Source organism: Ascidiella aspersa, chromosome 2 (genome assembly GCF_963924565.1).
Source record: "Ascidiella aspersa chromosome 2, kaAscAspe10.2, whole genome shotgun sequence".
Taxonomy (NCBI): Eukaryota; Metazoa; Chordata; class Ascidiacea; order Phlebobranchia; family Ascidiidae; genus Ascidiella; species Ascidiella aspersa.
The window spans coordinates 8384026-8505921 of NC_139448.1; the positions used below are offsets into that span (position 1 = coordinate 8384026).

Here is a 121896-nt window from a genome sequence, read left to right on the forward strand (position 1 = left end):
GAGACGTAAAATAAAATCAAAACCTATACAGAAGTAGGTAGCATTTTGAACGTTTCGAATAACTCTTTATTCATTTTCAACATATAGTGAGATGGCACTAAATATAATAGTTTTTTTTTCTTAACGTTAACTTTACTCTTGAAGCGTCTCTAGCCCTTTATGTAACACAGTTTTGTAATGTAAATGTATCAGGCATTAGCATGGGATTTCGTGTCATTCATTCTAATAAGAGCCGTTAGACCGGCTTGACTAGTTCATGTAATAATTGCAGTTGTTTTCGTACCTAATTTAAAACTAATTTCGTTTATTTAAACTTACTAGTTCACAGTTCTCGTAATATTTATAACTCACGTTGCGAAGTATGACAAAGCTAATGTATTTTGTGTACTACAGCTACAGCTACCGTATTTACAAAGCAACCAAGTTGACAATTAAGAAACAAACTCCACCGAACTGACTTCGAATATGAGATTTGCACAGTCGTGTAATTAAATGGTTGCAACATTTTCACCCTCTTAGTCTTTGTTATATTTTAACTACAGAGTTTTTTTAATACAGTTTATTTTATGCCCCGCCAATTAAATATTTTGAACGTTTAACGAGATACTCCACCGACCTGATTTCGTTTCCGGCCCTTCGGTCTGAGCCGCGCTGAATGACCCGGGGAGGTCCCACCGGCTCCCGGCACATGACCGGGGTGCACTTCATGCGTGACGGGTGAACCGGGAGCCACTCGCCCGTTATCTGGCAGCTAAACTTAAGTTCGAACATCTTCTTGTCCAGCCAGAAACCTGCACAAAACGCCCCCCAAAAAAAGAAAACATCAGTGGTGTGAACACGAGTAAAACATAGGATAAGACAGCCTTTCTTAACCTGGGGTAAATTTACCACAGGTGTAAATTGCCCTGTTTTAGGGGGTGAATGAGCTACCAATCAAAATATCCACATCAGTTGCAAGGATAGAAAAATTGTGCCAGCTGTAGGTATTGGTAGCCTACTTTCCTCGTTTAGATTAATTCCTAATTCGAAGCTAGCCTAGAAGCCTATTGATTTTTTATCGTCTAGTGTCGGTAAAGTTATAATTTGCTATTGATACTTTTATCTCTTAGTTACTTCATTGTTACGTCATGTATGAGCACAATTTTATATATCGGGGGTAAATCTGATATTCGTCTTTGCCTAAAGAGTAAAATATAAAACAGGGTAAAATGTCTGCTAGCATCAGAGGTTATTTAAATCTTTACATTGGTGTATATCACCGAGTTAACTAAGAAGCTGTTGAAAATAAGAAAAAAAACACGTGTCACTTTAGCGGCCAGGGTAAGTTAACCACTGAGATCATTTAGTGGGCAAAGTCAGAATTATTTAAAACTTTATTCAGAACCTGGACGATAAACGATCATACTTTTAGAAAATTAAAATCACAACATCTTCGATTGGGTTTTCGATTGTCGAACACTGCTTTGACACGTTTGCGATTTAATCAACCTAAACTCACATCGGTACGACTATCACAAAAGTCACCTGCAAAATGGTAAAAAAAACTTGTAACAAGATACTTAAGTGACCTAAGTCAGCGTTTTTTGGAACACCACACAACTAAAAAACAACTTTTTTGTCTACCAGGAAGGCATCTGTAGGTGATGTTGTTGTTGAAGTAGACGAACTCGCGCTCCGGTATCATAACCGCGTGCATCGCTTTCAGTTGCTTGGCGGTGGGAAGCGAGCAGGAAATTGGATCGCAGGCGCGCGAGAGAGGATCGGGAACCCATCTGCATTAAATTATAAATACAAAAGGAAAATATGCATTTTATAGTAAAAAAACGAGCTCTTTCGGTACCTAATTATTTTATTCGACATTGCGACTATTAATGCAGGATGCCTTTATCACGGAATGCAACAACACCACGCTCTTATTATTTTGGCATTCTGCATAGGTAAGCTGAAACGTCGGATAGAAATAATCGGCACCCGAAGAGCTTCTATGCCAGTGATTCCCAAACTGTGTGCCGCGGCACGCTAGTGAGCCACTTGAGATTGTCAAGTGTGCCGCGAAACTTTTTGTAACTTCGGAAAATAAGTTATTTGAATTACCAATAGGCATACACGCAAGTATTTTAGACTTACCGCACTATCTGTTACAAATTATTCATATTGCGACATTTACATAGTTATAGTTTGTCGTGTGTTAAGGGCGATTGTAAAATGACTCCATTGTTGTTCTGTTAAAAGTGTGCCGCGAAGTATTTAAGATATTTTTGTAGTGTGCCGCCAGCCAAAAAAGTTTGGGAACCACTGTTCTATGCCTATGTTAGCAGCCGCATATTGTGAATTTTATAGCTTCACCACAATGTCATAGATAATATTGGGCTTCTGACCTGGACCAAACCTATTTAGCGGCCCTTAATTGACTTTACGTTTCATTAAGGTTGGAAAGCCAAGAACATAAGAAAATAACATCCGAAATGTTGCTATATACAATGGGGCTTAAACCAAGAGTTTTTTTAAATGGGGTCCGTTGACCCCTTGGGGTACGTGGACTGGTGTTAGAGGGTCAATGAGGAAGACCTGATTGAAATCTTGAAGTATTTTTGAAAATTGGAAAAAAAAAGTTTAATGAAAAAACGGTTTGGCACCTCTTCTCCTTAAATGCAGTTAGTCTCCAGTCTTTTAGTTCGACACTTGCTGGATTTAAAGCCTGTTTCTTAGGTTTACCGGTTTTATGACGTCAATTTATGAGTCATGTCTAAAAATTTCATGCTGACCCTCACACAAAAAATTAAGAAAAAAAAAAATTAAAAAAGTTCAAGAACCCCTGCCGAGTTTTCATTCCCTTGCAACAACAGAATTACAGAAAGCTGCCGAGTCCACTTACTCGCCAGTAGCTGTGCAGTTAAAGTACTCGATGTCCTGTCCTCGCTTGAAGTTGTATGCGTCGTCGCAAATATAGAGTGCCACTGCCCCGAACACATCAGCAGGTGCGATGCGGGTTGAGTGGTCGATCAAGGGAGGTTTTCCGCAGGTCGTCTGAACAAAGAATTGGCTTTACGCGGAACCGGTACAGGAGACTTTTACACGAAGTGATCAAGAACGTGTCGTTTAAACCAGGGCTGCGGAGTCGGTTAAAAACAACAGTCAGACTCCGGCCGAGAAATTGAACCCGAGTCTGACTCCGGCAAAATGAGCCGATTTTGTCAAGCCCGCGACTGACGACTGACTCTCCAACCTGTATTAAGCTTTTACGTAGCTAAAAAAGCGGATATTCAGCACTTCATTCATATAGAAGTGTTATATATTTCACACAACAAACAAAACATGCTTGGAAAATTTTACATCACATGTTACTTAACTCAACCAATTTGCAGTTTGCGGCTATGTCCGTTTCAAAGTTTTGTATTGCGCGTGCGCACGTCGGACTGGGGTAGTCTTGCTCGATTTTCGAGGCCCGAGTTTGACTCCAACAAAATTAACCGACTCTGTCGATTCCAAAATCCGACTCCAACTTAGCGGCCCTGTTTTAAACTAACTAGTGTCTATTTCAAGTAATTTAAAAAAAGTCCAATACGGCTATAGGTTTTAACAAAAATAAGAACGTCCAAGCTTTCCAAATTCCAACTCACCCATTGTACAAGTTCTTTCCTAGCTCAAAGTAATACTGAAACGAGAGCTAGCAAAAAAACTTGGATAAGAAATAGCTTCCCAATTGATGTGCAAGAAAATGAACCGACTGCGGTCAAAACAATTCGCAACATAATGGAAAACGACACAATTTTTATTAAATGACACTCGGAAAGCTGTTGGATGATTTTAAAGACAACGACGCATTCTTACGGTTATGCAGACATCGTGGAGGCCGATTGGTTTCTGCCAGGTGCCGTCCCCGGTACATGTGATGTTGTGCTCGAGCCGACCAGACTTTAGTATGGTGCCGGTTACGCACGTGTACGATGCGTTGGTGCCGTAAGGAAAAATGTCCTCTGCGTTGATAAGGTGTACCGTTTTTTTAAGGTTGAAACAATGGCGCTGGCTTGTATAACCGACTGTACCTAAGGCCCTATACACTTTCTAGTATGGAGTAAATTGAACTTTTTATTAAAAATTGAAACTTTTGTTTATTGAAAAATTTGAAATTACAAAGAAAACATTAAAAATAATCTACAAACTATAAAAAATGAGCTTTTTGAAACCGCGGTTTGGTTTTGTTGTCAAAATAGCTTGGACTTGCACTCGTAAACTTATATGACTGTAGTTTTGGGATTAGTAAAAAAATATGGCGAGAACCGGATGAATTAAACTGGCGGACCGGTTCTGGTCCGTGGGCCGCAGTTTGGCGACCCCTGACCCAAGGTCTTATATACTTTCTAGTAGGGAAGTAAATGTACTTTCAATTTTAAAAATAAATATTTTGTTTTCAACTTATTTTCCTTGAGCAAATTATTAAACAAAGAAAATATTAAAAATAGTTTCCAGCTTATAAAATGAGCTTTATGAAATCGCGGTTTAGTTATCAAAATTTAACTTCGATTTGCCCTTGATAAACTTATATAACAGTATTTTAGGATCAGTAAGAAAATATGCTGCGGTTGTAGTTCGGCGACCCCTGACCTATGGTTCTGTACACTTTCCAGTGACGAAAAGTATACTTTTAAAAACCGAAAATTCTGTTTTTAACTTTGACGCATTCACACACGTACCGAGGTCGCTGTGCACGGCGAGGTTCATCCCTGACACTTGGATAGGTGTGGAGCAGTTGATAGGAAAGCACTCGAGCTGGGAAATCGCGCGTTGCCGTTCCTCTCTGGTGTCCATGTAAGACACAGGCTCGTAGAACGTGCTCGTCTTTGCAAGCTGGTTCAGAAGAAACAATTAAAGGGTTATTAGTAGGGCGATTATTTTTGTTATACTAAAAAATGAGAAAGTTTGACCTAGAAACTTTGGTTTTACAGTTTGGTTAATTTGTAACGATTTGTTAGCATTTTGTGTTTTCGGCATTTTGTGAACGATTTTGACTTGAAATAATTCAACAAAATGTTGTCTTTTTTGACAAGTCATAAAATAATCGCCGTGGTTGTCAAAGTTTTTTGTTTACGTGCGACGCTCTTGTAAAAGTTGGTCGAGCTTGCGGACCAACAAGCAGTAAGAATTTGAAAATTTGGGTTAGCACAAGATCAATCTGCATATATGTACAAAGAATGTCGCAAGTAATTCAGATAACGCGTTAGGTGACTTGTAGGCAAGGTGACTGAAGGATTACATCAATGGTTGGGAATTCTTTTTTTTGCGCGCGAAGCCCTTGTAAAGTTTGTCAATATTGCGACGCACCAAGCGATAAGAAGTTAAATGATGTTTTAAGTAGAGCGGTAAATCACTATGGGTTTATTTACGAATTGCCAATGTAAAAATATATATTGATGATCAGCATTTTAGGAATCCAAAAGTAAAGGAAAAGAAGGCTATAATTTATTTTCAAGGCAATTCATATAGTCTCGTTTATAACTCTTACCACTACGTAAGAGCCAACAAAACACCTGACATCCACCAATACATGTAAGGCTTGGAAAACTAAGATTATGTTTTTGAACCTAATAAAAATAATAAAAGGTTTCGTTAATGCAGTAGCTATATTGAGCTATAGTTGAAACGTCGTGCTTCGTAGACTTGAATAAACCATGACATCATATTTGCTGCATCATGCGACGTCTTACCTCCCACTCTAGGTGCTGGTTACACGTTACCAGGGCTGTCTTGAGCGGTTTCGGGAAGCTGTATCCCGTCTCGCATCGTACTGTGATCGTGCGGCCGAAGGCGAACTTCATGTCCGAGTAGTTTTCGCTCTCCAGCTGTGGGACGGTGTGCGGGGGTTGGAACGGGATCGGACATGCCCACCTGAAAAGGGAAAGCAGATTTTTTATTTTAGAATTTTTTTTTTTTAATTTGGGAAATATTTGTGACAAAAAAAATTTCCGCTATTTTTGTGGTTTGAAAAAATATTTTTTGGCTAAAAACCTGTTTACAAATTTTGTTTTTCAACTTTGCTTTTTTACGGTCGTATTTGAACGTTTTTTGTTTTTTTGGGAGGGGGGCGTTTCGTTTTAATTTTTTTTTTACCAAATTAAATTCGAAATGTTAATGAACACCGCTAATTCAACACGGAATCTAAATTGTAATGCAAACTATGACATGAAACCATCTTAAACAGACTTACTGTAGTTATTCAGCAACACAAAAAACAGCATAACCAAATATGTTGGAGCAGTCGAGAGGCACTATTTACTGAACCGGGCCTCAGTAAAACAAAACCTCCAAACCTATGGAAACTGAAAACCAACCTATGGAAACTGAAAACTAACCTATGGAAACTGAAAACTAACCTATGGAAACTGAAAACTAACCTATGGTAACTGAAAACCAACCTATGGAAACTGAAAACTAACCTATGGAAACTGAAAACTAACCTATGGAAACTGAAAACTAACCTATGGAAACTGAAAACTAACCTATGGAAACTGAAAACTAACCTATGGTAACAGAAAACTAACCTATGGTAACTGAAAACCAACCTATGGAAACTGAAAACTAACCTATGGAAACTGAAAACTAACCTATGGAAACTGAAAACTAACCTATGGAAACTGAAAACTAACCTATGGAAACTGAAAACTCCACAACACTTACCTCGCGTCGGCTTCGCACACCAGGCCAGCCATGCGATCGGCGCAGTTTCTGGGCAGCAGGTTGTGCTTCTCGGGCGAGTGGACCTTCATAGCTACACACCAGGAAGGGATCGGCATCACGATCGGATTGGTTCCGTCGCGTCTCGTGCAAAGAGAGTCGCCCTCCTGTTCAAGCTGCAAACAGTAGGGTTTCTCTTTTTTCGTTACGTTTTCTTAAGCTACCGTTTCCTAATCCTTCTTGTTAGAGGCCCATTTTCTTTATTTCGTCCTTGCCTCTTTATTTTACGGCAAGCAATTATTCTGAAGGGTATTCCTTTTTTATCAAGCTACCCCCTTTTTTAGGAGGGCGCACTTGTTTGTTATTGCTACCTCTTTTGTAGGCGACAATTACCATTTAGTTTTGTTCGATTTGTCGAATCCTTCTTAGTTTGCGCAGCCGCCTTAAAATGCGTTGAGGTAATTATTTTTTGCGAAAAAAATGGAAAATCACAGTAAATTTATTTCCGTGGGCCACAGATAATGACATCACATTCAGTCTGTGTTAATACTACAGCAAGGTATACCGTACAAACATAAACTTGCTAAAAAAGCTCTTACCTCGCAAACATGTACGCCCGGGCTCGAGCTAAATTCGGCCTTATTGTTGGAGAGGGCGCATGCGTCATTCTGCAGGGGGGCCGCATTCACGTCCTTTGGACCCACCTGGGGGTCGTCGGTCTGTCGCATGTAGAGGCACGAGCACCAGTTGGTACCTGACAAACACCACAAACTATAACGTGAGTTGTTTAAGGAAACAGGAAGTCGAAGTTTACAACTTGTCTCCTTAACTAAGCGATCAAACAAGAAAAGAGTTTGCTTGTGACTAAATAAAGTTAGATTTTCGGGAAAAATAACTTGTATGGTTTAAGTGATTCATACAAAGGACTTGCTTGATTGAGGTCATTTAAACAAAATCGCTTTGTCCACCATGCCAATTTTAATGCCTCTGTGGACCTTCAGAGACAACTGCAACATGTATATACTGAGAATATACGAGTCAATGACCAGCCTTGTTTCAAGGGATTTATAGAAGTGACTTATCGGACTGGGGTCATTCAGCTAAAATGTTTGTCCACCATGCAAATGATAAAACTTGTGCGAACGCGTAAATATAAGTTGTAAAGGCATATAATAACAACTACGCATTGGAATCGAAAAGTAAAACATTCATTATATCGGTATTTAGTAAAACGCTTTTTTAAACAAGGGTATTTGTCATGAAAAATACTAAAAAAAAGGAAAAAAATAAAAATTGTTTTCGCTCCCAATTAATACGACTAGGGAAATTCGAACTGCAATTTTGCGAATTCATGACAGAAAAAAATATTTCATTTCTCAAAACAAAACCACAACGGGCGCTAGGTGGCGCACTCACCGAACTCGGGGATTCCCCTTCGTTCGACCAGTTCCAGATCGGCCAACACCGCCCCCGTGCGGTTGGTCATGCACTTTTCGGGTTCGTAAAGTGTAAAGCTGTTGAAGGAGGGGACTGTCCCTCGGTGAACCACGAAAAACGGGTCTGGAACACAATTCGTTTTGTGTTGTCGGTTGCTTTATGAATTTGTTTATTTCAATTACTCGCCTTATAGGTTCTAGCATGTGAATTCTCGCCGAATCAGTTTGTTGAAAAAGTCATATTGTTATTATTCAACCAATTTAAATAAGCAAAATTTGATTTTGAAAATAACGCATATTTTAAGGATTTAAAAACAACAGGAAGAAAGCAAGAATTCTAGCATCTTGGATTATAAAATTGGAATAGCAGATTTTAGTCCTATTAATAACCCCGTTAGAATACTGCAAATGCAAATGCATACTTCTGTCAAGTTGCGGAAAAAATACATTTTGAGGGGTTGACAGGCCTTTTTTTAAATTACATCATAATTTTTTTTCGCGTAAACGTTTCAAACATTAATATGCTTAGTTATGATCAAAAAAATGAGACTAAATTTACCAGTATTCCTTTAATGAGCAACTAGTAGGCCCAAAGAGAAATAAAATTCGATTCTTTACAAATAACTACTCCCACAGGATGAAAACTGTTAACCTTGCACATTTCAGTGTAAGCGTTTCACAACTAATTTAAATGCACTACAGCTTAAGGTCAAAGGTGGACATGTGACCTGACATTGTGATTGTCCTTGTATCAGTTGTTATTAATCGCCTTTTGCGATCAAATGTCACACAGCACACGGCGAGGCAGACAATTTTTAATTTCAAGTTGTGATTTGGGTTTCATAGTATCCTGAATAATATTCAGAATAGATGTTAAGCGTACTTACCTGGAGGTTTAATCTCCCAGTGGCAGAGGTAGCGGCCGTCGGGATAGGCTTGCCACATCGACATTGGCCCGGTCCGATGGTGGCCACCTAACGAGACCCGGCCGTGGCCGTCAAGTCGGGCCGCGCTCACGAAACTACCTTCGGCGTTTCTGCGGAAAATAATACATTTTAAAGGGAATGCCAGTGCATGTGGGTGCTCGATATTTGGGTAAAATGCGGGGCCGTCCTATGCGTGATGTTTTAACCAATGGTTAAAAAGTAAAACAATAAAATTTCCGGCGCATGATATTTAAAAAATAATTAGGGATCCGGTCCTAAATATTTTTTATGCTATGGTCAAGTAAAGGTTAAAATAAATTTACCAACATTCATTTTTTTCCACAAAAAATCGACTGGATTCAATTATGTAGATTTGTTTGGCTGACATAAACAAAAACTTACTCTGAATATATGGAAATTAAACACAATAAATTGGTTACAATGATTTTTAACGATCTTTTATAACGCATGAAGCGAAATATTTTTTACTCAGTTCAACAAATTTACAATTTTTCAGATATGCAAACCTTAGATTTAACCAAGGTCGGGGAGCCGAAGCCCTGAGATCCGAAGCTAAGCATTTTTGAAAAAGCCGAAGCTGGAGTCCTTTTTATTATTTTTGTAAAGCAGAAGCCATTACATTCTTTTTACTCTAGCTAGAATAAAATTTAAATTGCTTAAATAAAAACTGCTAAACAGTTTAGCGCGGCAAATGTAACTTAATTTATCCTGTGCTGAAGCAACTTTAAAAAAAGTTACTGCTACGGAGCCGGAGACATTGGATATGCGTTTGGTCTGGGGACTGCGGATGGCTTTTCAGCCCTGGATTTAACCGCCATCTATGCAGGGTGAAAAATGCCAAGAAACTTATATTTACCTCGGTTTGAGAAGGTATCCATTGTATGGACCGCATGTGAACTTCTGGTCCTCGTTGTTGAGGTCGCATTCGCTCAAAAATATCGTACCTCTTTCAATGTCGTCACCACCCACTCGCGTGTACTGCTTCGACGAAAGACATAGATCTGAGGAACGAAGCGCACGTTAGAACTTTATAGGCAGTATTTCAGTGATAGTCATAAACAATTTTTTAACAAGTTTAGGCTGGAATTTTTTTTCAATATGACCGTTAATCTCTTGATGTTTTTTTTAATTTTTTGAAAACCGAACAAATTTGCGCGAAGTGCGAAAAGGAACATTGACTAAATAGGAATACCTTTTACTAAGGAGTGCCATGGACGGAACTTTGCGCTATAAAAAAATCTCTCAAACGAGATCAAATATGTTACACAGTCAAATGAGATTCCCCGAAACGTTAGCAAAGGGTTATTACGCAGTACTAATAGGCTGGTTCAATATTCGCATTTACTGTGTATGTTTTCATGCATGATTAAGTGTTAAACTTTAGTGGCGATTGCGCGGAAGAAATGTTTAATAGCGGGAAGTGTCTACATGACTTTTTTGAAACAACAATATAAATACGTGAAATCTTTTGGAACCGTCTGTTTAGTATCCAGGAGTTTCTCAATAACCCAATAAAATACTCTATTTTAAACATTTATTTAAACAAAAGTGGATTCATTAAACAAATAATCAACAAGGCGAGCTTTTAGCGCGACAAGGTACACCTATACTGCCGTAAGGACAACTGCAATGCCAGGGCAATGTTAATCTCTGACCGTTTAACTGCTAGGTGACATTTGACCTTTTGAGGACAAGTATAAGAATGCTCAAACAATTTAATAACTCATAAACCACTTAACTCAAATGCGCAAGCTAACCAATAAGATTTACAAAAAATGACTCACAAAATAGCACTGCGCTTCAGATGGATGGGTGAACTCAAAACATAACAACATGTAGAACATTATGCCTTACCTGCGTCAACGTTGTATAGGAGTTGGTAAGTGAGCCATGTCCAGACCATTCCGACGCTGCCCTCAAACGAACACGAGCCGAGAGTGACCTCCTTGGTCGTCACGTTGCCCAACATGCATCTGTGGCGATTTTAATCGGTCGGTTTAGCCACAGAAAAGCGGGACAAGGTTAGTATCGTATTTATGGTTTATGTACCGAGGCGTTGTAAAATTATCACGATGGGCTTTTTGAAAAATGAGTCGATTTGGCTTGTAGAGCGGCTGCGTAAATCACGAGCAACAAAAAACGCTGTTTTTTTTTCAATTTTCAAGGTGTTTTCTCAACAAGCGAGAGCGTACTGTTTATATTGAAACACATAGTATTCTTAGTAAAAATAATAATAATTCGAAACTGCCGTATCGAACGATAATTTTGTTAAAGGTTTGCCATTTAAAAATACATTATCTTTAAAGCAGAATATTGTTTTCTTTCTTCCCCTCAGACCTAAGTCAGCCTATTAGGAATGTCACTCACTTGTAAGCATTGACCGAAGGTAACTCAAGTAAACGAAATCTGCCCCAGAAAATGCGGTGAAATATTTTAAACCAGCAACCGTACTACATTTTAATTTAGTCAATCTGCCCGCAAGAATGAAGTCAAGCGACCTTATGGGAAACAAGTGGCCAAAGTTTACTTAAGCTGAATCTATCCTGCCCAGAAAATACTAGTAGAACATTCGCCTTATCACACGTACGTTGGCCTAAAAACACCTTTTTTTCTATTTTGCGTACAAAGAATGCCCAACTTCAGTCATATGAAACAACTCCAAAACGTAATTTATCAAGTGAGGTTTGGTAATAATAGAAAGAGCACTATTTTCCTCAATAAAATTATCTGCTGAACTCCAAAGAGAGGCAGCCACAATACGAAACTAGAAATCGACCGATATCAATTTATCGGACCGATCCTGATACCGTTTTTTTCACGTTTTTTTTTCAACCTCTACCCGAAACCGATTTTTTTGTATGGTACGCATATAATTTAAATTAATAAAAATAAAATCCAAATTCCAGTTTATATACCTATTTTAAATTTCCTTTTATTTTGCATTTTAACTTTGCATGATGCTATACATTTTTTTTGGCAAAAAATAGGAAATTTGTTTGTTTTTCAGGAAGAGCTATAAATATTTGCTGAATTTTACCGATACCGATATATCGGTCGAAGAATGTCGGCTGACCTTACCAGCAAATCGGTCAATCTCTGTACGAAACACAACAAAGCAGTGCTAACCTGTCTATGTAGGCCAAGTCTCCCTGCAACTCAACGGTTGAGCCGAGAATCCGGATCTTGAACGAATGGTATTTCGACTTCATGGTTCCCATATAGAGCTTATCCGTGTCCAGCTTGCCGTTACCACTCTTCCACCATCGCTTGGTGAGATTCTGGTCGTTGGAGCCGAAGTCCTTCACGCCCATCCAGTATTCGTAAGCTGTTTTTGGTAAGTTGTGAACATAGATCAGCTTTTTTGTGGTCGCACACGCAGAAAGTGTTTTAAACAGGGCTCTTGAGTAGGTTAAAATAACCCGAGGCCAAAATTGGGCCAAAAATTGGGCCAGAGTGCCGAGTCCGGCTTTCCTCTATTTCACCCATTGACGTAACTAAAATATGGTGGGTATTATTCAGCAATTCACGCATAGTGGTGTCATATGATTCATCCATCAATGATACATGGTTGGAAAATACCTATTCCCATATACATTTCAATTTACTGTTTACGGCCCTATCAGTTAAAAATTTGGTACTGCGCATGGGCATGTCGGACTCGAGACTTGGGTAGTTTTACGTGGTCTTATCCGAGTTCCGAGTCCGACTTTACAAAATTAAGCGACTCCGTCAAGTCCCGAGTTCGGCGTCGCAACCCTAGTTTTAAGGGACTTTAAATTTTATGTTCACGATACAGCGTCAAACCGTGGTGTATACATATAGGTCTTCGGGCGAAGACATGACGCCAAACTTGAAAATGTTACTGGGTATGACTGACGAAGGTATCCCTAAAGGATTCAACTTTTGAAGATATTTCGCGCAAGTAAGACGAGAATAAAAAAACCTTGTATGATTTTAACTCACAACCATAAGACTTTATGAGAAATCGATTTCAACAGAAAACATATTTTTTAAATCACTCATCCGTCCACTCACAAGCTCTTAACACAGTTTGCCTATATTTTATATTTCGCGTTAATGTTAATTCGTGGTGTTGGAAAGGTTGACTTGGTCGATTTCAACTCATTCAATACTAGGGATGTCAAAAAATATCGGATCGGAGCCAATACCCGATGCCAAGTGGTAGTATCGGTATTTGTCCGATACTATAGTGTTTTTTTAAGGTGTTTTGGAAAATTTCTCAAATTTTGGACTTGCAACTTTTTGGTATTTAAATGAAACACTTGCGGTCTCTTAAACTACTTAGTGGTCACCCAAACCAAACCTTAAAAAAAAACCTGTCGGTATTTGTCCGATACTAGGGCGGAATCATTGCCGATCCCGATACCAAATTAATGGAGGGATTTTAGCGATAATGTGTGAGATCTAACACAGCGAATGCTATCATAAAAGGTAAACTTAACGAATAGTAGTAGGTTAGCAACTAAAACTAAACTTCTTAATGATGAAGCAAAATTTGGTCTAAAACCAGGAATAAACATTTTTGAACGCTGCAGCTTCATCTGTTTGATTTTAAGCATAGCAATGACGTAATTTGGCATGAGACAGGATCGCAACACATTTCGTATGAAATAACGGTAACCGGAATAAAATATCAATTATGATCGGACATCCCTGCTCAAAGCTCACCAGTGTTTCTAACAAACGGGAATAAACATTTTTTGAACGTTGCAGCTCCATCTGTTTTGCTTGTTTAAGCATAGTAATAACTTGAACGTTTTTTTTTATTTAATCTATTTTATTTATTCGGGGACAGCAATGACGTCATTGGTGTCGGGTCGGGTAGCGACATTTTTCATTTGAAATATCGGGTATCAGATCAAAAGGTCAAGCATCGGACATTCCTACTCACAACTCACCAGAGTGTCTGACAAACAGGAATAAACATTTCTAAACGTTGCGCTTTCGTCTATGTTGCTTGTTTATTAAGCACAGTAATGACGTAGTCTGGTATATTTTTCTTCGGATGTAGTTCATAATGCTGTCCTTGAAGGGTTAAGAACCGCACAGTAAACGTAACAGTTCGCTTGAACGAATTTTTCTTAATTAAACCACACTTTTTAAAAAATTATCTCATTTTAAATAATTCACTTTTAATTTTAATGAGGCCTTCATGTACCCCTGAAACAAGTCGCGATGCTACTTTATTTTAAATGACAAATATACTCACAACTTACCAGTGTGGCCAGAGTCCCTGCCGATGAGCCATTTGATGAAGCCGTACATGACTTGGTTGGTCGGCACCGCCAGCGAACCGCCTTCTTTCTGGCAAATCTCCTCCGCCATCTTGTACGAATTAAACTGGTCGTATTCGGACTTTACAAGTATGCATTCTGTGGTAAGGTTAGGGGGGGTTAGTGAAGATAAGAAAGCTATTGACCAGTCATCATAAGTTATTAGTTATTACCAAAAAGCAAAATGAATGTATTAATATACACTTTCCTATAGACGCATTAATTTATAGTCGTTTATACTTTTGGTTTGTTATTTTTTGCAGGTGGTGTTAAGTTTTGCACTAAATTTTTCTGTTTATTTTTGAATACAAATAACACAATTATAACAATTATAAGGTAGGATAACACTTTTTTTATATTTACGAGAGTTTCGGTCAAGAAAAAGTTTAAAATTCATCATAAAAGCTTCTGGTTGCAAGTCGGAGGAAATATAGAGAAACGAAACCCCGTTTAGCTTTTTAAAATTAGATTATAATTAACAGTTGAACTCTACAATTCTCCCTTTATTAAATGAGAATTACCGTATGCGTGACAACCAAAAATTACTAAAAAAAAATCATAAACTAAAACATCATATTTTACCCAAATTAATATAAATGCCAAAAATTTACACGCCAAGATCGGCCCTCTCGAGCCTGTTGGGCGTAAAACACCTGTCCTCTATGACAAAAAACTCACTCTGATCAAACGACACCCATCCGGGCCTGCAGGCGGCCACGCACTTGTGTTCAAGGAGCGACCAGTTGCCAGTCTTCAGGCAAGTCATCTCAAGCATTATGCGGGCCGGACGTACCATGAAGCCCTCACGACAGAGGTAGGCCACAGTGCCTCCGTACAGGTAACGAGCCCTGGGAGTTAGCAGCTGAGCGTTGCTGACGTTTGCTGGCGGCGGACAGGTGATCTTGCGACAGGTGGCCTCGCGATGGCTCCAGGTGCCTGCGTTTGACCGTGTTGGTTAGGCTGTTTTGCGATAATTGCGGTAATGAAATTGTTGATTCGAAAATCTCTATCGAAATAAAAATGGCTTGACTTTACGGTGTTGTTTAGTGTTTCGTTGCAAAAATTGCGGTCGGACTGTTAAAAGAAAATCTCCATCAAAATTGTTAAAAAAAGGAAAAAACAAATACGTCACTGCTTTGTATCTATAGAGCTACAAGCCCTACAATACTTCATTTTTATACAGAAAACGTGTTTTGAGACTTTAGCTGTATTCAAATTATTAGTTAGGAAAGATGTGTTGCCTGGTCTGTTTAAAACCCAATGAACCCAACGAACGTTTAACAACAAACGGGTCCTTTTACAAAAGGTGAAAAAAAACAGGCAAGGCTACATCCTACTGTTAGTAAAATAAAGCAAAAAGGACAGTTAAGCATTGGCCTGCAAAGTCTGTTTAATTACCGTAAAGGATTTCACTAACTCCATTGGTTTTGTAAAACAAACGCGGATTACCTTTCAGTACAGGGGTGCTGCCAATTAAAAAATATATACATACAAACAGGTGGTTAAAGCTACCGTCATTTTGGCAGACAATCTCTTGCACGTGTTTCTTGTCCTTCAGTGTTACGTTGTAACCTTCCCTGCAAACCAACTGCATCTTCGAGCCGATCGCGAACATCTTCGACGGACTCGTGTACTTTATGTTCAGAATTTTCATCCTAAATTTGCCGAAAAAAAGCGTTAGTGAAACACATAAAAAAATCCAAATGTAGATTGCAGCATGTCCGTTGATTAGGTTTTAAAGCTTCAGTTTTTTCTCGCTTATGCAAAGATCATAAATGCCATTATTTAACGAATTAAGTTTGTTTCTTACCGGTAAAAAGGCGTTCAACTCTTCAACTATTAATCGTATAGTAACCTGGCCAAATGCTCGACCGGCATGTGACAAATGGGCGGCCATGGCTCGAAAACATTTAAAGCGCATCGTAACGTTTTTACCCACCTTCTACAGTTCCACCAACAGTCTAAAGTTCAAATACTCGCAAAGTCACCTGGTCAACTTCGCGACCGGCATTTGGCAAACTGGCGGACATGGCTCGAGGTGTTCGCAGTAAACCGTAACGTTTTAACCCTTTCATAGTTTCATCAGCTCTAAAAACTACCTCAAACCAATCTTCAACAAATAATTCTCAAGTCACCTGGTCAACTGCGCGACCGGTATTTGGCAAACTGGCAGGCATGGGCGAGGTGTTCGCAGTAAACCGTTACGTTTCTAACCCACCCTTTCATAGTTTCAACAGCGCTAAAAAACAGCTCAAACCCTTCTTTAACAAAAATCTTACCTGGTCAAATGCTCGACCGGCATCTTGCAAACGAGCGGGCATTTCTCGAGGTGTTCGCAATACTGGGCCACCCCCTTGTGCACCCAGCACCACGGTTGGATCATGGTTTTGGTCGGGTTAGCGCAGAAGTCGTGGTCCGGGTAGCGACGGTCACCGCCGTTATACTTTCGCCAGTTCTTGCAGAATGCCCGGCTGCTCCAGTTGAAGAAACCTGTGGCAAAACTTGGGCAGCTGTATATTTGTTTTTGACTCTTCAAGATTGACTTAAAATTTGAGTATTTCAGCTTTTTCCAAATTAGATTGGAATTCGAATTTCAATATTTTAGTTTTTTAATTAGAGTAGGAAAAAAATGAAGAGTTTTTCTTTTTTTAAATTAGATTATAATTAGATTTCAGTATTTTAGTTTTCTCAAATTAGATTAAAATTAAAATTAGAGCATTTTATTTTTTCCAAATAAATTGGAATAAGAGTTTTCAGTTATAAACTAGAATTGTTTTTAATTATTAACAATTTAATTTAAATCGCATTTTATTCTTACAAGAAGGTGAGTGGTAAATATTTGTGTGATTTTTGTCCTTTATTCCAAGGGTTCTCATTTAAAAGCGTGCGTGGACCACTAAGGGGTACTTAGGGTTAGGGGGTTGACGAAGGTCTAATTTATATCTTAATGTATTATTTAAAATCCTGAAAAATTTTTAAAAATAAGAGCAATTATTAAAAAAACACTTTGGCGCCTTTTCCTACAATGTATTTAAAACAGACTTTAGCTGGCACAACAATTTGACCGAAAACACCACGTTTTTTAAGTCTATTTGTTTTATGACATCATCCCTTGGCCCATACAAGCCAATAAAACACTCTAGTGGTCCGCGTTAAAAAAGTTCCCCTATTCTATGCTTTCTTAGAAACCCCATACAAGAACCCCTATCCAATTCCTCTAAAAAAGACGCGGTTCGTCAAAACAAAACCTACCTTGATACTCGAATCCGTTGCCGTGGTAACAGGCGGTGCGCAGCTGACACGTGAATCCATAAGCACCGTCGCCCTTGGCAACCTCCCACGTCTTGGTTTCGTGATCGATGACGACGGTGGCCGGTAAAGGGCACCTAGGAGTTGACAGAAAGGCGGCAAGGTTAAGTCGCAGCTTGCTACAGACTTGCTGTTTCACTTTCCATAACTCTATCAGTATTATATGTTATCCCATATATTTTATGTTTAATTTTATTTTTGAAGCAAAAAAGCCGCCGCTTGTAATTAATTTTCAATAACTTTTTGTTCAAATCTCTTTACATTTAAAGTTCAATCTATTTTTTTAAATAAAAAAGTCGCCGCTTACTTGCGTGTTTACTTTTCCTCGGTAAAAGGTACTGGGACTGTAATAAGTTAGCGTTACGATTTTTTTCTTGTCTTTTACTAAGTTAAGTAGGTTTATTTATGATTTTTGTTTCAATTAGTGTAGCTACTATGAATTTTTCAATATAGAAAATAGGTGGTGCGCATTTTTAAAATGTTTGAAGATCACTGTTTTTTGGCATGGGATACCAATAGCATTGTCTGATATTTCGACTGTTATTGTGATGCCTAGCGATGTCCGGCACTTGGTATTTTATTCCAATATTATGAACAAAAAGTATCAGCGATGCACATCGATACCAAATGGCGTCATTAATATGCTCCAATAGGTAAAAAAGATGTAATTGAAACATTTAAAGATATTTTTTCAGGGTATTGGTCACAACTTGCATTAACATTAAAAAGTATAATTACCTCCAGTTGTTAGTATACCGAAAGCCAAAGATTTCAGTTGCAAACACACATATGTGTGTTCAGGTTTCATTCTCCAGTTGTTATCCTACTATTTTTAATTAGTTTGTGTTTTAACATAAAAATTTTGGGGTTGGATCGCAAATCATGGCTGAATTTCCTATAGTAATTTGGTATCGGTTCGGCAACGATACCAGTCTAGTATCGAAAAGATACTGTCATTTGGCATCAAGTATCGGCTTCGATCGGATATAAAGAGTTTGGACTCTCCCCTGATCTCAGTAAATAATCACAAAAACGAAAACCGTGATTGCTGCGAGGTTACACCGGCAACATCGCACCTGGTATTGAAAACCGGTCGGTGTTTATCGCTGTCAGCGCCTAATCAGCGATCACTGTTCGTAATCGTTGTTTCCTTAAGATGTTCACTTGTCATCAAACCAAATGTCAAACAGGGATAATAACGAAAAAAAATTAATTGGTGAAACCAACTGCCAACAACGAAAACCATGCATGTAATTATATACAAAATTAATCTATCCTCCTATACAAACAAAATTACAAAATTAATCTATACAAAAATTAATCTAATAAATTAATCTAAAATTAATCTAACAAATATACAAAATTAATCTATCCTCCTCACAGTTTTTGGCATAATCTTATACACGGAATATTCAATATCCGGCGCAGAATTATCAGCGTCAGGCGCTCTTTGTCGCAGGTCACTTGGTAAACGTTTTAATTAGCCTTAACGTGTTTTAATTAAACGCAAAAAAACGACTAGATTTCGGACAGTTCCGTCCATCAACAGTACACATTTTTGATTACCCTAATTATTTTTTTTTTTTCGGATAACTAAATAATAAGGAAAAAAAACGTCACCTCAGATTTTAACGCATTTCACTAACAAAACTCAAAAAAACTTCCGTTTCAAAACAACCACGCCACAACAATGAACTATACTTACTTAGGGACAAGGCAGTCCTGCCAGGGTATGCGCGGGTTAAGGGTTAAGCACCAGGCGTGGTCTTCGTCCTTCTTGTCCATTATGTCGTTGGCAGGGGCTGGCGGCTTGCGGCAGAAGTTGCCGTCCAATCCATGGTCGGTAAAGTTGTCCGGGTGGAAGCTGTGCCGGTGCGGGACCTGCAGACAAATTTAGACAACTAGATAATTTTAAAAAGAATATCAAAGCCCATACAGAAGTAGGTATCATTTTGAAGGTTTCTAATAAGTCTTTATTCATTTTCAATGTCAATCTAGTTGTCCAAGTCTGCCTAGGTAAGACGGCAATATCGGATCAGGACCGAAGAGCGATACTACGATCGTAGTTGAGCAGTGGTTCTTAAGGATTTTTTTAACGACGCCTTTGGTAAATTTTTTCTGGACTCGCGGCGCATCCAGTGATACGAAATTTCATTTATTCATATTGTTGTATTATGATAAAATCAATTGGAGCAATTTTCTCGTACCAATGAATTCGAATAAATTTGTTACAATGATAAGAATGAATCGCGACGCACTGTTTGAGAACCTCCGCAACAGAGGTACTCGTGAAATTTAAAAACAAAAAAGTTATAAGTTTGAAAACAAAAAAGTTCTACGTTATACCATCGAGGCCCATGGCTGGCATCGGAATCCATTTCGCGTCCAAGTTCTAAACAAAAATAAAATATTTAACGAAATAGATCATGCTTAATAAATAGGATATAGTTTAAGTATCTGAGATCTACCCCTCTGCAAACTATCCTCAATGTCCCAATATACTAAAACTTAGCATGACTGAAAGACCGATTTTTAAATCCGTAAAAAATTATAAAGTTGAAGTACTGTTTAGATCATTGGCGCCAAACAACTGTATCACAAAAAACAAGTGCAAAACGCGGTAAAGGCCATAGCAGGTTTCAAACACATCCAAATACTTTAAAACATACATAGTGATGTTCAAACATTTTTTTGTTACGTAAATGATTAAAAGCTATTTAAATATTCAGAAACGCTGTGACAAGTCACACAGCAAAACATATTTAACCAAGGCGTCAAAGAGCAAAAGTTACAGCAAACCCAAACACACGAGCACGCTCACCGCGTCCCCCTGTAAGTGCTCATCTTCTGCCACGGGAGGGCGCAGTCTCGCATCTCTCCGATCCCGACGGAGTTTGTGAGTAGAGTGACCGCTTCCCACCGGTCCGTGCCCTTCTCCTCCTACAAAGGGAAAAGCACTCAGATGATCAGTCGAATACCCAACAGAATAATCGGTGTGTATAAAACAGTAGACCGCAAGCCATCGCATACTAACAGAATGTGTCAATCAATGATGCAAGCAAGTCAAACATCACTGTTTTCAAAGTTAAATTAAATCACCGTTTTTTTTTCAAAATGACTTCGATTTACCTATATCAATTTTTGAAAATATAATAACCTGCTTGCTGTATATCGCGTTTTAAGTTGATATATTGCTCATAAACAAAAGAGTTCATCAATTTTTAAACAGTTTAATTTTTTTACCATTATATTTGTTATTTACAACTAGTTTTGGTGAAGTTATAAATATTGTCACCTATATTACTTCAATATATGATTTTCAACAAGCTTTTAGTTGTTTTTTCTCTAATTTAATTTTAGGTTTAAAGAAGCAATTCTATTTTTTTAACAAATTGTTTTTATCTTCACAGAGATTGATGCACCGAGCAACCTCCGACCAACACGCGTTACACCAACTAGTGTGACTGTAGCGTGGATAGCGCCCCTAGCGGTCAATCATTTGACTTGAAGTGGACTTGCTCTAATAGTGACTCAAGTAGGACTTGACAAGGGCAATTGATGGGTTGGACCAGGCCTCTACATGTTATTTTTGCGAAAAGATTTGACATGCAAATAAAAACCTTAAATCATTTCAAAATGACTTGTCTACAACACTGGAAAGTGTCTTGTTCCAGCTAAAAATAACCGTTTATTGACAGCGTTATGGCTTACGTTTTCGCCGCTTTAGCCTATATCGTAAAATGAGGCAAAAACCAGCAACAACTTATCAAACGTAACCAGCCATTAGACCGAAATTAGAACAACATCAACGTCGGAATAAAACACTGTTCGGAATAAAGACCAAGATAGAACTAAGACCTAATTTTTGTAATAACATCTAAATGGGTATAAGTCCTAAACCCGTCGGTGATATGGTCCATTTAGGCTTTATTCCGATAAATTTAGGCCTTATTCCGATAAATTTAGGACTTATTCCGACAGGTTTATGTCTTATTCAGACGATTTTGGTCAATGTTTCGCGGATATTACTGCGTATTTGGCTTTATAATGTCATCGGTCCTAATGCTATAGTATTATAGATTATTCTGCTTGAGATATTGTTACATTGAAGGCATTTTTGCGTGTTCCTATCAAACCTTTAGCAGCAGGAACATCCCAGGTTGATCTTCCACTTCGCCAACATCCAGGAAGTAGCTCTCGTTCTGCCCGAAGCGGATGAAGTCTCCCGGAAGTCCGTTACCGTCGCGGGGAAGAGGACCGGAGCGGAAGACCCAGGTCTGGAGAAGACACAGAAGAGGGTGAATGAAGATTAACGCGGAGTATGTGAGATACCAATTGCGGTGATATGACAATGATTCGAGCTAATGGGTTATTTTTGGTGGTTTATCTATTTTCAATTTCGACAAAATTTGATAAAATGCCATTACGTCGTATTTTAATCTAATTTGTAAAGAGCTCTGCTAATATAAAATTAATTGTTCTTAAAAAATCGCAAATGTAAGCTATAATTTATGTTCGATTCTTTTATTTTCTGTTATTTTGGGCAAAACATCAACAGCAATTTGATAAAAAATATCATGAATTGAATTAGATTGGATATAACTCAGTTAAACTCAATTTCTGATTTACGCAACTTAGAAATTGAATCCAATCAAAAGCTTAAGTTTTAAATCTAGTGCCACTTGGAAAAAATGTGAATCAGTGGTCGGCAAACTGTGGGCCGCGAGAAAAAAAAAAAAAAACTGTGGGCCGCGGCCCAAATGTGTGCATTTTTGTAAATTGGCTCAGCTTAAAGTCCTACGTGCCAAATGTGCTATATGTAATTAAAAACAATTTTCGCGCTTCGCGTGTATATTCTTAGTTTTATACTATGTTTTACAGTATGCTATAGCAGTGTTTTGGGCATTAAGGCGCCGTGTACTTCACCTTAAAATCAAACACAGTATCCTGAATCCGCCACTGTTTTCGTAGGTTTTACGTAGCGGGCCTTTACTAGCTCAGAAAAGAGTACTTTAGGCCGCGTCAAAAAAAGTTTGCCGACCACTGTTTTAAATGGTCATAGCTGTTAAGTCTAAACTCCAAAACCGTAGTGGTAAAAGTGCAGCAAAAATAAACATAGTTTGTCCAAGCGTAGCTGTAAACCAGCCAGCTTGTGCTCGCCTGGTATGCTAGGCGTGATTCGTTGCAGGGCATGAGTTTGATTTGGACTTGATCGACCGTGCCGAAGTTTTCCAAGTCGAGAGGCGCGTCAATGCACAGGTCCAGAAGGTGGTGCTTTATCTGGCTGACGAAACCTGCGCAGTGGTACAAATAAGGCTATTCGTTATTATTGAAGTTATTCCTGTTAGTTTTGTCAGGTGGTGCTAGGGTCGGGGTAGAAACCGCACTCTTGTTTTTTTACGTTTTGGTGTTGGTTTTAACAAACTCGTAAAAAACGTTGCTACCAGGCATAAAATTGTTTAAAAACAACCGCTCTGGTTATTGTAAAACCAACATTGGGCAACCTGTTTAATTCGCCTTCTTCGTTTGGTGCACATCCAGAAAATGGCGATTTGAATAGTTTGCCGAAACAGTGTTTTTTTTTTGAGCTATTTTTGAATACCAAATTCACGTAGTTAGAGATTTAATGTTTCTTCGAAAACTATTTTAATAAAAATGTTGAAAAAATTTTTGAAATATCAGTGCAACTTTAGAGTTATCAGACATTTTGCAAAACAGTATGTCTTTTCCAAATTAGAATACGTAACTTTGCTTTTGTTTGTTTTAAAGTTTAACTCAAAGTTAACGACTCCCTGTATTTTGTGAGCAACATTTGCTATGATTGTGGGACGGATAGGAAACACCGCTGTTTCTAGAAACAGACTACTCCGATAGCTATTAAAAAAAATATAAATACACCTTATTCCAATCTCTGTTTTTTTTTTACCATTTTTTGTCTCTAAATTTTTAATTCTTTTCAAAAAATACGATGAAATAGAAATCTATATTTCATATCCTGATTCCTAAAATGTTGCACTGAATATGTGAATAATAGAAATCACCTTGACCCTTGCAAGATAAATGTCGACCTTAATTCCTGATCAGTAACAGCAAAATAATCTAGCAAAGCTAGCAATTCAGGTCAGACACATTAACCAGATCTTTTTAAGATCTGGTTAATGTGTCTGACCTGAATTGCTAGCTTTGCTAGATTATTTTGCTGATTCCCAAAAAACAAGGCTTTTCAAAATCAGTCGTCCGAATCAGGGCTATTGTGCAATCAAGGCATGACTAGAAAAATCTGTGCATGATGTATTATAAATATAAAACAATGTTGTAAAACGTGCACATAATGTTCCCTTTTCGAGGTCATACTCTACATTAAACCTTGTATGGGTGCAGTTGTAAAATCCGAAAACAACAAAAATGCTGCAAACCTGTAAAATACCAGAAGAAGATCTGGTTGCCGGTCCCGCATATGTCGAAGAGAACGTCCATTCTTGTGCTGGTTGCGTTGCTTCCTTTGGGCAGCGAGGGTCGAGCACATAGAGTCAAATTAGAGGTGCTCTGTGGAAATAAACAATGAGTGTTAAATAAATACGTGAATAAGTTAGTATATTTAAATGAATGAATAAGAGAGTGTATGAAAGATACACACGCATATGTGTTTAACAACTGTGATTTGGCCATTCTGACATTGCTTTTTGATCATCAATAATTATGGCTTACATATCATAGTACATTGGAAGCCCTCGACAGACTAACCAAATCAGTCGATTAATGATGCAAGCAAGGCGGGCTAGAAAAATAACTAGCCTGTGGTGATGTTTGAACTCACGACCTCCGGCCATAGCGGGACCGTTTAAGTGGATATTATATATATATATAAATGAATAAATAAGTAGGTTGGTACAAATAAATGAGTAGGTGGGTATAAGTAACTGAGTATATAAAAGAGTGAATTAATCAGTTAGTGAACTTAAATGAACAAATTAGTTTACGCAAATTTATAAGTGCTTCAATATCAAAAAATAAGTGAGTATATACCAGAGAATAAACAAGTAAAAATGAATAAATAAGTTTATGTAAATTTATAAGGGCTAAAATATCAATAAAGTGAGAATATAGTATATTATAAGTTACTATATACAAGAGATTAAATGAGTAAAAATAAACAAATGAGTATATCATAGGTCTGAATCAATAAGTATATATTACTAATTAAGTAAGCATAAAAACTTTTATAAATGAAAGTAAATAAGTTATTCATATTACCTGCAAAAGAAAGGGGTATCCCTGTGATCCACGACCGGCGCTCGGAACTTCAACCACAATTCCACTTCGAGCCCGTTTCAGCTTTTTAGGCATTTTGGGCATGAATGTCCAAGTGGTGTTGCCGGTGCCGGCGCTGGGCGTCAGACATAGGTCGCTGAGACCTGCGGTGGCAAGTGCGGTAGAGTTTTTGGTCGTTTTTGGTAGCGAGTCGAACTACATTTAGTGTAAAAACGTTTTATTTCTAATTTTGTTCACGGACCCCAAGGGGCTCTCAGCCCCAGTTCAAGAACCCCTAGACTACCTGCTGTTCTATAGCATTAAAACGCCAATGAATATGCTGTTGGTTCCAGGCATTGTTTCAATCGTAAAATTGTTCATCCGACAAAATTTCATTAAAGTGCCAACTTTCCTGTTCGATTACCGATTCGAGCAATCTTTTTTTCAATTATATTGCCCTGAAGAAGATTGTCCGAAACGTTTGCACTTTAATAAAAATTTGCGTGAAGAACAATTTTACAATTGGAACAATGCCTGGAAGCAACAGCATATTCATTGGCGTTTTCAGCAAGCTAGGTAGTCTATCTATTTTCAGCGGTTAAACTGGGTTCAATGAACCCCTTAGGGGTCCGTGAACTAATTTTAGGGGGCATATGAAAGCCAAATGCAAAAATTAGAAGTAAGTATTCTTTTTAATTAGAAGAGAGTTTAATTAGAAATAAAACTTTTTGCACTAAATCTATTTCGCCCCCATTTCACTTAGTTCAGGGGTTCTTAAATACAATTAAAACGCCAAGTCAACTTCTGTAAATCGCGCTGTAAGCGGCATGTAAATAATAGCGAGCGCACCTGCGCATTTGCAGCTGAGGTAAAACCCGGTCTGCACGTGTTCGATGGTCGACCAGTCGGGGTTGGCCAGCTCAGCGGTGATGTCCTTCTTCCAGCGCCAGACCTGCCTGAAGTCGCCGGCATCGCAGCGGGTCGCCACCGGGTAGGCCTGCATTCGAAAGCCGGCCAGACACTTTGCGCTCGCCACGTTCATCATGTGACCGTTTGGGAGAAGCACCCAGCTGCCAGCAGGTTAAAAGACAGTTTTTATCATTTTAAAAAGAATGTAAAAAGCAATAAATAAGCTTCAAATAGGTGAAAAAAGTGAGGAAAACGACAGTTGTTGGTTTAAAAAAAAAAGAAAAAAAATTGTTAAAAGCTGCCAGCGGGTGAAAGAAAGTGAAGAAAATTTGTTTTTCGTTATGTTTGCAAAATATAGAAAAATACAAAAAATAAATTGTATAACAGTGAAAAGCTACAAGATCTGCCAATAGGTAAAAGAACTTTTTTTTATTATTTGAAGAAAAGTTAAAAACAATACATCAAATAATTTGTTTAACAGTGCAGCAAGAGCTTCCGAAAGGTGAAAAAAGTGGGGAAAAGACATTTTTTGATAGAAAAAGAAACGAAAAATTTTATTAAATAATTTGTATAAATAAAAAGCTACCGGCGGGTGAAAAGGTTGGAGAAACATTTAAAAATTATTCATGATTTATGATATGCTTATCGTTTGTACGAATCAGCCAGTTAAAACAAAGGTTAAAAGATTTTTTGTTGATATATTTCGTACAACAGTGTACAAACCAGAAAAACATTGATGACTTGCTTGCTTCAAGAGCTTGAGATTTTTTAAAGTTAAATCGGTGAGCTGAAATAGCCCATGCCTTATTATCTGACATGGAGGAGGTTAAACAGGCGCTCCGACATCAAGAGGTCCCGGGCCCCATTATCCCCTGGCCAGTGGCATCATCTCAACATAAAAGGTAAGACTACAAGACACACCAGTTTTCTCGTAGTAGTACATTTTTTGCTGCCTATACATAAACCTCGCAGTGGACGTATTTATACTATAACTTTCATATTTATTCGCAAAAGGCATTATGCAAAGTAAGAGTTAATTAAATTAGGTAGATAAACTAAAACGTTATTTGGGTTTTATTTTCCTATTAATTTACATTGTTACCATATACCGGGCACGTACAGTATATATAAAGATCAGTAAAATCGTTTATCAGACAAGCGGTCCGAAAAGGAGATATCGGTCGACTTCTACTTAAAATTACAGGCACAAAAATCCATCAACGACCACTAACCGCTGTGTCAGATCCCTCGGAGAGCATGGCTCACTTCTGAGCAGTCCGAAGGTCCTCAGATAATCGTGCTTTACGCAATAACCGCAGCTGCTGTTGAGTAGCACGTAGGGACCGGGTAATGTCTCTGACAGAATGAAGTCGAGTCTAGTCATGCCTTCAGCCTTCGTCCAGCCGACAAAAAGCGAAGTGCGCCGGTCGGTGATCGTAACCTGCCAGGCAAAGAATTCCGTTGCAAGTGTTTTGCTTCGTTTTTTCGAGGCGGAGATGCGAGCATTTTTTGAACAATGTGCGCAAAAATGTGCACGCCACAATGTGCAAAAAATGTGCGCACATTTTAAAATGGCTTCAAAAATGCGCGCACTTCTTTTGCGATGTGCGCACATTTTTAAATGAAAAAAAACTCTAACTAACCCTAACTCTAATTCAAAAATGTGCGCACATTCTGAAAAAAAGTGCGAATATTTTTGATTTTTTTTTAAAGCATTTTAAAATGTGCGCATATTTTTTAATTTTTGAAAGTATTTTAAAATGTGCGCATATTCTAAAAAAAGGACGCACATTTTTTCATTCTTTGCATCATTGGGAAAAAAATACTAATTCTGTACTTAGTTATTTCAGTGTATAGTATTTTCAAGGCAAACGTTTCAAAGATTTTAAGCATGAAATAGCACGCAAATTCAAAAAAGCTCTTGGCTACGTTTGCAGGCAGATTTAAGTGTTTTCTAGTTCACAACAGTTAACATTATCGACCTGAAGGTAGAATTCTACATAAATTTGGCAATTTTTTATTTGGTGTATAAATAAGGGTGTAAAAATGTCATCAAAGAAATGTTTTTTTTTATATTTTCTTTTAATTAACTACATTATTCATGTTACCAAGATTTTCATTAAGTCTTCATGGACCCAATGAAACTAGTTAAAGTACCCCACGGGGTCCTCTGACCCAGTTTAATAAACTCGACTTCAAGCCACACTTTTAAAACACAACTTAATCACAACATTAAAACTCACGGCTGAGCTTAAATATATTACAATCACCATCTTGAAAATAACTTGCATTGAAATCTTAACAAGCTTTCGCACTTGTCAAGATTTCAATACAATTTGTCTTTGTATAGTGCCAGTTGATTACCCTATTTAGAATTAGACAAACGCGGCCAGTTACAAAGATTGAAGACAACAGTTCTCTTTTGTTGGCCATATTTAAAGCAAAATTGTTAAAACGCCACTTAACCACATTAAACAAAGCTGAACACAAGATAAAAACTCACGGCTGTGCTTTTGGCGCTGCGGACGACCACTTTGAGCAGGGTGGGGAGAGCGTTGTCCTTCGTGGAGACGAGACCAGGAATAAGCAGTCGTCCCTCGGCGTGCCAGGCCTGGCTTAGTGTGGCCAGTTTCTCATCGCAAGGCCGAAAAAGCAGGCCCTGGCCCGCTTTGGCGACGTCTGTTTCGGCCGTTAGGCAAGCCCGGGACCCTACATTGACCAGAGTGTTCGTGGACCACCACCAGAAATGCTGGTGCTCATCGTCAACGTCGCAACGTTGCAGCTGAGCGCGCGATTCCGAGTTAGGGTTGAAGGAGTCGGGTACGGTGGCGGCGAGGCATTGCGGGCGTAGAGGGTCGGCGTCCAGCATCGAGTGGATCAGGAAGAGGTTATGCGGGTCCACGTCGGGGAACCACCTGCGTGTGAAGCAAATACAGTATACATATAGCAAACAAAGGGTTGTCCAAAACGACTCTTGGAAACACTGGTTTCAAACCTTTTATGGCTTACGGCCCAGAAATAATTACGGCACCCTTATTAGAAAAAAATGGTTTACTGTAATGTCAGAAACGAAACCGGAACAACAGTGATCAACTGCATACATTTAGGAAAGAACCATTTCACTTTTTGTACTTTGACCGTACACAAAGAGAACGTTGTATCAGGAGGCTTACAAATAGACCAAAATCATATTTTTAAAGATTACTAAATGCATTGTGCCACCCCAAAGCAATAGGCATGGCAACGCAGAGTGCCGCGGCATCCCGGTGAGAAACCACTGCTAAATCGGGATAACTACATAGTTTCCACACGAAACTTAAGCTTCGCTTATTTCTGTACTCTGACCGTACACTAAAAACCTACCATACCAATAGTACAAATCATATTTTAAAGATTCCTAAATGCCTTTGGTCAACCCTAAGTATTCGATATGGCACCCAGAGTGATGCATCCCGTTAAGTAAGCATTTCTGTCGTGGGTTTAATGTAAAGCTAGAAATGTAAACTTAATCCTTAACTTTCACTCCTGGAGTAACGTCAAACACATAAAATTGGATCCACATATACAACGTTTAAAAGCCAAAGCGCACTTGGTTCCACTTTTATGTGTGTTTTTTGTATCAGTAACTGAACGGTGTGTAATCAACTATGCCACTTGTTAAAGTAAATGCTAAAAAAAATCGAGAAAACATTAATTATTTTACCGAGTGCAAGTCTATATTGCCATTACACAATGCTAGGCTTTAAAACTTGTAATCATTAGGATTAGAGCAATGTTATTTATACTAAACTGCCTAAACGTATGAAACGATTTTTCGCACTTGGTCCCACTTCCATCTTCTTCCAAAATCTCCAGACAGTCAGTGACGTTGCATGGCGTGGTGACGTTGTGCTTGCCTGTGTAGCACCAAGGACCGCGCACGTCTAGTGTCGGGTTGCGGCAGGAATTCTCCTCACCCGAGCTTAGAGGGGGAAAGTAGGGAGGCTCGAGACGCCCGGGAAGTTGAACCTTAGTAGGGGGTTAAATTAAGTGGTTTTGTGTTTGAAATAAGGTAATTACTTAACAAGAATATATTAAAATATTTAAAGGAATGGGCGTTTCGGTTGGTGCTGTTTTCTTTCTAAATCGAAAATCTAACCTAGGTGGCGTGAAAAAAGAAGATTTGTGTTTAAATGACGTGAACACTTTCAAAATATAAATAAACCATATAAAGCAGAGGTTCCCAACGTGGGCGGTACCGCCCCCCTGTGGGCGTTGGCGAGTTCCAAGGGGGCGTTTTGAGACTTTTCTTGATTTTGGGGGCGCTGAACGCACATAAGGGGGCGTTACATGAAAGTACTTATATCAAAGCACTGTAGGACGTAGGTAACTTTTAACCTTAAATGGCAACTTCCGTACTGCGAACTTGTAGTAGTTTCCCGACCATTGTTACGTAATAATTGGCTTTCTTATGTAAAGCTGTTGGTTGCTGTTGCGTTTCACCGTTTTATACGCGGAAAAATGTTTGTATATTTAAAGCAGACGTCGCCAACCTACGGCCCTCTACCCGCCGCCTCTTTGACAACTAGACACGAGTCCATTTTAAACACTTTTTGACTATTTTAACTTAGTACGGGCGAAAAATTTTCGCGCTTCGTGCGAATGATCTTTCTACGTCCAGTTTGTTTACGGTTTGATGCTGTCTTTACACTAGATCAGCGCTTCTTTACCGTTGGGACGTGGAAGGCTGCCAAGTGTGTCGCGGACAAACGGAAAACGTATTCAAAAATATTAGACATATATTTTTTAACATTTTTTATTTTTTTCGCCAATGTAATAAAAAGCAGGAAATTTAAAAGAAATGCCGTTATACCTAGCAGGAAATTTAAAAGAAATGCCGTTATACCTAGCAGGAAATTTAAAAGAAATGCCGTTATACCCCCAAAAAATCGCGCCCGCTTCGCTCGCCAGGTGAGCCCGGACTTCAAAACATTAACAAACACTATTACACTGGATAAAAAAAAATCCGAGGCCCGCCTGATTCACACTTGTGCTAACATTTTGCGCGGCCCACAGAGACATTTATGAGTTTGGTTGGTGCCCGCGACTAGAAAAGGATTTAAAGTTTTGGTGCGGAAAGATATGAATTTTTCCTGGTAATGACATAACCTGGTGAAATAATGTATCTATAAATTCCAATAGTGAATGTAGTGAATGACAACCTAAAATATGACTGACAGCTTATCGAAACGAAAGTGAAGACAACATGATGTTAGACAACGATTAATATAATACTTTACTTTAAAGCAAGATGAGGGGGGGCGATATGAAATAATATTGAGCCCAAGGGGGCACTAGTGTAAAAAAGGTTGGGAAACACTGTTAAAGCATCGGATTGAGATTTTTCTGAAAACAAAAATACACTTTTGGTAGGTGTAAATATGCAGGTTGGCGTTTCAAACAAGGCAATAACTTAACGACATCATCAGTTCTGTTAAAAACATAATTCGAATGAATCATTTAAATTAAGTTTTTAGCAGAACCAATGATGCCGATTTTGGCGTAAAAGCAGTATTCTGTGTTTTAAATAAGGTTGTTTTATATTTTTCTACCTCTTTGGGTATTTTTGGATATTACGGATACTTTTAGATCGGTTTCGAATTTATGTAGACATCGGACATCCTTAGTTTAGCCGACACGGTTTTAATATCGGGCTGCGTTCTTTTAAAAGGCTAAAAAATGTATTACATTATAAAGTCAAAACTTCCGCTTCACGTTACAGGTTTTAGATGCGAATTATGACTTTACAAATTTAGTTTTACCTCTGTTGAAAAAAACAATATCAATGTACTATGTAGCAAGAATATCAAAATCCATACATAAGTAAGTATAATTTTGAACGTTTCAGACATTCGAAACGTTAAAAATGCTACTCTGTATGGGCTTTGAATCCTTTGATAATCTTACTACACCCAACTACAACCTCCAACCATTATGCTTCAAAAACTTTTAACGAAATATCATTACCTTCCAATATAATTAGGCTCTTTTACATTAAACTTAAAAATGACAAAGTATTACCTGGGTGGAGTTAACACCGCCTCTCCAAATGTTGCACTTCCGACCGTCGGTCGTCTCGCTCATCTTGCCGAAAAAGGTTCCACCCGACCTCAGAACGCACCCCTGGCCTTCGGGTTCCTCCTCGGTTCCGTAGTGGTTCCAGGGGGCAAAACCCCCCACCGGGGTGCCGTCGGCGCTGAAGGTCAGACTGTGGGCCACGGCCGAGTCGGTCGGTATTTGGAGGTTGGCGAAAGCACCTATAGTCAAAGAAAAACGTGTTAATGAAAGTTCAAGAACCCGGAATGTTCACTCGAATATTTTTGGGTAGACTTGGTTTGCAAAACCATTTTGATCGACTTGGCTTGTTGGAGTAAGGGATGAGTTTAGGTAAACCCGTGGCCGTAGAATTAATCAGATTTTCGTTTGTACATGAAGAAGGGTTAATAGCGGACTGGTAAAAAAATGATAAATTCGCTGCCACTAAAATTCGTAAAGCGACATAAATTAACCTTGTGTGTTCTATATGTCACACCAAGTACAGTTTTTTCGCATTTAATTCACCTGTACAAATTTTGAAAATCAAAATTGCGGCCGAGTCAGTCAGTATTTGGAGGTTGGCGAAAGCACCTGATGGTCAAAGACGGTAAATGACGACAATAAACTATACAACCGATTGGTTCCCAAAGTGAGTTTGAAAAAGCCAACTCTTTAGTCTAGTGCAGAAGTTTTTTCATATTCCTTTCTCACAAGCCCAAACACTGTCAATTCCTCCCCAGCGAAACCACGAAGTATTCTACATTTTTTTTATTACTTCAATCTACCCTGCTGACAGACAAACAAACCTACGGAAAAAGAGTCGACAAAATTAAAAAAAGATATGTAAAACTGCAATAGACACATCTGCGCTAAAAGCCAAGACTTGTTACAGAATTAGATGCGCTAATCGTCTGAAAGATGAGTTTGTTTGAACGTATGACCAATAGGTATGAATTTTATACCTATGTAAAATGCCTGCATTGGTGTATACGATTAAATAACTTCTTTTTTATCCCGTTTTCCTCCCCAAATATAAAAATTCCAATGAAGGGAGCCAGGTGACTTTTTTACTTGTTGCACCGGAAAAACATTCGCTGCACACTTTCTACATAACACCAGCTTTTAATTGCATCATTACAACTAATGCAATGCAAAGCAGAAAATGACTTAATAATATCATTTTTTGATGGATATTGTGCTCGTCTAAGTCGTTTAGCATGGTTACCTGCATGTCTTCCCGTAATACAAATAGGTTATTTTATAAAACAACAAAAATATACGCTGTACACTTCACAATCTCACGAGACACACCGGTTTGCCGCAGCACACAGTTTGCCAATCACTGCTTTAGTCCAAAATCCAACATAAAATAGGTGAACGGCTGAACGAAAACAAACCACTCTCAATAAACGTTGCTATATATTACCAGAATGTAGCAAGCATTGGCGTATGGTTGTTTCTCGACTCTTTCCTCTCTGAGCCTGTGTAGCTATGACCGGACGTCGTGAGTTCGAACCTCACTGCAGGCTAGTAGTTTTTCTAGCCTGTCTTTCTTGCATCATTGATCGTCAGATTCGGTGAGTCTGCTATAGTTATGGCTTTCGGGGTACAATTACTTTCGTCATGTTTTCTTTTCCATTTTTCCATTAGGTCATTTTGTGGTGACGTTATTCCGTTTAGAGTTTTTTTATTGAAGTAACCACTATAGTTACCGCTATAACTTAATAAATACAAATTAAATCAAGACACGTAAATGAAAGCTCAACACCAAAAGCAGCCCACCCACCGATGTAGTGCTTTTCGGAGAACTCGTGCAGTTCGGCAATAAAGTCGTGAGTTTGTGCGTTCTTGTCGGCAGCCAACGTCCAATTGTTGACCGCACAAGTCTTGTGGGCCTCCAAGTAAGTGGATGGACCTTCGAAGGCCTAAAAAACGGGAGGCGTTTAATATAACTCGACGTTTGACAACTCTTTTGCAAATAAAATAAATTGCCTTCTTATTGAAATCATTTAATGAGAAGATTTTGAGAGAAATTTATGTTGCGTCAAACAGTTAAATCATTGGAGCATAATAGTTGGAGATTGCAGTAAATCGCAGTAAGAATATCAACGCACATACAGAAGTATGTAGCATTTTGAACGTTTCGAATAATTCTTACGATAATTGCTGGACGTTGTAGTTAGACATCGAATTAATGCCAAAGCCAAAACAGAAGTAGTTAACATTTTAAACGTTTCGAATAAATGTTTACAATAAAATAAAGATATATTCGAAACGTTCAAAATTTAACCTTCTTCAGCTTTGAACGTTCGAATATTTTCGAATGTCTCTTTTTGATCAATGTCTCACAGTATTTTCTCACAATATTTTCAAAATAATGTTCAGAACGTTCAAAATGCTACCTACTTCAATATGGGCTTCGAAATTCTTACTGCGAGTTGTATCATTATTTAGTTCTTAATTTTGAAAGGATGGATAATGATCATATTCTCTAATAAATCTCACAAAACTGACTTTGGTGAGGTTTAAATGTGGCACCATCACATCACGAAGTTTAAGGATTTTTTCTTACTATTTTAAACTTTTTTTTCTTAAAATCGTTTTTAAAGACCATGAAATATTGCGAACGCAATATCACAACAAAAACTTTGACGTCATTCACCAAACTCACCTAATGTTGTAATAACTTATGACAATGACTTGACTTAAGCTAAATCCACTTACGTCACTGTTTTCAAATGACTTAAATTACCTTGGCTTAAATCTTTTGACCCAAATGACTAGACATAGACTTGAGGCTTTTTTTTAATTTGCTTGTTTTGTATTGTATTTTTGTTATTTTGGTTAAGTTTTTGCTCGTGATCGAACGAGTTTACCAGTTTTATTAGATTGACGTTTTATTTTTATATCAGTGATTTGACTCGGGGACGACTTGCTCTAATAACGACTTGACTGGGACTTGACTTGGGCTACTGATGACTTCGACTGGGACCTGACACTTTAATTTTTGCAAAAGACTTGGACAAGTCATTTTCCAGTCCACGTAAGCTATTTCAAAACGACTTGTTCACAACACTGGTCTCACCTTAAAGCAGTTAATGTCACCTTCAATAAACTCGGACACCATGGCCGACCATCCGTCGGGACAGAGCCTGGTGCAGGGATGCGTGTTGCAAGCCACTATCTCGTACATCGACGAGTCCCCGCAGCTACTTCGACCGAACTGGGCGCAAGACTTGAGCACGCGCTTCGTACCGTTGCCGCAGGTCTTTGAACAGACGGTCGTAGCAGTGTACATGGGAAGAAAGCCGACGTTTCCTACAGCGAAAGAAGTGCGCGATTTTGAACCGGGTCGAAAAACGTTTCCTTTTTTGTATATTTTTTTCAGCATATTTTCCAGCGGTCGCTTTTGGGGATGTCTGATACTGTCGAATCGAATCCACGATGCCCACTCTTGTCCAAAACTATAGGCAATTTTAAACCGGGTTAAAAAAAAAGTTTCCTTTAAGAACTTTTGTTTATGTTTTTCAGCATATTTTCCAGCGGTCGCTTTTGGGGATGTCCGATACTGTCGAATAGTATCGCAAACGGTACTCGATGCCAACTGGTCGTATCGTTATACTTGCCCGATAGTGGTAAGATCCGACAATCCACTATTGACCGATACTATATGATGGAATATATACCAAATTATTGTAGAAACTTTAGGCTTAAATTAGGATCAACTGCAGCTATACTTTACCTCAAAAGGTACTTATCAGAAAAATGTAGGTTAAAAACCAGAGATAAATAAATTTTTTAACTCGAAATCAGTGCTCCGCAATATTTTAGTTACAAGAAATAATGTAACTAAAATATTTCAACTCTGCATAACCTGAAAGTTGTTTCGCGTACCACATTTAAAGCCTTCGTATAGCACTAGTAAAGGGTTTCTCTTTTTTAACGCGGGCCTCGATAAAATTTTACGTAAACATTCCAAATGTTAAACTCCAATATTCGCGTTAAGAATTAAAGTTTACCTATAGATAAAATAAAAATATGGTAAACTGCCTCTTGCCCAGTTTGTAAAAGAGGTTTGTTGCCGAGCCCTGATGAAAACAGTAAAATAATATAATTTTCGACAAATTAACCTTCCCTGACTTACCTACTCCGCAAATATTAATCCTGTCAGTGTGGAATGTGTGGAAATCGGTCGTCGATTCGGAAAAATTCTCCTTGGTCTTGAGTTCTAGTCCCAAAGTGACCGGATCGAATCCAATGTACTGGTGTTGCGCGAGGTCTTCCGGCAAAAACGTCAGGTGGTTTTTCAACTTCAGATTCATGTTTTCGCCTTCCACGCACAAAAACAAGAAACACGCAGTATAGTCACTAAATTGTTTTGAGCTGAACAGTAATCTAAAGAAAGTAAACACAATATATCGATTTAACGATACTATAGGCCGATGTTTTGCTTCTACCGATATATCGGTATCCGTATTTTTTGGCCGATATTTCCTATGAAAATATGGTATAGTTATATTTTTTGGCCAAAATCTTTGTTGGGTTTACATCATGTCAAGTTAATATGCAAAAAAAAGAAGTTTAAAACGCTTCACACTGAAGTCAAATTGCTATGATTTGGCACAAATTAAGTCGACAACAACACAATGTGTATGGAAAGATTTTGCAGGCAAAATAATTCCTTGTTATACTTGTTTGTTGTGCATAAAATTTGTTCTTCGATGTTCCCTACGGTCTTTCGTTGCATCCTGCAACAAACTGAAAATCATTTTGTAAGCTTTGTACTGCGTTCTAGTTGTTGCGGTTCCAAAAAAATATATATATATATTATCAGTTCTGTGCATTAAGCAGGGCAATTTTCGTAAATCCCCGAGTACATGTATATTGCGATTTCATTAAATCCAACAAATCGAAAGAGGTTAATTTTGGAACTCACACATCAACCGTTGCGAGTCGTCCTCGATGTTGCAAGTTTTGAGCACGATCCGGGTCCGGTTTCGTTTTGGGGGGTCGGGCAAGTCGACGCCGAGACACTTTCCCGATTGGGAGTGCACCAGGTTGTAAAAGAGGCGCCAATACCACCAATACTCCCTCAACCATGGGTTTAACGGCCCAGGGCACCTCTTGTACCACCTGACAAAAAATGGAAGTTTATTGTTGTTAAGACAAAGTGTCGGGCAGAAAAGCTGCTCGGTCGTTGATTTTAAGTTATTTTTAACATTGAAGAGAAGATACACTTCAGCTCACACAAACTACCATTGTTGGCATCGAATTCCAGCCACAAGACCGAAATTAGACAACGTCAACGTCGGAATACAACACGAAATAAGACAAAAAGGACTAATACATGATAGTCTTAAAACGTCTAACCGGAATAAGACCTAAACCTGTCGGATTAAAGCCTAAATAATAAAACACATTATTAAAAATAACAGTAGCCAATTACAATTGCCAGTGGAGCTATTCTTGATTATAATTATTATTAAACCAGATTGCAAATGAAGCGTAGAGGGGTTATTGGGAGCTATAGGAAGGCTGCTGACCCTATAGACGAGGGCCGACGGCTGCCTAAGTCTCTTACAAGTTCTTAATCCGACTCCAAAGGAGCAGGCCGCTAGAATACCTGTCCTTAACTTCTTGTACTCTAAGCAAAGACAATCCACTCAGTAGATAGTTGCTCTTAGAGTATATTCACAAATCTCAGAAATACAGCGATAAACAGAGCGGTGATTCAAGCCGCTAATCAGTAAGACGTATAAAGTAGAATAAATTGTCAAATGCGGAAAGGCAATTCGTTAGGTGCGGCGGTCACACATCAGTGGACAATGGTCACGTGTATAGTGACGTAAAAGTAGGCTAAATGCTACAGCAAAAGTGTATATATTAAAGCCTAAATGTCCAGAATAAGGCCTATACAATATTTTACCTAACCCCTAACCTCACCCATAACTTCATCACTAATTTCCTAATAACCTCAACCATATCTCAAATTTAAACATCGCCCATTACCCACCCCAAACAGAAGCAAACAAATCGGTTCCAAAACGGTGGTTTCAAACAAATTTAATCTAAGGTGCCCAAACGTCGACACCAAAACAGTGGACGCCAGACAGGTGTCTCCCAATCATCCCATACCCTGTCCTTTAATTTTAGGTGTTGGTTTATGTACCATGCACTATAATAGGGGAGTCACGTAAGTTAATATCGAAAATTTAAAAGGGGTCGCGACTGATACAGACCCTATTCCGATAAATTCATGACTCTTTTTGGTAATGAAGTAATTTTGTTTTTTACAGATCGAGCTATCCAACACACTGCTAAAAAAACGAACATTTACTACAATGCGCAACACACACAGCAATACCTTGGTTCATGTACTCCAGCTTCAGAAATGTTGACAGTCAGACATGTATGCCTTTCCCAGTTCATTATAACGCGGCTCTTAGATTTCACGCCCAACATACACGCACCCTCATCAAATTGGTCCAAGCAATCATCATATCCATCGCATTTCTGAAACAGTTGTTTTGTTCAGATAAACTATAATTATAAACGGCAATCTGTATAATCAATCGTTGTATGGCAACATTCACAAAAAACTAACCAATCTGTCAATACAATTATTTGATGTGTGTAAATACTCTAAATGCTTAATTTTTGTATAAAAAAAAAGGAATGAAACAAAAAAACAAAAATCAATAAAACCGACTGGCTATTGAGTATGAATAAAGTAAAAAGATAAAAAAGAGTGATCACTTTGGGTATTTTTAGGTTTTGTGGTGGCAAAAAAACTGACAAACAATTTATTATAAACTTTAAAAGATTGAAAATCACTAGGAGTTAAATGTTAGCAAAACGCTAAATGCTGACATACCTTCACTACATCGAGACAGGTTGTCTTGTCGCACAAAAACTCAAAGGCGCCGCACTTGTGTTCACTTTCCTTTTCTTCATCGTTGAAAGTAAGTCTTCCCATTGGTTTTGATCCAACAAGGCGACCTGACATGCTTGGCTCGACAGCAGCTTCCTTCAGTGCAGAACTGAAAATTTTGTTTAATGGTATCTGTCCTCACAAAATGCAGTTAAATGTAACTTTAAGTCTTAGTAAGATTCTATTCAGTGTTGTAATGAATTAAGTCAATGACTTGCACATGTCATATGTACAAAAACTTATACAGCATAATAAGAATATAAAAACCCATATGGAAGATGTTGAAAATGAACAAAGAGTTATTCGAAACATCTAAAATGATACCTTCTTCTGTATGGGCTTTGATATTCGTATTACCTCTTATTACAACTTTCAACCATTATAGTACAAAGTTTAATGTCAGCCTCAATGAGAGAAGACAAGAAGCACTCTCTGCTAGCTGGAGAGTACCATTAAATTGCAATTTATTCTAATATAAATGTTAACGGACAAATATTACACTTGTGCGATTTTTAATGTTTAAAGCAATTATACAGCATAGTTTACTAGTTCTTGTTTGTTTTGTAAAATTTTTAGTAATTTAAATAAAACCAAACCTGGTCTGGATGAAAAGCCTTGTACAGGATTTTTTTGCGCAGTCTTCCAGCTGCCGGCGCACACCGTTGCAGGTTTCTCCGCTGCACGACTTGGTCCTTAACCTTCGACCTCCGCCACAAACATGACTGCAGCTGCTCCATTCGCTCCAAGCAAGCCAACTATTAACAAAAATAACAAACTTGTAATTTGGTTTCAAACAGCGAGTGCATAATTGTCTGAATGGTACTTGTAAACAGCACTTACTCTGCCCCAAAAATCATACCAAAGTTTCTATTTTTGCCTAGTTATTAATGAAATATGTAAATAGGCTGGTAGTGAGCATAAGTAATAGACAGGGTTGCCATACCGTGCTTATTCCTAAGATCTGTACTTATTTTTGGTTGCATTGTCTTGGAAAATACCAATGTGCTTATTTTTTTTTAAATGTGCTTATTTTTGAGCTGTTTGCTGAGTTTGTTTTCTGCTAGAATTGATTAAGCCCCATGACAGTTTCATTGCATGGTTTCTAATATTTCCTTCGTTTAACGAAAATCAAGTTAATCCAGTTTGACAAAAAGAATATTATATCTTGCCTGTAATAAATCATCTCTTATCCGGCCCCCGATGGTCAGGCCTTACAATTATCCAGCCCTTTATGAAAAATGTTTGATGGCCAAAGGCATCATTTCTCCTTTTATATTGAAAGTTTAGCAAATTCAACCAAATAAAAAGAGTTTTTTGCACTCCGGTCGTATTTGGCGCAGTGAACAACAAGTCAATGCAGAATTCAATACTGAATTATAAAGATTCCCAACCTATGTAAATAAATCTTTAAAAATGCCAATTTACCAACTTAGTAATAAATCATTATGGAAAGTATGACAAGTGAACATTTTAACAGATTAATCCTGTACACCAATAAATGAATATCAACTGCAATTTCGGCATAAGTTATAAAAGCGGGTGCACTTTTGATTTTGGGGCACAACATGTAACCCTGATTTTCACAGTCATGCACCCGCAAGATCTCATGGAGATTATCCTTTTTAAACTGTGTAATAATCCATCTTTCAGATACCAAAATACAACTCATTTATTGTAAGTTACATGAAATGATGGAAAACTCTGCTAAACTACAAAACAAAATAGACCTTGAAAAGATTTAAACAAAGGTATTACAAATTTGTGTTTTTAGTATTCAAAGTTAAACACACTACTATTAGAGAAATATCAGTGCTAACCTAATAACTTAAATTTGATAATTTGGCTACTTTAAGCCATTCATTACAAAATGTCTACATAGGAAATGGTTGCTTGCATTTGGTATTATATTTTCTCAATTTTTTTTCTTCGCCTTTTCACTCATATATTGCTAAAACAGAAAGGTTCGGTATCTTTCTATAACCACTTGTGGTTCAAGGCTGATCCATCCCCAAATCCTGCAACGTTATTTACTTTTCTATTTTTCATGTGCATATGTATTAAGCGTGGATGATGAGAAAAATAAAAACTTGAAACTTGGTAGATATATTAACATTGTCAATCAATAGTGTAATGTTCACATAAGGTATAACTCAAAACTTGAGTTAAAACTTAAAATCTAAACTGGACGCTATTTGACAAAATATATTTATTTAAGATTGAGTTTATTTTTCAAGATTGTGGAACCAATCCAATACAGACTGAAAGAAGTTAAATGACAATTGGAAACACTTACTGTGAAGTTCCACTGCAAAGGTCACATGTTCGTTTACATTGGTCGGCTACATACTGCCACTTGCAGTGTCCCAGATCCCTGTGAATCTGACAAAACTCGCGGCTTCTCGTCTTATCGGTGCAATATTTTTCTCTGCACTCTGTATAAATTTAAACATTTAGTTTAATAATATTTTATACCGAATTTAATGTGGAGCTGCTACTAAAGTTTTTTCACGTTTTAAAACAAATTGTTAACACTAACCTCCAGGTGCGAACAAATATAGAAGGAAAGCCAATACACTTATACTTAGCATTTCATTTAACAGCTCGACTTTAAACGTTTTGCGAAAACAATTTTCGCGGCAACATGTAGATACGCCTGAGTAACTACGTAAAAAAACAATAAGCATCGGGGCGTTTTAATATAAACATTAAATACTTTAAATGAATATTTCTCGAAGCGAAAATGCCAACACATATTTTTTAAAGTATGAAATTAATTGTAGTATGAATTAAAACCTCTTCACAAAACAATCCAAAATTAGAAAGCTGTTACTCTTGTTTTCAATCCCACCTAGCGGTAAAAATATAAACCAATGTTGGCGCTTAGACTTGGCGCAAAAAGTTGCTGCTCTGTTTTGCTTTTGTGTTTGTTGCGCAATTTTTGTTTTAGAGATAAATTATTTGATTAAAATTGATCGAAATCATTGTTAACCTTCTATGCGTCTTATGCGACATTTTATCTTCTCAGCTTGCTCACTGAGTTCACGCTTCCTGAACGTAATACAATGACATCTACGTTATGTAAATGGCAAGCAATAAGCAAATTTTAGCGCTAATTTAGTTATCCTCCCCTTCTTACCGGGATATGCCTATTTAAACAAAGTACAAATAACCACACAAACTAAAATTATACCTTGACTATCGTTGCCAAAACAGAAGTATTTTGCCAGTGTATAGTGAACACTGAACATCTTGAATGAACAGTACATTACGAACTTCGGCGCTGGTCTAGAATCCTACCACAACGAACATCATTTGGGTTAGGGTACGGGTTAGCGTTTGGGTTAAGGTGGGTCAAGTATTATTATTAAATAATGAATATAATAACGCTTGACCCACCCACACCCAAACGCTAACTCGCACCCTAATCCAAATATTGTGCGTTGATTGAATAATTGTGGTAGGATTCTAGACCAGCGCCCGAACTTCTTACCGAATTAGGAAATATATATATAAGTGCGTTATTTTGCATTTGAATATAATGTGATGCACTATTTAAATATAACAATAAATAGAAGCAGTGTCAAGTAGTATGATTTAAAACAGAATTCTTTTAATTTACACCAAACCCTGATGTTGACTATATTGTTTAGTATTGGTAAAGAAATAATATATTCTAATGTTTTATGTTATATAACCTTTTATATTTTGAAGCATTAGGTCCATATATGAAACATGACTAAGGTACAGATTGTCAATGTTGAGGTATTGGACAATCCATCAAACTTCTACAATCCATTTCAATTTCAAATTACTTTTGACTGCTTAGAAAATCTTAGAGATGGTTAGTATACTGTTTTGCCATTAACCATGTTGTATTTCGTTATTCAATGTATATATTGTTTTCTGATATTTTATGACTTTTTTTATTATTTACTAAATTTATTAAACTTATTCATGGGCAAGCATTTGTTTATATTTACAGATTTAGAGTGGAAAATCATCTATGTTGGTTCAGCTGAAAGTGAAGCTTTTGACCAAATTCTGGACTCTGTTTTAGTTGGCCCAGTGCCAGCTGGCAGACACAAGTTTGTTTTTCAGGTATATGGGCTGTCAGTTTGGCACTGGTCTACAAAACTAGCATATTTTTTTCCGGGGTTTATATTGCTAACATTGTTTGGGTTAGGGTGTCTAAAGTAATATTACTATTATTTGTTTCATCCTTGCAATTTTAATTTACACAACTTGTTTTGTAACTGTAAAAAAGTGTTAGGATTGTATGCCTGTGCCTAATTTGCATTATTCAATACTGTTTCTCTGAGTATGCAGTCTTGAACATTTTAAAAATTATTTTTTTGGTCTCTTGACATAAGCTGGTTATATTTTTTGTGTAGGCTGATCCTCCCAAACCTGATAGAATCCCTGTGCAAGACGCTGTTGGGGTGACCATTGTGATCTTGACCTGTACTTACCATGGCCACGAGTTTGTTAGAGTTGGCTATTACGTGAACAACGAATATTCCGAAGCAGAGATGAGAGAAACACCACCAGAAAAACCAGACTTCTCAAAAGTATGTATATTTGTGGAAAGCTTTATATTTTTACTGAATCAATAAATCTATGCTGACAAAAATTTATGTTTATATATTTTTTAATACAAAAGAGATGACCATTTAAAGGTTTCAAATCTACATATCAAATAAACTTCGGAAAATGCAATGTATCAATAAATATATTCTCCTATGGATATTTTTACAACTCTTTTGACTTTTCACAGCTTGTTAGAAACATATTGAGCAGCGCGCCAAGGGTGACCCGCTTCAAAATCAATTGGGACGACAATGCTGCGACCTCATCCAATGAGCAACAACCGCAAACCGAACAAATGTTTCAGGGCGATGCTCCCCCTTCGCCACCACCCGGTGTTCACTACAGCGAGTCGATGTTGGAAGACATTCAACAAGCCATGTGCGAGACCTCTTCAAAAGAAAATGTTCCCACCACTTCGTCAATGTTAAACGAAGATAGGTCTTTAAATGGTGGGCCATCTGTGGTGGCTGGTAAACCTTTTCCACCCTGTTTAGAAAACTCAATTGATGCAATGGAAGCCCAGATGCTTGTTGAATGAAATGCTTTCAGGTTAAAGCTGGCTTCCTCAGTAAATTTACTGCACCTTGCTTCTGAGAAACGTGGAAAAAGTTCATTACCCAGCTAAAGCATCAGTGTTGATGTGTCCCCCTAGCTGTGTAGTTCACAGTTAAAATATTTCTTGAACACCGTTTGTATTCAATTTTTCACTACTGCGTTTATTTTGTTTGTTGTTTAAACTTTCCAAATGTTCATCTATCTGTCTGAAATATTATATAGGTACACTACAAATGATAGCTAAAACCAACTAATATAACCAAACCAATGAAAATATTTTGTTTTGTGCATGTAAACAAAACAAATGTTAGTTTTGTTTTTTGTTACTTCATCTTGTGTTACTCTTTAATATTCTGCAGTCGCAATAACTGTCAATCGATAGCTACCATGGTTGTTGCCTGCACTATTTTATGTCAAATCTGTGGTAGATTTTGTCAACGTTAAACAGTTTATTGCACAAAATATAAAAATAAATCAAAAAGCATCACGTCAGCAGGATGATAGCACCAAGACTTGATGAATGTCATCAAAATCGTAAGTTCGATTCAGTTCAGTGTCAGTGATACGCAGGCCAGAAACAGTCTAAATAATAAAATACATATTTACAGGGAGTTTTAGATTTTGGTATGTTATTTATTAGTTACAGATTGATTGTTCACCAGTTGTCTTAAACTTAACAATGCAATTGGCAACTCTAGTCTAAATATTAAGATACATATTTACAGGCAGTTTTAGATATTGGCATATGTTATTTATTAGGTATACAGATTGATTGATTGTTCACCATTTGTCTTAATCTTAAAAACGCAATTTTTTTATGATTTACCTGCAAACCGGGGGAAATTGGCAAAAGCAACATTTCCAGGTCGACTGAATCTTTGGATGCAAGTTTTGCCAGTTCGTAGCCAGACAGCCCTTGCCATAACATCCTGGTTGTGTTCTCGTACTGGACCTTGAGGCACTTGGCTCTTTCACTTCACAAACAAAATTGTATTATGTTTTGTATAGGAGTGCGAGTGCTTCTAAACATTTTACATAAAGGTACACTTTCTGAATTTGTTTTCCTGGTCTGCAGGAAGGCGTAGTACAGTAAAGCAAACAACAAATACAATTCCAACTGCCGAACCACTTCATTTCAATACCAGCAGTACTAGTATCCAGGAATTAAAATTAATTCATACCAAATTAGAAAAAAAAAGAAGCTTTCATTTGCCATTATGAATTTTAAGCCTATGTCTTCATGGCAAAAAGATTAATTAATATACCTGTAGTTAGTGATTTTGCACTTGATTGCAAATGGAAGGTTGATCGCTTGTTGACTAGGTGCTTCCTTTACCTGTAGGCGAATGTCACATTGGCTGGTAACCTAAAAAGTGTATAAGAGGATCAAAAAAAAAAAAAAACTATTAAAGCAAAGCAAGTTATAAACCCTTTTAAGTAAACCACTTTTAACAAGCATCAGAAACAATGTTGTAGGTCTAAATGTAACTTTGCTTCAATAATACCAGATACTATGATTTTTGGACAGTTTTCGGGGGAGAGGGATAATTTGAATTGCTTCACAGTTTCATAGTGTTGATAACACAAAAAGTTGCACTTACAGCTCTCTGCAATTGACTGGTTTGTAATCTTCCCCTTTCACCAAAGCTGGATTTCCACACAATGTCCAACTTGCCAATGGTACCAGCACTTTCGCTAAAAACCTGCAGGGCATGTTCGGGCTTCAGCTTCAAGCGATAGAGGTACTGGCGGATCTCTGATGCTTTCATGAAGGTGTGGCTGACAGAATAAGATTTGTTGTGGTGCACAAAATAGTATATTTAACCACTTTTGAATATGTTTTCTAAAAAAGTTTTGCTGACCAGGACAACAAAATAATTTAGGCTTGTTTAGACAGTAATCAATGACTTCATTGTACACAGACATATCTGTAAAATCCAATGCATGGTAAATTTGAGCAACAAAGTAACAAGGCATCACGATTAAAGTATCCAATCAGAAGTAAAAATAATAACATTGAATTAATATAACTTCTACAGTGCAGGCTGCAGCCATGAAATTTTTTTATGTTAAAATACAATTTACCATTGAAGTAGGAATTCAGGGTTTTCATTCGGGCAAATCCCGTCATCACCTTATGTAGATAACATTACATTTTAGAAGGACTTATTACCTATCTGCATCAGATCCATGGTTTAACGGCCTGACTTCATACATGGGAGAGGGGTCCAAATTAACTTTATCCATGCAGATTGAAGATTGGGTGATGTTCTGTATTTGGGTCTCCAAATAAACCTCGTCACTCTGATTAAAGGAAGAACACCTCAAATTGACTGATGTGTTTAATTAAATGACTTAACATCTTGGCAGAGTTTAATTTTTACAGGCTTCTGCAATGTAGTACCCAAATAAATATTTCATTAATATTAAGATTTCTGCAAATCTCAAAAGTGGTGCCGCACAACAAATGCAGCCATATTAAACACACATTATTGATTCCCAAATGTGCTTGGTATACTTATATAGGGGTTTTGCACAATAATGTGGACCACGTCAATTACTTGATGTTTTTTATTAAGGCAAGCAAATAGCCAAGACACAACCTTACCTCAACATTGTAGAATTTTGTTTTAACATCAAGTGGCTTCAGGACTTGAAACTTAAAGAACTTTCTGAAGTTGCGTACTTCGCCATCGGGTTTATTGTAGGTGACAATGCACACCAATCTGCAGCAAAGAAAATATATAGAAGTGCAAGATAAGTTTGATTAGCAATAGTGGACACAAATACCATTAAAATCGTGCAAATATTTTTAGGCATCTAATCTATTGTGTTTTAATAAATCCTCAAGCTATGTAACTTCAAATCTGGACTTAAGGGTTCACATTCTGGAATATACCCACCCCTAGTTATATACACGAAAATCTGTGAGCGAGGGTTAAGTGAACATATAAGTTAAAATAATGAAAATATGATTTTTGACAAAAAGCAATTGTAGTCGCATTTTAAATTACAAATGTTGTTACAAAATTATATTCTGATGTTTTATGTCAACTGCCTAAAACTGTATAAAATAGTGCAATTGCTAGCATTCAGTTAATGCTTAATTCTAATCTGAATGTGCCACCCATAATTTTATTCAAAAGGTAGGTAGCTAAAAGAAGTTTTGGAATTTTTTTAGATGAATATTTCCTAAACTATATTACAAATATTAGGAGTTCTGTGTAACATTTAAATACAATGCTCATAACAAGAAAACCAACCACGTACATATGAGTTCCAAGTTCCTTGACTTCATGGCTTATGACTTCATCAAGTGAATAACCAGGAGCTAGATTTGGAATGGGTGTTGAAAGTGACACAGGCAGCCGGTGAAATTCAGTCTGCAAATCTGCCTATAATTCAACGGTTTTAAGCTAATTTGCTTATCTGTAGGAAACCGCAGTAAACACTAATGTAAATGACACCAATTAAATTGATTGTTTGATGTTAAATTCTGCTTGCCTAATCTTGTGTATAAATCTATAAGGTGTAAAAAGTAATATTCTACAATAAAGTTAAGTTTAAAGAATGTAAAGCTAATGTTAAATGTAGCAGAGTTAATATTAAGGCAAATTAGTTTTGTAGGGTTTTTCTATAGCACAAAACCAGCAATACTTACTTTTAATTTGACAGAAGATATGTTGTCAGTGCTCTCATTTATTACGCTCAAGTAACTAACAAACGTTTCACCGAGAAAAATGTTCCCAAAACTTTGCGGCAAGACAAGAAGTTCTCCTAAAAAAGTTTGAATACATGAAATAAGTTAAACTGTTACATAGTTTTACCCAAGCATAATAAGCTAAAACAAAATGTACTTTTAACAAGTTTCAAAGCACTTGCTCGATCAAACAATTATCATTTTATAGGTAAAGAGAGAAATAGAAAAACACACTTACCGGTTCCAAAGCTATTTAAGCTGTTGGTGCAGTGACCTAAGCTTTTGGGATAAATGTCATGTGCTTCATTCGTAACAGGAATAGAGTTGATAATGGACGGTTTGGTCAATCGCATCACTGAAAAAACACAAATTTTCACTCCTTTCGAAAGGGTAATTTTTACTTAAATTTTACTATCCATCCAATACCTCTAGGGTTTAAATTTGCTGATGCAATATTAAGAATGTTTTTGCAGAAAACCAGCAAACACGGATTATAGTGAATTGTAAATAGTTTTTTACCTCGTAGAACAAGCGGATGTTCTTTGTTATCCATTGTACTAAATATTGACTAAAACCACTTCAGTATGTTTATTTTTTTGAATAGTTTTGCCTAAAGTCAAAGATGATATACTTCTTTTTGCACTCAGCAAGAAAAGTAAAAACTAAAATCGAATATTTGTATTTGCTGTGTAAACAACTAATGGTTTAATTATTTGACGCCATTTTTGGTCTCTTTTTTAATTTAATTTAAAAAAATTCCCTTTTCAAAGTGGTGGTAAATACTCGTATAAATAATAAATTAATTAAGACTAAATCAAAGTTCCTTACTAGAAAGAGTCAATTTTTGAAAAGTGACTAAAATAGGCGAAAAAAAGCAAATCTTTATTGACGTTAGAATAGAAATACCGTCCACAGATTACCTGAACGTGTGCTCCGGCAATGCCGATGATGATACAAAATTGATTATTGGTGTTCCTTCCTGGGATACAATGAATATGGTCTCACAAAGTACTTCGAATCATTTGGCATGGTGCGGGATTGTGTTGTAAAGCGATATCTTTCATCACCTAGTTCCCTGGGATTTGGATTTATTCTATTTGAAGACTCGTCTTCTATTGATAAGGTGCTATCTCAAAAAGTACATTTGCTTGATGACCGTCAAATTTCAGCAAATCGAGCAAATATAGACACCGATAGTTTATGTAAGTCATCAAGCTTGCCTTCTTGACTATGTAACATTCTCTAGCATTTTCCTTGTTTTGTTTTATGGATAAATTATTTCTTGTCGCCCTACGAAATGCTCAACGTGCCGCTTATAAACCTTGCCTATCTTAACTGTGTAACTTTCTCTATCAATTTCCTTGTTTTGTTTTCTGGATAAATCATTTCTTGCCGCCGCACAAAATGGTCAACGCGCCGCTTATTAAACTCGCCTTTTTTCTTGACTATGTAACTTTCTCAAGCATTTTCCTGGTTTTTGCTTTATGAATCGGCCGTATTCAACAATAACAGTCTCATTTAAACGTGTTGTGTATTCAAGATAAAACTGAAGAATATCGAACAAAGGTATTGAAGAAGAAACAAAAACATTTATAAACTGAAAAACTTGCAAAACAGCAATTGTCATCAACATTAAATTTGAGTAAACACAATGCACTTAATTTGAAGATTACCGGCATTCCAAAGACTAAAAAAGAATTTAAGGTAAAAAACACAATACGTCATACAAATAAACAACTACTATTAAAAACGCAGGAGTAGAACATATTTCAAATGAAAAACAAAACAGACAAAACCAACAATTTGAAGCAATGATTAATTGAATAAACAGACTGAATTGTGCAACATATTAGTTTCAAACTTATAGCTCTTGTAATTATTGGTAAAAATCTTATCTATTTCAGTTAATTATTCCAAGTTAAAGGAGAAATTTAAAATTTATTAACTTTCACATGTTCAAAAAAATAAATAACACTTTATAAAAAACAATATTTTACCGCAAAAAAAACAAACTTTAATCAACGTTGTTGCAAGCTCTGCTCGGCATTACGTCCAACGCTGGTCGACGATTAATAGTGACAGATGCTGAAGGAAAAACGATCAGGCGTTGCTGTTTTTCTTCATTAAAACAATATCTGCATCAACCATTTCTTTAACCAGGTCATCAAATTTTACCGTTGGCGCCCAACCTAAAATTTTGTGGGCTTTTTTGTAATCGCCAAGCAGGAATTCCACTTCAGTGGGACGGTAATACTTCTCATTGATTACCACCCGCTTTTCACCTGTTTTCTCGTCAATTCCAACCTAAAGGACACAATAAAGCATAATTACCTTATACTAGATTTACATACAACACTTTTATAATCTAATTCTGTTTAAATCGATTTGCTTTTTGAGAACTAGAGAATGCTAGTATGTCAAACACATTTTTCAAGGGACGTCGCCGCAAAATGTATCCAGAAAAAACTAATAGCCAATTTAGAGAGATATTTTTCTTTAAATAAACAAATATTTTTAAGGAAACATATAAATGTTTTAGGTGTATTTTAGTTAAAATAACAAAAAAAACAGATTGACAATATACCTCATTTACACCACTGCCTTTCCAGGTAATCTCAACACCTATGTGCCTGAAAGACTTTTCCAGAAATTCCCTGACACTGTGGGTTTCGTTGGTGGCAAGCACATAGTCGCCAGGTCTACATGAAATATTTGAACTTTTATTGGAGGTAAAAATGACAGCAATGTGTATTGTGTATGCAGCGATTTAATCATAATAAACCAGTTAAACCATCCTTTTATTGTACAAGGTTGTCACACAACTTTATAAAAACTCTTTCAACGACATTTTGTAGATTTTCAGGGATCTAAAGTAAACAGTTTAACTTTTTTCAAGTATAATTAAAAATAACAGTATAAATACTATGGCCAACTTTAGGAAAAACCTGTATGCTTTTTTAAAGATTTTTCAATAAACAAACCAATACAAGACTTTAATGGATTCAATTGAATTTGGCTACCCTAATTAAACTGAAAAATAAAAATGAAAGTATGGAAAACTTTCAAAAATAATTGAGAACTAGACGGGGGTGCGGTTGTTGTTTATTTTGTCAGGGGGTATACTTTCAAGGTTTAGTGTTATTTTTTTTTAATTTTTAATTTTTTTTTTTTTCAATTTTTTTTTAATATTTTTGATTGACTTAATTATTTATTTTTATTTTTCAATATTTTTATTTTTTAATGTTTTTATTTTTATTATTTATTTTTTTTATTTAGTTTTTTTTGATTTTTGTTTTAATTTTTCATTTTTTATGTTTTATTTTTATTTTCATTTTTTTTTTTATTTAATACTTTTTATTTTTTAATATTTTGTATTGTGTATTTTATATTATATATTTTGTTTTTCATTTTCCTTAACTTGTTTCTGCAAGCAAAAACAGATATGGGCCGAAAAATTCCCCACTTAAGCCTTTGATGCGAAAGGGATTCAAATATGGCGTAGATTTTGGGAAATGATCGAAACATATATTTGATAAATAGAATTTACGTAGATAGTGTGTATGGCCATTTTATTACATTTTGGCCAGCTTACGTGTTTGAAAAACAAATATTATCATTCTCCCAAAGACTTAAAATGGTTTAACGCCTATGGTTTGCTATACTTTTGCAAACTTTTACTCGGTAAATTTTTACCATGGCTTGGTCCGAGCAATCACTGTTAAAACAGACTTTAAATCTGTAGTTTTAAACAATATGAAACACACTATTATGTTCTCAATACGCAAACTATTAAATCGAAAGTTTTGCTAGTTGTTTAGGCCTGATGTTGGTAGGTTGGTTGGAGCAACATGCACAACAGGTGCTAACAGAGAGGCGTACACTGCCTTAAGATTTCGCATTTAAATTTGCAGCGGACACTTGATTATTAGGCGAAGCTTATCGCAAAGTAATTGGGCGCCCGAAAAAATGCTGACGCTGCATTTAAAGCAAGCATTATAAATGTGTCGCCGATATTCTGCTTTGAACATCTCTACTCGCAATGCTTTCCTCCGTTAATTGTACGCTGGGTGAAACTTTATTCACGGCCTTACCTCTTTGTGTATTACCGCGACAATACGATGAAATACGATTTGGAGAATATTGGAAACATCGTATTTGGAGAATATTTGCTATTTGCACCTGTTCTGTATGTTACTCCAATCCAACATATCTACACACAATTATAAGTTGTGTATAATAATATAATAACTTATGGCTTTGAAGCGAAGGGGGTTCAAATATGGCGTAGATTTTGGCAAATGATCGAAACATACATTTGATCAATAAAAATTTACGTAGATAATGCTTACGGCCATGTTATTACATTTTGGTCAGCTAGCATGTTTAAAAAGTCAATATTTTCATTCTCTCTAAATGATTTAACGTCTATGGTTTGCTATACTTTTTCCAACTTTTACTGTGTAAATTTTTACCATGCCTTGGTCTGAGCAATCACTGTTGAAACAGAGTTTAAATCTGTAGTTTTGAGCAATATGCAAACACGTTTATGTGCCTAATAAGCCACGTTTTATATTGAAAGTTTTGCCAATTTAAATCCAATAAACGCAAGATTTATTTATTTATGACGCCATGTTATGACGTAGCTTTGTAACGTCGTCGTTAAGAATGCGTTAAACTTAAGCTTTTTGTTGTTGCGGCCCTTGTATAATTATATTTGCTTAGACCTGGTGTTGATATGTTTGAATGGTGCAACAATTACAACATGTGCTAACAGAGATGTGTACACTGCCTGTAGGATTCGCATTTAAATTTGCGGTGGTAAAATATTTTGTGTTGTAAGAGCAATAGGTTTTTTTACTTAGAGAGGCCTCTTTATGAAAGGCAAGTCGCATGTGCATAGTTTTACTAGGCAAGCCACTTCCAACACAAATGTTGCACGCGCGGGACAATAGGGCGCAGCAGGGATGCCAGCAGCCGCCTCGTCGCGACGCGAGCTGGACAAAGCAAGCGAATATGAACGAATTCTGTATGAAAGTTTTTTAGCTGCTAGATGGCTGTCGTTAGCTACAAAGTGCTAAAACGCAATATTTCAGGTTTTTACCCCCCAAGCAAAGGCCCCTGGGAGTGCAGCCTCATAAACTTTTACAAAGCACCTACATACCACTCTACGCCATGTCTGAAAATTTGAAGGTTCTACGATGTCTACTTTTTCTATAAAGCTTCGGACAAAAGTCGGTCTGAAACAAACCATAGGAAACCATAGGAAACCATAGGAAACCATAGGAAACCATAGGAAACCATAGGAAACCAAAAAAGAATAACGGCAAAAACAAGATATGTCCCGAAAATAAATTTTCGGCCCATATAATAAAATCTGCTTAACATTTCTCACTCATCATGTTGCAACATTCTCCACATTCCTTCAACATAATCCCTGGCATGGCCCCAATCTCGCTTTGCATCAAGGTTTCCAAGAGATATATAATCTGCAATAAAAGTAGTACAGTATTTTCAATACAAATTAAATATATTTAAAGGGACAATAAATTCAATAGATAATTGCTTTAGTTTGACTTTTGATATACCGTGTCCGTACAAAAATATGAACTTATTATAAATCATCAAAAATCATGTTAAAAAACGTTATTTGTAGGTGACATCAACAACAGTTGGGACTTCATTCAATGTGAAAATATCATATTTTAGTGCACTGTCTACAATAGTCAAATAAAAATTACTGATTTAAGTTAAATTTTCAATGAGTTCAACAACCATCGTTCGAAAAATATATGGTAGTATGTGGTGAAACTTCAAACAAGTATGTTTAGGTCAGTATTATAAATATACACATATATTTACATATAGATTTTTATAATATATTATATTTAAAAAAATAAGGATATGTACTCAATCCACAACCATGATCTGGCTGTAACACACTCTATAGCTTTGTATTTTTACCTTGCAGACCCAATTTGATTTTTGCGACACCTCTCGTAATCTTTCTTGTGACAAAATTAAATCCCCTTCTGGGGCTTTCGTGATTAAAGAGAATTCCGTTGCTGGCATGCAATCCATATGCTTCTCTGTAGTTGATCACTATCCAGTAAGCGTAAAGCTTTGCCGCAGCGTAAGGGGAGCGGGGGTAAAATGGGGTTGTTTCTGTTTGGGGGATTTCCTGAACCTGCAACAAGTAAAAAATATATTGGAAAGCTGAACAACGAGTTTGCTGCTTGATGTCCTATTTAATTGTGTAAGCATTCTTTAACTGTCAAAGGTCAACGATGCGTTGACATTGTAGTTGCCTAACAGCAGTTCGTGTTACTACCTTGTTGCAGTAGGAAGTAACCTTGTTAGTTACTTGTGAGTGACTTACACTGATGCTCCTGTTTCTGTTTCCATAACATTGTTTTGTATTCATTTAATAACATTGTTCTGTATTCCTCATTATTAATAAATTCCTGAACCTTGATAGTGATAAAGACTTCATTAGGATCCATCAGTTTTCAAGTATAATAAAAAAAAAAAAAATTAAAAAATTGTTGAACCTCTTCACCTATGTGTTTTGTATTGATAAATATCTTCTGTCTCTTGTTGAATTATTTAACAGAAATATAGTTGAAAATGCCAACTTTACCGTTCATAATGACATGATAAGCAATGAACATTACGTTTTTTTTTTAAATATAAATTTTTCAAAAAAATTCCATTCAAGATTACCTTGCCGAACATTTCACTGGTTGAAGCCTGATAGAAGCGAACTTTCTTGTCCATTCCGCAAGTTCTGATAGCATCGAGCAAACGCAAAGTACCAACACCATCTACGTTGGCTGTGTACTCTGCTAAATCAAACGACACCTTCACATGGCTCTGGGCTCCCAAGTTGTAGATTTCATTTGGCTTCACCTTTACAAAGAAGCAATTTATATATACAGATTGAAACATGTCCTGCAATGTCAATTAAATAATGGGCTTAAAGACTTGTGGATGCTGTTGAGTTTTACTTATGTATAATGTTAAACCTAATCGATTTGACAATTTGTTTAAATCTGTGACAGGTTATTGCACAGTAAATAAAATATTGAAAAAGTTTCTACTTTTTATATATTTTATATCACCAATGTTGTGAATTATATTGTAAACAAAACAAAAAATTGTACTTTAGGGAGGGAAACACAGTAAGATTCTAAAAACACTTCTAAATACGAAAACAACGCGACCAAGAACTGTCACAAGTGCTATAGCACTTAAGTAAAAAGCAAATGCTATGTGTACAAAAACCTGGTTGATAATCTTTACAAGGCAGCTGCTATCTGTCAAGTCACCATAGTGCAGGATCATGTTTCCTTCTGTATGTGTGGCTCGGTCAGCATAAAGGTGTTCGATACGGGCTGTGTTTGGTTGGCTCGCTCTGCGAACAATTCCATGGACTTCGTAACCTTTTTCGATGAGAAGTTCTGCCAAGTAAGATCCGTCCTGACCTGTTATGCCTAAAGAATGAAAACAAATACTTATAAAAATATATTGGCAGATGGCTTGATCATTTAATACTGGTTTGGCCAACTTTTGTTTAATTGCCACTGATAGAAATTTAGAAGGACTCAAAATCGAACAGTTTGGTAATAAAGTCATAATGGAACTTTTTTCTGTGATGCTTGTTATATAAATAAATTTTATAGTTCCACTTTTTAACCATGTTGTGAGTGGAAATTTTAAGACAAGTACATTGCAAAAAAAAACAAGAAAAGAATGTTCCACAGTTTACTAACTATTTAAAAAAAATGCTTTTGGGCTACATTTCAAACCAGCAATAAAGTTAATTTGTTATGTCATAATGCACTTCATTAGGCTTGGACAGACACAAGAATTGGTCCTTTTATTGTTCCACATGCATGCAACATATATATATGTTTTAATTTCATCACCTGTTACTAAAGCAGTCTTTTTGCTTCGCTTGTTTGGGATTTCATCGTTGTTTAAAAACCCACTTGTACTGTTATTTCCATTTACAGTTTGTTCAGACATTTTGATAAAGAAAAAGTTTTTTGAAGAAATGTGCACCTGTAAACAATATTAAAACATATTCAAAATAATGTTTAGCAACAAACAATTGTTTTTTCATACAGGTAAAAAGTAGGCAGAAAATTTGGAGGTCAATTATCGTAAGTAATAGGCATTCAACCAAAAAATGAATAGCAGATTGCAGAGGGATTCTTACTTTAATCCACTAGTCAAGGGCAAAATCCGGGAAATATTAGCCACCTGTATTTAATATTAATTAACTATTTTAGTGGTATAACAAGACAAAACACAACTTACGTGAGTTATAAAACTTACCGGTAAAGGTGTTTGCTTATGCTGAAATGTCACGCCCCCCACGCACCTTCAGTGAAAATGGTGGTATACTTTTATTAAAACTTTCAAATGATAGTTACCATATGACATGTTTCCTAATATATTTCGGCAAATAAAAATATTAAAAAGCTGGTTATCACTTTCATATATTTTATTACAATAGTAAATCCATTTTCCAAATAAACATGACATACTCTATGCTAAATTTTCTTCAAACTGTTTATATTTTAAAAATGAAAGCTTTGCCAACTGTACTCTCTAACTCCGTTAAATCGAAACTTTAGAAACAAACAGCCTTGACAATTCAAAATGCATATAGTGAGATTAGATGTATTCTACATTCGAAAAATCGTCAGAAGTGCGCTTTCAATGAATACAACAGACAGTGCAGCAAAACACGTCTGCCAGTATTGCAATAAAAATGGTTGAATGTTTTAGTAGAATTAAATCAAACTAATATAGCGGTAAAGAGAATGCGTTATGGATTAACTGATCTGTTGCACATTGGATTTGCCATACGTCTAGGCTCAGCTAGGAAAGAGGAAATCGTAAGGTATAATCGTTTTACAGACATGCTTGTGTAACTACAAGTACTTACCTCCAAAGGTGTAAGTTAACAAATATTTACGAATCTTCTTCACAATAATATGTGATGCTAGTTTTGACTGCGGAAGAGAAAATTTTTTAACCATATTTGTGTAAATTTTTGTTTAAAATTAACAATATTTTATACACGGGTGTTGTTTGTTCATTATTAGATGGCATGTAGTACCTTTATATTATTAAAAAAAGAGAAATGCATTAAGTTGTCCTAAAGTATAATAAAAAGGCTGAAAACCATTGTTATATCATTTATGGAAAAATATAAACACCAAATATTTTTTGTGAAAGTCCAATCTGGTATGCAAATAAAAATTGTTTAAAAAAACGAAAATTAATCACAACAACAGCGCAAGAGAAGAAGGTGGTGTCCCGTTTGTGTTGCTTTTGACGACTACGATAACGTTTTGACTATTAATCTCACATGTAATGTAAGTAAACACACAAAATTTGTTAAAACATGATAGGGTTAATCGATCACAATAGCTGGTAAAAATGACAGGGAGTTTGTTTATTATTATTTGGGCGGATGCCGGTTGCTGATGCACAGAGCAATTTGAAGAAGAAAAAAAAATGTAGAACTTGCAGCAAATACAAGAAATTGAAGTCTGCCAGTGTTAAACACTTGACAATGTTTTCTTCATTGTGGGTGGTTGTTTAAACAATATATAAATTGATGTTTGCTGTTAGAATTTTTAATATAAGATTTAGTGTTCAAATTCATAACTACTAAAGTTTTAAAAATTCCATTTAATTGACCAGAAATTGAGACAGGGCAACTTTGAAGTTGTTATTCTATTAAATTAGGAAGTGCCTATTTAACCGGATTGTTGTTTTATGCTTGCACCCAAATGGGAATATTTATTAATTTAGGTTAGGATTGTGTTTGGGTGTTGTGTGGTGGTAGTAGATTTAATTTCTTTTTTGCATACATTTCAAAGATTTTTTGGGAATCATTTTAAATTACCCCATTAGCCAGATAAATTGCCTTAGGAGGTGCCTATAGGCTTTTTTACAGAATCGCTCTTTTACCTTACCCCCATTAGTGAATTATATGTTGATTTGGATAACTTTGTTGTCCGGGTGAATAGCCCCTAAGTTAAAAATAATCAAAATTAGTATTCAAAGGAATTCTATGCAGCCTAATCTGGCGCTTGTTATTTTTAAATTCTATCAAATTTTAGCTGATTTTCATTACCAGGGTTTGAAGTAATCACCCACCATTACTTTAAGGTTTAAGCAGCAGGTCTTGGTTGTATAGTCGTGTTATGCACTGATTAAAACACCAAAGATGACCCCGTCTAATCGGCGTAAACTGGTGGATGTAAAAGTTTCCGATGCTTTAAAACGTCGCTACCCTTCAAAGCATTATGTAGGTTTATTTTTTATGATTACTTTCTAATAAATTGTGTGTGTTTCTAAATAGATTTTAAAACTTAGTCAACCATTGTTCATTTTTTGTTTAGTTAAAACAGTAAATACGGTATTTTAATATTTTACCTTGAAAAAAAAATTGTCCATTAGTGTGTGTATTTTAATCCATTAGATACCCTACTTTTGTGACATTTTTTTATTAAACGTGTAGTTGAATTTTAAGTCTGTTTTTTAAACTGCTTGTAAATTTTAGGTTTATGTTATTGATGTGACATGGGATGATGGAAGCAACACCGTTATTTTTCGAAGATACAGCAAGTTTTTTGACTTTCAGGTAATTTTTTTTAGGTAGACACATCTTGACATGTTTCGTCTTCACAAGTACAAGGAATTTATGACGATCAAGTTGAATATTCATCTTTTAGATTTTTGTTGTTTTTTTATCTTTTTGACTATTGTATAAAAATATTTTTTCTTGTTAAAATATTACCTATCAAAGTACAAGTTTAGTAATATATATAATATTTTTTTGCTTGCTTAGATTTCTTAATCTTTTTGCTTTAAGGAATTTAGTTTAAAACTGCCTTGATACCAATTGTATAAAATCATACATTTTAGATTTTTCTGAGTTAAAAAAAAAGCTTGTAAAAAGACCATTAATCCATAATACAGAAATAATTTCTCATTTTACAATTAAAAACTTCACAAATGCATTTTATTTTATTGGTATAACTTGTTTAGATTTCACTGCTGGAACTGCACCCATTAGAAGGTGGGTTAAAAGATCCGGCCGCTCGTACTATTCCATTCCTTCCGGGCAAGGTTTTGTTTCGCAGAAGCCACATCCGCGATGTTGCCATGAAGAGGCTCAAACCCATCGATGAGTATTGCAAGGTAAAAATTAATTTTTATTAAAAGAAAAAGTATTGCATCAAGCCGACAAAACAGTAGTATCAAAAATGTAAAAAAAAATTATCTTATTTTTTTTTCGGATTTCTAAGGTATGCAACTTTAGGAGGATATAGAAACATATTTATATTTTCCTGCATTGTGATTTTTGTTTTTCTTCCTTATAAATAAATTTCATCAAAAAGTAGTTTAAATCAAGCTTTGGTACAAATTTTGGCCAAATTCATTTCAGTAATCGTCATTTGGAGTCATATTGGATTATGTTGCAATTGCTTCCTAATCTTGTGCGTTTTCGTCAATGTCTGCCAATGACCGCCAAATGTTCCCAGTCAGGAAGTTTAATCACGACATAAGCTTGCCCCAGCATTGATCAGCAATGCAGCATTAACTGGTACCTCGTAGCTTTGTCCCAAAGGGGAATTAATTCTCCCTGGAATATTTCGGAATTCCGGATGCAGAAATCCTGAATCCACTTGATGACTAGTTGTAATGTATTTGTCATAGCCTTGCCACCGGACTATTTCTCCCTAAAGTACATTACACTTTGTAACCAAAATTACAAAATTGTAGGATTTGACTATTTAACATTTAACGCCATATTTATATATAGTTATAAAACCAAAATAGGATTTTGTTTCTAAAATGTTTTTTTGCAGTAATTTATCCGAAAGGATTAAACCAACAAAACCAATCATTTATTAGATTAGCCGCCTGCAGTCAAAAACAAACCCCAACCTTGCGTAATTTCCCAACACAAATGGAAATGTCCGTCTGACTCAGACAAAAATGTCTCTCCAGACTGTTGCATATTTAATGCTATTGATAAAGATGATGTGATTGATTGCATGGTGCATCTGCGTGTCTAGTCAACGACATCACAGCCTTTGATTGATTTCCTTGCCCAACATGTAATACACGTGTAGCAGCAAAATAAGCAGTGATCTTTTTGCCCCTCAACAAAATAGAAGCTTTTTTTATAATTATGGATATTTATTTGGCGTTTTATTTGTAAATTCTTATGCTGACATAATGCATTTTTTTGGTGAAAATGTTTGTTATTTTTTGCTTTTAGTCACTTGTTGGCCTTCCGCTGCACATTTCTCAAAGCAACCACGTGCTTGACTTCTTTGAGACCAAGCCAGAGGACATCAACCCACCAGAGTAAGTTCACTCTATATTTAGATATTTTAAATTGCTATTTTGGATTTGTGTGACTTGTTAGACTTACCTATTTTTTTTTTTTTATATACCTTGTTTGTAAACTTGAAACAAGTGTAGGGCTTACTTTTCTTAAACACATATTTAGTTTCAGAATTGTTTTACAATAGCCTAAAGACACCTATTTGGGCGCTCACATAGATGTATAAGTGAATGTTTTGTCATGAAAACATAAAACACCTAACATTATGTTATTATATTTGGATACAAAGAGCTACCAAAATAAGCACACCTCTTGTTAAATGCTTAAAACACAGTCACAGAGTGGTAATAGTTAATGCCTTGCTGCTTATAAACATGGCTGTAAACTGTAAATATGCGGTTAAACATAAACCATGGCAATTTTAATAGTGGCTGGTGCAGAAGGGGCAGTGGAAGTTGTGATATGGCACTTCCTTCAGCCACAAATGGTTTCCTGTTGGCTAGCTTGCATTGTACTTTTGTTGCCATCGAAAGTGACACCGCCAAACCAAATCCACTGCACTTCAACTGGGCTCACTATCATTTCACTGACTGCTTTGTCATGGGGAGAAATATGACACCTTAAAATTACATTGTGCCACCCTTTGTATACCAGTAAGGCTGCAGAATGTTGTGGCATGGTCTTTAGTGCGTTTTTTTATTTTGTTGCGGTACATTTTTGTGCTGTTGTTTACAGATTTTCCATTTGTCTCTGTTTCAGAAAGTATAAAAAATATCACAATATTTACTGTTTTATTCACCCAGTAAGACGTATTACTGGACAAATTTTGTTATGATGAGGACAAATGACAAATTTACTAAGTTATTTGTTTGTTTTTTATATGACACTTTCAATTGAAATTTGTGTGCAAACCTATGCACACCAATATGGCTGCAAAATTTTTTGGCCTGGTCTTGCCATAATATTTTTTTATTTTGTTAGTTTACATTTTTGCTAAAGGCAACAGATTTGTATTTGTTATTCTTTAAATGAGTTTAAATATTTCTGTTTTTATTAAGCCCTTAGGGAAAAAATGGCTGGCCGAATTTTGTTATAAATGAAACAAACTTCACAAAATACAATCAAAACCACTGTTGGTAAACAATTGAATTAGTCCATTTTGTTGCGACTTTGTATCTTGTTTCTTAGACTAACCAGGTCATTGTTTCTTTTTTCCAGAAATTCGATCAGAAAGGGGAAAGGTGATTCGGGTAAGTGCCGCTTAGTCCCTGTCATTATCAAATTAGGCCAGACTGGTCAACAGACCAACTACATGAATCACGCCCAGCTGAGGTTTTATCAAGATTAAAAAAGTCGCCCATGGCTTACTCTCAGCTTGACATTCTTTTTATGACTCATATTGTCCTGGACAGTAAAGATTTCCATCTTGTGACAGACCTTACTTTGTTGCTGGGGAAACTAAATATTTACCTCTGTAATAAAACCTAACGTTTTTGTTTGCTCTGTCACTCCTCTTGCCACAACGTTTGTTTTGGCACTTTTATACAAAATTTATGCTCAGTCAAATCATGATTATATTAAAATATAGACCAGTAAATTTAAAATGTTACAGTTGCCTTAGATTTAAAAAAATATCAATTATTACCACTTTTTCCAACTCATGAAAACTCCTAAGGCAAAGCTTTTTAATCTCTGTCTGTTTGTTATTACATGACCATTGTTATTACTGTGAACAAATGAGTTCAGTGTGCTCACAAATTTGTTTTGAACCTAACAACATAACTTTAACTATACCATCCGTCATATATCTTATCATCGAAAAGTGTTGAGTTTACATTCTTTGTTTAGTTTTAGCCATGCACTAATATAACAATCTTGAAGATCTCTTGTTTTGAAATTTATCACCGCAAAGCCTAATAGAAGAACCTGTTGGAACTATGTGATTTAAAGCTAGTTCATGTTTTGTTTAAATTCTAAATTTACTAGACCTCAAAAACAAAAGAGTTATTTATAGATAATGATCGCATAGCCAATAAATTTCAAAAATAACCACTTAATTTAACTATACTATGTTGTCATGATCTCAGTTTGTAAAATGATGGTAGTTTTATTAAAGTTAAGGCAGGCGTCCTAAAATAAAGTTATTTTAACCGCAATGTGGTGCCTCTAGTGTCAATAAAACACAGGCGAGTGCAAAGGACCCGATCGCTCGGTAAGTTTGCCCCGTGTGACATGCATGCGCCCATTCCTTTGTTTGTCTCATTGTGTGGCTGTCAAAGAGAAAACATCCAGTTTGTGCATATCGATATATATTTACAAAACAAACTAACAGCACCCATGTGTGCAAATCAGTGCTCAAAACATAATTTTCTCTTCAATATATTCACAGCTTTTACAATTAAGTCATATGAAAACGACTTTAATTTATAAACATGTATATTGTATACACAAATGTTTAATAAAGCATGGCATATCTAATTTCAACCTTCATTATAATAAATGTGTGTATTTAACTAAAATTATTCTAATTGAAATTGAGCACTGCTTTACCACAAAATTGTTATTGTTGTTTGTTAACATATTGCCTGTTAAGTGCTAACAGTCTGTTTATGCAAAGTGTTTTTATTTTTTTATCATATTTTGTGTTGTATCTCTAACATAACTAAAATGTCTGGAACAGAGAGTAAATACTTTGTTGGTTCTCTTACTGCTTTTTAATAATGTTGCTTGATGTGTTTTTGTGTGTCTTTTTGTTTCATATCGCAACTGAACTTGCAGAAATGTGCCGGATATTATATAGTGATGTATACCTATATATATTATAGATCGTAGATGTTCTATTATATAATTCCAATTTTCTGAAGACATCAGCATTTACTCTCTTACATTAATATGTTTTTAGGGTAACAAAAAGTCTTCAGCCATTTCTTGTTTGTACTGAAATGTTTGAATAGCATACAGCCACTACAAAGTTGTAATTCGGTTGTGAGACATATGTTCATTGCATGTCAGCGGATGTGCGGATATGATTGTTGGTTTTGTGCATGTTCAAGGGCCGTTACAGCAATACTGTTAAATGGGTGTTTTATGTTATCCCACTGTGCTGTATTGCAAGTGTGCATTATGTACATGGGTGTTAAAATGTCATACAAATGTTTAATTTCAAGTTTTGAACATATATATAGTTCAAATGTACATTTTATGCCTTTAGATATCACACCAATGTTATTTTACATTACAATATTTACATACACACTTAACATAATTACCTTCCCTAACTTTTATTTACAGCATAAACTTAATCTAACAATCTATAGGCATAGTCCTAATGTCTTAAAAATGGTTTCATAACTAAAAAAAGTTAAATTAGTTACAAAAAATAATATGTGTCTTGATATGAAAATTTTTCTTGATATGAAAAAAAAGTTTTTTCGATTTGTAAATGCAGGTAATGCCAGAGGGAAAGGTTCAGTAAAAATATATTGCATCAAAATAACACAAAGGTTTTTTGTTTTTTTGTCCCTAAATCTTAATGTTTGCAACATAAGCACATTTACTTAACCACTTTTGAAGTGAATTTTACTTAAAACTTTTCAATTTGATTTTTGCAGACATTGGTGAAATATCTGGTCCGATTTCCCTGGAGCAGTATGTAGCCGTTGCAGATTACACAAGGACCCAACCCAAAGAACTTTCGGTGGTTGCTCGACAACATCTGGAGGTGATTGAAAAGCACGAAAACGGTAAGTTTGAACATTATAAGCTTAGGAGTATTTAGAAAGTCACACATCTTTTCAGACTATCAAAAGTTAAAGCATAATTTTGTGTTTTGCAAAATTAAAAAAAAAACTGTAGATGCAATGGCTCAATATAATGCACTTTTTCCAAATTTTGTTGTGTCTGGCAAGAAAATTGGCTTGTTTTAAACGAACCAAGTGACCTGCTTGAGCAACAGTGATTATTTTTTTCATCTGAAAACAAATATCTCAGGGCTCAAAATCCTACATTTAATAAAAAAAAATTGTTTTGGGTAAGGACCAATTTGACCTGCTTGTCCACAAGTGCTTAATTTGTGTTGTTATTTATAAGAGAATCAAATTGTTTCCTTCCTTGTAAAGCAGGCCGGCTGGTAGTGTATATCCTGTTTTGTTTGACATAATGGCTGTCAGCTTGCACTCACATGACATGAACTGTGAAAGTCAATGTGCTGAGCTAGCACTTGGCAATGTGCGATTTGTATCAATATGGGTATTATTGCTTTTCTCCTAGTAAACGCTGATTGATTTGTGCAACAACTAAATGGCAAATTTACTTCATCAAATGTATCTGTGGATTTAGCTTTACACAAGGAAAAATATTGTGCAGTGCTAAAATGCTCTTGTCAATGATGTGATTTATTGCTCTTTACTAACAACAAATAACAAAAAACATAAATTTTCTTGAGTGTATTTCTATGTCCCGCCTAAACAAAAGGCAAATTAGCGCAGACCTTTTTCAAAGAGTCCGTTTTGCTGTTTTTTTAACTTGTATGAATAATTGTATTGATTTTGCTTTAGATAAGATAAAAAGTATTGTATGGTGCTAAAATGTTGTTGTCAATGTGATTTATTGCTATTACCAACACCAAATTGCAAATGCATTAGTTTCCCTTATATTTCTACTTCCCTCTCTAACAAAAACCAAACCGCAGCAGAACAAGCTTTACATCAATCAGCACAACACATTTCTATGGGACAATTCCTCCCAACTTCGTGATCTAATGCCTTAAGTTTGTAGAAGACATCCATACAGCCCTTTTTGTGGTCACTTTGGCAAACTAATTGTTCCCTGAGCATGTCCCAACTCTCCTGGGCCCATTGGAGTAATCAAATTAGATTGTGTTTACTGTATCCCGGTCCCTATTAAACATTGCAGCCATGCTGGAGAAGTGTCTTGTGTTTTAAGGTATTAAAGCAAGTGTACATGCCAACATTAAGTGTAAAAAAATGATGTACTGATTGTTAATATTTGAGATACAAACTATTTTGTACGTTACTGAAATCATAATATCAATCTTTTGGCAAATTGATCATAAACGATATGCTTCTGAAATTGAAAAGACAGTCTTTTTCCAACCAACAAATACAGAAATGCAGTGGTTATTTATACACTAACTATAATTTGTAGACAAATATATTTTCACCTTAAATAAGTCGAAGTGGAACAAAATTTCCTGAAAAAATTAATTTTTAATTTCATGCGGTACTCTGTTTAATCTTATTAACTGGATATGCATCAAGAATTAACTTTTTGTGTGACACTGAAAACAGAGTTTATTTTGTTTAAAAATAAAACTATTTCCAAAGAATTGTGTATTTTATTTTTTAATGAAAAATATTTTTAAGCATTGAATACCATTGATTTACATATTAACATACCATCCACTAAAATTTATTACTTGATTCTATTTTGCACAGTTTATCTAGGAACATGATTCAAATATGTTCTTGTAAAATGATTTAGTAATAAACTGCTATGTTTATAGGTTGGTGGTTTGTCAGCGATGATGAGGGTGAACGGGGGTGGATACCTGGGGTTTATTTGGAGAAAATGGATGGAACAAGAGAAAATCTCATCACAAATGAATCAGAACCTGGTCAAGGTTAGTGAAATAAGAAAAACCTATTTGGAAAAAAAAACATTCTATTTAGCAGTTTGTTGTATGTCTCAACAAAATACTATTGTTAGATAAAGTTCAGCTGTTGGTTTGGGTTTCATTTTCATTGTGACATCAAAAACCTTTGCTTTCATTGTGACATCAAAAACCTTTAAACCGTTTGCTGTTTCCTGGTTCAAACTAGTTTGTCTAAAAAAGCAGAAGTTTCTATGCTACAGCAGGCTATCCCCAAGTGACAAGAAAGAAATGTTTCTGAGCTTTCCCGATTTAGAAACAGCGTCACATTAGAATGCAATACAGTTTTTCTTGAATTAAGTACCTGCCAAAAATGTGATTTTGTTTTTTTGTGATATGAAGATAAAATTAATTTTCCCAAGCAAAATAAATTTCATAATGACACCCAGGGTTTTTTTAAGGTTTGGTCTGGGTGACCGCTAAGTAGTTTTAAGAGACCGCAAAAAGTTGCAAGTCCAAAATTTGGGAAACCTCTGGAGAAATTTGGGGGACCGTTTCGGTTCCCCAAAACACCTTGACACCACTAATCCTCTGTGGGTTGCTGCGTACTATAGGTATTAAAAAAAACAAAGCCAACCAAATTAAATATTTAGACAGTTAACCTAAACGCCACCATTGCTATACGACAAGGCAAAATATTAATACCATAATGTTGTTAGTTAATTGTCTATTTAAGTATGACATGCGCGTATGTTTGTCTGTCGTGCGGTACACTTAATAATTATCACACAGTTAGATAACCACTGGCTTTAGACCGCAGAGTAAGTATAGCTGTATCAAAATATTACATGCTGTTAAACCCCGTACTCCTTTTAGGCGAAAAATACATTACAAGCGCCAAGTTTACCGCTGGTAACCCAGATGAAGTGAGCTTTGGCTTGGGAGTCATGGTTGAAGTCCTGCAGAAGAATTTGGAGGGATGGTGGCAGATCAGGTAAGAATTATAACTTAAAACACTGCCGTAACATACCGTTTATATATATGTAATTGACCTTGTGCTGGATGACTTTTTACAGACGTTTTAATATTATTTGGTTCAATAATGAAATGTATAATCATCTGAGTCTTTCGTATACCATTTAGTGATATTTGGTGCTTTTTCAATGCCAAGCTAGTATCGCCGCTGATGTGATTCTGGAATATTGTATAGGCATCTTGAACGAGCAAGTTCTTATATTTGTCAGAGAGTAAAGGTTCACCAGTAACACTAACAGTAACGTAATCATTAATCGCTAAAGAATTTCTTAATAGGTTACATGGTTAAAATGCCGTTGCATCTCTTATATATATTATTGATTTTGCATCAGATGCCCGTACGTAAGAGCAGTGGTTCTCAACCGCCGGTCCGCATCAACTTTCCTGCCGGTCCGCTAAATATATTACAATTTTATATCTTAGTTGCAAAATGCAAGATGTTAAAAGCTTGTCCATCAATTCTAGTACTTCGCCAGTTCCGTAATTTGCTGCATTGTGACGCAACATAGAGTTAATGGTCTACTTTGGACTTTATTGTTCGTTGCAATGGTGCAAGTGTTGTAGTAGACTACAACTCGTCTAAGTCTTAAGTATTAAAACCAGTTGTAGGTGAAAAAACTTCAATGAACCACGTAAAACACGTATGGTACTGAAAAACAGCAGCAAATTGCTCATTCAATTGAGGTTTCTATTCTTTGCTTTTAAGTTTCAAATACTTTTGTCGTAATTACATTTTAGGTTGATTTTGATTTTTGAACGTCAACCGGTCCGCAAAACTTGTTTTGAAATTTTACCGGTCCGTAAGCTAAAAGGGTTGAGAACCACTGCTTTAAAGTGTCCGTATTGCAAAACGGCAATATCTCAATTTAACATCCCAAAACGGCAATATCTTAATTTAACATCCCAAAACGACAATATCTTAATTTAACATCCCAAAACGACAATATCTTACATCCCAGTGTCTACTCTAAGCGAGGTATTAGTTGTGCGATTATTCAAATATCTGTCAGAATTTTAATATTAATGGCCTGCTTTGTAAGGTCCATTTCTGTATTAGGAGCACATTAAAAAACAGGATAAGTGCTTAACACTACTCGGCTAAAATTTCGTCCTATAATAAAGTGCCTAGCCAAGTAGCCACCCAAGGCTACGCAAAGCGATCGTGTGTGTTTTCGAGTTACCCGCAGGGAATTGGGAATTCGGCATTCGGCATTCCTACAGTTTGTCGCTGATAGCTGCTCAACCGTCTTTGCAAGTGCTCTTCGCGGGCACGCAAAGTTCATGCCATGAATAATACATCGGGTCAGCTCTCCAATTGCACATCAACCGTTCAGACTTCTTAAGCGAGGCCAAATTTCGTGGCCGTTTTGTCAGAAACCGGCTCTTTTATCCTGATATTTTTTATGGCGTGTCGCATCGAAGTCTCGCAAAAAGTGGCCGTGGCCTCGAGGTGGTAAAAACGCTTAAGTATTGGCTGGAAAAAAGAAGCTTGGCGCTTTGCAGATGGACCATTATACACCGGGGAACTGGGGCTGCTATTCAATTACACAACCCGCGTATACGTCTTCGTTAAATGGCTTCCACTTCCTTAGGTTACATTTTGCAAACTGCCCTTTAATCACATTTGTTTTAATTATCTGTCGTGCCGAAGTTGGAATATGAAAAGTTTTTAAATCGCTCTTAATTTTTTTTATAAGATAGTTCCCAAGTCATTCGAACGAAGCGTTAAACCATTGATTTTCTCAAGTGAATTTAGTCCACTAATTAAACCTACTGAATCTCAATAGATATTTTAAGCAACTTTAACCCAAAACCTAACATACACAAAAATGAAAACTGTCAGGCAATCTGCTCGAAACAATTACGTAAAATAAATAATTTAAATAGGAGCACTTAATTACACACAACTCAGGACTTCTTATATTGCGAACTTTCAACAACAGAAGATCTTATGTGAACTTTCCACACCAGTTTCACCGCTCTAAACTCGTGTCGTAGCTAAGATACGAAACAAAAATGCCGAACCACGGCTCTGTGCACGTTTTATGTTGATGTCAAAAACCGTTATCTTGCAACCGCGGCATGCACCTGTGTATAGGGTGTTCCCGTCCAGCGCGTGTAATGCCAAACCTTGTACGCTTAAGGTTGACCGTGACTTAGGAGAGTCAACCAAAAAGGTCGTGGTCTGTGCTGTCGACATACTCGGTTTGATTTGTAGTTGGACAACTCTAACGTTGTTTTGTGGCCGAATGACTAAACGCTTCGTTTGAGAATCGTGCACAACATCCGTTAAGCCAACACGCGTTGGTGCCACGCTAGGGTTAAATACGACGATTCAACTCACATAATACCATCATATGTCATTTAAACAATTTATAACGCTCTTCTGAATATTTGTGTTTGTTGGGTTTAGACTGGGCGGTATTTGTGGGCGCAAACAACTTCCTGTGTTTCTTTAACCCATTTGACTGTTTTGCTTTAAATTTTTGCAGCCAATTTTGCAAAGTAAGTGTTTTACTTTATTACATGGTTAAGCTAACCTTTTTGTAATAAACCATCCTCTGAAATAACTCGAGCATAAAAAAAAATTTTGGCTCTTCGAACGTCATAATAATAATTAGCCGAGCCCACATGTTTGAGCATCTAACACCACCTCTCATGCGTAATCGGCCTTTAATTACAGCCGCCAGATCTTAGTTTCAATTTTTATCAAAGGTCGACCAATCATGACATCAGTTCAATTACAATTAATTCCTACGTCACATTTTTCAATTATGTTACAATGACAATTACTTCGTCTTCAAAAAAAGGAATTACAATCACAAATATTGAAAAATGTAGTTACCAATTACAATATTCAAATGAAAAAATATTAATAAAAAATTAAAAAAATGTTTTTTGTTATCGCAGAATTGCGTCATAATATCGATATGTCATAAAACAATTAACCTTTAAAACCTTGTGTGTTCCATAGGTTAAGTTGCCAAAACTATCTAATTTGGAAAACTTTTGCGCATTGGGGAAATTGTACCCACACCCACTGATTTTTACACAACAACACAACCTCCTATGTGTAGACCTTGGTTACGGTTTATGGAGTTTTCTGCTTTAGGTATTATTGCTTTTAGGTCTTATTGTATGTCCCCTTAAGGCTTTATCAATTTTTTTTTATCAAATTGCAGCTACCAGGGCAAGACCGGTAAATAGCGTTTTAATCGGAACGATTCCTAAAAAGCCGTCGGAATAAGAGATAAATGACCAGAATCAGGCATATGCAACATTTATCCTATTATGTCGTTGGTCTTAACACTATGTTATGATAGTTTTTTCCGCTTTAGGTATTGTTGCCTTTTAGGTCCTATTGTGTGTCCCTTAAGCATATACAATATAGATTTTTTATCAAATCGCAGCTACCAGGGCAAGACAGGTTACGCACCAGCCTCCTACCTCGAAAAACCTTCAGATGTTGTACTACGCAAAAGCGGAGCACTCAATTGCAACGAACACGGAGTCGAAATCATCTCGTCGGTTCACGAACTAAAGGCCCACCGACGCAGCCTGCCCTCTGGAACCATCAACGCGGTGGGGCCGTCCCCCCTGGCCGCCCCTTCACCCCTATCCAGCTCGGCTTCATCCAGCCCCAAGCGGCACCACACCGTGGCCAACCGACACAGCAAGGAATACCACTCGGCCTGTCTGAGCTCCGGTGGGTTGTTGTTTGTAGAAATGTTGTGAAGGAATAATGTGGTTTTCAGTTTCGGTGGGTTTAGATTAAAAAATATTATTTTTCATTCATTTTAGACATCCTATTTGTAAACCTTTAGTTTTAGAAAAATCCAATAAACATTTATGTGGTAAAATTGGCCTGAATTAAAAAAGGCAGAAAGTAAAAATTCCTTGGGTAAATTTTAATTGCCTTAAATTAAAAAAAAATCACAAAATTGAAAATCGGTATAACCTAAATATGAAAGGTTTGTCTGAGATTTTCTGTTCATAGTTTTACGCATAAAATTCATACTATAAAAGCTGTTGTGAAATTCTAAAACTATAGTTCCGGGGTGATAAAATTTGTTAAGTTTGTGTGATTGTACTTTATAACAGAGTGGAAAGTCGAAAAAGGTTCAGAACCTCGCTGTAAAATATAGGCCGGTGACCAAGTCGAATCGATCATCTTCGACCATTACGTCATCCAATCGCTCAGCATTACGTGATCGTCGCTCAATATTACGTCATGGCATCGCTTTAAACGAAATACAGTTCAACTCACATTCTAAAAACACCTAAAAAACGTCCAACTTCACTTTGCAGCGGCCACCTTCCTGACGAAACCCAGCTCCCAGGTGCTTCCCCCGCCCAAGCGCGCCTCGGTCAGGGGGTCGGGGGTCCAGAAACCACAGGTGCCCCCTCCCCTTCCCCCCACCTTCGTCAGCGAGCCGGTGTACGAGTATGTTGCAAGGGCCCCGTTCAAGGCAAATATCCCGGACGGCGTGAGCTTCGACCAGGACGCAGCCATCGAGGTAATTTGCGATCTTTCGTTGTTACTTTTGTATTAGGCGGCGGGATGTATGCTTCCTGTGAAATATTTTTAGTGCAGGGGTTCTTAAACTGGGGTCCGTGAACTAGTATTAGGGGGTCCATGAAGGCCCTAATGAAATAGTAGTGTCTATTTAAGAAGTAAGCAATTTTTCAAAGAAAACAGTTTAATTAAAAATCAAACGGTAATGCACTGATTATATTTAGATCACTTTCACTTAACATTTTTTAAACCGAAATATATAGATTTATAAAGTCTATTTGTATTGTGACGGCAATTCCTTTTTTTTAATATTCCTTGCGTACCGTGGTGCACGCGAAGCAAAAAAAATAATTTAGGGGTTCGCTGATAAAAAAGTTTAAGAACCCCTGTTTTCGAGCGACTGTCTAGATTTTTTGATCGTGGGTTCGAGTCTCACCACAGGCGAGTGTATAATTCTTACGTGCTCTTAAATCAGTGTCACACGTCAAATATCCGACATTCCTACCATTGGCGACTAATTTATTTTAAGTCTTACCGTGGTTGTGTGGCCTATACCAGTTAAAATGTTGCATATACGGATTAACTTGTGTTGCTTTTGTGTGGTGTCGTTCTGTTCTAATTATGCATTTTGACGATGTATTTCGGGTTAACTTTTTGGATCCTGTTGTATTTTAGTAACGTTTAGCCAAGTACGACTTTAGTATAAAGTCCTCTAATTTAAAGAGTATTCCTCACCTGGAACAGACAAATGAACTATCTGATACTAACAATAACCAAAGCAAACGCTTCAGTTTATTGCAAGGCCTGCCTCTATTTTTTTTTCAACCAAACAAATATGTGCAACGCCATAACTTTTCCCGCGCATTGAATCGGAAGTAAAATTTGCATAAGTCCCGGACGCTAATTGTTTGTGGTGGGCAATTACTGAGACATCCTATTTCCCTGAATGGATTAGTTAGAGGCCCCAAATGACCTCAAGCTAATTTAACTTTTCACAATCTGTGGTAGTTATCCTCATAGAAGAGGCCCCAAATGACCTCCAGCTAATTTAACTTTTTACAAACTGTGGTAGTTATCCTCATAGAAGAGGCCCCAAATGACCTCCAGCTAATTTAACTTTTTACAAACTGTGGTAGTTATCCTCATAGAAGAGGCCCCAAATGACCTCCAGCTAATTTAACTTTTTACAAACTGTGGTAGTTATCCTCATAGAAGAGGCCCCAAATGACCTCCAGCTAATTTAACTTTTTACAAACTGTGGTAGTTATCCTCATAGGTTAAATTACCGTTTTTGTGGCATAAGTTGCTATATCGGGATATAAGATTTAAACATACCCTCTTAATAGCAACAATCTATTTATAAACGTTTGACTACAAATTATTACATCATTCTTGTGTTGTTGGTTTAGAATTGTTACAGGTTAAAGCTTGTTACTTTTTAATGACGAGATACCGAAATTTTCCAAAAATATTATCAGCGTAATATGCTCATTTTGAAAGAAGCACTAATTTAATGGAATAAAATCAAAGCGTTTATTTAAATGATATCCAACAAAAAGTTTGAAAGACAGAAGAGTAACTTGTTTCAAGTTAGCCTTTCCCAAATTTCTAGGCGAATATTTACTAACACGTTTCTGTTAGCTGTAGTAATGTCTGCAGTAGTTATATTTCCGTATAGATTCGCTTTATTTTCAGCATTGACGGAATATGTCCTTTTCCCAACCAAAATGTTTTACTAAGTTTCAGTTTGTCTCTCAACGCCTCGCTAACTTAATAGAAAAAGCCATAAAAACCGAGTTCGGCCAGATTGTGATTTTCCTTAGATTTAGATTCTGTCGGTTTCTGTGTAAAAGCTTGGATGACGCCTCTCCAGTCGATAAACCAATTAATAATGTAAAATTCGACCCAAACTCCACGCCTAAAAGCCTTGACTGATAAGATAACGTCACCGTGTTTCAGCCTTGATTTTTTTGGTTAATTTTATATTTATAACCGTGTGCTGCACATTGACAGACAAGAGAGTCAGCTAAAACTCGCATACAGCTTTCAACTTCTTTAATACTTTTCAGCCTACTTAATTGTTTTTCTTTGTCTCCGTTTCAAATCAACTCTTTTTAGGCCTGATGAAAATTGATTTTATCACCGCATTATCTTCCCGCCCACCATTATATTGCGAGGCGCCGTGAATTATTAATGGCAGCCAGACGAGCCTAAGTCTACTTCGAAACTACTTTTGAATCTCTTTGCCAATTAAAACAAAAATGCATTTAAAACATGATAAATACGTTTTTTTTTGTCGTTTTTACACGGTCATATTATCAGTTATAGATATATTCAACAGTTGCCATAATGCTTACGAATGTATAAGTTAACCGGCCAAAAACGCACTTTACTTATTCTTCAAAGTATAAGAGCTAATGTTTTTTAACAGACATGTGAATAGTCAAAAATGCATTCGACGAACTGGCTTACTAACTAACAATCGAACACCCATGTTAACCAAAATACGGTTTGTGAACCATCGTTAAAAAAAGAAGTAAACTCTCTTGAGACTAAACAATTTGATTTCAAACGCGCTCCACTGTTTCAAAGGTTATAGAGAAGTCTCCTGGTGGATGGTGGTACGTGGTCACAGACGGCACCGAGGGATGGGCGCCGGCCTCGTACATCGAGAAGCAGTTCAAGGCCAAGAGCACCCCCCCGGAACGACCAAAACCCCCCAAGCCGGTCGAGCCGGCCAAAGTGCCCCTGGCCAGGTCCAACTCCGATTCCAGGCGGTCCAGCTTTTCGCCGGCCCTGCGCCCCCTGCCTCCAGTGCCCAAGGAGGGTGTGACGTCATCGGGTGATGACGCAAGACCGGATGAGGCTGAGCGAACAGGCAGCAGTCAGACGCAGCCGCAAAGCCGGGTCAAGCCGCCCGGAAGCAATACGCGTTTCTCTGTCGGCAATTTAAAGCAATCGTCGACGCCCAACGCACCTGCAAACCCCGCTGGCAAGGAAACCAACACCAGCGTTGCGCCTAAACGTAACGTAACCGCCACGCAAAGCTCACCCACTTCTACGCAAAGCGTCGTCGCAAAGCCTAGGAACCCGGCCTTTGGACGCACTACTCCCGGAAGGCCGGCGTCGTCGCCAGCTGCTGAGTCAGCGGCGCCCAAACTGCCGCTAAAGCCCAAGTTCCCAGCCAAGCCTGCCTCGTCAGTCCGCGCTGGGAAGCCGCAACCGCCCAAGCCGCCCGCGCTTAAGAAGCCGGTTTGCCGCAACAACAGCACCGGGAGTATTAAGTCGGGCGGCGGCGCAAACGCTCCTGAAGTTGATTTTAGAAGCGTGCTAAAACCGGCCAACAGACAACAGCAGGAAGCCAAGGAAGCGTTAGTAACCGGCGGTAAGACTGCGGCTACGAAGACCGCAAATTTGCCCGGCCGACCTGCGACGCCCAAGCAAGCAAACGGTGTCAAACCGTCCCCGCTGACCAACGGGCGGCCCAAACCGGTCTCCAGCGTCGCTAAAAAGCCGGTTTCGGCGACCAGATCTAAACCGACGGCTGGCGGCGCCGCTTCGAAACCCAACTCCGTCAGCTCGCTCAAGTCCAAGTTTCAAAACCCGGGCGCGGCGTCAGCGGCGGCGAATAACGGCGGACCCGCGCGCCCCAAAAAGCCGCAAGTGCCGCGAGCCAAGCCGGCACCGCTCAAATCCACCAAGCCCGTATTAAAGCGCCTACCTAACAACGACTCTGCTGCCACTGCGAGCAACGGCAACAACAACAGCAACAATGATGACGTCATGGTCGGGCGCGTCGAGAACGATTACGTCACACCCGATATTTTAGCCTCAAAGCAGAGCTACCGAGGCTCGCCGGACGGGCAGTGCGACGAGGGCTTCATAGAGGGGTCAAAAGCAGAAGTGGGGGCGAAATTCGTGGCCGTGGCCGATTTCGAGCCCCTGGATCCCAGCGAAATGGGCTTCGAACTTGGGGCCGAGGCCGTTTTAAAAGAAACGGCCCAGAACGATTGGTGGTACGTCCAGATTAACACCGAATGCGGATGGGTGCCCTCCGCCTACTTCAAACCGCCCCACCCGGCCCCTTCGCCTGATAAAACCCCCCAAATCGCGGAACCCATAGCCCCAGTGATCCCCCCTGCTCTTACGGACAGCGACGCCATTTACAGCGAGATCGACGATCCTAGTCTTTTGCGCCCGGCGTCTGGTGGGGATTCCCCGGGCCGCTACCTGGCCATCTCGGAATTCGACGCCGGCGACGAAACGATGCTCAATATGGCCGTGGGCGATGTGTTGCAGCTGGTCGAGGAAACCGACACCGGATGGTGGTTTGTTAGCGTTTCCTTCTCCAACGTGACAAACGCAGGTAGCGAGGGTTGGGTGCCAGCCGATCACCTCCAGCCCTTATAACGTGGCTTAAGATAAGACTAAAGTCGTCACCGCGAATTGGTCAAGGGTTGGTGGTTGAGTGTAGGTTAGTTTTACTGGAGGCCCTCGGCGAAACCTGTAGCTGGGTGGAAGTATAGGTTGGTTATGCCGCGATGAGGGTCGCTCCTGATCGTGGGTAACCCTAAGCGGTGATTTTTGGTGAAGCTTATAACTCGTTTGACGCGGCACCTGAAATCTAACTTTTACGATTCTGGCGCCTTAATATATTACCTGCCTTGGTAACGCACGTTATGCGCGATCGTTAAATTGCGTCAACCCTGCAATACTGAGGGTCGTATTTGCCAAACACAATTCTGCCCCGTAACCCTTTAACGCGTGTCCCGGCAAACAGCCTAATTTTTTGCAAATCTATTGTTAATTAGTATTACAACGAGTATAATCTAAATATTTTAGTTCAAAAAACGTACTTTTTCGCAACGCGCCAACACGCCGATATCCTGCCTTTCTCTCTTATTATTTGTATGTATTATGTTACCTATAGTTGAACATCGAACACGTGTTATCCGTCAGCAGTCTTTAATGCCCTAAAGTAATTCGTCCGCATATCCTTTTGAACTCGTTTTATCCCGGAAACGCCCTTTGTCGTTTTTAACCTAATTAGGTCCACTGCAGTAAGATAGATGACGTAATTTGCTGGTCATAAAACGGACTGATCAGTCATACCAGCCTCGTCTAGCCCTCTGGTGAATCAGCATTGCAGTAAAGGCAAGGCCGCTTGTAGAGTCACTCTATTTCCGTGTGCGAATTTCCACCCAACGCAATTCGTTTGTAGCTTAAACACGTGAAAAGTTGCGGGCGTTTTGAGGTCGTTTTCTCCTTAGTGACGAAATTATAAAAAATGCAAACTTACTGGAAAATTTTAGCAATGAGGTGACTCGCTCAAACTTCCACGGAATCTGAAACAGAAATCACGAAATTGCTGATGAGGTAACCCGATCGAAACCTGTCATGCAGTAAGTAATGTTACACTCTCAGACTTTTTACTTCCTTTAAGCCATGGTAAACTACGTATCATTTGCGCCGTTTGCCGTTTTTACCACAACGATAGTTTTTGTCTTTATTTTCGTATTTAATATCTACCAAATATCAATATATTTTTTAAGTGCCACACAGTTAACACCAAACCAATGTCGAGTCACATTTCTACAAAAAGAGGGTTTTCTGTTTAAAAGTTTTCTCTTTATTAAACCCAGTTGGTGCTTCACACTTTTAAAGATATACCAGCTGGCATATATAGGTTATAGTTTATATGTTAATATGGTTTAAAAAATGTGAAAGGCATAAACATTAAACCCTGCAAAGCAAAGTATCGCTATTTACAGACGCCATACTAACGCCGCTTAGTTTTCCAATAAATATCGCGGAAATGTCGGTTGCGTTCAGCCAAACAGTGACAATTGTTTTGCGAGATATTTTCAAATATATTTCTCCCGTTGACACTGCTGTGTACCATTGTCCTTTGTTGAAAAAAATTACAAGTAAATCTCGTGATTTGAAGGCACGTTCAGACAGCAAACATTTCAATGCAAAACTTGTGAAAATTTGTTTCAACCATTCAGCAACTTGTAAACTATGTTTTTTAAATCGGCATATTTAAAGAAATCGGGCGGGGTTGGACGCTATTACTTCACTTGAACTCCAAATTTTTTCATCCGTGTTAGATTACTATGCGCTCATTGCTTGCACATTGTAAAGTAGGCAATTTATTTTATTTACCCGCTTTCCCTTATACGTCGTAAATTTAAGGACCCAAATTTGTGTAAAGAAAAACTAGCGCCCCCAACCGCTATCTATCTCGCATTGCGTTTTCACCGTCCCAAGTATTAAGTCATTGGGTGGAAAATAAGCACGCGGAAATAGGTGAGAAATAAAGCCATCTCACCAATAACCTATTCTCCTGCGTGATTTTTGTGCCATCAGCATTTCCCCTTCTCACATCAGCAAATAAAAGTGTTATCACTCCAATTGACATAATCACCTGAAAATCAGCCATGTCATTTTTTTAGCAACCTGCTGCTTTTTACATCGGTTATGTAAACAAGCTTACGTAAATCGAGCCATTATGCTTCCCAAATCCGTCGTGTTACTCTACTGTGATGTTTATATTGTTCGAACTACTAGGGCGGCTTACTTCCCCTGTCAAATCCTTGGGTGCCAACTGCAGTCGAAACTCGTTTAACTATATTATAAGTTGCATTACATGCTCGCAGTAATTAGTTGTGTCGCGCTTTTTCTCGACAATGGAGAATTGTTTTTGTATCAAACAGGCCATGGCGGTTTAACCAATCAGCAAAGCATTACAAAGGAAACGCGGCTTTACATTTATCTAACGTTTTTCTTACCTTAACATTAGCAGAAGCGCACACCATGCCTATCGTCAAGTTAGCAAATGCATTTTTGAACTGGATACATTTGCGTAACGTCGTAAGCGTACGTCCTGAATGTGGGCTTGTCAATAAATCATTGGGTGCAATTAGCTGGTTTCGGTGCTCTTGTGGTATAATTACATCATTATTACGATTGCACGACGCCCAATTCTTTCTATTATTGTTCCTTTAATTACGACGCTCTTCAACATCAAACGTTGTTTTTTTTGCTTTTGTGTTTTTCCTACTTCATGCTGGTGGTCACTGCTGTGTGAATATATATATAGTTGTACTGTTTATCATTTTTAATTACTTTCTCCCCAGTCATTTCTTTCACTGCACTATTATTACCGCCACTCTCATTCACTACTTGTCGAACTAAATTGGAATAAACAGTTTAAGACATTTGAAGGTGCCTGAAAATTTATTTGTTTTTAACCAAAAATCAGAAAGCGAAAAAGCAAAGCATTAAAACAAGACCGCAGCTTCTTTTAGATGGTAATGATCTAACAACAAGAACTTCTCAAATTGAACTAGGATTCCACGTGGACAGTGATTACATTATGGAGAGGGAAATGGGCTTTATATACAGCAAGCGAGATGGTTGGCTGCTCTGTACACTGGAAGGAAGGTGCCTTCTCACTCGTCAAGGAAGTGCTTGTCGAACATGTACTCGCCCAAGCCAGCTCCAACCCTCTTCAGGTTGGTGATGTAGTCCTTGATCTGCTTGATCGCGTCCACTTGCTCATGAAGAAAGTTGGCTTCGATAAAGTCTTGGAACTGAAGGTCGAAAAGCAACATGTTAAAAAACACAAGCCTAGCATAACTAGCAGCCATTAGCGTCCGTTTTAAAGGAAATGATAAAACAAATCTCAAAGGGTGCAAACAGTCGCTTAGTTTGTCAGGACAAATGTGCAAAATCATGACTGTACAAACGAACTATAGAATTAGAAACAAATTAAAATAATAGTGTTGATTGACTACTCTAGGGCACTTTATGGAGTGATATAAGCTTAAGAAATTAATAATGGTAAATTGTAAGGTGAAAATTAAGGCAGAATGAATTCTGTTCATTATCTGTATAGCATACTCATATATAAACAGAACAAGTTTTAGATGCCGCCATTTAAAGTAGTGTTCACAAATCACAAGCGTCCTGCTAGTAGTTTGTGACGACACATGTCTGACTAATCATCCTTGTTAACGCTTTATTTATAGCTAATCACTACACACAAGCTATGTGTGTGGATATGGTGGTCTTTTAGTTCACCAAAAATTAATCATTTTTGGGCTTATACTGTAATTCAAAATTACCTCAGGGTCACCATTGGCCGTATCGTGAAGAGCAAGCAGACTTTTGTTGACATTTTCCTCCAGTGCAAGTGCACACTGCATTGCCTTCATAGTGTTGAAAGTTGCAGGGTCGAATGCTGTCGGGGGCTGCATGAAAATGAGGAATTTAATGAAGGGTTACATATAAAACATACACTGCTATTTAAAATATCAAGCAATTCAACAATTATTGATATTAAGCAGCCCTATTTGTATGTGAAGATTTGTTTGGCAAATTCGTATATATTATTTGTTTTATTAAATAAAGTGATAATTGTCAAAACAAGAAAGTATCTTTGCTCAAGATTGAAGTCATATACAAGATAATATTGTGTGCCCAGCATTGAAATCATCAAGACAAGTTAAATAGCAACATGACTAAGCACCCCCTCTCCACATGTTACAGCGTGACAACATCATTAAACATGACTAAGCACCCCATAAATTGTTACAATCGATGGTGCAATTAGATCACATGACAAATCGCACTACACAGCTAGCATATTCAGAATTACACACAGCCCACACAATTTTCGAAGTAAACTGAATATAAAAACAAATTGCCCATACCTTAATTTGGAAGTATGTAGTGGTGCCACCACGCTTATTATGGAAGTGAACCATCTTGTTAGCATGTTCGCGTTCCTCTTCTGCACATTTCAAGAAGTACTTGGACACGTTTTTCAAGGCGACATCGTCACGATCAAAAAAATGACCCTGCGAATAAAAGCATTATTAAAAAAAATCTTCCAAAAAGGAATTAATGGAAATATTTTAACAGTTATAACGTACAACATAGAATACAACAAGCTACAATAATAATTAATCAATAAATCAATATGTGTTCAGAGTACAACGTATGTTACATAACCTCTCTGATGAGAATGTAATCAAGACATTTCAATAAGAAATTTAGCTTACCATCCCCATGTACATGTAGGAGGCATACAACTCCAGATTAATTTGGTTGCTTAATCCATCCTCACAAGCACTTGTCCATACACCAGCACTGTTGCCCTGTAAATAATTAATTTTGCTCAAAACTCAATCTCCATTTAACGACTCTGCTACAAAGCCACAATTATTATAAAGAACTGAATTACATTTGTTATAAAATTGCTTGATAACGGATGTTTACAAGATGCTTTAAATCAAATTTATTTTTATTATATCCATAAAAGTTTAATATACTTTTGTTGGAGGTTTAACTGTTTTTTTAAGTGTGTCAACAATCAATTAGGTATTTTTTCATCATATACTTACTTCTACACCAAATTTTCAACATATGCTAGATTTACAACAACATTTTAAGAAGTAAAACACAAAAAACAAGGGCGCTCGTCTAGAATCCTACCACAACGAACATTATTTGGGTTAGGGTGCCGGTTAGCGTTTGGGTTTGGATGAGTCCAGTAATAGTGTTAAACAATATTACTTGACCTACCCACACCCAAACACTAACCGACACCCTAACCCACATATTATGCATTGCTTAATAATCATTTCAACGTTGTGGTAGGATTCTAGACCAGCGCCAAAACAAGCCGTATTACCGAACTAGATTGAGATTGTTCTGCCATTTCGCTTTCTGTCTTTGCTGTCGGAATTTGAAAGTAGATAGAAAAGGATTGCACGTCTGTAAAAACTTGTAAAAACAGGTAGAAATCAGCTGGTCAGATGAGAGATCCGTTCGTTCACTGACGACCCAAGAGCTCTTCGACTGACGATGTGTAACGTAATGGCGCGACGTTTGGCTTTGGTTCGCGTATATACTCTGCAATAGGATGTTTTTCGACTGTGTACCGCTGCTCCGACGCTTCGACTTTACTCCCTTCAGATTACGTACGCCGCTTATGTGTTGACGCGGGAGTGACGCGAGCCAGACACAAAAGCCTTTCGTCATGTTGCATCACATGATTCAGCGTAATGTAGCCGTTCTGTTCACTTCGCTGCACCTATAAATTTAGGTCACGTTTGACTTGAATTAGGCGGGAGTATACACCGACAAACGTAACAGCGGCTCGACAAACGAATTCGCATGACATAGCGAATTTTGCACCAATTGGTGACTGGACAAAAGGTTACGAAATTGCGGTTTTGCAAAAACAAAATGGATATTAGGCCACGGTGGCGTGACCGGAAGAGGCACTACTCAACGGACCTCGAAGTATTTGTTACGCAACACAACGAAATCAAAGACACGCGCTTTATGGATTGAAGTAATCTAGTAAGGATACAGACAGCTTAACCTGACAATTAACCACCAAAAAGAATTCTTCATTCTTCACGTTTGTGAAATATTAATTAGCAATACAACCAAGTGTTTTATGTTCCCATATTAGAATTTACTTAATTGTAGAATATCAAAATTTCTTACTTTTTTGATCGTACCAGATGAATGATAAACATTTGTTTAAGCTCGCATAAAGTTTAAATATTAACAAGGATATTGATTATTTTATTGACGGAATGAGAGAAACAAACAAATACTGCCCAAACAAGTGCACCTGGCTGAACTAGTATGCACCAGTTCATTGTATTTGAACCAGCAATAAAGGGAGAAAATGTTACATCATCTCAGCATACCAAAGATTCCTCTGCTAATACTTAGGCCAAACCTTCCTTCTAAAACCACACCTTTCTAGCAGGCGGTTGGATGAAAATGTTTCTAAAAAACCTATTTATATAAACTATACAGACCAGACGTAAAAGTAGAATAATTGTCTGAACGATGAAAAGTTTTCACACTGCAAGGCATACAAATTTCCGAGATGACGTTACACGTCTAAAATAAGTAGGCCCAATTAGGAAACCTGAGGTATCGTTCGATGCTGTGCACAAACAAACATGCTCCTAAAATCTTGGTTTTAAACACATTTAAGAATTGTGGGGTGACTTGGTAATAAAAGGTCATGGCCTGGTAAAAAATTAGGCTACGTTTGCGTATTTGCAAAAATATTTTAGCGAAGCGCGGTTCAAAACCATTCCAGCTTACTTTTACCACTGATATAGACAATGCTGGTTTCTTTAGGGAGCCACAGCTTTCAGCCAAACCTTTAAAAGAACCCACCACACTAAAAGGGTTGGAAATCACTGATTTGGGACTTATTCCGTCAGGCACGTTTTTCCAAGTTACCTGAGATATCGTTGGATTTGCTGTTTGTGCAGCATCTACAGTAAGTTTAAGGCTTTAAAAAACGCTTCCGGTTGCGGAAAAGTTGAAATATTTCAACTTTGACGCTTTCGGTTGGAAGCGAGGAAATTTGTCGCAACGCGTTATGGGTGAACTGGACGACGTTTACGTTGGACGCCATACGTTAACGCTTCTAGTGTGAACCAGCCGTGTGTTTTGTGGCGTTTTATTGACTTACATTTACCCCGTGTTACGCCGTATAGGAGTGAACTGCTTTTTGACCGGTCGTGTCTCGGTTAAGCAACTAAGATTATTATAAATTTATGGGTTAAGATTCTAGTGACTCACAATTAGACCTTTTTTTAAAAAAACAGTTTAGGTTTGGGTGTTGTTTGGGTAAACTTGGCCCAATACCGGTTCATAGAACTCCTGTTCATGTTCAGTTCGCCTTTTTGATTTTAGACACTCTCAAACGTATAGCGGATTACTGAATAATAATAATTTTTAGGTTATTTATAAGTTTGCTACTTGTTTTGCCTTTGCCACATTTTAGTTTTTATTTGGTAATGATCATGATCATTTTTGGCTCATAGGATTTGTTTTTTGCGCTCATGGGATTGGTTATTTGTTAGCTTCGGTATGTTAGCAACATTATAAGGGTTGGCATTACAAAAGAAAAACATTAATAAAGTTTATTAGTTCAACTAATAAGAAACGTATAGCAGATAATTTTACTGAGCACGAGAGTATTTTAAATAAAATTTGCTGTTTAATATCAAAACATAGATGGACACAAAAACGGTAGAAAATACAAATCTGTAAAAGATATTTGAAAAAGTTTTTTGTAAACTTTTTTCGACTGATGACAAACCTTGCTTCGAAGTATTAAAAATATGGTGAGGCGAAAAAACGAAAATGTTCCACTTCTATTGGATGACGGACAGACACGGTAGAGTTTTGTTACCATTAATTATTATCATTTTTTCTAATGATTTTGGTTGGGTAAATTTTTAAATCTATTTCAGTGAAGTGCAACTATGAATTTTAAACAATCCTTTGAACTGTAAGCTGCCAAAAAAAAACATATTGCGAAAATTTAATTTGGGCAAACCTGTAACAAAATGCAACTATACTGTTCATAACAAAAAATATATAATCACAAAACAATAATACTAGAACCAGTCAAGACTTCAATTAATCAAGTACAAGCAAGGTACTTAAACCTAAAAATAAGCCTGCAACAAAAATTTAAATGACCATGAAGAATTTAAAGCCTGTCAGTAGGGCTTGGGTAAAGTTTTAGTTCTAACCCCACCATGCAATAAGTTTCTGGTGACCGTATTTTTTTTCTGGTGACAAGTTTACACACATTCTAGGAAGTTGTTAAATGAATTTAGCGAATGTTTCTCTTTTTCCATTTGTTATTTAGTGTAAAGTATTTAGCATTAGTTCTAATAACTACTAGGTATGTGTGCTGAAAGTTTAAGCAATATTTTTATCATGTTTATTCAGTTTAATTGTTTTTTTTACAAAAGTTGTATATAATAGAATGATTTAAAGTAGATTTTTTAATTAGGCAAAGAATCATCAGTTCTGCTCATCAAATGGAGAATGGCAGTTATGATGGAGACACTGTTAGTGATGGAAGGTTATCATTTGTAGAGCGAGACCCTGAGGCAAAACTAAAGGAAAAAAAGGGAAGTGGGCGTCAGATTATTGTCCTGGACATTGCGTTTATATTTCTTGAGTATCTGCAGGTGAGAAGGAAAATTTACTACCTTTTACTATCGAATGTAATGTAACTGTCTGATACACTGCATTATAAGTCGAACCTGGTGTATATGAACAGCATTAACCTAATGTCTGTCAACTTTAACCTTGACTTACAAAACTACGTGAAATTACAAAAACATGTCTGATAAAGTTCTAAATATTTGCCTGGATTTTACTCCATATTTTTTTTAGCAATTTGACTCCTTTATGTTTTGTAGCTGGTTTAAGAGATATACGGTTTACTGATATTTTCAGTCAATATTTTGATCCTACCGATTTATCGGTATTGGTAAGTGTTGGCCGATATTTTGTCCAATATTTATGAACATATGATATAGTACGAACATATAATATAGTTTTTCGTGAACAATAAAGAAATTTTATATTTTTTTTCCTAAAAAAATGTAATTAAAATGCAAAATGTAACTCGAAATAAATATAGGTACATAAAAGGAAATGTTATTTGGTTTTATCTTTTTCATTCAAATATTGACCATATTTTTCAAAAATAGTTCTAAAAAGTGATATCGGTTGATCTCTAGTTAGTATGTGCGACATTTTTTCAGTATTTTGCTCTCCTTCAATCGCTGTCACTTCGGTGGACGTGGCCACTTACATGGACCAGGGCAATGTCGTTTCTATTTCTATTCAATGTCGATGCCTGGGAATTTGCCAAGGTGACAAGTGGCAGTTATACAGCTGCCAGGAATGCCTTTGTGGCAAGTGACGATGTGCCAGTAAACTACAGGTAATAGCTTTTCCTGCCACAATCTAGAGTTATGTTGTTAATAATATTTTGGCGATAACAGGTTTAATGAATATATTGGATTGCTTCTATTCAGAAAATCCTGTGTATGCCAATTGTCTTGTAAATTATGTGTTTTCCTACTTCCAAACCAGATTTTCTCAACCCCTGGATTGTGACCAAAATTTTGATCCCTGTTTGATTTGGTTAGGTCGACGACTGCGGTAGCTCACATCGTTAGATTGATTAGGATTAGTTTTGAGAACGATTTCTCTAAATTTGAGAGTATTTTGGCTGCAATACGAACACATAGCCTGCCTCGCTGTTATATTTATGCTTTGATGTTTGACTCGCCGCAAAAAAATGTTGAAAAATACTGTTTTAAACTCAAGATGTAATTTATTTAAAATTTACTAAAAACATGAAAAATCCATTTAAATTTGCTAAAATTAATTAAATAATTTTATTCTTTTCGATTTTATAAAGAGTTATGTTGTTGGTGATGGTCATTCTGGCTGTAGTGACTGTTTGTCTGGCTGCTTTTGGATTGATTGCCAGGAAGATTTTCACCACCAAGCTGTGGTACCGCTCAATTTTGCTGTTGTGGAATCGCATAGCTGATAAAGTCACGCTTGCTTTCATTTTTGGTATTCAGGTGAGGGATAAATTTTTTTTGAAAAAATTGTTATTATTTTGGTAATGACAGAAAAAATATTTTAAATGGTCACCCATAATCTGTAGTCATCATAAAGAAGAAAGTTACATCACTAACATCAACCTTCGCAGAACATTTTCGTGTTTTTTAATAGGATAAAAAACAAAGATTTGACTGTCTCCATTCCTTCCAATGGTAGTCACAAATAAATATGAATATTTTTTCATAAAAATACTAAAGTCATAAAGTTTAATTGATTGACATTTTGCTGTTCACAAACATTTTAGCAATACCTTATGCCATCATCATGTTTTTACACTTATAATGGAATGTTTTTTTCAAACTACTGAAAAAATTGTATATATATTGTGTTTTAAAGTTTATTGATAGCCACCACAAAAAAAGTGAAGCTAAAATGAAAACAAATATTAGTATTGAATCAACTAAAAAAACAACTTCTTCAGAATCCGTGACAAATTAGATGTAATATAAAAATATAAGAAATATTCAAGACATGTATGAGTGCTAAATATACAGGTACATGGTTTTAACAACCATTGTATTTAAATACCCAATTCTGTCACAGCCTGATAATGGCATAACTTTTATTCGAATATGTATATATTGCCTCTGCCCTCAAATTAGCAATTTCTTTGGCATGCTATCCAATAAGGCTGTAATTACTTTTTTATTTTTTTCAGGCCTTGGCTCTCCCAATTGGGGTCCAACTCAGCAAGTTGTTCTGGTGTCTGCCAGCTTCAAATGTTATGGACGTAGAGAATTCTGTGCAATGTTGGAGTGGAGAACATATCGTCTACGTTGTGTTATCTATCCTAATTGCAGCTGCACTGTATATTGGCTTTCCTGTTTGGTTGGCTTTGAAGATCAACAAAGAGGTTTAAACATATTAGTGTTAAGGTCAACCTGTTTTTAATAAGCTGGGGTACAATATTTTTTTATGGTGTTCCTAACATCTAACGCTATATTTGGTGAATAAAGAATGGAAATAAGCATGGAATACCTATTACTAACTTACCAAACCGCAATATTTGTATTATGCTTATGATAAAAAAAAAATTTAATTTTTGAAACCTTTTACATTAACCATTTTTCTTTAATATAATTAATTATTATTATAGAAAAATAAACGGTCAACAGCAATTAATTATCTAGTCACGTGCGATACAATTGCGCTCAATTGAATGGATAAATTAAACGTAAATATGCGTTCAACGGAAATAACAAAATATTTTAGGCGAATTTTTCTTAAGCAAATATTGTTTTAGGTCGCAGCTATACAAACCCAACAGCGCGACACAGAACGAAAAACTGATTTTGTTTTTCTTGTAAATTATTATAATCTTTAAAGCGGTAACGCAGGTCGGTTTTGAAGCTCAAATTAGCATTTGCCCTTCTCGTTTAGGTAATCAGCTCGAATGCAGGCAAACACGAGGCTTATCTGCAACTAAAGCACTGTGAGAGGGTGCTCGACCTCGACACATCCTGGAACGACCGACTTTTTCTGACCTTTGCCAGCTACAACCGGTTCTGGGTCTACCACCGCCCGCTCCACCACGTATTCAAGTTTATCGTCTTGTGCTGGTACGCCACCCTGTTCAACCACAGGTAAGTTGTGCATAATATACACAATGTGTGTTCTGTCATTAAGCCCATCTGCAGTCGTACTGGCCAACTGTAAAGCCACACTTATATAGTATTCTAGTCTAGAGTCTAGATGCCTTTGGAGAGGTTACCCAAATCATAGCCTGACAGGTATGCCGTGCAAGCAAGGCCAGGCTGGAAAAATAACTATTTAAATGAAACAAATCACGGTGTAACATTTAAACTGGTCATATTACATGATTACTTTAAAGACAAACTGCGATTTTTTGACCGGCGTTTCATGAATTATTAGTTAAGTTAATAAACTTCTTGCGTAACACCGCTTGAAAATCACTAGCTTATTGGATAAATCGACTGCAGTTTAAATCGTACCATAACTTGGCCACCGTATGTCCTACAATAGGGAAGCAGTGCGTCTTTTTGTGTGTCTGTGACCCTGGTTAAAAGTGGCTGAATCTAGTTACCCTAGTTAAAATGCACAGGTGATATTAGTTTAAAACAACTTTTAAATCAGTGTCAATTATGCTCAGATTGGTTCAAGCGTCGCTGATTTTCGCTTTCTTGCTCCTGCATTTTTTCCTTACTGTTGTCAAGTTTCCATACAGGGTAAGAATACAGCTAACCAATTTGTGACAAAAAACGCACAATAAATATGATTGTATGGATGTGCAAGCAAGGCAAATTATCAAAACAGTAGAATTGCAACGCTAAATCTTTATTCACAAATATTGATAATTGGTAATTGATCAAAATTCACCAAATTGCTGAAAACGAACACAACAACAAAAACCTGTTAACAATATAACTAAAGCGATTCACGCTGTAACATTTTAATTTTTTTTGTAAATTATCGTATTAGGCCTACTTCTAAATAGGGTAATCATGTGGCACTAAACAATAAACGTAAAAACAGATTGTATTGAATTCTCTACTCGAGAATTACCGCTTTTAAAATGGTGTCTTAAGTTGAACTTACCTTAGGTAATTAATATATATATACTCATATTTTTTTGCAGGTCACTAGCTTAAACTTACCATACCTGTGGAGTCTCTTGTGCCTGATATGTTGTGCCGTGATCGGAGCCATGCAGAACATCGACGGGCTGCAGAACGCTTTTCTCCTTCCATCTTACATAGAGGTAAAGTTCGTTTCTTGTATGGCACACTTTCAAATATGTTTTATATTCGTAATACTTATTCATTTAACTCAAAGTTAAAATATTCATATATCTCAGCCTCAAAGCTAAATGTCTATAAAGGAATTATTTGCCTATAGTCTTCCGCATATTTGTCAAATTTTTCCAGTTCTAAAAATTTAACACGCCAGTTTAAATATTATATAAATACAAGTAAATTCAAAAAAGTCATTTAGAAAATGAAAACGAGTGACCGATGAAAAACATTTGAGGAACTAATTATAGTAATACGCTTTGTTAAATTGCTAACAAAATAGCTTGAATTCCATCGAAATGAACTTGTTATCCATAACATTATACTGATTTCCTGTGTTTTCTATAGCGGCCTGACAAATTTCTGAAACGATAAGATTACTAACTTTAGCTGATTGGTTGGTATTCGTCTTGCCTATATGCAGTGTTTTTTTAAGGTGTTTTGGGGGACCGTTTCGGTCAAATTTCTCCAGCGGTTTCCCAAATTTTGGACTTGCAACTTTTTGGTATTTAAATGAAGCACTTGCGGTCTCTTAAAACTACTTAGCGGTCACCCAAACCAAACCTTAAAAAAAACCTGCCTATATGTATTGCAATTGAAAAGATATAAGCTACCTGACTGCAATATAAATAGCTCTATTTAAATAAGAGACTGATGATGCCGTGATTGGCGAAATATATTTCTCTTTTATAAACTAGAACCTATAGTGACTGATTTTGACTGAGACAAGAAAGTCTAAAGTATATTGCTACCATTTGAAGTTATTGTCGTCATTAACGTGCTTTAGGGCAAGGAGTTTTTCTTCTTTTTACATATTCAGTTTGCACTACCTGGCTGCCTGTGTATTTCTTCATTTACACTGCCAAGTTACTACTTTTAGGGTGAGCTGATACTAATCAACAGCGCATGGATTGTCGGAATGGTGTTGTACGTGGTTTACTTCATCTTGAGAGACCAGCGCGTAATTTGCGCTTCAACACCACTCTGGCCTACTATGCTACATCACGGGATGGACGGACTTAATAAGAACACGAAACGGTAACTTGACTTTCATCATAAGCGTATTGCACTCACAATACGTGGTTAGAAAATATTCCATCAAACCACCATGTGCTATTTCACATTTACAATTATACCATATGCTGTTCCACCTTTGCAATTTACAGTTTGCGACATTGTGAATTTCGAAATTTGGTACTGCACATGCGCAACGTCGAACTCTAGATTTGGATAGTCCTACAATGTCTTGCTTGAGCCCCTAGTTCTACTCCGACTCCGCAGCCGTGGTTTTACGCAAGAAAAATTTGGTTTAGCCCGCGAAAATTCGACATATTTTTCTTATGAATAGTGTCAGTTTCGACTACAATGAAGCACAGCTTTCACCACACATTGTTAAAGCTGTCTGTCACTGTGTTCTCTTTTTACTATAGACCAGCGGTTCTCAACCTTTTTGTTCTCGCGACCCCCTTTAAGTTTTCGATAACTTGCGCGACCCCCCAAATATAGTGTATGATAAATAAACCTGAGTAAATAAAAAACACATTTTAAAATTGGCAAAATTCAAAAGGGAAAAAATCTAGTTTGCGATTGTATCAAATTTTGGATAAAATGTGCTATGCACAACAAGCTAAAGTTACGGTTTGAGCCAGGATTGCCAGAGATTTACATTTTGGGTCAAATAATATTTAGCATGAACCTAGTGCGAGACTAAAGGTAATTAATGGAGGTAACTGTTCTTGGTGAGCAGCCAAAATTTCTTACAAATTTATAAAACGGTTAGTCGATGTTTTGGAAAATGCTATTTAAAATGTTATGATACCGCTGAAAAGTAGAAATACTTTGCCTGTAACCTATTGTAAATCTAGCACAACTTTTATTGTTACTTGGCCTAAATTTCAATTTGGAACTAAAGCGCCCTATACTACACCTGACGCTTTAATACCGCATAAAATTATTGCAGAAATACGCATCAAAATCGCGCGAAGCGCGAACAATTTTTCAATTAACGTTGTTAAAGTTGGTATAAACAAAGTTTGTAGGCTTCGTGAGCCCGTGGTTTTACTTCATCCCACAATGTTTCAATTAAATTCGGTCAAATTAGGACAGAAAGCTTATACTGTCCCAATGATTTACAAACCGTCGGACACAGCAGTTAAATTAGGACAATTTTTTGTTTTTGGTTCAAATTTTAGGCCATCTGGCAATCCTGGTTTGAGCGTCCATTCATTCATTTTTATTAGACATCGTTTGACTGAAGCTAGGCTTGATTCATTAATTGAAAAGTGTAATCGTGACGTCATAAACGCGACAGGTTCACTGGAGCAAAAGTCGCACAAAGACAAATGTTAGACCGGCGGTTCTTTTGCTCCTTCAATACTGCTAAACTGTAAGTCCATATTGCCTAATTCTTATGATTATTTCCTGAACGAAATTGTACATGGCGACCCCCAAGACAGCCCTTTGCGACCCCCTTGGGGGTCGCGACCCCCAGGTTGAGAACCACTGCTATAGACAATAAAGCAAATACCAGATTTTCATTTGGTAAATATCCATAGTACCACCTTAGTCACATCGAAAAGGCTAAACATCTTTAGAGGGTTAGGCTATGTTGAAATGCATATTGTTGTTTTATATTGCAACAATTGTCGAGTTAGTTTTCACAGTCAATAATAGTTTCCATTTTTAAAGCACAGTTTCTTTACGCGGTTGGCCAAGTCGTAGGTGAAACTGCCAGTTGCCTAAATCTAACTGCCGACTGACAAGCGTTGACTGCCAGCTGTAGACTGTCAATTGCCAGCTGCCAGATTCCAGTGGACTAGCCTAACTACCAGCAGTCAATTTATAAATGTGCTAAAAAATTAAACTCTACGGGAAAACTGACAGACTTAGCTTAATGTACTACTTTTCTGTTTTTCAATTGAAAAAAAACCTAATCCTCTCTTCTTATACACGTGGTATTGAAAAATAATATTCTTTGCAGCTACATGGTTGCGGCTGTGAAGGGGCGACACGCGACACAGAAGGCTCTTCGCTTTCCCGCCCTTCTAGCTCCTGTGCACGAACTGGCTCATCACATTCAAGTCGTCAATGCTCTCGCACGCGAGGCCGAGTTAGTATTTTTTGGTTGTTTTTTACTTTTTAATGCCTGAGGACGTACAAAAAAAACGGTTAAATCTGTTCGGGTAAGTTGTTGCATTGCTCGGGTAATGCTTGATTGCCTCTGTTTAGCAATTCAATGTCACTAGGCATTTGCCTGAAAAACATATATAGAAAATATTTCAGAACTTGTCCTTGTACTTTGCCATTCCTCTTGCTTCAGGTACATCGACGATCCGCTCCACTCCTCGCTCCGAGATGTCCTGGAGGACCTGGTGGAGTTGCACGGCAAGCTCGTCCACCAGTCAATCTTCGCCGAGTCGCTTAAGGTCAAAGTTCAGAGCACCGTCGACAAGCTGGTCGAGGTAGGTGTGACGTCACTCGCCTGAGAGCGTTTTTTATTCTATGGTCAGTTTTAAACAGTGATTCACAAGCTGCGTATTCCGGCAAATTACCTTGCCTCGAAGATTGTCAAGTGTACTGCCAAACTTTTTTCAAATTATAACAACTTGTATTATATATAGTCAGGCAACTAGCATGGGATGTGCGTCATTTTTAGTAGTGTTTTGGTGCGTTGAAAGTCGAAAACTTATCTTGGGTTTACCCTGGCTTTCTTTTTTGCCCCTCAGATATGGTACACGAGCTTAATGAACTATACCTGAGCCGTTTCGGCTTGACCAGGACTTTTTAATCCATTTGACTTACTTTTAATTTTGAAGCTTTATGTAGGTCGGAAAAATAGTTTTAACGTTGATATTTTTCAAATAAAATATTTGCTCGTTTTTACACGCCCTTTCGTTCTATAGCAACAATTTAGTTAGACCGCTGAGTATTTTAAATTTCGCTCCATTCCGCTGTCTTTCGCAATTTAGTTTTCGATCTCAGAGACAAATTTAACTTGTTGACTGGGCTATAGAATTAAAACATTTTTCTCCCATCAGGTTCTCCCCTCCTGGCAACATATTTATAACCCTTCGGGCTATACTTACTCTTTTGCGCCCGTCTTGAACTTGTACTGCAGATTGACTGACTGTCGACTTAGAAGTTTCTGGCAAAACATTTATCGCTGCCCTTTCTCCTGGCGACTCTATTTATAACTCAATGTATTTACCTTACACTTCCGTACTTAACTTCCACTTAAAAGTTTCCTGCAAAACATTTTTATCACCGCTCTTTTCCTCCCTATCCTCCCAGGTTCTTCCCGCCTTCTCCCGTCGCCTCCGCCAGCGCCAGTTCGACCTGATCCTCGTGCCTCCTCTCCGACGACGGATGCTGCTCAAGATGTTCGCCGTCTCCTGCTTCCTGCGTTCTTCCTCCAGGGATGAGCGTCCTCACGAGCACGGAGTCCGCAAGCTCTGGAGCGCGCCTCCAGATCACCGTTACCATAGCAACTACGGGTACGACGAGGGCTTCCACGAGGGGGAGCAAGGGAGCGTGCTCGACCTCAATAACATTGGTGAGTTTTTTGTTTTTTTTATTTGGGGATGGTTTTGTGTTTTCGTGTTTGTCTTGTGCTTTTTCTGTAAATATAATTATATTACTGAGGAACTCACGCAAAAGCTTGATTATATATTTATTACCATACCTTTGATAATAAATTCCAAAGCCAAAAAGGTAGATTAAATCGACATCATCCAAAAAAGACAAAATAACTTTTTTATCAAGATGATGTCGATCTACTCGGCATTTTTGACTTGGACATTCTTTATTACCAAGCTACAATACAGATCCGCATTGTGCATCTAAATATATTAACATATATGAATAGTTGACTTTAAATTCATAAATTGAACAATTTGTGCTGAATACAAATATAACACTTTTTCAATTTGTCTATTTTTTTTATGTAGAACTGAATGAGAACCAAGGGCGTCCTGCGGAATCTGTTAACAGGTATGAAAGTGTTCTTTCAAGTATTTTCAAATAAGAAATATTTAATAATTTAACGCTTTTTGTAGTGAGTGTTGCTATTCAAGCCTAATTTTGAAACATTGCGATACGGCTATTATATATATATATATATAATGTCTTAGTTAGAGGATAAATAAACTTTTTTGAACCAATCATTGCTTAAAGTAAATACAGTAATATGTTTACTTTTATGGCCTTTGTTAAACTTAAACTATGCTAACCTATTGTGAATTATAGCAACCATCCCAATCCCAATATTTCTTTAGCTACGAAAGCTATCCATATCAAGCAGAAGACATGAGGCGAGACACCACTGAAGTCTGAGCTTTTAGAGCAGTTTTACAATCTCATTGTATCATCAATATAAATCATGAGTTTAATTTGAAAGTTACATGTACAATGCACATGCGACCATGCGTGTACAACTGCACAACAAATGCGATTTAGCCTTACTATCGCTTTTAGACAACTATACCGGCTTGCGTAAGTACAACAGAAGCTTTCGACAGAATATCTGAATCAGTCGTTTTATTTGGACTAATTAGTAATTATTGTGTTGTTTTTTATTATGGTTGTTTTGATCAAGTAGTTCAGCGTTCATCATGTTAAAATCGCCAAATCATTGTTAGTATTATTGTAATTAAAATTGTGTATAACTTGAAATTAAGTTGTTAAACATTTCATGCGTTCCGCAACATTTTTATGCCTTTACATTTATATACGACTTTACCACTGTAACATTTATTCACTGTAATATTTTCACGCTGTATTGGGCTGCCACTTTTGTGAGTACTTTGCAGTTCATTCCGTTGATTTTCCACATTAGCCCACTGTATCGCGGTTTAAGCACAGTAATACACATTTAAAAATCTGCAGTATGTTTTACAAAATAGCAGGAAGGTTTTTCTCATGTTTTTTATTTAATGCCACACTCTATTCTGTTGTGAATGAATGAATGAAAGACACACACAAACATATGTGTTTAATAACATCTGTGATCTAGCCCCTCGGAAGTTGCTTTATGACCAACGATCTATTCTGTTGTGTTAGAGTTTGTAAAGTAAATTGTAAATTTTGAAGTGCAAGGTCACGTATACCTAGTTAAGATTGCACATTACCGGCGGTGTTGTTTGCTTCAGTTGCTGTAAGGTGACTATCTTTTTACTTTTTAACATCTTACAATAATTTAGTAATTCATAAAGTATAGCCTACGGTACATTCAACTGTTTTAACGTCACCTTACAGCGCTCAACTAAAGCGAGAAAACAACATCGCCACCAAAATTTCAAAGGTGAACACGTTTACAGATGTAAAATGTTCGATTCTGATAAATAGTTTCAGCTTTTACTTATTTTAAGCCATACTATAAGAAAGAGACTCTTCTTAAATAGTAGGCTAGTTTATGAACAATTAATTACATTAAGTCTGAGCTTGGTGTAGCTCTTTCGTATTCAACATACCCATTAGTTTGGTCTTGTAGGACAGGTTATCGAGGTATTAAGAGTACTAAACTTAAAATCAAATTATAAAGTCGTTGGGTATTCAGTTTTTTGCGTCGTTAAACTCCAGTTAAAACTTCAAAAGGTAAAATTTGGTCCTGTGTGTGTGTGTTTGCGATATTTTCATAAAATTGTTTACCAAACAACATTTTTTCAGCGCAATATGCACTTAATCGATATTTTTAAAGAAAAAACAATGTTCACCTTCTTAACACGTGTAACATTCTCCCTTTTGTAAAAATAATGTGTCACTAGCGGCGCTGTATAAAGTTCGTAGTTATGACAACAACAAAGAAAACTCGGGGAAGCACCTTATTACAAAAGAAGTACAAACATTAAACCATTTTTTTGAGCTTATGCAAAATTTTTATCGTAGGTTTGGTCAGGTAAAAACCTGGGTGGTAGAGAAATTTTGTATATTTGTTTTTAGAACAATCTAAAGATAGTTTGGAACACAATACACGTTTTTTTTTAGTAAGTCACTTGATTTTTACACTGATGATGGCATGAGTTATTGCTGAAACGTCTGTAAATTGCGAAATGTCGCTTTTATCAAATATTATGGCTTTTATATTTTTATTGAAATCTAAAGATAGATCCTTTTATAAGTGTAGCATATTTTATAATAAAATGTTGTCAGCAACTGAAGATGAAGAGGACACTGGGCCGTCGCTTGAGTCTATTAATCCCGAGGAGAGAATACAAGCAAGAAGACTGAGGATACAGAAGCGAGTAGAACAACAAAAAAGGTTATATACTACATGATTAGCTTTTTTATAATTTGAAAGCCTACTTTTTTATATATATAGATTTGTTTGGCTTTTTAGCCTCTTTTTTGTTATATATTTGCCTGTTTAATACCTGGGCGCTCTTTCACTATTGTACGTAAAAATTAATAAAAAAGAAATTTTCTTCAAATGCCGCATACCACAGCACATATTGTTTGGGTTAGGGTGCGGGTTAGCGTTTGGTTGAGGGTGGGTCAAGTTATTATTAATAATAAACATAATATTACTTGACCCACCCTCACCCAAACGCTAACCCGCACCCTAACCCAAACAATATGCGTTGTGGTATGCGGTATTATTATTTTTTTTTTTGCATAACTTTTCACGTACATACGTGAAAGAGCACCAATACCTGTCTTAGCATTAATAGAAGTTAATCATCATAGTTTATCTAATTCGGAATATAATTGCTGTTTTGTAGTTTTCTGTATTTATTAACAATATCATGACCTGAACAGTTTACTCATTGATTACACCATATCAATGTGAGCTAATTTAATATAATTCAATTACTTATTTAAGTGCATTTTTTATTTCTTATTTGGCAATACATCATATTATTATTATGCCTAAAATATGTCAAATGTTTTCATTACTATAATACTAATAAATGTGTCAACATGTTAACCATATATTTGTTTCAACAGCTTTTGTTCCTATTTAGTTTAAACTTTATTGAAAGCCAGTCACCAACACAATATTTCCTTTTTGATATATATACATAGAAACCACAGTGCAAATCACTTAATAAATATCTCAGTTCTATAATAAAAATAATATTTTAAATTTTTAGAGAAGCACTGGGCGAGGATGTCGTTGCTAAGACAGAAGCGAGCGACGAGGTCGGTAAAGGTCGCGAACAGGTCGAGGAAAGTCGGAAGCGTTTGGTCAAGTTGCGAAGCGACGGATTCGAACTTGTCACCAATGTTATGGTGGCCGGTCATGCGCGGGAAATGCAACATCGTGTCGCTGAGGGTGAAAACCAACACACCAGGTCGGTTGATTAAATTTTCGCTTTTTTTATTTGTAGTTTTTTCTGTACTGTGTTCAATAATTTGACAGTTTCGTTCAACAGTGTAAAACTTTGCAACCAAATATTCAGTAAGGTAAAGTTATTCTATTAATATTTTAAAAATCTTCTTGTTTTTACTAATTATATCAGTGAGCTAACTTTCAAATCTGTTTCTTCACACCAAACTTAATAATTATGCGAATACTAGCCTCCACTAAAATATAATGTTTTAGTACTAGAAGTAATTGTTGGTTGTTGTGATTGCCGCGATTGTTATATTATTATATTAAGCATTTTTTAACAATTGGTTGAATGACAAATTAAGTTTTTTAGGGGGCTTGCATGCCAGTTTTTATTAGGTCTCGGGCCAAATGTGGCACAAATGTGTGCCGCTTGTTGGACACCCTGATTTAACAAATTGATTATTCTAGGGTTTTCTAAAAATACCTAAATTTATCCCAGATTTAAGCCTTTTACAGATTTATATCTTTATTCTTATATTTTACTTTTAGAATTGAAAAGCTTGAAGCAGAGGCCAAAGCTTCTTCGGAGAAATTTGATGAAATCAGCCGCCGATGGTCAGCGGCTCGCATGAAGGAAGTTCCAAACGACCTTCATGAGATGCTGGTGGAACAGACGAAAGCATGTGACACTGTGGTTGACGAAAAGAATAAACTGATCAACCAGCTTCAACTGGTATGTACAACTTTTTACAGAGTTTGTTTCCTTTTGTAAAAGTGTCTCAAATCTTTCCACTTTTGTTATACTCAGTTGTTGCATTCCTGTGTTGTTTTTTGTACAGGGTTTCCAAGTCTTCGGGTCTTTAAAACTATTTGAATGTCTTAGAATTGATTTGTGTATTGAAAAGTCTATAAAAAACCCTATATTTTTCTAAAAATCTTTAAATAGTTTTTCAATTCATTTTTTAATGGTGCTTTAAGTTATGTGTTCAGTAAAACCACTGATTTTTAACTGTTTTTTATTGTGTTGACCAGGGCACTTTTACTGCTTTGTTTTTGAATTTTTTTAAAAAAGCTTTAAAAAGTCTTTGAATGTCTTTGATTTTGTTCATAAAACTGTGTGGGATCCCTGATGTAGTTATTTTATATTATTTACATTTTGGAATACAGTTTGCTTTTGAAAAAGTGTTTAGCACTTAAAATTTGAGTAAATTAACCATGTCTTGACAGGCCGTCTAATGTTGACTTTGCAGAGTTTTAACTAATTTACAAATAAATCTTTAATAATTTTGTTTAAACTGTGGTGAATGCAGGAGTTGAAGCAGAAAGATGATGAATATGTGAAAGATTTAAAGAAGCAATCTGAAGATGTGGATCTCATGATTGAAAGGATGGAAGAACAAGTGAAAAATCTCACAAAATCATATCGCGATGAATTGTTCCAAATAGAGGTAATTAACCATTCTGATTTATATTCTAAAAGTAAACTCATTGTAAATGTTTGTTTAAAACTATCTTGATTTAATCTAAATCAAAGGTTTTTCACCCGAAATGTTTAAATATATGCAATTAGTTCTCTTAATGAGTTTTGGTCTTTTAGTACCAAATAAAGATAATCGAATATATTGAAGGTTATTTAAAAAAATGAAAATTTGTATTCGGCAGGATAATAAATTGTGTTTTGGTTGGTCAAAATCGTTTAAACTCATAAGCGTCCTGGAGGTTGCAGACCCGAATTCAGACGCTTTTGTATAGATCAGCCGTTATCAACCTCCTATTGATTTTGTCCCTTGCTCTATAATAAAAGGAAGGTAGACTGTTTGTGATATTTAAATTTCAACTTTAATAAAAAGTTGAGCCAACGCATGAAGCAGTGTTGTAATGACTTAAGTCAATGACTTGACTTAAGTCTTTTGGACAACTGACTTGATTTGACTTAAGTCTTTTGGGCAAATGACTTGGGTTGAAGTCTTTTTTTAATAAAATTGAGTTAATTATCCATATGTTTGCAAATTAAACAATTTGCTTGCTTTATGTTCCTTTTTCTTTTTTTTTAGTTCAGTTATTGCTCATAATCCTACGAGTTTAAAATTCCAATAGTTCAACGTGTTATTTTTACTACGAGAACGTGATTTCTATGACTTGACTGGGACTTGACTTGCGCAACCGATGACTTAGACTGAGACTTGACTTGTTATTTTTTCAAAAGACTTGACTTGGACTTAAGTTATTTTACAAATGACTTGGCTGGGACTTGAGTCGTTTCGATTGTTTACAACACTGCTATAAAGTAACCATTGAAGCCACAAATATGAGTTACACTAACGACTAATATAATTGATACTGTGTCACTTGGGCTTTGCAATATCACACTAGTACTACGTACTGAATAGCTCTGCTTAGTGAAGACCGTTTTATGGCCCCTAAGGCGGCCCAACAGCCCCGGCTGTGAAAACCTGATATATATATTTTTTATTAATTGTAAAATGGCGAAACGAGCACAAGAAAGCAAATTATGATAAAAAAGCTCTCATACAGCTAACGACCATTTACTTTTGTGTATTGGCAAGCGGAATATCGCTCGGAAATTTTCACAGAAGATTAATCGCGAAAAGGCGTAAAATAATCAAGGCAGCATATTTACATTGATAAAACATAACTTGCACAATTCACAAATGCTTTAAACAGTTCCTCATTCAGCACTCCAAAGAGTACCGGCCCGGGGGGGAATACACGATATTTGTAAGGTCATACTTAACCCCGCGCTCACATTTTATTCCAGTATATACATTACAATCTCCCTTACCGCAGGACGCCTTCGTCGACGAACGACGTTCAGTGCTTGGTACGCAGCGCCGCAAGTGGTCGTCGACGATGCAGCAGCGACGCGATCGTGAGGAGGATTACCTGAAGATGCGCTTCCGTCGCGTGGGAGACCACGAGCTGCAACTCGACTCGCTTCGCACGCACGACACCGAGGAGTACAACATGGTTAAGATCAAGCTCGAGACTGACGTGCAGGTTTGCCGAAGTTTGATGGTTTTGTTTGAGGTTCGGTTTATAATAAAAAAACCTAAAATTTGGGATTTTTTTGAGCTTTTTTGTGTGGCGTAATTTTTGTATTTTTTAATGTATTTCGGATCGGGTGACGTTTGGCTCTTTTAAATTAGTTAAATTTGCGTTTGTTCTCCCGGACCAAGGTCGGTTTAAACTGGAAATGTATGTTGAAGTCAAATTAAGCTAATTTGGATTAAATTTAAAAATAAAATACAATTTCATACAGCCCAGTATTCTTTTGATAAACATTTATTTTTTTATTTGCTTCATTGAATAATAATTACAGTATCTTACACCTATAGTTTTCTATAGTTATCAGTCTGGTTTGTGTTTTAGATACTGGAGCAGCAGCTGCAACAGATGAAGGCCACCTACCAACTGAACCAGGAGAAACTAGAGTACAACTTCCAAGTACTCAAGAAACGTGACGAGGAGAACACCATCACCAAGTCCCAACAGAAGAGAAAGATCACTAGGTAGGGACTCGCTATAATGCTGCTTTGATTGGTCACCGAAATAATACCTCAATTAAAACTATAGAACTATCCAAGGTTTAAAACCAGGCGGTAGTCTGAGGGTCATATGGAATGGTTAACCCAGTAATTCTCAACCTTTTATTGCTTACGGCACCCTCAAAAATAGTAAATAGATTTTAAACAGCCCGACTGGAATTTTTGTGAAGTATTTTACTAAAAAGTCACTATAAATAGAAGTGAAAGAACACAATCAACAAAATTCTTAAATACCTCTCTGTACCCATGAGAATTAGAAACGACACACATTGGCGCCGCGGCACCATTTTTGAATACAAACTCAGCCCTCAAACCCACACACATGCTTTACAACTAATTTTTCGTTAGGCCCAATGATGATGCAATTCGCTATGATGTATTGTTTGGGGTTTTAAAGGCATTTTTACAGTGTACTTGCCATTTGCCTGAATTTTGTTTACGAAACTGTAAATATCACTATGATGCAAAACCTGAAAAGAAAACAAACGCCGCAAAGGGCGACACGCTCTTTCTTGTGTTTTTTTGGATTTATTGTTTTAATTTTTTTCCGCTATTTAAACTGTCAATGGCATTATGGTGTGGCACACAACATAACGTTTCCCACTCCCCCCCAAAACGTGCATTTTAAAATGAGTTGTGTGTCGCTTTACAGACTACAGGACGCACTTAATGGCTTCCGACTAAAGTTGACAAAACAGGAGCGACATTACAAGGACGAGAATCAAAGCTTGGTGGACGAATACAAGCGCATCGCCGACCAGTACAAGGAACTGCATAAGAAGATGCGGTAGGCGTCTAATATCTTTATTACGAGCAGTATTTCATGAAAAGCTACACGGCAAAGATTCCAAATGCCCTGAAATTTGTTAGTGGTTATCAGATATAGTTAGACCTTCTTAATCGAAATTAAAATACTTCAGTGAAAAATGCAGCCTAACGGTTAAAAATTGCTGTCTAAAGGTCAACTCTGAGTCAGGTAGGAAGGAAATTGTTCACTCATACTATTGTTATTTAAATTATTGACGAACGATATATTTGAGCGATTCTTCAATAAATATTTAATTCACTATTTTTTAATGAGTGCTGATTTTGAATTTTAAATTATTTTCATTTGCTCGTTTAAAGTAACTAAATTATCAACATATGAATTCCAGTTTTAGTGAAAACCCTTTTTAGCTTACACTAGTCAAGACTGAATGAAATCAGTCGACCAACAGTGATTTGTTTCCAAGGTAATAGTCGTTTATATATTCCAACTGTTTTTGATGCCGCTATCTTGGGCTACGACTTACAAAGTGGCATAAGTGCCCTGCAATGTAAGCAACTGAGATTTGGGTAGTTGAAAAACTAATGTTGAGTATTATGAACGAAGAGGATAATTTTTATTTAGTAATATTAAAAAATGAATACTACCTTTTAAAAAGTCTACTTTGAGCAAATAATTACATAAAGAAAAACCCTGCAAAGATTCCAAATGCCCTGAAATTTGTTAGTGGTTATCAGATATAGTTAGACCTTCTTAATCGAAATTGAAATACTTTAGTGAAAAATGCAGCCCAACGGTTAAAAATTGCTGTCTAAAATAACTCCTCCGCTCAGGCACTTTTCGGCCACGGACCGTAAGAAGTTCGAGGACGTGTGGAGAATGAACGAGGAGGAGGTGCACATGCTGGTGGAGAAAGTCCTCCAGGCAGACGAAACCATCCACCACCAGCAACTAGGACTCCACTGGCATCCTCCGGACCTGTGAGTGACGTTTTCTCTATACGGGCTCCAGCCATAAGACCAAGAAAAGAACAACATCAATTTCGGAATAAAACACAATTCAGAATAAGACCAAAATAGGACTAATACCTAATTGTCGTAATACCATCTAAATCGGAATAAGTTTTAAACCCGTCGGAACAAGACCTAAATGGTCAGAAGCAGGCCTAACAGCACTTTACAAAACTAGGTCTTATTATTTGTTCCCATCTACACGTGCTTGTTTTTATCGTTTTTTATTTGCTTAAAATTAGTTGTTAAATATCACAATTGAGATTGCACCTATAACGTCCACAGCATAAAGAAACTTCTGCTTAAGCACCGAGGTGATTTTGAAAAACTCGGTCATTGTCAGTCCAATGACTGTTTGTTGGTTCTATTGTTCGCTTTAATTCAGTTTAGAATTTGTAGGTTTTTGTTTTTGAAATCTTCCCAAATCGGCCAGTTTGTCTTTTAGAAAAGCTGCCGATCCCAATGTGTTTTTCAACAAATTTTGCTGACAGAGAAGACCACTGCGCATATTTTTGGCGGAAAACACCGCAATTGTTATACTCCCTAGTGCTCAAAATGTAAAAAATTGTATGTATATATATTATTATTATATATATATATATATATTTAAAGTAAAAAAAAAGTCTTGAAGAGAATCTCTACATATCTTGCTGCAGTAAATTCGTAAAGTCGAGTGGTCCGCTTGAGGTTCAGGGCATCGACCCGCGCCCCACCGCCACCTCCTTTGCCAAGCAAGTGCTCGGGGCAACTGACACGGTCGGCGCCGACAAAACCGATTTGGAGGAAGGGACGGACGCTACGACCGAAAAACCCACTAACGTGAGTGGGACGCTATTATCACCACATCTTTACTTTATTTAACTATTCTCGACGGGGTAGCGCTTTGCGTATTTGGCCATCGTTGGTTTCGACACAACCTAAAGTGTTTTTTATTGGGTGAGGAACATTGAGCACCGGGAGACTTGTTTTCGCCAAAATACCCCGAATACATAACAATGGATCAAATTTTATTACTCGCAGGACTATAGGCCTTCTGAGTTAATTTAAACAAAAAATAGCAATGTTATTCATTTCCTAAACGGCTAGAAAAACAAAAATTCGGAGTCGTATGTTGGTAAGCTGAATTTTGAAAGTAAAAAAAATCAATATCCCAAAACTTACTGAAAACGTAAACGATAAGGAGTCATATTATATTACTATTTAAAACTGAAGCGTTATCATAGAAGCTTTAGTTTATTCAATGTTTTGCGTTAGTCTTACTCTCTTTGACCGTATATCCCTTGCGGGTTTTTTAAATCAAGCACTATAAGGTCGGTTGCTTGGCCCGCCGACAGGACTTAAAACAAAACAACTCAATCTTCGCTATTCAGCATCCTAAGCACAAAGCTCAACAACGATTTTTATTTCTTATCTCACAGGAGGAGCGCCTGTCTCTGGGAACCATTAAGAAACTGCTGGAAGTTTTATGCGACGAGACCGGCTTCCTTGTTGAGGAGAAACTAAACAAGCTGCTGCTGCCTCTGCAGAACGACGAGCGATCGCTCATCAAACTCGACGCCATTTTCAAGGTGGTTTATTTCGCCGGCAATTGATACCGTGTTATATTTGAGCTGAAAAAAGTAATTTGGGTTGCTGTGCGTGGTCTGTTATTGCGATACTTTGGTCTGGTTAGAAATACAAATTCACTTTGCTAATGGATTTGCTTTGCTTTTTTGTTGGTTGATAACTGAATTTTGATGAAATATTTGTAAGAAAATTTTGATGAATATTTGTAGTTAACAATTACATACCGGATTACCGAAACATCGGTTGCTGTAGCTGTTGATAACGCTTTCTAAATTGTTTAATATAAATTGTTTAATAGCCATCTTTACTTTGCTTGTAGCTAAACGCAAACTCACGTGTCTTGATTGAAATTCAATAGACTTTACTACACCGTATGAGAAAATAATGAAAAAAAGACTTTATATATCTTTTCTTATTTTTAATCAGGCCCTCAACATCGAAACTGAGGATGACGTCACCAAACTGGCCAATTTCTTTAATCAACACGGCAAGGTTTTGGTCAACTCGGAGTCAGGTAGGAAGGAAATTGTTCACTCAGAATATTGTTATTTAAATCGGTGACGAACGATATCTTTCAGTGATTCTCGAATAAATATTTAATTTAGGCAGTGCTGATTTTGAATTTTAAATTATTTTCATTTGCTGGTTTAAAATAACTGAATTATCAACATATGAATTCCAGTTTTAGTGAAAACCCTTTTTAGCTTAGACTAATTAAGAATGAGTGAAATCAGTCGGCCAACACCGTTTTGTTTTTAAGGCAATAGTCGTTTCCATATTTGAACTGTTGCTTGATGCCGCCATATTAAGCCACCTCTTACAAGTGGTTCATCCATGTATTAATATACACATTCACTTTTGATCAATTTTACATCGACTGTGACATTACAAATACCTTTTACACAGGATTGGATGACAGCGCAGAAACGGCCGACGACGCAGAATCGCTAAAGTTAGATCAAGGTTTGTCTTTTTAAACAGTTAAATGATTATTTTTCTAAGGGGTCCAAGAATGAATGTTTTTTTGTAAAAACTGACTCTCTAAATACAGTTTCTGAACGAAACTGTAGCTTTTAATTCTAATATCGCAACCCCAAGCTTCCGAACTTCAAGTCTAACCAGTGGTGGGATTCAATTTTTTTGCCAGCCGGTTCTATCACAAAAGTCATCATATATTTCAGCCGGTTCTGTTACAAAAAGTCATATTTTCCGGAAAATAATCAAATAAAAACAGTTGTAAGAACAGGATGCAACCGCGGGTTCCAGCGAATGTTGCGAACTGCGAATCAGCTGAATCCCATCACTGAGTCTAACCCTTTTATCACAGTTACACTGAATAAATAACTTACAACTCCGTTTTAGAAAATTGTTAGCACGGCTTTGTTTCATAATGTCGCATCCTTTGTTCAGGCGGAGAAGCCGGTAGCACTGTGTCCGACTCTGGAGGTTTGGTTCAACCCAACCAGGTGCTTCCCATCCTGAAGAAGTTCGTACAGGAACACATCAAACCGACCAAGTGAGTGTTTCCCCTATAATATGTCCGGCGTGCAGTGAAATACAGTATTTGGTGCCCGAGTTTGAGGTCGTCACCTGAATGCAGTCAAACAAAGGATAAAATTTGACAGACAAATTAAACATATATTTTTAATTTTTTTTAAGGTTGGGCTTCTACTGGATTTGTATTACCAAAACGAATTGTCTTGGTTATCAAACTAATTTCAAAAATGTCTTGACTTGGACTTGGTTAGCTATTATTTAAAGCTTCAAATTAGGCCGTTAGTTATATTGCAAATCAATTCTTAGACTTTAGCTATTTTGCATATGCATTGATCTCAACTTAATTCTGTTCAAAATAACACACTACAAAGTCTGCAACACTTCTTTTTACAATTTTTTATCCAGGGAGCGTCAGCATTCGAACGCCACTGAAGGCCTGGGTGCAGCCAACCGAGACGCATCTCAAGACGCCGCTTACTGGGAGTCGATGGCAAACGTGATCGACGAACACAAGCTCAAGATGTGGGACGCCCTCGCCGAATCCCTATCATCGTACCAGTAAGTGATCTTAACATACGGTTTTAAGGGGTTTGTGTTGGTTAGTGTGGTTGGTAGCCTGGAAAAAGCGCTAGCTGAATCGCTCCTCTCTTACTCGTGGGTAATTTATATGTTCAAGTTGGAAATAAATTTCTTTTTCACTGTCTTATAGGGAAGAACAGACCATTAGTGTAATAGCAATATGATGCAAACTTCAGGCAAATCATTGATTTCCTTACCAGTAAGTGATTACGTTTTACGATAGTATCGCAAATGGCGGTCGTTACCAGTTAGAACAGCGTCGGTGCTCGTCCAATTAGTTAAGGGTGTCCTAATTTTTATTCAGTAGTTTTTGCTGGGTTTGCCTGCCAAAAAGATATGTTAGATTTTCTGAAATAATCCAGAATTGCCTGACGCCTCTTCTAGCAGACCAATTAGTGTTCTTCAGTGAAAGCATTCGTCAATGGTTAAAAGTGCTTTGAAGAAAACAATAATGATAACGGTTTCATATGCCAGGGAAATACATTTTCCTGTCGCGGTTTTAAAATGTAAAAGATCGCAAATAGTATCAACAATACCATCAAATCTCAATTGTATGGTTGGCGGTAGCTCTATATTTTAACGGAAACGCCTCTATTTTAGTTCAACTCTCCAGGAACGAGCAAGTCGCATTAGAGAGACCGACTCACTTCGTCAACAAAATGCCGAGCTCAGAATGCTACTTCACCAGTACATTTCCTCGAAGGTAGGCCGGTTTGCCTAAGCCTGAATGGCAAAACTATATGCTACTAGAATGCCGATTTGCCGTGTTTTATCGTTGATCTTTAAAAGTTTTTCATGACTTAATTTGGTGAAATAGCCAAAGTACCAGAATTAACTCCTGACTTCTGGTGTGGACTAGCAACTGTATGTGTACAACAATTAAAAGTGTGTATCCTGTAGAGCTAAACCGTTGTAACCCTTGCAAAAGAAAAAATAACCACGCTGCAATTTATTTCGTAACAGGTCAACCAGGAATTAGAAATTCCGCCGACCAGGATTTTGCAGTTGGAATACAGTTAGATCGTTCATCGTACGCTTTTCAATTGAGTGTAAAATATAATGTTGTGATGAAACGTTTCGTCGTCTTGTTGTGTACAATAAAGTATTTCGCTTATTACAGAATTTTAAGATACCTTATTCGCTATGAAGGTAATTTCCCTTTTGACGATGGATTCAGTACTTTTTTGTTAGTGTTTTTGAAACTTCCCGCTATTTTGTTTGATAGCTATGTTTGATCTGAAATGATAATTATAGTGGTTACATAATTTTGGCGCATGGGAAAAAACTACCACATATTTTTTTGTTGAATTATAATGGCTAAAAATCTATAGTATTTATTAAATAAACGTTTGTGTATTTTCAGAAAGCCTAAAATATATTATACGTGATTTTGAAGTTAGAAACGTGTTTAATAAACTGTACAACCAAAAATATATTTTTTTTAATTACTTTTATTCTCTCGTTCACAATAACAAATATTTACAACAGTGCAAGTCCGGCGAAAAACTGCAATCGTTTGTCAGACAACCAAACAGTTATATCATTCGAAAACAAAAGAAGGTCATTTAAAAAAGAAAACATGATAATATGAACTATAAAATTAAATAGAGCACTGTTTAAAAACTTGTCAACGCTCTGTTTGAAAAAATACAAACATGATGTTATTACTAGAACATAAATAAAGATCTGAATTTATGATGGTTGGTGCAAATGCAAAATACAAATAAAACACGGCCACTTTTACCTAATCCATTGCCATAACACTGTTGCATAGGCACGCAAACCTGGATTAATGTGCCTATCAAACTTGCACTGTCTCTTGATTGACCTGATTGAAAGGGTTCTTGGGCGGAACGGTGGTCACCATACGGGACATGGGACCACGTTTGGAAAACGGGGAAGTGTTTGGCGGGGTTGGAAGTCTCCTACGCAGAAAATTATATATAAAAACCTTCCAAACAATACAAATATAAGGTTAGACAAATAGAAGGTAATTCTGGGCTAAATTTACCATTCAACCATTTATTGTGCAAATTAGTTTTATACAATTAAAGGTAAGTTAGCCCCACCAGGTAATGTCCAATGAAAAATGTTCTGGTGTAAACAAATACTTTAACTTCGGGTGTAAATCATTACTTAACGAAGAAGACTGTATTGTTAAATTAGTAGCTAATGCCCATACTTTTTTTATAACAGTTAGGTTTTAACCAAAATATTTTCCATTGCTTTTAAGTTCACAACAATATTCTCTCAATCAGCAAACCTTATTTAAAGCAAAAAATCTTACAGCAAAGTAAACTATACTTTTGTATGTATTATACACTACTTTGTATATATACAGTCAATACAGACACATGGTTAGCCTTAATGCCACACTTAATGATTTTAAGCCAGTTTGGTTTTAAATGGAGTATTTCCATTACATTTAGGGTTCAAATAACTAGTTGACTCACCAAGCAAACCTTTATGAATAAGTAAAAAATGTTCCACTAAATTAATCTATTATTTTGTATGTCTTACATAGAGTCAACACAGACATTTGGTTTGATCAAAGAAATTGCATATAACAGTAATTCATGATTGTGTTCCTACCTGTGGACATATGCGGTGGACTGTGGTTGTGGAGCAGGATACATACTGTGTGCTGAGTGTACTGCCGTCCAATGAATGCAACCCTGGTACTTGGGAATGTTTGGACGCCTGATAACACACAAATAACTTGCAATAATAAGACCATGGTAAGATAAAGGTATATGTGTGCTTTTAAATTTATTGAATACCTACAAATAATTTTACTGGCAAATTTTTACAGTTACATTACAGTCCTTTATTTATAACATGCCCAGAGTTTTGAGTCATGTAAACCAGTGATTTCTCAAGATTTTGTGCATATGTGGTAATTTTATGGCACAAACATAATCAAATATAGTGTTTTTATTTGTTTTAGTTTACCGTGCTGTGTCAGTGTATCTTGGCTTTCCGACTCTTAAAGTTGTTAGTGGACGATATTCCTCATGTGGGTGGTCTTTGGCTTCAAAGTTGTATGCACCTATGGAGCCGCTGAGGTAAAAATATTCAAAAAATTTATAATATTTTAACATACTGCATTGTTACACTTTGCTCTAATTAGCTTTATTTTATTTTTTTAATTTCAAAATAGTATGTATCAAATAACAAAAGAGTTAACAATATAATATTATGTTTAATTAATATTGTATATTACTTTGAAAAACTTGTAAGTTTCAAAACCCAACAAAGTACATATATATTCAATTAATGTGTCTGCCATGTTTAACCAGGTTTTTGTAAGTGCGATATATCCATGAAACATCAATAACACTTTTTTAACTTTTTTAACCAATTCTACTACCCAATTGTTATTTAGATAGTTGCCTTCCTGTGTGATGCCAACTCTTTTAACTACAATAGCAAACTTAAGTTGTACAGGTATAACTTAGGGCAAAACCATCTATTGTAATTAAACTATCAGGGAATAGTACATTATGTAAGTGATTCTGATAAAAAAAAATTTAAAAATTAAACACTGCAGCATGGCTTGTCTGGTGTAAATGCCTACACCGATAAGGTATATGTCATCATTCATCAATTTAGCTCTGGTAGCAACTAAGTATGAAATGAATGTGAATACTAGTCAGGTTTAAACCAATGTTATCAAACATCATGACTCCTTGCTATTACACGTTATTGATAATATTGAAAACTTACCCATAGTTTGGAATGTGTCCACTCTTTCTTGCATGGCTTGTACTGCACAAAAAATGGAAATTAGGCTAGCAATCAAGGTTACATAAGTCAAACATGAGAATTTACTTACTAACTATATGGGCGAGGTCCATGACTTTTGTCTCTTGCCTGAAACCAATCCCAAGATCTGCCCATGGTCTGCATTTAAAAACTTGTTACTCCATATACACTAACAGTTTATATTGAACTAAGTAACTTCAGAAAGAAAACCATCAACAGGATACATTAAATTCACACAACATACTCTGAAACATATTTTGGCATTTATTGACAAAAACAAGTAAACAAGCATGAAGATAATATTGTGTCAATGTAAAATTTTAAATGTAGCTCACAAATAAAAAATATTACATAATAACCAAAAGAACCCTGACAACAACAATTTTCCAAGAATTATCCCGTTCATGAAATTGTCCATTTAACATTTCAATTTGTCCATTTAACATTTTTTTTGTTATTAACTTCAGTAAAACAGTTTACACAGTACAGATAAACAAGGGTTACATGTCTAAACAATGGATTTCTAACCTGTGTGAAGTCGGACACCGCCTGGTATCGTTTTGGCCAAGTGTTGAGATGTTGTGAAATTGCGTCAGCATCCTTCTCCATTGTGCTTGGGCAGGGTTTAAGCTTTGGTGGAAGTCGGGAGTCCCAATCCACCATTTCAAAGTTTCTGAAGATAATTCAGACATTTTCATATGCAAGACGGCCTTTGTGTTAATTAGAGCGAGTAATTATTTAATTTATTAGGTTGAAATGTAGTTATCTGTTATCATTGGCCAACATAGCCCGGTAATGCCCTGATTCTTGTATATTATACACATCTACAGATCATAGATTACCAATTTTTTTTTAAATCTTTACATTGATACACTTATGCAAAGTATTTAACAAACATTTTTTAGAAGACCTTGCGAAACTTGTGACCTACTGTTCAAAACTGGAATGAGGAACCTACTTAGAACTGTGGACCACATAAATTTATTTTTTAATTCAAATGAGTGTTTTTACATTGGATTTGTCAATAATGTATTGTATACTTTTGGCAAAACTACTAAATTGTTCAGCGAGCCACAGGTTTTCTACCCCTGGTTTAAAACTGAGGTCTGATGTACTTACTGTTGCTGCATGCTGGTAAACATGTACTTTTTCGCTGCCTCGTCCCTCCAATTGCCAGGCTTGAAAACAAAGCTTCCGACCAGCAAGTTCTCGTTGTCGTTGCTGGCTTTTGCCAAAACCTTAGAGGGACTTGTCCATCCACCACACTGCGACCTTAACTTGATGTCGGATACCTTCGCAAATACATTTATGCCTTAAATTACTCTTTCTAAGGTGTGAAACAAACTTGTATTTTTGTACAAGCATCCTTGTATGATTTGTTATTCAATTTTGGCCTCAATCAAATAAAGCGCGGGTAATATGGATGGGATATAGCAAGTTCTTGTAACAAATAATTGTCTTTGTTTAAGGTTATATAGGTAGATCATAATGTTATTGCCTATTTTGCATATTTTGTACTTAACTCATGCTTAGATGTCAAAAATGGAATTATGCATTCCACTTGGCAAACAAAGTGAATATGCTATAGAATATTAGTTACAATGAAAAACAATTTTTAAAGCATCCAACCTAAGTGATATGTAAATTTATTCTTCTCTGATTACAAAATCAACAAAACTTGCTGACTTGTTTCCATTAAAACTTTGCGACAAAAAAGATTCCTTGGTCTGTTACATGATAAAAAATGTTAAGCAACATTAACCTTTCTAGCACTCCACTTTGCTTCCCTTTCATCGGGTTTTACTTCCTCCACCCATGGGGCTTTTGGGGGTGTTTGGGGTCTGTCACCAGATGCTGTTTTGGTGGCGGGTGTTCCCAGCTGAACCTTGTCGGTTACTTGAACCATGCTGGGCAGACTAAACAACACATATTTAGGTTCATAAACAATCAGCTTAGTATATAATGGTGAGGGGAAAAAACCTTATTTAGTGCAACTGTTTCATAACTATGTAGGGGAACTTTTATTTAAATTGTTTTTCTTAATATCACTTATCAAAATTGCTTTTAAATGCGGGGTCTTGAAGAGCCAAGTTTATATTATTATGTTTATTTTATCTTTAAAAGAGTGATTTGACACAAACATTATTGCTATAAATTTTAATAATTCTTAACTGTCGCAACTTTAGTACATGGATTGATTTAAGTTTTGGTGATTTATTGCAATGTACTTTTTTATAAATAATTATTTCCATTTGATTTAAATATGTTAATATTTTTATGGCTTGCTTTCCCTTTGATGAAAATATTTGAATTAAAATTCTAAAATAATGGTGAAACTTAAATTATTTTTATTTTTTTAATGCTGTTGACCTTTTGACCCCAGTCTGGAGATCTTCGTCTGCCCCAGGACCAATAAACCCAGAGTTTGGGTCAACGATGGGGTGATTGTCTCTATGTGGGGCTAGGGAGTATCCCATGTGTGGTGCCTGGGCATGGATGTTCCATTTGACGAATGCTGGACTGTCTTTAAGCCGTCCCTGTAATGAAAACAATTTGTCATAAGGAAATAGAACAATTCCTTGCTAAACAATTTCTTGTCTAGGTTCGAACCATAAGCATTTAAAAAATGAGGCAACACCATATACGGCGCTGGTCTAGAATCCTACTCCAAGCACATTATTTGGTTTAGGGTGTTGGTTTGGGTTAGGGTGGGTTAAGTATTATTATTAAATAATGAATATAATAATATTTGACCCAACCTAACCCAAACGCTAACCGAATATTGTGCATTGATTTAATTGTGGTAGTATTTAGACCAGCCCAACTATTGGTGCCATCATAAAGGCTGTTAGCAAGACGTTGGTCCAATCAGGATTGTAAAGCAAATGACAAGGCTAGAAAATGCTACACAATATTATAATTGTAGTTAAGCAAGGATTGCAAGTATGCAAAGCTGGGATCCAGTTAAAAAAGTGCTGTTTTAACTTCGTTTGTAGACTACATCCAACTGTTGATGATTTATGATAGGTCGCCATAAGCACCTGTGGAAAGGGGCTAGATCACAGATGTTATTAAACACATATGTTTGTGTGTGTCTTTCATTCACCTGTGGAAAGTATGGCAAGTGCACCCGCGAGTTTTTATCAACCTTTCAAAAGTGCACCCGAAAAAATTCTGAACTGCACCCCAAATTTGTAAGACGCTTGTGCGGCATACATTTACAGTGCATTAAAAAATCATTAAGTGCATTCGAGGTGCACTTTTTTGACCTTTGTTGCACCCGGTCACCCGGATTTTTTCGGCCGTGCACCCGCGAGATCTCGTCGAGATCTGCCATACTTTCCAGACTGGGCCATAAGCCATAAAGGGGCGCTGGTCTAGAATCCTACCACAACGTAAATTATTCGGGTTAGGGTACAGGTTAGCGTTTTGGGTTAGGGTGGGTCAAGTATTATTATTAATTAATAAATATAATAATACTTGACCCACCCACACCCAAACTCGCACCCTAACCCAAATATTGTGCGTTGATTTAATAATTGTGGTAGGATTCTAGACCAGCGCCCATAAAGGTTCTAAACCACCGACTTGGCCACTAAAGACAACAGTCGAAAATACAGTACACTCTCCGATACGTTTCTTACCTGAAAACTCGGGTAATCGTAATGCCCCCCTGGCCCTTTGATGTAAGGAAATTTAGTGTGCCGCAACGACCGATGAAACTCGATTTCTTCTGCGAAATTTCCCCTTGCGTTTGAATCCGACTTTATTATGGTCGCCATTTCAGGGCGTGGGTGCATGCTGGTCTCGGCCATCCTTGTTTTCTATATTCGTTGGTGTAATTAGGTTAATTTACGGCTGTTTCTACTCTATTTAATTAGTTTAAAGTGGAACAACTTCGACAACACACACGAGTGGCTTCATTTTACCTACAAAGTTGTTATAGAAACATAGAAATCACAATCGCCTAGTCAGGCATGACAGGATATCTGTGCGTGTATTGTTAGCGGTTAGCAAGTAGTTTTAACGAACATTTTATGATATAACAAATAATAAGAGGATGTATTCGATAATAAAAGGCTTTTTGTAATACCAAAGGCATACTTTTATAGCCCCAAAATATCAAATTTATTTTACAACAGTCGTATTTTTTATTTTGTACAAGCAAAGAAAAACGATTGTTTTTATCTGTTTTAAGCTTTCAGGCTTTGTGGTGATAAAATGTAATTATCAGTTTGATTTATATACAGTTTGTTTCAAAATGCCACGAAGTTTTTTTAACCTTTTTGACAAAGGTAACACTAAGATAGTATTTCCAGTATTGGACAAAATCAAAGAGATTGTTATAACAAACAAAACTTCCTATCATTAATATTTATACTGATATTTTAGTTATTTTACCATGCACGTTATTTATTGATGGTATTTCTGTATGGTTGTAACAGAACTGGGAAACTTCCATACTTACCATTGCACGGCGGTGATTATGTTAACCCTGGAATAACAAAATGCCCATTGCTGTAAACACAGACTATCGCAAAATGTTAAGAAACGTGACGATAAACTAGGCCTTTCTCTTTCTGATGTTCCATATGTCAACATGATATAGGCTACCTTGAGCTCGTACGTAAACTTGTTTTGGCACTGCTTGGGGGTATTCCACTTTGTCGAAATGTCTTTCTATTATAATTCGTAGTTGCTTTAAACTTTATCCGAAATGTCTGGGAATTTTATTGGTCCTGTGCCCACAGGAATTAATAAGGAAAGCTTTGATCCCACTGTTAAAGTATTTTAATTTGTGTCGTAATTCTATTTGTACAGCATTCCTTCCTTACTTAAACAAACTGGCATACTCTCAGAGCTATAAACCACCGGTATCTGCTTATTTTTATTATGGACTTTATTGGGTTTATGGCGGTCTGGCTTCCGCCGTTGGATATATTTAGATCGGGGCTATATTTGGAAACACTAATTTATTTTCGTTGCCTGTAAAACTTCGATCATATGACCATATAGAAGTGTCCCTCGCTTGAAAAGGCATTTATATTACATTGCTGCCATTGCAAACGATTCCACGGCTGTTAATATAGGCCTATGTGTACCAAATTCGACACTTAAACTTTTAAACGAAGACCGGTTTGCTGAAGAAGCCGCCTTTAATTTGGTCGGGCGGGAAACTTAAAGTATAAAACATCAGATAAATCAAAGGTTTGACCTTTTTAAGTTCAGGCCTTCGGATCAACCAGTTTGCCTTCAGCCCAAGCATTCCAAGTTAAGCAAAAATAGCGTACAAATCACCCATTGGTTGATTTATTCACCTTTTCACATTGTTTACCTGTTAAACACACTTTATTAATACCCATGACGAAACTGTGTTGCTGTGGGCTTACATACTGATTCTTAAATTGTATTCATACCCCATTCGGTAAAATCGCAAAAATACTTTTGATCAATATAAATCTGTTAAAGTGGAGCAGGTGTTATAAGTTCGAGGTGGAGCAGGTGCTAAAATCGATTGATTAATTATAGAATCGGCGTGAAATTTTGGTTCTAGTTTTTCATTTTAGTTTGTTGAATTATAAAACTGTCTAGAAACAATAGGCTACATCAGGGGTCGGCAACTTTCCGCCCGCGGGCCGGATCCGGCCCGCCGATGTAATTCATCCGGCCCGCAGCCTCTTTGACAAATTAGACAACAGGAGGCTATTTCACATACTTTTTGACTATTTTAACCACGTAAGTGCGAAAAATTTTTGCGCTTCGCTCGAATCATCATTCTGCGTCCGGTTTGTTTACGTTTTGATGCTCTTTTTTCACCTGATTAGCGCTTGCTTAAGTTGCGCCGTAGAAAGCTGCCGTCACGGAAAACGTATTTAAAATGTTCGAGATATATTTTTTAACATTTTTCTATTTTCGGCAATGTAATAAAAACTTGCAAAGAAATGCCGGTATATAAAAAAAAAATCGCGCTCGCTTCGCTCGCCAGGTGCGCCTTGACTTAAAAAAGTTAACAAACACAATTATTAGTAAACATTTTGTGCGGCCCGCAGAGACCTTTCTGAGTTTGGTTGTGGCTCACGACTAGAAAAAGGTTGCCGACCCCTGGGCTACATATATGATTGACTTAGTGCAGGTCACGCTGATGCACTTCTGGTGGTCACTTTCTTTACCTACTTTGATGCGATAAACTTAAGTTCGGTTGGGTCTGTAGAGATAATTTTTCCCGCAATTCACCTCGCGAAAACGTTCAACAATACTCCTTGATCATTCTTCTAAGAGTGGGTTTCTTGTTCGTCTACGACAGTGGCGTAGACCGGGAGGCGATCACGCCCCAGGTACAATGCCGTCTGCACTCTGTGTGGGTTTGAGAGCAGACAGCTTCTCGGCAGACAGACGGCCAACGCGTGTACACTGCACATACTTGTGTTAGCTCTACTCCTATAGGCTATCAGAATTCTGCCCATTATTCGTTTAAACTAAGCCCGACTGTTGCTTTTTGCCATGGCGATCACGCCTTCTGGTACAATACCATCTGTACTCTTTGTGGGTTTGAGAGCAGACAGCTTTCTCCGCAGACCAGTATTTAAGTCACCCTTATTTAGTACCTGGTACAATAACTTGTCGGCACGGATATCTGTGAAACCAGAATTTGCATGCTTAAATTGCTTAAGGCTGCGTAACGCGACTTGTTGTTCAAGTTTAATTTGTTATAAGGGTTAACTAAATAACAAGCAACCGTCGCAGTAAAAAATGGTGTCCTTTGTTTACCTACCTGTACCATGCTGTGAGTATCACGCAACTGGTTTTGTGGTCAATGTCTGTATTTATTTTGCCTTAATTTCGTGTCTAGGACTCAAGCGGTTCAGAAAAAGAGGTTAAAAAGAGTGAACGAAAAATATGAGTAGATTTTTTCCCAATTTTTTTTTAATTTTAACCCTACTGCAATCTTTTTTCTGTGCTTCATAAATAATAAATTGTTAAAAAAAAACAGTATAATATCTCACAGCAAGTTAACTGTTCCATTCATAGGCCACCCTCATAACGTAATGATGGTATTTATTATGCCACGCCTAAAGATCAATGTCCCTAAGCTAAAATCCTTGTTCCATTAATGATCGAAATTCAATTGCGTCACAACAGGTCGAAGAGGGTTTATACATGCAACGCTTACAAAGTGTTTGCATTGCCTAATCTGTTCGACGAAGTTAAACAGCATGCGACGGCACCTTCGGTTCTCAAATGAAAAAAGTAAACAAGTGACACGAGGGCAATACGGCATATCGTTTGCTGGTTCGTCATCCACCAAAAAGGCGTCCAAACGAAATGTTAGGTTGCAATATTATCTGTTTAGTTAGCCTTCTGGCATATTTAGGCACTGTGAGTTGTCAGAATGAAGAAATTCTAAACGTTTGCTTGGACGGGAAGCATCACAAAACGGAGCCCGGGCCTGAAGCGGAGCTGTTTAGTGCGGTACGTTTCAAACTGCCTTGGTAGAAAAATCCCGAGACGACTCGTTGTATTTGGCTATTCTGCTTGTTTGAAAAGCGTATTAACAGAAGGTTTGGATTCCTAAAGGTTGTAATTTGTGATTTTCAAACTGACATGGCTTCCCGGTTTTCTTAGTATTTTATGAATGGAAGTTTTCCATTACAATGTATATGGCATTGGAAAGCCAGAATAAAATATTCCAAATTGCTACGTCTGCCCAGCTAAAAGTCCAGAAAACTAGACATTATTAACAGAAAACATTTATTTTATGTCTTATTATCTTGATATATATCCCAATTCAAGAAGCAGTGTTAGGATTTATTTGATTTTTCTAAACTATTTTCAGACTTTCAAATTGTATCAAGAAACTGACTCCTCATACACATAAGCGTTCAATTAATTTTAAGATATCGTCCTGTTTTTCTGCTTTACCGAATAACCTTCTTATTTGAGATAGATTTTTTTGCATAAAAAACTGTTCGCTTTATTTTAGAAATCGATTCCTACTTCAATTTTTAACAATTTTGACGCAATTTGAGTTTCATCCCATTTCGAGTAAAAATATCTTGTTAAGCCTTCTTAGTTATCTGCTGGTGATAACTTAAATAACTTCCCGGTCAAGTTAGTCTCAACGACACTAAAAAGACTGAGAACAACTGGAAAAAAATGAGATAGAGACGGTCTCCTTTCAGGTCAGGCCTGCAGGCAATGTAAGCCTACGAAGGACTACTTATTTGTCATAAATTTTTAATCTACCATTGAACATAGTGTTAAAAACAAGTCCAAAATAACTTAATCCAAAGCTATGGACTTTTGAATCAATAACCTAAATACGATTTTAGTTGACCGTAAACTTTTATTTTTTTGCCAGTGCGCGCCGTGGAAGAGCCGGGCCTGCTGCACCAACGTGACGTCACATTTGGCGCACCAGGACGGCGCCGGGGCAGGCCTGTACAACTTCACCTACGACCATTGCCCCAACACGCCGATGTCGGCCGAGTGCAAGAGTCGCTTTCACGCGAACAACTGCTTCTACGAATGCTCGCCCAACGTCGGCCCGTGGCTTGTCGATGTGAGTTGTTAAAAAACACTGGACTTGTATATGTAGAGATATCGGTTTAACGTAAAAACCTTGCTTAAAATTGCGTATGTTAGGCTACACTGCAGGGGTAGCCAATACGTCGATCGAGATCGCCACATTTCACCTGGTCGCTCGCGTCGAATATGTGTTACGTCATTACGTCGGAACATTAAAATGACTAATTGGTGTCTGGACAAGCCTAATATAGCGCCAGGGAAACATTTAGAACTGAAATTATATTGTAAAAATATTTTATTAACAATAAACGCAACTGAGTTATCAGCTCTAAAACATTTTTATTTCTTCAACAACCCAGAATAAATCAAGTTTGCTCGTTCAAATTAGATAAGTTTTCCAGTTGAAACAGTTTCACATATTTAAGTATCGGGCGGATAAGAACTTAAGTCTAAATTATTATTCTACTTTTCATATATTACGTAACCCAGTATAGGTCTATTTATTTTTACCACTCTCAAAGTCTAAAGTGCAATGATGTTATAATTACATGCAAATATTTACCTAATCGGTAACAAATATTTTTCGTTATCGCGTCATGAACGTTTAACTCATCCAAGTAAATAGCGCTTAACTTCTGGGCCCGCTAACTTTATTTTCAACATTACACCAAGTTTTTTCCGTTACTAAAATTAGTACGCCGAAAGATCTTATAATTGATTGGCGTATGTTAAATTGCGAGTTTCTTTGAAGGTAATATGCCCGATAACTTATTACATTTTTATTTTTATTTTGTTTTTGTATCTTTAGGCATCTTTAGAAATGCTTTAACCCAGTGTTAACATGTGCGATTTACAGGATAAATATTAGATTACATATCACATTGCGCCCCGAATTTGTGCTGGACTGCTAGTAAGTGTGCTCAGGATTCTGGCCTTGCTTGCAGGAATTTGTAATTGATTGTTGACTGTTTGTTCACGTTTGGTACCTTTTGCGTGCAACCAGCGTGCTCATTGTTTAAGTTGTTGTTAAGTATAAGTTTACCTTCCGGAGACGGTACGTCTAGACTAGAAAACTTGAACGCGGTTGGGCATGAGTACATTCTCACGGTTAACGTCATAAGTTACGTCAAAACGTGAAGATTTTTTATATTTCAAAGGTGGGAAACAATATAGAAAAAAAAACGTTACTACGTTTATAAGTGCCTTTTCAACGTGATCTCGCCTAGGCTCTGCCCCTGGCCCGGTCGTATGTCGGTACTTATTTTGCATTGTTGGGGCTTTTGTCATGGTCAGTAAATCAGGTCATCACCTCAAAAGATATTTTTGTCAAAAACCGTTCAAACCAGGCCTAACCTAACTTTTAAACACCATCAAAATTAGAGTGTTTACCATAACATGCATTACTCTTGTTGTACCTATCTTACACATTTCGTTAAATTGGCATTTTCGTTGAATTGATTAGAAAATACTTCGTATGATTTTATGTGTATGATTCTCCAGGCAAATGTAGATCTCGGCACACTTTGCGTCGCGTTCAATTGCATTTTTATCTCTCAGGAATCGGTTCATTATCGCAACCAGAAGTTTGTGGACGTTCCACTAAGTGCCGAGGCCTGCCAGGAGTGGTACGACGACTGCAAGGAAGATTTCACGTGCAAGGACAACTGGTCAAAAGGCTGGGAATGGTCAGGTTGGTTGGCGTTTCACGTTGATCAGCAAATAACTTCTATATTATCAGAGTGTTTTAGTAACTTAAGTCAATGCCTTAACTTGGTGCAATTAAGCCTACTGTTTTTAAATGACTTACATATTTTGGGCAAAATTGACTTTAACTTGGCTAAGGTCTTTGAACAAATGACTTGGGCTAAAATAAATGTTTTCATTGGGCATTTTTGCACATAAAACAATTTTCTCGCTAATGCTGCGTTTTTTTGAGTACCGTAGGTGATTGGTCATAATCACACGAGTTTACTAATTTTAGTAGTTGAACGTTGTATTTTGCATAACAAGAACCTGAAATTGACTTGCTCTAAACATGAATTGACTGGGATTTGACTAGTTATTCGTTCAAAAAGATTGACTTGGACTTAAGGACTTGCTTACAACACTGGGATTACTATAGGCTTATATTATGCACTTCCCGACATATAACTAGCACTCCAAAAATGTCTATTCGCATCCGAAGGCCAAATGAAATATTTTTATGTGGAACTTTAAACCTTTATCTACCCATAAATCGATAAAAGATTATTGTTTTGCCATGTTTAGCTAATATGCACTTGTGTGTGTGCAATAAACAGTATATAGCAACTCCAGTCATCCATTTTCAACACCTTAAATTTTAAATTAAACTCGTATATTGTTAATAGCCAGAAGCATAGGAAAATACACGCTTAATACTTTTTAGTTTTTACAAACCAATATTTTCCCTAAAGATCCTACAAGCGTTTATTATTAAAAAATCCTAAGGAAAAACAAAGCTTCATAAAACGATTGACCTTTATGAACGGCAATCATACAGAATAAAAACATAACGATTTATCTGCTTTTTGCACAGATACGAATTACTGCCCTTCAAATATGCCGTGTAAAAAGTTCTCCGAGTTTTTCGCCACGGCCCAGGAATTCTGCGAGGGTATCTATCCGGAAGACTTTAAGATGGTGACTGCAAACGACAAGCCGGGAATGGTTCTCTGGTTTGATGACGCAGACAATCCAAACGACGAGGTAGTGTTTAGATGACGTCATAATTCGCCGTGTACGATTAATTTGCAGTTCAGCGGATGATTAGTGCAAAGTTTTGCACAGTTGATAAAACCCTTTATTTGGCCTTGATTTTTCACGTTCTTTTTGTGGTACAATCGGTAGGCTATATATGAGATACTACTGTAAAAGTTATTTTTAGGTTAGCTTAGATATGTTAAAGTTTTATCATGCCTCTGCGACGTATAAATTAGGTAACGTCACTCTTATCCTTTTTAAACCTAATGGGAAATAGGGCAGCTTAAAATGGAAATACGGCAAAGAATATACGAAAAAAACAATGGGTGGGCCAGTCAAACACAATGGGTGACCAAGTCAGAACCGTAAGAAATTGCAAATTTATAAAACTAAATGTTAACAAGACCAAACAATTTAACAGCTTATCGTCAAATTTGCTTTGGTAAAGAATATTTGCATCGACTTTTAACTTTAATTCCTCACAATATGCACCATTTTCTGTCGTAGGTGGCCAGGTATTACGCGACAGAATTGGGACTCTGCTGCGGAGCAATACGAAGCAACTTTTCCATCGCCATTACCGCACTCATGTTAATTGCCGTTGCCATCTTTAATAACTGACCTACTAATATAAATGCTTTATTGGCTATAGATGAAAAAGAAATCGGCTTTCTTTATAATCATTTTAATTTGCGCTAACATACATAAACTCGCTTTAAAAAACTTGGTTGTAATTCAATCTTTGCATATAAGAAATAACCCTTATACGTTTTAATATAGATGTAACAATATATTTTGTTTTTTCCTGCGCCAATAAAACAGCTTTGTTCGTTTCCGTCTGTATTTTTTTGCTTTTAATGTGAAATGTGAAACAGCAGAAAGCAAAGTGCGAGTGTGCTGAACTGAAGAGTGGCTAAACGAAATAATTTATTTGCTTTTAGCCTTTGATTACCTAAAATAAGTGGGCTAAACATTAACTCGATAGTATATTACCTGAAGACAAGATTGCTTTCGAACTTTTGTCGAATATAGCCATTTTATAATAACGTTTTACTAAATGTCGATATCCAGTGTGTAAAATCGCTATAGGCCTAAACCACAAATGAGAAACCCAGACGAAACAAAGGTTTAAAAAAATAAATCTTGCGTTTTGTTTTAACGGAGACCTAACTCGTGCA

General features: G+C 36.7%; 9 protein-coding genes across 9 annotated transcripts; 5 read left to right on the top strand and 4 right to left on the bottom strand.

Moving 5' to 3' along the window:
* Window positions 1-42532: 42532 nt before the first annotated feature.
* On the top strand, window positions 42533-44141 carry LOC146163415 (histone chaperone ASF1-like). The gene is made up of 4 exons (XM_083383251.1): window positions 42533-42665; window positions 42807-42922; window positions 43216-43392; window positions 43599-44141. The coding sequence occupies exons 1-4, from the start codon at window positions 42557-42559 to the stop codon at window positions 43947-43949; spliced, it is 753 nt and encodes a 250-aa protein (XP_083239377.1). The 5' UTR covers window positions 42533-42556; the 3' UTR covers window positions 43950-44141.
* Window positions 44142-44248: 107 nt separating this feature from the next.
* On the bottom strand, window positions 44249-48307 carry LOC146163416 (trafficking protein particle complex subunit 13-like). The gene is made up of 10 exons (XM_083383250.1): window positions 48186-48307; window positions 47905-48021; window positions 47628-47743; window positions 47237-47361; window positions 46575-46692; window positions 46140-46270; window positions 45568-45745; window positions 45232-45332; window positions 44793-44940; window positions 44249-44548 (listed from the first exon to the last, which is right to left on the bottom strand). The coding sequence occupies exons 1-10, from the start codon at window positions 48217-48219 to the stop codon at window positions 44456-44458; spliced, it is 1161 nt and encodes a 386-aa protein (XP_083239376.1). The 5' UTR covers window positions 48220-48307; the 3' UTR covers window positions 44249-44455.
* An 885-nt stretch (window positions 48308-49192) lies between these two features.
* Window positions 49193-55722, bottom strand: LOC146163417 (GDP-mannose 4,6 dehydratase-like). Its single transcript, XM_083381232.1, has 7 exons — window positions 55592-55722; window positions 54948-55156; window positions 54387-54572; window positions 53628-53850; window positions 53059-53152; window positions 50251-50365; window positions 49193-49970 (listed from the first exon to the last, which is right to left on the bottom strand). Exons 1-7 carry the CDS (start codon window positions 55689-55691, stop codon window positions 49767-49769), a joined length of 1131 nt encoding a protein of 376 aa, XP_083237358.1. The 5' UTR covers window positions 55692-55722; the 3' UTR covers window positions 49193-49766.
* A 2108-nt stretch (window positions 55723-57830) lies between these two features.
* On the top strand, window positions 57831-78427 carry LOC146163418 (uncharacterized). Its single transcript, XM_083382884.1, has 12 exons — window positions 57831-57993; window positions 58249-58329; window positions 58737-58889; window positions 59977-60065; window positions 61264-61295; window positions 62216-62257; window positions 63657-63788; window positions 65570-65686; window positions 66533-66650; window positions 70102-70397; window positions 71000-71208; window positions 73800-78427. The coding sequence occupies exons 1-12, from the start codon at window positions 57913-57915 to the stop codon at window positions 75615-75617; spliced, it is 3168 nt and encodes a 1055-aa protein (XP_083239010.1). The 5' UTR covers window positions 57831-57912; the 3' UTR covers window positions 75618-78427.
* Window positions 78428-81101, bottom strand: LOC146163419 (ferritin heavy chain B-like). The gene is made up of 5 exons (XM_083382885.1): window positions 80908-81101; window positions 80276-80371; window positions 79925-80071; window positions 79337-79462; window positions 78428-78802 (listed from the first exon to the last, which is right to left on the bottom strand). The coding sequence occupies exons 1-5, from the start codon at window positions 80932-80934 to the stop codon at window positions 78662-78664; spliced, it is 537 nt and encodes a 178-aa protein (XP_083239011.1). The 5' UTR covers window positions 80935-81101; the 3' UTR covers window positions 78428-78661.
* Window positions 81102-84068: 2967 nt separating this feature from the next.
* On the top strand, window positions 84069-94328 carry LOC146163420 (uncharacterized). The gene is made up of 13 exons (XM_083382035.1): window positions 84069-84244; window positions 84827-85008; window positions 85492-85660; window positions 86362-86556; window positions 87084-87286; window positions 87814-87889; window positions 88300-88422; window positions 89334-89491; window positions 91434-91562; window positions 91773-91914; window positions 92744-93005; window positions 93400-93442; window positions 93727-94328. The coding sequence occupies exons 1-13, from the start codon at window positions 84092-84094 to the stop codon at window positions 93782-93784; spliced, it is 1893 nt and encodes a 630-aa protein (XP_083238161.1). The 5' UTR covers window positions 84069-84091; the 3' UTR covers window positions 93785-94328.
* A 1239-nt stretch (window positions 94329-95567) lies between these two features.
* On the top strand, window positions 95568-106821 carry LOC146163421 (dynein regulatory complex protein 1-like). The gene is made up of 16 exons (XM_083381936.1): window positions 95568-95708; window positions 96541-96741; window positions 97272-97455; window positions 98033-98170; window positions 99531-99740; window positions 100113-100252; window positions 100941-101075; window positions 101888-102034; window positions 102721-102883; window positions 103483-103632; window positions 104057-104144; window positions 104537-104593; window positions 105041-105146; window positions 105533-105685; window positions 106307-106409; window positions 106670-106821. Exons 1-16 carry the CDS (start codon window positions 95590-95592, stop codon window positions 106724-106726), a joined length of 2151 nt encoding a protein of 716 aa, XP_083238062.1. The 5' UTR covers window positions 95568-95589; the 3' UTR covers window positions 106727-106821.
* Window positions 106822-107160: 339 nt separating this feature from the next.
* On the bottom strand, window positions 107161-113385 carry LOC146163422 (protein SPMIP7-like). Its single transcript, XM_083382362.1, has 10 exons — window positions 113116-113385; window positions 111842-112008; window positions 111234-111387; window positions 110591-110763; window positions 110000-110144; window positions 109542-109609; window positions 109433-109474; window positions 108659-108766; window positions 108299-108406; window positions 107161-107631 (listed from the first exon to the last, which is right to left on the bottom strand). Exons 1-10 carry the CDS (start codon window positions 113284-113286, stop codon window positions 107508-107510), a joined length of 1260 nt encoding a protein of 419 aa, XP_083238488.1. The 5' UTR covers window positions 113287-113385; the 3' UTR covers window positions 107161-107507.
* A 2836-nt stretch (window positions 113386-116221) lies between these two features.
* LOC146163423 (folate receptor beta-like) lies at window positions 116222-121339 on the top strand. Its single transcript, XM_083380487.1, has 6 exons — window positions 116222-116255; window positions 116844-116941; window positions 117831-118031; window positions 119555-119687; window positions 120555-120724; window positions 121226-121339. The coding sequence occupies exons 1-6, from the start codon at window positions 116222-116224 to the stop codon at window positions 121337-121339; spliced, it is 750 nt and encodes a 249-aa protein (XP_083236613.1).
* Window positions 121340-121896: the final 557 nt, after the last annotated feature.

Coding starts and splice junctions, on each gene's coding strand:
- LOC146163422 (XM_083382362.1), bottom strand. CDS start 113,286: ATGGCCGAGACCAGCATGCACCCACGCCCTGAAATGGCGACCATAATA. Junction 111,388..111,841: donor CTCCAGACTGGGGTCAAAAG/GTCAACAGCATT, acceptor TGTGTTGTTTAG/TCTGCCCAGCATGGTTCAAG. Junction 107,632..108,298: donor TCCACCGCATATGTCCACAG/GTAGGAACACAA, acceptor TTTTCTGCGTAG/GAGACTTCCAACCCCGCCAA.
- LOC146163418 (XM_083382884.1), top strand. CDS start 57,913: ATGACCCCGTCTAATCGGCGTAAACTGGTGGATGTAAAAGTTTCCGAT. Junction 58,330..58,736: donor GCAAGTTTTTTGACTTTCAG/GTAATTTTTTTT, acceptor TAACTTGTTTAG/ATTTCACTGCTGGAACTGCA. Junction 65,687..66,532: donor TGAATCAGAACCTGGTCAAG/GTTAGTGAAATA, acceptor TACTCCTTTTAG/GCGAAAAATACATTACAAGC.
- LOC146163423 (XM_083380487.1), top strand. CDS start 116,222: ATGGTGTCCTTTGTTTACCTACCTGTACCATGCT. Junction 116,256..116,843: donor TTACCTACCTGTACCATGCT/GTGAGTATCACG, acceptor TGGCATATTTAG/GCACTGTGAGTTGTCAGAAT. Junction 119,688..120,554: donor AAAAGGCTGGGAATGGTCAG/GTTGGTTGGCGT, acceptor CTTTTTGCACAG/ATACGAATTACTGCCCTTCA.
- LOC146163419 (XM_083382885.1), bottom strand. CDS start 80,934: ATGGCAGAACAATCTCAATCTAGTTCG. Junction 80,072..80,275: donor CCTACATGTACATGGGGATG/GTAAGCTAAATT, acceptor TTTTATTCGCAG/GGTCATTTTTTTGATCGTGA. Junction 79,463..79,924: donor CTACATACTTCCAAATTAAG/GTATGGGCAATT, acceptor ATTTTCATGCAG/CCCCCGACAGCATTCGACCC.
- LOC146163415 (XM_083383251.1), top strand. CDS start 42,557: ATGACTAAGGTACAGATTGTCAATGTTGAGGTATTGGACAATCCATCA. Junction 42,666..42,806: donor CTTAGAAAATCTTAGAGATG/GTTAGTATACTG, acceptor TTATATTTACAG/ATTTAGAGTGGAAAATCATC. Junction 42,923..43,215: donor GACACAAGTTTGTTTTTCAG/GTATATGGGCTG, acceptor TTTTTTGTGTAG/GCTGATCCTCCCAAACCTGA.
- LOC146163420 (XM_083382035.1), top strand. CDS start 84,092: ATGGAGAATGGCAGTTATGATGGAGACACTGTTAGTGATGGAAGGTTA. Junction 87,890..88,299: donor TTGTCAAGTTTCCATACAGG/GTAAGAATACAG, acceptor ATTTTTTTGCAG/GTCACTAGCTTAAACTTACC. Junction 93,443..93,726: donor CCTGCGGAATCTGTTAACAG/GTATGAAAGTGT, acceptor ATATTTCTTTAG/CTACGAAAGCTATCCATATC.
- LOC146163416 (XM_083383250.1), bottom strand. CDS start 48,219: ATGGATAACAAAGAACATCCGCTTGTTCTACGAG. Junction 47,362..47,627: donor TATCTTCTGTCAAATTAAAA/GTAAGTATTGCT, acceptor GTTGAATTATAG/GCAGATTTGCAGACTGAATT. Junction 44,941..45,231: donor TGCAAAATCACTAACTACAG/GTATATTAATTA, acceptor TTGTTTGTGAAG/TGAAAGAGCCAAGTGCCTCA.
- LOC146163421 (XM_083381936.1), top strand. CDS start 95,590: ATGTTGTCAGCAACTGAAGATGAAGAGGACACTGGGCCGTCGCTTGAG. Junction 100,253..100,940: donor CAGAAGAGAAAGATCACTAG/GTAGGGACTCGC, acceptor GTCGCTTTACAG/ACTACAGGACGCACTTAATG. Junction 104,594..105,040: donor ATCGCTAAAGTTAGATCAAG/GTTTGTCTTTTT, acceptor TCCTTTGTTCAG/GCGGAGAAGCCGGTAGCACT.
- LOC146163417 (XM_083381232.1), bottom strand. CDS start 55,691: ATGTCTGAACAAACTGTAAATGGAAATAACAGTACAAGTGGGTTTTTA. Junction 53,851..54,386: donor CCAGTGAAATGTTCGGCAAG/GTAATCTTGAAT, acceptor TACTTGTTGCAG/GTTCAGGAAATCCCCCAAAC. Junction 53,153..53,627: donor AATCAAATTGGGTCTGCAAG/GTAAAAATACAA, acceptor CTTTTATTGCAG/ATTATATATCTCTTGGAAAC.